This window comes from Balaenoptera ricei, chromosome 15 (assembly GCF_028023285.1).
Source record: "Balaenoptera ricei isolate mBalRic1 chromosome 15, mBalRic1.hap2, whole genome shotgun sequence".
In the NCBI taxonomy this organism is placed as follows: domain Eukaryota; kingdom Metazoa; phylum Chordata; class Mammalia; order Artiodactyla; family Balaenopteridae; genus Balaenoptera; species Balaenoptera ricei.
The window spans coordinates 23,151,897-23,294,099 of record NC_082653.1 but is presented as its reverse complement, the minus strand read 5'-3'; the positions used below and the strand labels follow the sequence as shown (position 1 = coordinate 23,294,099).

Here is a 142,203-nt window from a genome sequence, read left to right as displayed (position 1 = left end):
GCTGCATAGGCCAAGGCAGGGAGCAGAAATAGGCAAGTTATGTCCACGTGCTCTGAGAGCCTCAGAGCCCAGGCAGCCAGTCAACTGGAAAACAGGAGGCCCCACACCTTTTCTCTGCCCCATCTGGCACCCTGTGACCACAGCCTCCAGGGTCCGGGAGGACCCTGGGGTAATCTGGGTGCTGTGCTACTTGGGACAAGTCACCTCCCCTCTCTGGGCCTCATTTGGAAACTGGAATCAATGCCACCTGCCTGGTTTGCTGAGAGGAGTGAATGAGATGTGGGAGTGTGAGAAGCCCCCAGTTGCATGAGGAAACTCCATAAATGCTATTTTTAAAAACTGTTTTTTCATTTCAATTCCACAAATATTTATGGAACTAAGGTTCGGTGTAAATCCATTTTGTAAATTAAATTTTCGTACAACAAATACCATTTTACCTGGGGTGGCAAGGTTGGTGAGGCCGTTCATTGTTTGAAGAGCCCTGAGTCGAATTCTTTTGAAAAGCCCCAGTCGGTTTGTTTTTCGAGTTTCGACTTTTCAGGCTCGCAGAGGGAGGCTTTCATTTGTTCCTTGTGTGTTTTGAAAAGCTCCTCTCAGCTGCAGTAAGAAGAGGGACCGAGGGAGACAGCAGAGCGCCCAGGGAGGGGGCTGGTGCAGTGGTCTGAATGAGAGATCACGGTGGCCTGGACAGGGGGTGACTCTGGGGATAAAGAGAAGGGGATTCGAGAGATGTTGAGAGAGGAGGAAGGTGCATGGGAGCCCCTGGCATCTTGGTTACCGAAGAGCGTGAGCTGGTTCCAGGTACCTGGTTAGATGATGCTGTAAGAGACAAGATCTCTGGAGAAGAGACCCTGGACACGTGGCGTGTGAGGTGTCCACAGGGTGGCGGGCAGAGCTGCCCGTGGGAATTTGGCTTTGCGGACCTGGTCCGCCAAGGGGCAGGCTGGTCTGGAGAGAAAAATAAATATCTGTGATAGGGAAGAAGAGAAAACCCAGAGCTTGTGACAATTAGCCAATAAATATTTATTCAGCATTGAAAACATTTGTTGAGCAACGCCTTCCCTGAGCACCTCCGCGTGCCAGGTGTTGTGGTGGGCACTGGGGACCTGGCAATAAACCAAGTAGACAAACTCTCAGCCTCGTGGGGCCAACATTTTAGTGGGAGGGGCAGGGTGTAATCAGGATAAATTGCTCATTTGCATATCCTCTTATAAAGTGGTACGTGCCTAGGAGAACAATAAGGTGGGGTGGGGGACGGGCACTGGGAATGTCAGGTGGAGTGGCTGAGCAGGCACAAGGGTGTGCTCACTGAATGCATTTAAGCCTTACAACCTTACGAGGAAGGTGCTGTAAATATTCCCATTTTAGAAATGAGCAGCTGAGTCCCAGAGAGGTTAAGAAACTTGCCCACAGTCACTCGGCTATGTAACTGGCAGAGCCTGGATTTCTACCTCAAGCCCATGCTCTTCTGTTAAGAGTCTTAACTATTGTGCTGAAATGCCTCTCATTGACAAGGTCAAGGGGGTAAGGCTCACTGACATCTGGGCGACTGACATTCCAGGCAGAGAAAGAGCAAGTGGAAAGGCCCTGAGGCAGGAGCATACCTGGTATATTTGGGGAATAACGCAGAGGCCAGGGTAGCTGGGGCAAAGGGAGTGAGCAGAGAGTAAAGGGGAGAATCGGACGTGGTGGAGGGACCACCCATGGCATCTGTAGGGCTGTCAGCTTTTACTTGAGGTGAAGTGAGGCCATGGAGGGTTTAGAGCAGAGGAGGGGCAGGCTCTGACTTGTGTTCTAGTCCGATTCCTCTGGCTTCTGTGTCCGGAGCAAGGGCAGAAGCAGGAGACAAGAGAGGACGTGACTAATCCAGGCAAGAGGTGATGATGGCTCAGTCCACAGCAGTGGTAACATGCAGGTGGTGCACCAACTTCTTGATACGTCGTGAAGGTGGCTTCAGTAGGAGCTGCTGATGGCTTGGCTGTAGAGGGTGAGGGAAAGAGAGGCATCAAGGATGACTGCAGGGCTTGAGCCTGAGTGGCTGGTAGGAGGGGGTTCCATTGACTGTGATGGGGGCAGCTGTGGGGAAGCCGCTTCATAAAGTACTTTCCATGTCCGTTATCCCTTTTAATGCCCTGGCTACTCTCTGCAGTAGGTGTTGAAACTCTCGGAGGTTATGTGATTTGCTCAGGATCACTCAGCCAGAATGAGGTGAAGCCAGGATGGGAAGCCAAGTCGCATTATAGGGTTTGGAATTTTGGTCCATTAATTCAATCAGCAAACATTTCTGGAGCACCTTCTGTGTGGTAGGCACTGCGCTGAGCATTGACAATGATGACCAATGATGATGGCCCTGCCCTCATGGAGCTCCCAGTCTGATGGAGAAGGCAGTGTCATCCAGTGATCATGGAAATGATTTCCTCACATCAGCATGATAAGTGGCGAGAAACTGAGGAAGCCCTAGGAGCCAGTAACTGGGGACTTGGACTGGCTGGAAGGTCAGGGAGGGCTTCCTGGAGGAGGCAAATGTCAAATGCAAAGGCCTCTGGGACAGAGGGTCTGTAGGGGTGTTGGGGGATTCTTGCGAAAATACTCCCTGATTTCCCAGGCCATAGTGGAAGAACCCCAAGGGAATCACAGGCTCCCAGAGGACAGCTGTCCATTGGGAAGTTGCAGAATCTTTCTTTTAGTGTTGGATTATTCTAACAGTTTTATTGAGATAGAATTCATAGACTGTACAAATCTAGATAGAATTCATATAGTGTACATATACTGTACCCATTTAAAGTGTACCATTCAATGGCTTTTAGTATATTCACAAAACTGTGCATCCATCACTGCAATCCATTTTAGAACATTTTCATTATCCCAAAAAGAAACCACGAACCCCTTAGCTTTCACCCGCTCCCAAACCCCCACCGGCAACCACTCGTCTACTTCCTGTCCCCACAGAGTTCCCTGTTCTGGACATTTCATATGAGTGAAATCATACCCTATGTGGTCCTTTGTGACTGGCTTCTTTCACTTAACATAATGTTCTCGAGGTTCATCCCTGTTGGAAGTCCCCGAATCTTAATCACCATCAGAGCTGGCAAGAACCTAAGAGACTGTCTTGTAGGCTTCTCCCACCTGTTGTAAAGTGGGCAGTCAGGAGGAGACTTGCTCTGGTCCCTCAGCAAGGAAGTTGGGCAGACTCCAGGGCAGGTCTTGGGACCCCTTGCCCCACTGCCCTGCCCAGGATGCCTCCCTCTGTCGTCACCTCTCTTCCTTCCGCTTTGGGCTCGCACTGATTTTGGCTAAAAGTGACAACTTGGTCAGGCACGCATCCTCCCAAGCACTGAATTTTCATGTACTGGCAATTTTCACGCCCCATGGTACATCTTGGAATCTTTTAAGAATTTGTGTCTGCTAATTCAGAATGTTTTGGAGGTCAGTGTTTTCTTTTCCTTCTATTTAAACACTTTTCATCCAGACGGTTATGCCTGTTTTTCTGGGTTGGTGATTTCCCCACCTGGGGAAGCAGGGCCACACTGGGGTTAAGTACCAGGTCTTGGAATCAGATGCCCTGACTCTTCCTCGGTGTGGGTAATTACTGAAGTTCTCTGAGCCTCAGTTTCTCCTTTTGAAAAATACGGATAACATTGTAGTGCTGTGAGGAGACAATGAGGTCAAAGGAGGTGCAGATATAGAGAAGTTAGAGATTATGAGGGCTTTCCAGGGCCCTGGTGTAACCAGGAGAAAAAGATGAACCTCCCCCATCATCCACTGCCCCTTTCTCCGTATTCCTACGGTGAACTGACCCCTGGACTTCTTCTCCCGGGGCTGAGGGGGAAAGCCTGAGTTCAGATCCCAGCCCAACCACTTGGATTGTGTGTCCCCAAATCAGCTAGATGACCCCTGTGTCTCCGTTTCTCCACCTGTAGAATGAGAGAGCAAGGGTGGGGGCTTCCACTGAGGCCTCCAAAGCAACCAGGAGGCTCCTGGGAGTGGGGGTGTGGAATGGGGGGGCCTTTTTCTTCTCCCAGGAGGGCCTGGTTCCTGCTGATTTAAAGATCCAAGCAGGAGCAGCAGCACCTGTTCAGCAGAGGTGGGTGGAGAGGGACACCTGGCTTCCCTGTGCCTCTCGGACGAGACGAGACCTGTGATGTAGATGGTCGGGGGTGGTGATGCAGTGCCTCCTGCTCTGAGTGCAGGGGACAGGGACCGAGCCTCTTTGAAGGGTCTTTTTCAGGCACATACTCTGTGCCAGGTATTCTACCTGCATTATCTTCTTAATCCTCACAGGAGACCTCAGAGGTGGTACTCTTATTTCCATTTGACAAGCAGGGAAACTGAGGCTCAGAAAGGGGCAGCTGCCTGCCCAGTGTCGCCGGGAGAGTGAGGGCTCAACTGGGGTTCGAACTCGGGACTGTGTGACTCTGGCCCCTTTCCTGACCGCCCCCATCCAGGGAAAAAGAGGGAGAAGCAAGATGGGTAGGATCTGAGCCTTTGGAACCCCAGCTTCCCAGCTGCTGTGGAGATTCTGTGGGTGGTGGGGAAATCATTGTAAATATGCATGACATGCAAATACCCCTCTGAAAAACAATGTAGGGGCCCTCGTGAGCCGGGATGCCAGAGTGCTTTGGAAAATGTAGTGTTGTACAAACACTTGGGTTTCTATGATGATTGCTCCGTGGTGTCCCCCTCCCCAACGTCCCCAGGGCCAGTCCAGGGGTCTCAGGGTGGAGGGATTATCCCCGGCCACCTCCTAATTGACGTTCTCCTTCATTCTTGCAGGCACCCGTGCCTCCCCACTGCCAGGGGCCTGGTGGCCAGAACCTGGTCATTCCAGGTACTGGAGGGCCCCGTCCCACGTTGCTTCCCTCCAGCACCTCTGATCAAGCGCCCGGAGGGATGTGTGTGCCAGCCCTCGGTCCAGCACCCGCTCCCGAGGTGACGCCTGCTGCTTCCCGACTGGTTCCCATTTCCCCTCCGCACGTAGCTCCGGGGTTGGTAAGTAACTGTGTCTGCAGCCTGGGCACACGGAATCAGGGCTGCTCATCCGCAGACCCGTGCTCGGCCCAGTTGGGAAATGTCCAGCCTTCCCACCCAGCGGCACCCACATGCTGGTGAAGGGACCTCAGTGAGAGCTTTTATACGTCTGGGCTCAATTTATAGTTTAACCACTTGTCTCATCCAGTCCTCCTGACAACCCAGAAGTTGGGCACAATGACTGCGCCCATTTTACAGAGGAAACAGCCTCAGAGAGGAGAAACCACCTGCCTGAGGATGCACAGAAAGCCCAGCTCTATCCATCTCAAAGGCCAGCTCTTACCACACCCGAGGGGCTGGGGGGTGGGCGACACGGGCTCAGGAAGGGAAGGGGAACGTCGGGCCAGGCCGGAAGCCATGGAGCTTATGAGACCCCGGGGGCGGGGGCTGAGGTGAGGCCATCAGAGTTCCTGAATCTTGGGGAGCCCTGTTGTTCCTACCCCTCCAGCTTGTTCCACTGGCAACCCTCCTGTCCCCACCATGCCTGACCCCAACATGGATGAGGGGCCCGGCCCTGCAGCATCTCTGATTATCCTTCCCACAACAATGATCCCAACAGGGTGCCCCCACTCAGCGCCAGCCACAGCGCCAGGCACCACTTTCCTGCATCTTATTCTCCTACCACCTCCCCAGGTTGTGCAGGTGTGACTAGTTCACAGATGAGGAAACCGAGGCTCAAAGGAGCTCATGGGAGGACTTCCCTGGTGGTCCAGTGGTAAAGAATCCACCTTCCAGTGCAGGGGATGCAGTTTCCTGGTCGGGGAACTAAGTAAGATCCCACATGCCGCGGGACAACTGAGCCTGCGCACCACAACTACTGAGCTGGCATGCCTCAACTAGAGAGCCCACGTGCCGCAAACTACAAAACCCATGCGCTCTGGAACCCACACATCACAACTAGAGAGAAGCCCACGCGCCGCCAACGAAGTTCCCACATGCCACAACTAGGACCCGACACAGCCAAAAAAAAAAAAAAAAAGGAGTTCAAGGGGTTCGCCCAAGGTCACCCAGCCACCACTCAGCACTACATGGGGTTGTTGGTTTAAGATCTACCTCCTAGTCTGGCCTCAGCAACCCAAGGGTCGGGAAACACTGCTTCATTCCCTACTGGATAGCCAGCAGCTGTGCCTGGCACGTAGTTGGTATACAGTAAATCTACGTGGGAGGAAGGAGAAAGGGAGAGGAGGAAGGCACTCTCACCTCCCTCTACCCAGACACTAGCAGGACCCAAGAGCCCACTGGCCTTTAGGCCGGCCTTTGGGCCAACCGCTGGTCCCTGCTGACCCCAGAGAGCTGGCAGTCCACTCAAGCCTTCAGCAAGGCGGCCAGCCCCTCTGGTCCCCATTCTCTCGTCTGACAACAACTGATCAACTCCCTAATGGGATGGTTATGAGAAGGGAAAAGACTCGTAAATATGGATAGTATACCAATGTCATAGGATAATAAAAACCTGGGAAGTTCGCTGTAGATAATGTATATAGAAGTGCTTCTTCAGGAGCAAGAGCTGCATACTCGTCCGGTGCCCCCTTCTTAGTACTAATAACTGTGAAAGGGGCCCTATTAATTAGATGCCCCCAGGCCAGCTCCCCCGAGCTGGCCTGGGCTGTTGTAGTGGCTACACACAGCTGTTACATTTGGCGGAAGAGATGTCGCAGGAAAAGACGTGATAAGGCCACCTGGTCTGAGAGCTGTGTCTGTGGGATTTAATCATATGCAGATACTCCTGGTGGTGCCCTAGGCCCTGCATGCCCTCCCTAGGGACTAAGTATGTGACAGGAGCAACCTGAATGACAGCGGCCATTTCATGAGCAGTTACTATGTGCCTGGCACTGTGCTAATGCTTCATTTTCTTCATCATCTCAGTTAAGCTCCTAGTGACCCTGTGGGAGGTCGATGGGGAGACCGAGGCACGGACCTGGGGGAGAGGGCTCACCCGGCAACACTCTAGTCCTTCCAGAAAATTACCGCCACTCTCTGCCCACCTCCCTGCCCCGCCCCGCACCAGCCAGGCCTGGCCGGAGGGACAGGATCGTGGCCTCCAAGAACACAGCGTAGCTGGCAGCCCCTGGCATGTGTGGCCCAGTGACGGAGAACGGGATTCCTTGGCACAAGCTGGGAGCGCAGCCGTCAGCACTGCGCCGAAAGATGGAGGACCGGGCGTCAGCGAGGGAGGTGTTACTGCTGGTATTTTGCTAACGAGCTGGTTATTTAAAGAACAGCCAAAGTCGAAGTTGGGAAATTGGATGGGGAGTCTCCGTGCCCAGGGCAGAGGCAGCCAGGGGTCCGGGAGCCTGGCTGGGTAGGGACAGAGTAGCCACACATTCTTTCTTTTCATTTGCTTTTTATTATTAATAATGGTAACAGCACCATAAAAGTCTGGAAAAGGATTACCTTTGTGAAGAAAAGAGGATATAAGGATTGAGAGTGGGGCAGGAGGGGTTTCTGAGGGGTAAGCGGTGTTCTATTCATTGACCCAGGTGGTTTTGTGATCATTTATTGCAGTAAACATTTTTGTTTTGTCTACTTTTCTCTATGAATTAGATTTCACAGTAGAAAGGCTAAAGAGCAATGATAACAATAATAGTTAATACTTCTTGAGCACTTACTAAATGCCAGGCTCTTTGCAAAACATTTTACCTTATTTCATTGAATTCTCACAGTCTATTATTCTACCCATTTTACAGAGGAGGAAAGTGAGGCTTAGAGGGGTAGAGTTATTTATCATGTTGTCGAAGAGCGCTCAGGTGGGAGAGATGGGATGAGAAACAGGACAGACTGACTCAGGCCGGCATCACTGTCCCATGTTCGAGATTGGGGGCCAGGAAGTTCCCCCCAAAGGGCAGGGGATCCTCCATTTGTCCCTCCGATGTGTGTTGCTGCCATTGCGTTCTTAAGGCTTGGGAGGCCAGGTAGGTGTCTGTGGCCGTAGGCAATACATGAAGCATCTGAGAGTGTGGCAAGGGGTCAGAGCAGAGCATTTAGCCATCTAATGTGTTGACTGATAGGAATGGGACCTCCCTAGGGACAGGCCAGGGCGGGTAGGCCAGGGCTCACCCAGGGATCACTCAAGGTAAAAAGAGATCATCCAGGTGAGACAGGGTCAGGCCCAACCTCTGAATTAACTGCACGTGGGGCCGAACTGCCATTTCCTGAGGACCCACTGTGTGCTAAGTACGTCCATTATCTTCCTTAGTCTTTAGAACAACCCTGAGAGGTCAATGGTATTGGCCCCATTTTATAGATGAGGGGACTGAGGCCTCCAGAGAGGAGATGACTGGCCCAAGTCCACACAGCCAGTGAGGGGTGGAGCTGCTCCACCAGCTCTGCTGTCTCCAGGGCCCTGTGTCCTGTGTGTGCAGCAAGCACTGCTCGGGGCTGGGGTCCCGGCCCGGCAGACACCTGGCACGGAAGCTCCAAGCAGCCCATGACTGGAGTCAAGTTCTAAGGCAGACCTGTGGGTCCCCAAACTGGTGCTGGGAACATGGCCTGGAGGGTGACACGGCAGAGGGTATCTCCAAGCCCCAAAGCAGAGGCGCCTGCTCTGCAGACGGCACCAGCCCCAGAGGCATTCCTGCATTCCCGGGACATTTATTGAGTGCTAGTCCCTGCTAGTCTGTGCCCCTTGCAGAGCACACACAGCCTTAGGGAGGGACAGATATTATACAAACACCCCAGCAAATAAACTGAATACGCAGCGACTTCATCGGTGCTTCGAAGGAAATTAATGGTGACGTGATAAAGATGAAGGGGGAAGGGGGCCTGAGTGACACAGAACAGCATCAGAGGGTGGTTGTGGTGCTTTACTGAGTTAAAACACGTAGAGGGCTGGAACAGTCCCATTGTTGCATCACTGGTGGCGGCTGCTTTCACCACTGTGACCTCCAGAGGTGACACCTACCTGCTGCGCTCTTGTCACGTCCTGCCAGGGCCCTCAGTGCCAACTGGTCCCCCAGACTCGCCTTTCCCCTCGTTACTGAGAATCAGACCCAGCTGGGGATGAGGCCCAGGGAGGTGGGCAGCTTAACGGGGTGCACATGGCTGGCTGGACCCCAGGCCAGCACCACCCCCTGCCCCCATCCCCAAGCCCCAGCTACATTCCCACCAACTCACTTGCATCTTCCAATAAGCACTCTCGCCAGAGACACTGTTATGGAGACACCCTGGATTTGCTTTTTTTGATAACCATTTACCCTGCCTGGGAAGACAGATGCTACCTTACAGACACTCAGAGAATCTTAAATCTCAAGCAGAGAAACTTATACTGGTGAAGTCAAACTCTTGCAATCACGGAATCTTAGTCATAAATAATCCAGCAAGAGCAAACATACGCGTTTTACAAGTAAGTTCACTGCACCTTTCCTGAAGACAGTGATAAATTAGAAACTACCCAATTATCTATCAGCAAGAGATGGTTAAATAAATTACGGTCCAGCCAGACAATGGTGTTCTCAGCGGCAGTGGAGACAGTGCTGTAGATCTATTCTTGTTGACATGGAAACATGTCCGTGGTGCATTGTTGAGGGAAAAACAGGAGGTTATAAAATGGTGTATGTTGTATGATCTCATTTTTGTTAGGAAATGTATATATAAATACAGCATGCTCCTGCCCATTATACTGTTCGTAGCATTTTCTTCTGGATGGTGAGATATGGACAAGCTCTATTTTTATTTTTGCTTGTATCATTCAGGTACTTTTCAGGTACAAGTGACAGAAAACCCAACCCAGACTCGTTTAAACAAAAATGGAATTTATTGGCTTGTGAATGTAAAATCCAGAGGCAAGTCCAGCTTTAGGCTCAGCTGGATCCAGGGGGCTCAGACCTTGTCACCAGGACCTGATTTTTTTTCTACCACTGTTTTGTTAAAAAATTTATTATTAGTAGTAGTAGTATTAGTATTATTATTATTTTGGCCTCACCATGTGGCATGCAGGATCTTAGTTCCCCGACCAGGGATCAAACCCATGCCCCCTGCAGTGGAAGCACGGAGTCTTAACCACTGGACCGCCAGGGAAGTCCCCAGGACCTGATTTTTACTATTTTTTTTAACACACTTTATTTTTTTTCTATTTTTATTTATTTATTTTATTTTATTTTTGGCTGCGTCGGGTCTTAGTTGTGGCACGCGGGATCTTCGTTGTGGCACGCGGGATCTTTCATTGCGGTGTGCAGGCTCCAGGGCGCATGGGTTCTGTAGTTTGCGGCACACGGGCTCTCTAGTTGAGGCATGCGGGCTCAGTAGCTGTGGCGCAACGGGCTCAGTAGCTGTGGTGCGCGGGCTTAGTTGCCCCACGCATGTCATGTGGGATCTTAGTTCCCGGACCAGGAATCGAACCCGAGTCCCCTGCATTGGAAGGAGGATTCTTAACCACCGGACCACCAGGGAAGTCCCCCCAGGACCTGATTTTTAGTCACCATTTCTCAACTCTGCTTTCTCTGGGTTGTTCCTATGTTCTCATAGGGCTTTCTCATACAGGTGATAAGATGCCTGTCCAGAGGAATATGCAAGACTTCTTCCCAGATAGCTCAGACACAAGTCCCAGAACAGAGTCTTGGCATTGATTGGTCAAATTTATGGACACGCCCGTTCCTTAATCAAGTGCTCTGATTGGCAGCCTGGGCCTATGTACCACCCCACAGCTGGAGGTGGAGTTGACACCCAGAACTTTACCAGTGGAGAGTGGGGAAGAGTAGCTTCCCCAGAGAAAATATAAGGCTGTGGCCTAAAGTAGACCCAACAATAGCCAAACACAGCAAATTCCCCCTCCTGTACTTATCTGAATTTCCCAAGATGTGTAACTTTCATAATCAGAAAAAAACAATACAACTATTGAAAGGAGTCCTGATCCCAGACCTTACAATCAGAAGCTCCCTGAGGCAGCTTTAGACTCTCTTGGAATCAGAATGTCAGAATCTCTGAAGTGCCAGTTCAGCTCAGGAGACATCGGCTCCCTCTGTGTCAGACTCCACTCTGGGCCCAGTGGGGGGCAGGAGAGGGGAGCCCTCCTGGCCTCCAAAGGTCTTGTAGTCTTTGAAGGAGTGAGAGGAGCCCACGGATGATTCATCTGGAATGTGGGTGTGCATACCGGGGCTGAGGGAACACAAGGGCTAGCATGGGAGCAAAGAAGGCTTCCTGGAGGAGGTGACACCTAAGCTGAGTAGCCAAGAATACAGGAAGAACATTGTAGGTGGAAGAAACAATGAGGCACATAGAGGCACATGTGGTGGGAGAACAACCAGTGGATGAGCAGCAGCAGGCCTTGATCACAGGGGCTTTGAGTGCCAGGATAAGAGCTTGACCTTGATCCTGAAGGCAGTGGGGAGTCTTTGAAGGATGTTGTGGAAGGAGGGAAGTGTCAGCAAGCTCAATATGGCTGGTGCTGAGAGTACAACCATGGAGGGATCAGGTTGAGGCTCCATGTAGGGAAGGAGAGAAGAGACCCAGTGGCCCCTTAAGAGGGGGCCTTAGATATCTACTGGTCTAAATTCCTACCCACCCTGGGTCAGAATTCCTGTCCCGATGTATCCAGCCACTGCTTGCATACCCCCAGAGATGGGGAGCTCACTCTCTGTTCCCTCCACCTCTAGTTAGAAAACCCCTGCACAGGATGAAGTCCACAATCCTGCCATTGCCTGAGGCACACCCGGAACACTGCCCACCTACCTGCCACTGAGGTCTTTCTCCCGAATGACCTGCTGGGAGGGCTGCCAGGGGCCTGCATTTTCAGGCCAGAGGGTTCCAAAGCCATGGAGCCCTGAGTGTCTGCACAGCCTGCTGGGAGCTTGAAGAGGGACAGGCAGAAAGTGTCACATCAGCCCAACAGCAGAGTAGTGTTTAGGCCTTTGGACACACATCTGCCTCAGCAGTTCTCCAAATGCCCTTTGCATTTTACAAACAAGAAACTAGGCTCAGAGAGGCCAAGCCACTTATACAAAAACACAGAGCAAGTTAGAGGCAGGTCTGGGACATGGACCTAGTCTCTTCCACCCCTGCCCCCTCCAGGGCCCTCCTACCATCCTTCAGGTGAGCCCTGGTTACTTCATCTACTTGGACAGCTTTTTTCTTGGAAGCTCCAGCTACCTCAGATCGTCCCCTGATACCCTTCTAAATTCGGAGGCAGCCAGCAAAGTCTTCATTTACCAAAATTTTTGTGTCTGTTTATTTTGACAGCAGCATTTTTTGTTCCTGATACATCAAAGCTGTGATACACATGAGCCATGTTTTATGGGTCGTCTCTAATACTTCATTGCGTCCCACAGTCCCCATTTAATCATTCATTCTCACACTCCACAGATATTTATTAGCACCTGCCATGTGCCAGGCGCTGTCCTAGACACCAGGCTACAAAGATGCATTAGAGCAGCCCTGCCTGGGGGGAGTTCACAGTTCAGCCGAGGAGAGAGGCGCCTCCATCACAGATGGCAGGTGACACATGGCAGATCAGAGGGAGGTGCTGATCACTTGGGGATCTCTGGGGCCAGAGCAATTGATTCTGTCCCTCTGAGCAGAGTCTTGAAGGATGAATAGGGGTTCTTCATGAGAAACAACTGGGAAGGTTACACCAGGTAGAGGAACTGGGCTACGCAAAGATCTCGCCTGCTTCCTGCTAAGCGTTTAGGCCACCGGGCATGAGGGGTTGGGGGGAGAAAGGGCTGGAGAGGTCAACCCAGGCCAAAGCTTAGAAGGCCTCAACTGTTGGGCCAGGGAGTTTGCATTTGATCCTTGGAGTAGAAGGGAGCCAAGGGCAGGGCAGGTTTGGGTGTTAGAAAAACCGGCACATTGGGCTGGTGACAGTTGGGGGTGACAAGAGGCAGGGCAGGACCATGGGAATGGCTCAGAAGGGTGCTTAGCAAGGAGGCTTAACAGGACTTGGGGACTTAGTGGGTGCTGCAGAAGGGGAGAGGGAAGGTTGAGTTCGATCCTGGGAGAGGGGTGGTGTGGGCTTGGGGACCCTGTGGACCAGTTTTGAGGGAAATCCTGGCAAAGGCTGGCTCAGTGTCAGTGAGAGGGTCCCCAGGTGGGGCCAGCAGGGACCTCTTCCGCTTTCATGAGACTTAGAGCAGCAGCAGCCCAGTGAGGCCTCCAGGGTCCCCATGTCCCCGCTGAATGACTGAGGTAAGTCCCTTCCCCCCATGGAGCCTCATTTTGCTTCTCCGTAAAATGGAGTGATGATAGTACCTCCCCAGGAATTGTGGGGAGGGTCAGAGGAGGATGTGGGAGGGGTAGGCTTTGCACAGAACCTGGCACACATTAAGTGCTGGTGACTGGGGGCTGCTCTGGTTATCACGGTCACGGGTGCAGAGGTGGGCAAGGGAACTGGGGTGTGTCACCTGCAGAGGGGAAACCAGAGACCTTGAGGGGGCCTTGCTCCCTGCCTTTCTCTCTCTGTGGGGGAAGGCAGGGTCAGGGTCTGGCACTCAGACCCAGGGGAAAAGCTCCGGGGAAGGAGATTCCAGCTAAGGCTAGGAAAACCATTTGGGTACAAAGAATTCTCTGCAGATGGGCTAACTTGGTGATAATGAACTCCCCATCACTGGGAGTATTCAAGCATCAGCTGCATCACAACTTGACCAAAATGTCTATAGAGTATTTGTAATTCTGCTGAGAATCTGGAAGGTCCTTTCTAGTCCAGAGAGTCTTTGACATCATGTTTTTTCTTCTCTGAGCCTCAGTTTTCTCATCTGTAATATAGGGAAAATAGCAGCCCCTGTCTTCGAGTTGATTGTAAAGTTTAAGTGAAATCATCCAAATAGAGTGCCTAACCCAGATTTGGCAGAGCAAGTGCTCTGTGAGTGGTTTTCATCATTGTTGATGTTTTACTAAATTCCTGGGTGTGTCACTTCCCTCTGAGGACCTCAACTTGCTGTATGTGGGTCAGATGCTCCCGCCCGCCCACCCTTCAGGACCCAGTCTCTGGCCTTCTCCTTGCCACTGTCTGTCTCCAGCTCCTCCCCTCCCCCCACCCCCCTGGAGATGGTAGGAATTCCAGACCCTTCTGGGCCCCTTTTAGTTCCTGCTTGAGCGAGAGTTGGCAGGTTGGGGCGGCGGGCGCCATCCGCCTCCCATATGCTTCCTGCTATTTAGAGGAAAACGCTCCCCACGTTCCTGCAACCACACGGGCTGACATTTCCAGACAGACACTGGAATCAGCTCTTCAGGGGACTGGCAGATAAATTTGGCCCTGGCTGTTGGGAGAATCATCAGCCTTAACCGGGGAGGTGGAGCCCAGGCTCACTGACTTCCGTCCACCCCACGTCTCCTCAGGCTTGGCCCTTGGCGGGGGCTAGAGCACTGTTCTACAGCTTTGCAGATTAGGGTAAGTCTTACCAGCCCAGCTCTTCCCCCCTGGAGAGCCCCAGGTCAGGAAGGGTGGCTTCCAGCTTTGCATTCAGAGGCAGCAGTAGTTTGCGAGTGGAAGCAGTACGTCCTCCCCTACGCCAAGGCCCCTGGGTGTTGCCAGATCAGCCTCGCAGAGGAGCAGGTTTTGGTTTAGAGAGAACCGAACTCAAGACTACTTAGGGGCTTCCCTGGCGGTCCAGTGGTTAAGACTCTGTGCTTCTGCTGCAGGGGGCACGGGTTTGATCCCTGATCGGGGAACTAAGATCCGCATGCCTTGCGGCGTGGCCAAAAAAAAAAGAAAGAAAGAAAAAGAAGACTACTTATGTGTCTGTGACCTTGGACAGGTGGCTCCACCTCTCTGAACCTCTTTTTCTTCATCTGTAAAATGCGGATAATAATAGCATCTGTCTGAGTAAATGCCCTTAAGATGGGGTCAGACTCGTGCTAAGCGCTCAACAAACACTAACTGCTATCATCATCATCGTTATCATCATCATCATTGTCATCATTATTATTTGGCCTAGAACAACGCCTGGCACATAGTAAAGGCTTAGTAAATATTGCTATTTTTCTCTTCTTCTTTCTTACAGTGGCAGCTACCTAGGGAATATCGGAGCGTTTCAAAATGAGCTCCAATAGTGGTGACCAGAGGCAGAAATGCAAGAAAAGGAACATACAGAGGCTGCCACATCCAGGGTAGAGTGTAGGTGGCCAGACACTCCAGCACATATGCACATACACACACAAACACACACGCACGCACACACGCTCTCTGTCCCAAAGTTTCATTCACCCCCGCTGGAGTCTGGAATGCCCATCTGCTTGAATTCTGTTGGTGCTGAGATACAAGCAACATCCTGAGGACATGAGACACAGAACAGCTTGGTTTTGATGGACGGAAGGGAGAGGAAGTCCTGGCTGGAGGCGGAGTTGGGGGGAAGCTCTGGGCATTGACAGCAATAGGAGGGTTCAGGAAGCCTGAGTAGTGCTGTTCGGCTGGAGTAGAAGGGGGGAGGCGGGAAGGCGTGGGAAGCAAGTCTGAGCTCCATTCAGCACCTCCTGACTGAGCCTGAATACTGGGCCTCATGCCAGACATGGGGAAACGGGTGGAAAAGATGGGCCTGCTTCCTGCCCTCAAGAAGCTCTGGTTCTCGTGGGGATGGGGGGAGGTTGTAGATGGCAAACAGCAAACTAACAAGATTGTAGGTTGTGCTCAAATTGACCAAGGGGCTGAGAGAGGAAGTGGCATGGGCTGGTGGTGGTGGGTACCTACTCGAGGCAGGGTGGGCAGAGGGGGCTTCTCTGTGATCTGAAGTTGGAGCTGACCCTGCAAATGCTGGTCAGGGTAAAAGGACAGGGGGCAGAGGGAGTGTTGGGAGGGAGGCAGGAGCTAGATCCTGGAGGCCTTGGATACCAGGTCCAGTCAGAACTGCTCTTGTGGACGGTCATTCTGGTGGCGGGTGCAGGAGCCCGGTGGGGAAGAGATGGGAACCAGGACACACGTCTGCAAAGATTGATTGACAGCCCGCTGTGCGCACTGTTCTGGGCCAGGTAGAGGTGGGTGAGCAGATAGGAGGGAGAGAGCACTTCACTGGGGTCAGGAGATGAGCAGAATCCTGGGACTTGAGACAGGAACGTTTGCAAGGGTGGATCTGCACCTGGGTGTACTTGGGAGGTGAAGTCAGGTGAGAGAGGAGACATGGGGGAAGAATCTTAGAGGAGAGCCAAGTGCTGGGTGTGGGGTATCAGGCCTGGGACTGACAGCATACAGGTGAGTGAGTGGGCACAGGCTGAGGCACTTACCTGCACTAGACCTAGAGGCCAATTCCAGATCTGTTTACCTGCTGTGTGACTTTAGGAAAATCACTTGACTTCTCTGAGCCTCACTTGTTATAATACTGAATCAATTGGAATTGAATTTGGCTGCATTTAACAGAAGAAAAAAAGAAAATAACAGTGATACAAACACCCAGGAGATTATTCTCATGTAACAAGGATCCCAGAGGCAGGCCAGGGCCAGTGCAGCACGTCAAGCAAGTGATCAAGGGCCCAGGCCTCTGTCATCCTTAGTGTGTGTCTTTTGTTCTCGTGGCTGCTCCATCTCCAGATGCATCTGAATTCCAGGTGGAACAAAGGAAATAAAGACTGCATGCTTTCTGAATCTGCCCTTCTTAAAATCTGGAAAACAACAGATTTCCTAGAAGCCCCACTCAGTGGACTTTTGACTACATCTCATTTATCAGATGTGGTCACATGGCCATCCTTGCTGCAAGGGCAGCTGGTGAATTGAATATTTCTAACTGGGCTTCTGCTAATTAGGCAAAAAGAAACAACGGCTAGCAAGATAGCTAGCAGGATCCACTTTAATGTGCCCACCTAACAGAGGCTGTTGGAAAGATTCTGTGAGATTAATAATGTGCATAAAATATTTAGCACCTGGAATAGAGCACCCTCTCAGTATATGGTGGCTTCCTTTATTATACTGCTCTACTGTATTCATTCACTCATTCATTGATTTAGCAAGCATATATCGTATTCTGGGCACTGTATACAGTCCTGGAGACATGACAGGGACAGTGTCTGCCCTTTCCACAAAGAGTAGGGAAAACAGGCAAGGAAACAGGCAGATTCACTCCAGTCCAATCAGTGTCACAGGAGGATTGGAATGTCCATTTACTTATGTCTGTTTTTTCTTACTGCTGTGGTCCCACCACCTACAACAGTGCCTGACACACATTAAGCACTTAATAAAGAGTGCTGAATGAATGAAATAATTTAAGAAATACTCATTATGGGCCTACTGTGTGCAAGGTTCTTTGGGTTGGATAGAGAAAGTGGGTGACACATTGCCCCTCCCCACAGAAGAAGTGGGGAAAGAAAATTGCTGCAGGCCAGGCCTTGAGGTGGGTGCTGGGGACCTAGCAGTGAACAAGAGTGTTGTGGCTCCTGCCCCCATTGAGCCCACAGTCTAGGGTCAAGAGCACTGGAGAAAGAGTCTGGAGTCCTGAGATCACATCTGTTCATGTATCCTGGAGTTAAGCCCCGTCCCCTCCTTGGGCCTCAGTGTCCTCATCTGTATGACAAGTGTGAGGGGCCCTATGTGGGATCTCAGTGATGCTGGGTATGTAGGCAATACATAGGCAGGTGGTCTAGTGCCAGCTTGCCATGTTAGGAGAGGGTGGGGAGGGGACTGCATCTGAGCCCCTTGAAATCTCCTGGGGGCCTGAGAGGGCAAGGGGTTTGGGTTCTGCTTCCAGCCTCACCTGCTCCAGTATCTGGGCCCAGCAGCTTGACAACAGCCAAGTAGCTGGGCATGGAGCTTCCAACATTGTATGTGGGCAAGTAGCAAATGGGCTGTGCTGGGTCCCCCAGGTGAGAAGTATGACTGTAGTTATCAGAGATCTCATGGAGGTAGGGGGAAGCAGCCTGGAGTTTGAGGGTAGAGATCTGGTTCTGTCATTTGGTTACTTATGTGATCTTCGGCAGATTTCTTGACTGCTTTGAGCCTTGGTTTCCTTATCAACAAAATAGATATAATAATCCTTGCCTTTCCTGCCTCTGATGACCTTGACCCAGCACCCGGCATGTAGTAGGCACTCAATATTGGTAGTGATCATCATTACCATCATTATATTTTCCTTCTTGGGAAGGGGGAATGGACATTTACTAAGCCCCTATTGTACGCCAGGCTCAGTGTTGGACACACCACCTCATTTTATCACAACTCTGAGAAGGTGGCCTTCTTCCCGTTTATCAGAGGAGGGCACTGGTATTCTTTTGTGGCCTCATCTTCCTCTTCTGCTTTCTCAGAAGGACTGAGTTTCTGGCTTTTCTTGGGTCCCTGCTGAACTGAAACCCTGCAGATCTTTGAAGAAGGGCCCAAGGCAGCTCACGATGCTTGCTCTGAGACCATGCAGGTGGCCTGTGAGGTCAGAGATGGAGGCGGGTAGGGCGGGAATCTAGCCCTCATCAAATGGACAAGGAGCCAATAGAAGGTGGCCTCAGAGATGAGTGATGGAGTGGGATCCATTCCACTCAGAAGTGCTTTTCCTCTTTATTCAGTATCTTGAGAACAGAGCAACGAGCCCAGCCCTTGAGATGAGGTGGCAATGGGCCTGGGCCTTGCTGCCACCCTTGGCCATGACACTCTGCCTGGTGGCCATCACTACTTGTGTCTGAAATGAGGCCAGGAGTGAAAAAAAGGAAAGGCTTGGGAGGCTCTCCTGGCCTAGGGAGATGGATTTTCCCAGTCGAATACCTCCAGAAAGCCTTCCTGAGGTACCCCAATCACTGGGTGAGAAACAGGAAAACAGGCCATTGGCAAAAATGACTACAAATGGAAATAGAAAAAGAAGTAGCCTGTTCTGGGCCTTACAAATTCCGGAGCAGATAACTAGCTGGAAAACAGAGGCTTTCATTGCCACCCCAGCATGGGTGGTGGGGATTTTGTCACTGACCTTGGCACTGGGCTGTTTGGAGCGCATGCGATACGGTCGCCTTGTCCCTGATGTGGATGGCAGGGTGTTGTCCGTGGTGCTGACAGAGGGTTTGGCCCTGTCCCAGTGTTTGGGGATGCTGTCCGTGGTTCTGTCTTCACAGAGTTCTCATGAGTCATTTCCAGGACTGGATTTCTGGGAACCCAGTTGGGACATCAGAGGCTTTGGCCTTGGCATTGATAAAATCCAAGCAATATCTGAGGTAGGATTCGGGACCATGTTATTGTCTACCAAGCGCTCTTTTAAGGACTTAAATGTATTACGCTGTTTTATTTCTAAACATCAAACTGCAGGAAAGGTACTAATATGTATCCCCATTTTAGATGTGAGCTAACTGAATCCTAGAGAATTTAAGTGAACTGAGGACTCTGTCTGTCTCCAGCCTCTGTCTCCTCAGTCATAATAGGAAGGTTGTCGGTAGCACTGCACAAGCTAATGGGTGGAGTTGGGCTTTGTAAACTGATGAGTGGATGGGGTGACCTTAGTCTTACACACAGAGGAAGGCAAGAAGGGATTGTTAAGTATATGCTTTTAAAATCTTATGGGGTTTCCTTAAAGGTGTGAGATTTGAGCCAGATCTGAAAGAGGGTGTGAGGCTCAGGGATTGTATGGAAAAGAAGGGGATGCCCATTTACTGAGCACCTACTACGTGCCAGGCCCTGTGCTGGGCACTTGACAAACCCCCACAAGCACACCGATTCTATTTTACAGCTATATAAGCAGAGAGGAGAGACTTCCCAAGGTTACTTAGCTAGAAAGTGATAAAGCTGAAAAAAACCTTGAAGACTAGAAACCCACACACTTGAACATCAAGGCTGGAAAGGGTTCTGGGTGTCATCTGGTCCAGCCCAGAGAAGGGACGTGACCCGCTGGGGGCATAGGGTCGGCAGCAGGACTCAGACGATATTTGGCTTCCTTTAGTGTCTTTCCTTTCCCAGGACTATGGCACCACCACCCTCCCCTCACCACTGGCCTAGGCTCCAGGGAGGGCATTGTGTCACAAACAGGGACTAGATGTCAAAGAGGCCCAGAACTCAAGTCCTGGATCTGCCATCTGTGAGCTGTGTGGCTTCAGATAAGTCATTTACCCTCTCTGGGCCTGTTTCTCCATTTTTAGCAGAGCAAAACAGTGCTGTAATCACTGCCCTACAGGGTGGTTTTGAGAATCAGAAGAGACAGTGGGTAGGAAAGGGCTGACAGGTTAGTTGTTAGTAGAAATTAGACCCAGAGAAAGGAGAGAAGCTCCCCCCCCCTCCAGGCAGCACAGCAAGTATCAGAAGATACTCACAGAGAAGGGCCTAGAACTGCCACCCTGAACCACCAGTGCTACTACCCAGCGGGACAGGCAGCCAGGCTGGGGCAGCACCTGGCAGCCCCAGCTGATGGACAGTCCCTCAGGCAAGCAGACTCGAGCCCCAGAGCCAAGTGTCCCTGGGGGGGGGGGTCCGTGGCTGGGCCAGCTCTGGCTGTTCCTCCACCAGCCACCCTAACAGCTCCAAGCTTAATACGCCCACAGGGCTGCCGTCATGCCCAATTAGTCCGTCCTCCACCACCCTCTCTCCAGGGCCCTATTGTGGCCATCTGAGGCCCTGGATGTGACCATGGCTGCTGTCCTTGGCACCTGTTTGGCTTTTGGGAAGAGGTGGCCACCTGCTCTTATGGCCACCTATGGCCTTAGGGATCTAATTCTCCAGCCCAGACAAAGAGGCATTAGCTCCTGGGCCCAGAGATTTGGCTGCACCCTCCCACTACACCCTACCCTGGCTTCAAGGCATTAAAGCAAATGAAGAAGGAAAGAAGGGAAAGATGCAGGGATAACAGAGGAGGATGAGGTGGTGGAGGAAGGGAGGCAAGAAACTTAGCACCACCAGCCGCTCTCCTCGGTGACTCTGGTGTCAGCTGGTGCACTTTATGAGACACAAGCCCGCCTCATCCACATGCTCCTGTGAAGCTGTCAACAGCCTGGGAAACCAGCAAGACGCAGGATCGTGTCCATGTCACAGCCCCCGAGAGATGATGTGACATGGGGTCTGAGATGAGGGTTTAGTCTGGGGCCAGGCTCAGGGGTCATGGTGGGATGCTTTTCATGGCAAGGATACAACCTGGGGCCTTGTCCTCATCTCCAGCACCTGTCAGCACAGGGCAAGCATGTCAAGGGAAGGGAGGGAGGGAGGGATAAAAGAAGGAAAGAAGGAGGGAAGGAAGGAAGGAAGGGAAGAAGGGAGGGAGGGAGGGAGCGAAGGAAGGAAGGAGGAAGGAAGGAAGGAAGGAAGGGAGGGAGGGAGGGAGGGAGAAAATGCTGAAAGTCTTTCCAGGTACTAGAGGGAACTTTCACGGACCCAAACTCATGGGTGTTATTTGAATGATTTTCTTATATAAATTATGTCATAATAAGTGACTTATCTTTGCATTTTGCTTTTTTCACTGTCTGTGTTTTTGACATCTATCCAAGTTCAAGTGTATCTGTAGTTCATTCATTCTTCTGCTGAGCAGTGTTCCATTATATGTTGATACCACATTTTGTCCATCCTCCTTTTGGTGGACATTTCGATGTTTCCAGTTCTTCACCTTAAGCAGTGTTGCCATGAACTTCCTTGTAGATGTGTGTTAATGTTTCTCTGGAAGCAGGATTTTCTGTTTTAACAAACACTGCAAATTGCCCTCCGAGATGGTTATGCCACTTTGCACTCCTGCTAGTGATGTATCTGAGTTCCCATTTCCTCAGCACCTCCCCATCAGTTGATTTATCACTCTTCAATTTTGCCAATCTGCTGGGAGGAAACATCTCATCTTCATTAGCATCACCCGACTATCAGAGAGGCTGAGCTTCATTATATGTTTAACGGTCATCTGAATTTCCTCTTCTGCAAAATGCCTCTTCATATACTTTGCCCAGTTTTTTACGCGTCACTTATCTTTTTCTCATTAATTTGTTAAAGAGGTTTATGTATATGAATCTCAGTCCTTGTTATGTTTGTTGCAAATATTTTCTCCCAGTGTGTTGCTTTTCTTTTAATTTTGTGTCTTTCATTCAGAAGTTTAAAATTTTGATGTAGTAAAGCATCATTTTCCCCTTTATTTGCTTTTGTTTACAACTTCCCCACCGAAGGTCATAAAGATATGCTATATTTCCTTCTAATAATTTTAAAGTTGGTTTCTTTTCATGTTTCACATTGAGGTCTTTCATCTATCTGGAATTTTATCTTTGCATGTGGTAGGAGGTAGAGAATCTAATTTCATGTTTATATGGATAGCTTGTCCCAGCAGCATTAGTGAAATACTCCATCCTTTTCTTGCTAACTTGAAATACCATCTCTGTTTAATGTTTAAGTGCCCGTGTATTCATGGATCTATTTCTGGGAGCTCTGCTGTGTCTCATTGATCTCCTTGTCTACCCCTTTGTTTATTTTAATTCTACACTAATTACTGTATCTCATTGTTTTTCAACAGGGACTTGTTGGTATTTGGGGGTAGAACGATTCTTTTTGGGGGCTGGACTATCCTGCTCATTATAGGTTCTTTAGGATCCCTGATCCAATCCTCGGTACTCAATGCCAGTAGAACCTTCCCCTCGTCCCCCTCAGTCATTGTTACAACCGAAATTCCCCGATCGTTTCCAAATATGCCCTAAGAGGGCAGTTCCACCCGCTGTTGAGAACCACCACAAATAGCTGTCTAATGTGGTTTGATATCTGATAGGACAAGCCCCTCCCCCACTTCTTGATTCTTCTTTTTCATGATCTCTTTCCACTCTGCTTTGCTGTCAAGAATGGAATCCATAACATGACATTCTGTCAGGCACCTCTGGATTTTTGTTGGACACACTGGATTAGAATACCTGCCCTCCTACCTATTAGCTGTGTGACTCTGGGAAAGTCAGTTAACCTCTCTGTGCCCCATTTGCTAAATGGTGATAATAGGTCCTCCATTTCACAGGGTCAAGAGAGATATAAATGATTAGAAGCATGACAGGTCCTGGGCCTGGTGGGATTGCTCAAGAAGTGATAACTGTTAACACTGTTCCTGTGATTATTCCTTCTCTGTGACTCTCGTGATAGTCAGTGTCCCATGCCCATCCATCAGGAGAGGTGCCCAGAGCTGAAAGGAGTACCTAGCTGGGCTCTGGCCAGGGCAAAGAACACCATTGCTTCCTCTGTCTGGGAAACGAGATGGCAGGATTTGCTGCTGGGCTCGTTGTGAGGATAACAAAGCAGAGTCAAGGCTGAATCCAAGGTTTGGGTCTGATCAGTTAGGAGGGTGGAGCTACCAGCAACTGGGATAGGGAGACTGTGGGGAGAGCAGGTTTGCGGGGTCAGGAGTGCAGGTTTGGACATGTCAAGTTAAAGATGCCAGTTAGACATCCAAGTGGAGATGCTGAGTGGACAGTTGGATACATGAGTCCAGAGTTCAGGGGAGGGATCCAAGCTAGAGATGTAAAAAGACCTTCCTAGGTCTTTTTCACTGCAATTGCATAGATGTTTTATTTTGTGTGCTTTTCTCATAAATGGAACCATGCTTTAATTGATCTACAGCCAGCTTTTCTCAGGTATCCTATGGTTTGGAGATTTCTTCTCAGGTCAGTACATAGAAATGGACCTTATTCTTTTTCATGGCTGCATAATATTCTACAGTATGGCTCGATGGAAATTATGTTCCCAGTCTCCTACTGTTGGACACTGGGTGTTTCTGCCTTCTTTTCTCACTCACTGTACTGTGAGCAACCTCACAGAGGTCTCTTTGTGCAGGAAGGGAGGAATTGCTCTGGCTGGCCTCGGGGCTGTGGAGCTGCTGATGGCAGCTCCAGGCTTACCCATTTTTAATATTTGGCCACTACCCAACGGTTTACTTTAAAGTTTGGAAAGTTTGAAAGCAAATGTTTATTGAGTCAGGCCTTGAACTGGGCCTGAATTCACAGCTGTGGACACACCTGAGGACCCCTCCAACATAGAGATCCCAGTGTTCTGTGGCTGGGGAGATAAGAAAGCAGACAGTGGTTAAGCAGACTGGTTTTACCCCTTCCTTATGGCAGTAGTGGGGATTGCAGGAGATAATGAATGCCAGGTCATGGGCTTCACTAAGGCCTGTCACGGGCAAAGCACTCTTACTGTATGAACTCAGTATTTATTATTTACAGCTATGAGTCTAAGCCGTGATTTCCCCGATTCATTCCTTGGTTCCTTTGTGATAATAGGTCCTCCATTTCACAGGGTCAAGCTGTAAAAAAGAGCTGTTTTCCCTTTCACAGGGAAGCTGTTTCTTCTTCTCTTCTTTTTTTTTTAAAATTCCCTTGTATAAGTAAGAAAAAGAAATAAATAAGAGATCAGATGAAGAGTAAATAGAGACAGAAATGAGATAATTCCAGGTTATACTTTGGAAATATCCAAAGTATAATTTTGGATAATTTTTATAGCAAAACTATAAATTTGCCTCTGAGCTTCTTAATAGACAAAAAAGAGAAATACAAGAAGTAGCATGACTCACAGTGCCCTTGAAAGGGAAAGAAGGCAATTAATTGCTCAGGTGTGTGCAGAATCACCAAGTCTGCAGTGCCATTCATACAGTAAGTACAGTAACAGTGGGAACTGCTACAGCTTTAGTCTCCGAAGGATCCGAGGGTGAGGCCTGTGACTGTGGGACCCTGAAGGTCAGGATACCAAGGGATGGGTGGTGGAGCCTGAGCTCTTGGCCTCCCAGTCTGGTGGGGGAGAGAGCTGGGACCACTCCGACCCTACTGCATGGCAGAGTGGGCTCCAGGCTGAAATGGGGGCTCAGAAGTGTGCAAACTGGACCAAGGGGCAGCGAATTTCAGTGGGGGAAGACTTCATGGAGGAAGTGGTATTTGCCCTGGGGCCTCAGAGGCCAGGTCAGACTTTGACCACTGGAGATGAAGGTGGAGGTCATGAGATCCCCACCAGGTCCTGCCTGGGGAAGGAGCATCTATTCATGGCATTTCACAGATAAAGGGAACTTAGAGACCTGAGTTCAACTGTCTTCTCCACGAAGGGAAACCTGAGGCCCAGAGACGGCAGGGATGAGCCTGAAGTCACACAAAGAGGCAGGGACATCACAGGCCTCAAACCCGAGCGTCCTGCCTCCCTGCCCAGGGCTAGTTCTCCCCCTCCCCACACCCTTACCCACCATGGTGCCTTCTCTGGATTCTGGCTCGCCTCCTACAGGGTCATTAACCACCTACTGCCTGTCACGTGGTGTCCCCTTATACTTAACTCCCACGCTGTGACTTACAGAGGCCTGGAATAGCAGCCCCAAGAGAGGGGGGGCTACCTCCACTGCCCTCCCCTCTAGTCTAACTGAATTACTCACAGTCACAGCTCCTTCCCTAAGACAGAGCAGAGTCCTGGCTCCTGGGCCTCTGTGTCATTGCAGGAGAACTGACTTGTCCCTAAGTAAGACTCAGGTATCAGAGGTGAAGTACCCACCTGGGGAGTCCTGGGTACACACTGAGCCCCAACTTTGATCCCAGTCTATATCCTGACCCTAGCCCCACGCTGGGCCCTGACCTCACTCCAAGATGAATCCCGATCCCTTCTCCAGGCTGAGCCCATCAATAGCTGGGGTTGGCCCTTCCCCCCGAAACTGCCAGAAACTCAGCTGAGGATACCCCCCCGCCAATGAAGGCTAGTGGTTCCTGACTCAGACCGTGCCCTATGGGTTCTGTCTCAAAGGCCTGGCTCCCACTCCCTGGCCTTGGCCTCAGCGGCGTGGGCACCAGTATCCATGGGTAATGGACAAGCCATGCAGTCCCGCCTGCTCTGACTGTGAACTCTGCACCCCCAAATGCACTGCCAGCACAGCTGAAACCCTCCCTCCCCCTCACCCCAATTTGCCTCCAAGCTAATTCCCCATGCCATGTGACCCATGGTGAGGGCTGAGATATTTATAAAATCTGTGTCCTTCATGACAAAGCCAGCCCCGGGGACCAAGGCCAGAGCCACTCTATTCATTCTCTGAAGCCCCCAAAACTCCAAACCACATGCACCGCGAGGGCCCTCATCCAGTCCACCTGAAGCCACAGCTCCTGCATTTCGGAGCTGCCCCCTCTCTAGGGCCCTACCAGGCTTAGAAGACCGTTCCCAGCAGCAGCCAACCCTGGTAGAGCAGAAGGGGCCGGGCGGCGCGGGAGGCAGGCAGGCAGCAACTCCCCTTCGGCCCGGATGCACCTGCCAGTGAGTCACTACCCATCTCTAAGCGCAGGTCTCTTTGTCTTGCAAATAGAACAGTGGCCCCTGAGTCTGTGGGCTGGGAGTGCGATTCAGTGAGGGGCAAAGTGCTGGGCACAGGACTGACAGAGGGGGTCTGCTCGGTGTTAGAACTGTTCCCACCATAACCAGTGCCACGTGAGCAAGTGGGCAGGCCCTGCTATCCCTTTCCCACAGCCTGTCACAGGGCCTGAAGGTGCACCATTTGGGTTGTCTAGAAATCTCAGTTACAATATAGATCACCCCGGGAAGGAGGCAGCTTAAGGCTGTCCTTCCGATGAGTTGCAAAGGCTCCATGGTGGGCTTTAGGGCCTGGGTGATAGGCAGGGAGTGACTTGGGGTCATATCCCTGAACGGTCCCCTGTACTCACACCACCTTCACCAGTAGGTCAGAGACCTCAGAGGTCTTCGAGGCCACCTCTTCCTGGGGCAGAACCCCCTCCTTAAATTCTGCCAGCATTCCTCTGGCCTCTGCTTGCATTCAAGTTCACCATCTCTTGGGCAGCTCCTTGCACTGTTGGGATTTTTCTTAGATTGCGCCCAAATCTTTCTCCTTGTAACTTCTGCCCTCTTATCCCAATGCTTCCACTTGGAACATTGATTGTTGAGCCCAGTCCTGTGTGCTGGGCTCTAAAGACCCAGAGGAAGAAAGCCTAACATGATCTCTGCTGTCTTCACAATCCACTTTTAGAGCCAGATGGACTTGTATCCTAATCCCAACTCCACTTGTTACTTGCTGTGTGATCTTGGGCAGGTCACTTAACTTGTGTCCTCATCTGTAAAATGGGTTGCCGTGCAGATGATAAGAGGTGATACATGTGAGGCTCTGAGGACAGGGCCTGACGTGTGTTTGGAAAATGATGAATGGTTGGGTGGGAGGAAGCAGGCTGAGGGCAGCATGGCCCAGGGAAGGGAGAATCAGACCACTCTTGGTCAGGAGAACTGCTCTGAGAAGGTGGGGCAAAGCCAGGATGTGATCAGCCAGGCAGACAGAGGGGAAGGCTCTCCTGGCAGTGGGCACTGCTGAGTACAGGTCTGGACGCTTGATGCCCACAGGCTGTCATGGTGTCAGAAGCCTGGGTGTGTGGTGGCAGTTGATGCTGGAGAAACTGCCTGAGTCATGTCACATGTAGCACATGTCATGTGTTGTTATTGGGCCACAGAGTTTGGGCTGCACCCTGTGGCCACCATGGAGGCGGTGGGGTGGTTAGGAGGCCTGGCCAGGGGGGCATGGATTGAAGGGGCCGGGCTGCTGTGACCCTCCTGACAGGTGATGGTGGCCAGGTCCAGGGCTGAGACAGCAGGGGTGGAAAGAAACAGGCAGATTTGATAGTTGGCTCAGAGATGGAACCACCAGACCTGGCCAGTGGGCTACAGGGAAGGGAGGCTATTGGAGTTAGAGAGGGGGAGCAGGGACACCGCAGCATCCAGCCCAGGTGCTGGAGGCTGGCACTAGGATGGGGACACGGAAGGAACAGGTTTGCCAGAGGAGATCCGGGATTCAGTTCAAATGTGTTGAGTCTCAGATGCCTCGTTGACATGTAAGGGGAGGTGGCCAGGAGGTGATGGATCCTAGGGTTACTGGTCATTCATTCATTCATTCACTGATTCATTTATGCATTCATCCACTCAACGTACACTTTTTAAGCACCTCCTATCACTTACTAAGCACTGTATGAGGCCCAGGATATTGCACTGGACGGGACCCAGCCCCAGCTTTCCTGGGGTTGTCTATAGTGGAAGAAACAGACAATATGCAAAATAAATGAACAAATGCTCTGAAGAAAATAAACCTGGGTGACATGGGAGTGGGAGGAGGGAGGCAGGGAGGTGACATTTGGGCTGAGCCCCGAATGAAGGGAGGGAGCAGCCACGTGAGAGCACTCCTGGTGAAGGAATGGAGGGTACAGAGGGCTGGGGGCAGGGATGGGCAGGAAGGAGTTGTGCGGGCCTCCCCGAGGAGTCAGGAACTCAGGGGCGTGGGTCCGGTGGGACTGGGGAGCTGGGAGTCGTCAGGGCAGAATGGGTGATTAAAATCCCAAGGGGGACCAGGTGCACCAGAGAGAGGGGGTTGAATGGGGAACGCTGGCCTGGCTGACAGCCCGAGGAGGCCTGGAAGTGCCCCCAGGCCCTGGGGTCAGAGAGGCCGGAGTTATAACGCCGACCCCTGGCCTCGGCGGGTCTCCCCTTTGCTGAGCTTCCTTATCTGTTAAGTGGTAGCACCGAACCCTGTCCCCAGAGAAAGGGGCTGCTGAGCTGTGAAGGGCTGTGCATTTAGGAGACGCTGTGGTGACCTGGAAGTCCAGCCCCTCCGGCTGGGCTGGGGAGGGCGGAGCTAGCCTGGATTTCTAGGCTTATCCCCGCACTCCCAGGTCTCCAGAGGTGGCGACCCCAGAGAGCACTGGGGAGAGAGCCGAGCTTGGTGTGACTGGTGGGGCAAGTCTGGGTGGGCCGGCGCTGTGGGCACTGACCAGGCTAAGCGTGTCCCAGCCCCAGCCTCAGACATGACCCCAGTCCCTTTAAGGAGCTGGAGAACAAAGCGAGAGACCAAGGTGGAAGCCAGCCCAGGAGAGAGAAGGAAACAGGAGGGAGGCTCCATTTATCCCATAATGGATCCAGTAATACCACGTGCCTGCGTCCTTTGGGGCACTTTAAACCTGCTGTCTTGAATTTCGGCACAGGTTGGAGTCTCCATTGTTCGGATGAGGCTTAGAGGCTCTGTTCAAGGCTCAGAAAGGGAGGTGACCTGCCCAAAGTTACACAGTGAATGAGTGCATTTCAACCCTAGACTGCCAGCCCTGGGCCCTACTGCACACACAGGGAAGGTTGACTTCGGTGGCATACACCCCTGTCCCCTATGCCACACTGGCCTTCTCTCTATTTCCCTAAACCTGTGAATCTTTTTCCAGCCCCAGAGCCTTTGCACACACTGTCCCCTGCCTGACACACACACACACACACACACACACACACCCCTTATCCTGTCAATTCTTACTCACCCTTCAGACCTCAGATCAAACCTCACTTTCTCCAGAAAGCTTTGTCTCACTTTCTCTCTTTAAATGCTCTCCTTGACCCACCTGCCCCTTCTCCCAAGCTCTGGTCACTGCCGTCACTTTCATCCATCTGTGTAGTTATGTTTATGACCTCTCTTCCCTGAAAGACTGGTTGTCCCTAAGGGTAGGGACCACACTTCTCCTGGTTTCCACGGAACCTAATGCAGAACAGGGCCACCGGAGCTCTGACTGGGGGAGTTGCCCAGCACCTCTGCCCTGTGCGGGTGTGGGGCTGCAGGGATACAGAGGAGCCCTGGCTCTGCTGGTCCTCCTGGACACCTGTCCCCCATCCTCCTCCTAAGACAGACTCCAGGCCCCCATCTCCTCTGGGGCGTGACGTCAATCATTAATTGCTTCTGAGATGTGCTGGGATTGCGTGGGTTCCGGGGTACGCGTGTGTGCACGTGGCCCTGGGTGCACATACTTGTGCACACGGGCCTCCGTGAGTAATTCCAGTGGTGCTTCCAAATGCTGTCTCCATGGAGAGGCCGCCGCCACCACCCCAGCCCAGGGTGGGTTGCCTCTCCACCCCTGCCGGCTCCCCTCCTGGCTTCTCCATGACCCAGATTCGACCCTCCCACATCCGCAGGGCTCTGGCTTCTGAGAGCTTGGGGTTCAGGGACCTTTCCCCAGACACGCCTCTCATTCAGGACCAGCCACGCTCGTGGAGGCCATGTGGAGAGTGGGCGCTGGCCTGTGACTGCCTGGGCCGAAACCCGCTTCCTCCACCCTGGTGTGCGGCTGGAAGATAATGACGGCTCATCTGGGGGATCCAGTCACGGGACCCTGCAGGCTCTGCCCTCCTCTGCACACTCCGCCTCGCTCCTGCTCCAGCCACGCTGGCTGCCTCACAGTAAGCCCCTCACCCAATACACACTCACGCGCTCTGACACCCACTCTCTTACACACTCATGTTCTGACACGCTCCCAAGTACTCATGGTCTCGCACACGCTCACACGCTCTCTCACACTCACAGCACCAGCTGCATACCCGCTTAGGCACCTGCCATTCCTCTACCTGGAATATTCTTTCCCCAAGTATCCACAGGGCTCACCCCTCACTGCTGCCCAAACATTGCTTTTCCAGAAAGCCTGTCCTGACCACCCATCCACCCGTTCTTCTTCACCTGCTCTAATCTGCTTCCAAGAAGGTATCGTTACCTGACGTTATATTATGTACATTTCTCTGTTGTCTGCTCCCTATCCCCCGCCCAGAATGTAAGCTCTATGAGGACAGGAACTTGGTCTGTGCTTCTGTACCCCAGAGCCTTGATTGCCTGGCACATAGAAGGCACTCAGTCAATATCTGTTAAGGGAACGAATGAGTGAACCTACAGCCCATAGGCCAGAGCCCGGCCCCTGGTGATTGGTACTGTACTTCTCACGGTTGCTGCCATTCTTCACTCTGAGCGAATGTTAGTCAGCTCCGTGCTGGGCACTTCCATGCACCTTACTGCCTGTGAGCCTCACAGTCGTTCCCGGGAGGCAGGCACAGATATGATTATCCCCACTTTCTAGAGGAGGCTATGAGGCTTCGTGAGTTGCCAGGGGTCCCTGAGGCTGGCCAGGCTGATGGAGTTGGAGCCCAGGCCTGCCTAGTCCCAGCTCCAAGCCAGTGCTTCCTGCCAGCTTCAAGATCGCCACCTGCAAATGCAGAAATCTTGGGAGCCCCACTGATACAGTATCCTGGCAGCGGGTACTCCAGCCCACTGAGGAAGGAGGCGGCTCCGTGTCGGGGAGAAAGGTGGGCCCCAGAAACGGGAACCCCGAGTTCCCATCCCAGGTTGACTTCCTCATTGCCAGGTGACCTTGGGCCAGCATCTGCCCCTCGGCACCCCGGGAGGTCACTCGGCCAGCTCGAGACCTCTTTCAAGTCTAAGAGAATGACCAGAAAGCCTGGGGCCAGGGGCCTCCCAGCCCTAATCCCCTCCTCCAGCACACACACGTGCACACGCACACACGCACACACCCTCACACTCACCCCAGGACCCCACGAGCAATAGGGACGAGGAGGTTTGACCTCCTTTGGGGGTAATTCCAGGGACCCATTGAAGACCGCGCACCTCAAAGCCAGCCTTAATCAGCCTCAGTTTCTTCATCTGTAAAATAGGGACCCTAATAAGCACTGCCTGCCCTCCCCAGGCTGTTGTATTCAAATGATTCAGAGGGATGAGGACGACCTTTGTGAGCCCTTTTGAAGAATGACAACTTACCAGCAGTAACCACGCCCATCCCTGCCCCACTGCCCCGTATTTGGAAGCTGACCTGTGCCCCAGGGAAGATTTGCTTGGAAGAAAAATCCTGAGGCTCTGGAAGTGTAGGGAAGTAACCATCTTTATTCCCTTATTATAGACAAGTAAACTAAGGCTTGGATTTGGGGCATGCTTTCTCTAAAGTGGTATAGAGCAGGTTATGAAAACATCACTGGGTGGAGGGTCCTTAAGGGAAGAGCAGGTCCCCTTGACAGACACACCGGACCTCACAATTTTTCCTGAGGCTGCCCTGCTCTCCCTCACCTTGGGGCTCAAGGTCGATACACATGGGATTGCCCAAAAGCTTGTTAGGATAATGCAGGTTCTAGGGTCTCAGCTCATTTAGACTTGGGTGGGCCCAGGTGATCTGATGCAGTTTTCACATTGGGAAACCAACCTGAAAAATACTGACACAGAAAATGGAATAGTGAGAAACTAAAACTGTTGTACCCACAGCATGCATTCAGCTGACACTTAATACAATCCTCCAACACTGAGCCCTGGGCCAGCCTGTGCTGGGGACCCAGAGGTGCCCCCCGTGTGATCAGGGGCACAGATGTGGACACTAGCAAGCATTCCCTCACTTCCACCTTCTTTGGATTTATTCTGGTGTTCTTTCTCAACTTCTCGAGTTGGATGTTCATCATACTATTTTTCAGTCTTTTTTTCCTTTTCTAATATAAGCGCTTAAGCCTATACACGTCTCTCTAGGTACTGCTTTAGCTGTCTCCCACAAATTTGGTATATTGTATTTTCATTATCATTCGGTTCTAAATATTGTCTCATTTCCCTTTTGGTTTCTTCCTCAACCCATGAGTTATTTAGAAGTATGTATTTAAAAATTTTCAAACATACGGGTGATTTTAAGTTATCTTTTGTTATTGCTTTATGGTTTTTAAAAAAATGTATGTATGATACTGTTTCTTTGGTACTTGTTGAGACTTGCTTTATGGCCTAAAACATGGCCAGTTTTTGTAAATGTTGCATACATGTTTGAAAAGAACATGTATTTTCTAATTATTCGGGTCAGAGTTTTCCACATGTTCTAAAGGTTCAGTAGTAGTTCTGGTGCATTAGAGAGAAGAACTGGGGGTTGTGGGAGCCAAGAGGAAACTCCTGACGCAGCCTGTGTGTCTCAGTGAAAGCTTCCTGGAGGAGATGCTACATAAAGATGTGTTAGCCTGGTAAGCAAGACAGGAAGAGCATTCCACCTAGAGGGAACAGCGTGGGCAAAGGAATGGAGGTAGGGAGTAACCTGCAGAAAAACATGGAAACACTGATAGAACTTGCTAGGAATCCAGGGGAGATAAGATGAATCTGGTTGAGGTGGCAGGGTCAGGTAGTGATGTTTGTTGGAGGACATATTTATCCTAGGATGGTGGGATGAGTCCAGCTTTAACTAACATAGACATGCAGAAGGGCATGTCCGGTGGCAGGAACTGTGAGAGTAATAATACTAATTCCAGTTGACATCTGTTGAGCTCTTACTACTTGCCCAGCACCATGCTAAAAGTTCTAAATAAATTCACTCATTTAATCCTCTCAATAGCTCTGTGAAATAGACACCATTATCATCTCCATTTTACAGATAAGAAAACAGAGGCCAGAGAGGTTAAGTAACTTGCCCCAGGTCACTCAGCTCCAAGTGGTAGAGCCAGGATTTGAAGCCAGCCAGATACAGTCTGACTCTAGCTCCCATGCTCTTAGCCACTACACTGCTGTTTCCCAGGTATGATGAGGCTGTTGGGGAATGACCTGTGGCCCACTGTCACTGGGCTTGGATTACCTGAGACAGGACGGAGAGAAAAGCACAGGCTGGACAAGGTGAGGGTTTTACACTCGTGAGAATGGGGTTCCATTGCTGACTACTTCCCAGCTCTGTGATCTTGGGCAAGTCACTTCCACTCAAGGAGCCTTGGTTTCCTTATCTATAAAATGGGCCTGCCCTCCTGCCCTGCCTGCCTCACAGTGATGTGTAAGGATCAAATAAGATCCTGTGTGCTTTGTAATCTCTAAAGTGCTCTGCACATGGGTGTCATTGTTGAACCAACTCAGGGAGAGCTTGGAATGTCAGGGCAAGGGAGCAGGGCTGTCTTCTGTCAGTGGTGGGAAGCCTTGGGTGGGCTTGGAGCTGGGGATGGGCAGGGAATCCTGAGCCTGAAGCTGAAAAGAACCTCTCAGATCCTCTATCCGGCTCTGTCAATTCAGTAAATATTTGTAAGAGCTGAAGGTATTTCTACGCTGAGCCAAGTTTCAGCTCATGAGCAAGTTCCAGTGGGTTGCACAGAGTGCCAATCTGAGGTTTCGGTGAGGAAGTGAGCTTTTGATTAGCCACGTCTGCCACGGGTGCGAGAAACAGCAGTGGTGGCAAAGCTTTATATCTGCCATTCAGGCTGTAGTCCAGAGGTTCTCAACGGGATGGCACTGCCCTTCAGGGACCATTTTTTTGTTACCACAGTAATTGGGCAGATACTACTAAGCACATAGAGGGCAAAGAACTGGGAATGCTGTGGCAAGCCCCTCACAGTGAAGAATTGTCCCACGTGCTTCCCACATGACTTTCAAATGTCCTACCAGTCATTCCAGCAGACAAAAAAATCTGTTTCTAACTCCCTGAGCCTGTCCCCTCAGTATATTTCATATACATGCATGAAGTATTTTCTGCACAGTTGTAACATACCCTGAATTGTCCAGGAGCATATCTATCACATATACAAAGGAAATGATATGTTTTGCTTGTTCGTTCAGAACTTTACCAAGTGTTGGTTGCCGTTTTGGAAAAATCGCACCCTCTTCTAACTTTTGCTTCTTGTGGTATTTGAGTAACTGATTCAACAGCACATCGCTGTCTGCATTCATAGCTGGCACTGACTATGTGTGTGTAGGGGCCAGCATCCGATTCCTTCATTATGCTTTCTAGTGGAGTTGTGGCCCAGCATTTATGCTTTATAATATACTCTATTATAAATTACTTGCCTTTCACTTCTCCATTATATTTCAGTTAGGGCATTGTATTTTTTTAGAATTATGTGTAGGTAGGTAATATTATCTATGAATTTCATTTCGGGATAGGAAAAGGGGACATTACTAAATATTTGCTATAAAAATGGGAATTGGAGGGAATTCCCTGGCGGTCCAGTGGCTAGGGCTCGGCGCATTCACTGCTGAGGGCGCAGGTTCAATCCCTGGTCGGGGAACTAAGATCCCACCAGCCGCGTGGTGTGGCCAAAAAAATGGGAATTGGGGTCTGATGGGTTTGGACGGGGTTGAGAACTACTGCTGGAGCCCAACCCCTTCCTTTCATGGGGAAACTGAGGTCCAGGGAGGGAAAAGGCTCACCTTTGTTCATATAGCAAGTGGGAGGCAGAACTTGAAGCTTATGTTTTAGGAAGATTTGTCTCATTTTACGATGGGGGGAGCATGGAGGCAGGAAATCAGTGAAGTGCCTGAGGCAGAAGAATGGGGGTGAGAGGAGGGGTTGGCTAGGGCAGTGGGGATGAAAAGACGGTGCAGAGTTGGGAGATGATTTGGAGGCCAGGCAGGCATGTGTCATAGGCCCTATGACATATGGCACTGGGCGGGGGCGGGGGTGGGGGGTGGAGGGGGCATGTGCCTTTAGTTCTTTCTTGAGGAATTCCTCCCTTTGCTGGAAAAGCTGGCCATCTCTGGCTGGGAACATCAGAGGAAATCAGGCCACCCCACAGAGAGGCAAGACAGATCTCCTGCCATCCACGCCCACAACAACCTGAGACTCAAACTGGGTCCAGCCAGTCAGGCAGCCTGAGGCCAAACCAGCTCGCACCCAATCCTGGGTGGCAGAGGCTTCCGTTCCCTGGGAAAATGATGTCTGTTCCAAGAAATAAAATATCCTACAGTGAATTCAATTAGATTTCACAGGCACATGAAAACGCGATCCATCTCAAATGTCCTCTGCAAACCTCCAGCCACAGATAAATATTTTATTCCATTCCAAGTGGTCCCAGGCAGAATATCAAGCAGCATCTAGCCACCTCCCTGGTGGGTCCAGACAGTCCTGGCCAAGGAGGTGGTTCTGAGCAGAGAGACGGAGCCCTCAGTCTGTGCTGTGTGCTGCTGCTTTAGCCCTCAAGTGACCTTGAGCAGGTTGCTTTTCCTTCCTGGGAATTGCACAGCCTCACTTGCAAAATGGGTTTGCAAAAACTCCTGTCCTGCTTCTCTCCTCTCCACGCAGTGCTGACCAAGGTGCTAGGCACACTGGAAGTTCATGTTCATCATCAAATAGTCACTAAGTAGCTGCTGTGGCCAGCATCGTGGTTGGTATAGGGACACGCAAGACAGGCCAGTCCTCACCCTTTGCAGAGCTCATGATCAGGGAGGAAATCAACACGTAAACAAAGACCGCTTCTGAAGGAGATGAGTTTTGCAAAGAACATAGGCTGCTATGTTGGAGAAAAACAGGGAGCACATACTGTAGACTGAAGGGTCAGGGCAGGTCTCCTGGAGGCCAAGATCTGAATTGGGAAAAGTATTCCCAACAGAGGGCTCCGCAAGTGCAAAGGCCCTGAGGTGGGAAACTCTCCTTGGTGAGTTTGAGGATCAGGAAAACCAGTGTGGCTGGAGCCAAGTGAGCAATGGAGAGAGAGGTATCAGGGTCATGCTACATCTCTGTTCAACAGATGAACTGTGAAACCGTTCACAACTGTGAATGAGCAGGGCCAGGAAGACACGCATCACCCCAGTGGGAAGAGCTCTGAGTCAGTGCGGTTCGGGTTCCAGGTTCCCTGCTGGAGCTCTGCTGATGAGAACAGGCTGGCAGAAAGAAACTGTCCCTTACCCAGGATATCTCTCGACCTGGGCAGTTGTTTGGGGTTCAAATCTCAGCTCCACCACTTACCATCTGGGCAAGTTACTTCACTTCTCTGGGCTTAGTTTCCTCTGAAAAAGGAGGCATGATCTCACCTCCCCTGCAGGACTGTTAAATGGGCTAATATGTGTCAAGGGTCTGGTGGATCATATGTGCCCAGTGAATGAAATAGTTGGTGTTATTATGCTGTCATCATCATTACATTAATTCACATACTGCTCCTACTGACCCATGGTTACCCCAGAGTCCCCGAGGGGCACCAAGGTAGGCTGCAAGATGTTCCCCCAGAAGGCGTCATCCCTAAGCATCAGGCCACATCTTATGAGGCATAGCGGGAGTCCTAGGGACAGGTAAGCTGCAACTGGCGCACCCCTCTGCTCCCCAAAAAATCACTCATAGATCAGATCCTATATCATCCGTCTCCTCTTCCAGTGCTCTTTTTCTGAAAGCTTCTCCAGAGAGATGGTATATGAGGGGGTGGAGTGGAGTGAGAGATGCAGAGGGGATGGACATACACAGATGGAGCTCTGTGTGTGATGTTGGCCTCCCCACGAGACAGCTCTGCTGGTAAGCACTGGCCTAGCTCATAGGAGGTGTTTACAAATGTTTGTTGAATGAACGAATGAGATACAAAAATGAGTACGCTGCCACCCCAACTTGTGGGGAGCCCCTGGTCCAGTGAGGACCCTGACAGCTCATTCCAGCACATGCAAGATGCTCCAGCAGCCTGGAGCAGGAGGTCCTGGAGGGAGAGACAGCTGACCAGGCTGCAGGCGAGAGGAGCGGTGGGTGAGCAGATCAGGGAGTGCCTCTGGAGGAGGTGATGTGTGAGCCAGGCCTTGCTCCGGGTCCAGGGGAAGGGAAGGGCATTCAAGGCTGAGGGAACAGCACACACAACAGCCTGGAAGGAGTGTGTCTTGGGAAGTGTGGATGGCGTGGGATGGAGATACTGCCGCAAAAGTGGGCAGGGACAGGATTGCAGAGGGCCTTGAATGCCAGGGGAGCAGGCAGGGAAGGGTCTTTCTTTGGTAAAGGAGGATGTGATTGGAGTCAGGAAGACATGTAGAGTCATTAAGAGCAAGGATTCTGGACTTAGATGGCCTGGGTTCAAATCCCAGCCCTACCACAGACAGGCTCTGTGACCTTGGGCAACTTCTCATCTGTAAAGTAGAGATGCTTATAGAGCTTAAGTGCCACGTGGGGCTGTCAGAGGTTAAAAATGAGTTAGTATATGTGCTTAAAGTGCTTGAAACAGAGTCTTGACACATGGTGGGGCTGTTTAAGGGCTCGTTACTGTAAGTGTTGTATACACATGGGAGAGAGACGCAGGCCATTTCTGAAAGACCGCATGAGAAATTCCTTGGGGGCTCAGGTGGGAGGGAGACTTTCTAACTTTTGAACACATCCTGGGCATGTGCTATTTTAATAGTGATGGTGGATGGGCCAGGGAGGCTGGAGGGGGCTGGGGACTTGTTGGACCAGAGCTGATGAGTGTCTAGTCATGCCGAGGATGTGAGGAGGGATGCAAGGGCTAGACTAGGGCGTTGGATGCTGCCACCCTAGCACGGCCTGATGACCTGTTAAACGTGGAAGACAGGGAGAGGGTAGAGTGAGGGCACCCCAAAGTTGGCACAGCCATGTTGGAACATCCAGACCCAAATGGACACCAGACCAGGGGCCTCCATGGAGGGGAGACCAAGAAACCATGCCAGGCTGGTCCCTGAGAGAAGGGCCCAAGGTAAGAACAGTCCATGGGGCCCAGGGATGCTTCCTCGAAGGTGCTGAGAAAATGACCAAAGCAAATTATGGGTGTCCACGGGGAGGCTGGGGCCACTGGCCCAGGTCACGGAGGTCACTGCTGGGAGCTGGAACCACAGTGAGGAGCTCACCCCTCGTCCTACCTGTTCAGCCCCTCACCTTGGCGAGGGGCTGGGTGGGGGTGAAAGGTTCACCACTGAAGTCATGTTGGATGAGTCACCTCTGCTCTACAGGGTGCACATGCCCTGTTTGTCTTGGTCTCAGAGCTGGAAGGGGTGATGGGGCACCTATGGGGGGAGTATGGCTCATTGCAGGATGTTCGGATACCACAGATGGTTCTTGACCCTGGAACACAGCTTTGTAATTACCAAGTCCTGTACCTGACCCTCCCTTCCCATCCCTCCAAGAGGAGGGAACAGGGCTGAGTCTCCTTCACCCAGGGCAGTCAGCTGGCAGACACTAGAATCTCAGACTGTGAGCTGTAGAGACCTTGAAGACTTCCTATTCCAGCCAACCCCCGTGTTGTGCAGATGGAAAAACTGAGGCCCAGAGGCCAGCAGGGGCCAGCCTGAGCTCACATCGTGGGTTAAGGGCCCAGCCAGGACCAGGTGGCAGGCTCCGTGCTCCAGCTTGCTGGAGTTGGGGGGTGGGGGGAGTGCAGGGGGGGGACAGTGGAAAGCCTTCAGGAGTCAAGTAGACCCCAGTTCGAATCCTAGCTCTGCTACGTGCCAGACAAGCCCCTCACCTCTGAGCCCCAGTGTCGTCCTCTTTCAATCAGAATTAATGATGCTTCAGCCTTAGAGTGGTGGGAGGCCCAAGGATACCATGTCTTAAAGAGGCTGGTGATAACAGCAAGGTCCTACAGTATAGCACATGGAACTATATTCAATATCTTATAATAAACTATAGTGGCAAAGAATATGAAAAAGAATACACACACACACACACACACACACACACACACACACACACATAACTGAATCAGTCTGCTGTACACCAGAAACTAACACAACATTGTAAATCAACTATACTTCAATAAAAAATACATATATTTTTAAAAAATTTTTTAAAGAGGCTGGTGCACAGCAGGCCCCCAGTGAGCACTGTTACCCCTTAACATGTGATCCTAAATGGTTGTGCACTTCTTCCTGAATTTATCAGTTTATTACGCACCTGCTGTATACCAGGCTCTGGGAGGTAGGTCAGACTCAAGAGCATCTTTGCCCTCAAGGAGCTCACAGGGTGTAGGAGAGAGGAGTCCAGATTTGCTGGAGGGGTGACTAAAGCATGTGCCCCCTGAGGGTCAGAGAAATACTCCCAGAGGAGATGGCATTCGGGCTGTGCCATTGGCATGAGCAGGAGTTTCCTGGGCAATGAGGGGCAGCGGAGGGACACTCCAGGCAGAGGAAACAGCAGGTGCAAAGTCATGGACATCTGAACCTCTCGTCTTCGGGGAGCCCCAAAGGACCCTTTGTGTGTGGCTTCCGGGCGGGAGGCACGGATTGGGGCACGGACAGCCTAGGAATCAGGCCGAGGGGCTTGGGTTTTGTCTCAGTTGGTGTTTTCCTGGAGATCTAGAGACAGGGATTGCAGGGAGATCTTTTGGGGGGTGATCCCCGGAAAGCCTCACTGAGGAGTGGAGAAGGGAAGAAAAGGGAGTAGGTAAAGGATTGCTATCTAGGCAGGTACCGCTGTGGACAACGGGGGAGCCTGGGAGACGGAGTAGAACACACAAGTCACAGTTACCAGCACCCAAGGGCTAAGGAGGCTGGGGGGGGGTTATCCACTAGCTCCCCGTCCATCATGGGTTGAGGGCTACTTCTGGGGGCATCAGCTCCCAGATATTTCCTGCTTGCCTTGCGCCCGGGCTGAGCTTGCTCCTAAAGACAGAGTCACAGTCTTTGCAGGAGGCAGCCTTTGGTGGGTGGAGGTGAGTGTCCAGGGGATATGGGCAGGGCTCTGCCAGCATCTGCTACAGGTTTCATCCTTCCGTTGTCTTTTGTGGAAAAGGGACCAGCAGATCCCTGTGCTGGGAAACCCAGCCCCTGTGTGCTGCTTGTACAGCCCCAGCTCACCTTCCCGCAGGCATCCAGTGCTGAGGCTCTGTCCGCTTACCCCGGGTCAGGTCATGCCAGCTCAGAAGCTTTCAGATGACTCCTAGGAGCTGCAGTTTATTATTGTTTTATAAAATTTTGGAATAGATAATATACTCGCCTGGATCAAAATTCTAAAGACTAAATGCAATGTGATATCCTGGATTGGATCCTGAAACAGAGAAAGGACATTAATGGAGTTGGTGAACTACAAATAAAGAAGTCTGGAGTTTCATTACTAGTAATGTACCTACGCTGATTTCTTAGTTTTGACAAATGTACTATTGTTATGTAAAATGCTAACGTTAGGGAAAACTGGGTGAAGGTTATACAGGAACTCTCTGTACTCTCTTTGCAACCTGGAATAATCTAAAATTATTCCAAAATAACAGGCTTATTTTTTCTTAATTCAAAAAAACATAGTAGAAAGGTCCCCCTCCTACCCTTTCTTCCATCCACCTCATTCCTAGAGTTTTGGTTACCCTTCCACAGATAAGCAAAGATGAATAATATTCTTTTGCCCCTTTTTCAGATGATTGGTACCCTTCTGTGGCAGGTGCCACAGGGGCCCTTCCCTCACCTCACTGTCTTGTTCACGTCAACTGCTTCCTCCTGGAAACACCTGCACCTCTCCAGCTGAGGGATTTCTTTCAGCTTGCACAGGGAGGGCAGAAGTGCTGAGAGTTCATGCCCCCAGGCAGCCCTCAGCCTGTGCAGGAGGAGGTGGAAAGTAAACACCCCTGCTCCCTTGGCCCTTGGAGGGAAGACTCTGAGATGTGAGTTCTCCCTGCCGCACAGAGTTCCCCCGTGGGCCTGAGCTCAGTTGCCCACAGCTCAGGAACGCATCCTTTATTGCCTTTCCTTGCTTCCCATTCCTTCACTGTGCTTCCTAGAATCACCTCCCAAATAGACCCAAATCCTTGGCTAGGGGTCTTCTTCTGAGAGAACTCAAACTGAGACAGGCCCTTGCTGTTTCCACTTACTGGTGCATTTCAGAGAGATTTTCATGTCAGTACTTAGAGCTGCCTCATTCTGCATAGTATTACATAGTGTGCTAGATCATAATTTGCTTATCCAGTCTCCTAATGGACTTTTGAGTTGTCTTCAGGCTTTTACTAGTACAAACAACGTTTCAAGAAGAACCCTGTGGGGAATTCCCTGTTGGTCCAGTGGTTAAGGCTCCGCTCTTTCACTGCCAAGGACCTGGGTTTGATCCCGGGTCAGGGAACTAAGATCCTGCAAGCCGCATGGTGCGGCCAAAAAAATATAAAAGAAGAAGAAGAACCCTGTGCACCACCCTCATTTCCTGTGCCTAAGGCTAGGCTGCTGGATAATTCCTAGAAAAGTGGAATTGCTGGTGGCAGTGGCCTTTGGGGCCCTGCTCTGTTTGTTTTTTTTTAAATTTAATTTAATTTTATTATTATTATTTTTAACATCTTTATTGGAGTATAATTGCTTTACAATGGTGTGTTAGTTTCTGCTTTATAACAAAGTGAATCAGTTATACATATACATATGTCCCCATATCTCTTCCCTCTTGCATCTCCCTCCCTCCCACCCTCCCTATCCCACCCTCTAGGTGGTCACAAAGCACCGAGCTGATCTCCCTGTGCTATGCAGCTGCTTCCCACTAGCTATCGATTTTACATTTGGTAGTGTATATATGTCCATGCCACTCTCTCACTTTGTCCCAGCTTACCCTTCCCCCTCCCCGTATCCTCAAGTCCATTCTCTAGTACGTCTGCATCTTTATTCCTGTCTTGCCCCTAGGTTCTTCTGACCATTTTTTTTTCTTTTTTTTTTCTTTTCTTTTTCGATTCCATATATATGTGTTAGCATGCAGTATTTGTTTTTCTCTTTCTGACTTACTTCACTCTGTATGACAGTCTCTAGGTCCATCCACATCACTACAAATAACTCAGTTTCGTTCCTTTTTATGGCTGAATAATATTCCATTGTATATATGTGCCACACCTGCTCTGTTTTGATGGCGGATGGTCTACAGTCTAAATCTAGAGTCCCTGGGGTTCACCAAGGCCCCCCATGATCTGGCGCCAGACATCTGCCTCACCACCACACGGACAACTTGCTGTTTGCAAGATTTGCCTACGCTTTTCCCTTCTATGAAATGCTCTTTCCTACACTTTCATCCGTTGAAATCTTTCTGGTCCTCAGAGATCTGGCTGAAATGCCACCTCTTCCAGGGAGCCTTCTGGTGCCCCGGTGAGTATGAATCCTTCCTTTCACTGGGCCGCACACTGGCTTTGACGCTTCTTGGAATTTATTTTTGTGTTGTCTGATTGCCGTGTGTACTTATGCCTCCTGCACTTGGCCACATGCTCTGTAAGGGCTGGAACCGTCTGAGTCACAGAGCAGGCTTCATAAATGTTGAAGGAAGGTCGCTCAGCAGGGCCCAAAATGAAACAGGCTGAGGCAGGTGATCTCTGGGGCCCACCTGCCCACAGTCAGACCTCTGAGGCTGGAGAACAGGGCAGTGTGTCCCTTGGATGACCTTCCCCTGATAGACCTCTCCCAGGAGGGCCATGGTGAGCAGGCAATTAGAGGTTGTGTCCCCTGATCCAAGCTTGGGGCTCTGTGAGCTGGTGGCAGACAGGACGTTGTCACCTGAAAGCTGAGAGGTAGCCCAGGGAGGTGACTGGAGGCACAGGCTCTGGAGCTAAACTGCCTGGGTTCAGATCCCAGCTCCATCACATCCTACCTATGTGACCTTGGACAAGTCACTTCTTTCCGTGCTCTCTGTGAAGTGGGACTAACAATGGGATGCCCTTCCTAGGGCTTACTTGAGGATCCAATGAGACAATTCATATAAAGTGCTTATGCATATGTAGGAAGCACTTGATAAATAAGCTTCAGAAAGGTTTTGAAAGGCTTTGGCGGGGCGGTGGGGGGGGGTGTCCCTGTAACAAGCACCTACCAAAAACTTTCCTGGGTGCTCTGCGGCACGCTCTTGCTGAAGCTCACACATACCCTACAAGTGAAGTATCTTAATGTTTTGAATTGTGGTAGGATATACATAAAATTTACCATTTTAACCATTTAAGAGTGTGCAATTCAGTGACATTAAGTACATCCACCATGTTGTACAGCCATCACCACTATCTATTTCTAAAACTCTTTCATCACCTCTAAGAAACATCTTGCAACTATTTAACAGTCACTCCTCACTCCCCCCTCTTCCTAGCCACTGACAACCACTAGTCTACTTTCTGTCTCTATTAATTTACCTATTCTGGATATTTCATATAAATGGATTCATACAGTATGTGGGCTTTTGTGTCTTGCTCCTTTCATCTGGTGTAATGTTTTCAAGGTTCATCCGTGCTGGAACGTGTATCAGTACTTTGTTCTTTTTATGGCTGAATAATATTCCATTGGATAGCAAGTGAAGTATCTTTTTTTTTTTAATTATTTATTTATTTATTTAATTTATTTTTGGCTGCGTCAGGTCTTAGTTGTGGCACGCAGGATCTTCGTTGAGGCATGTGGGATCTTTCATTGTGGCGTGTGGGCTCTTTGTTGTTGTGCACAGGCCTCTCTCTAGTTGTGGCGGCGGGTTTTCTCTTCTCTAGTTGTGGCTTGCAGGCTCCAGGACGCGTGGGCTCTGTAGTTGTGGCACGCAGGTTCCAGAGTGCGTGGGCTCTGTAGTTTGCAGCACGCAGGCTCTAGTTGAGGCGCATGAGCTCAGTAGTTGTGGCACACGGGCACGTTGTGGCATGTTGCCCCGCGGCATGTGGGGTCTTAGTTCCCTGACCAGGGACTGAATCTGCATCCCCTGCATTGGAAGGCGGATTTACCACTGGACCACCAGGGAAGTCCCGCAAGTAAGGTATCTTATCCATGCTTCCCAGCTGAAGAAACTGAAGCTTGGAGAGGCCAGCTGACCTGCATAAGGTCACACTGCTGGGAAGAGGTGGAGCCAGATTCAAACTCAAGTCAGATGGGATCCGACACTTGCTTTCTTCCTCTCTTAGCACCTCCTGGTGGACAAACGCTCTCCTATCCAACTAGTCCCATTTGGCCCTTCACAAGAGCCCCGCACAGTTGGGATAATGCTCTCCATTTTCCAAATGAGAAAACCAAGGTGGGGAAGGAAGGTGACTTGCCTGAGGTCACACAGTGAGTCAGCCAGGACTGAGGGTCCTGGCCCCCACGAGCACAAGTAATACTTTGACATGACAGCCAAGGGGGTTATTGAGGTCCCTCCAGACTCTGATGGAATGGGAAGGGGAGAAGTCCTGCCTTTGCCCCCTTCTTAGCCCTATAGACATCCCAGTGTGACCTTGGGGGCTGTCCGTGGTGCTGATGGGCACCCTCTCTGCAGCTGTGGCCAGCTGTCCCCCACCATACATCCCTGAGTGGTTTTTCGGCTTTTGTTCATCAGCAAAAAAATCATTTCTGTTGACCAGCACCTCAGTCAGACTGCTGACTGTCCAGCCTGAGCAACAGGGTGCTGGGGCACAGCAAGTACAGAGTCAGGAGACCTGAGCCCCTCGAAGCTTCCACCTGCTGTGTGACCTGGGGTGAGTCCCAGCCCCTGCCTGAACCCAGTCAGCAGAGTGTATCATCATGAGGTTGGACAAGATATGACAGATTCAGTGCTGAACCTCCCACGATTAGTAGGCTTTAGAGAGGCTTCCATGGGCACTGCAGAGGGCGGGACCCCATCCCTATCCCCCTCCCGTCCCATGTAAGCATCATGGGCAACAACCACATGCAGTGATCCAGTTCCAGGCAGTGCTGTCCCAGCTGTCTGTGCTGCCGGAAGTGGTCTCTGTCTGCACTGTGCATATGGTAGCCACTAGCGAAATGTGGCCATTGAGCAGTGGAAATGTAGCTAGTGAGACTGAGAAGCTGAGCTTTTGTTTTTATTTAATTCTAGTTAAGTTTAATTAAATGACTAGAGCTGGTCTAGACAGTTGGGCTCTGGGGACACGAGGAAGGGAGAGGGCCACTCAGAAAGTGCCCACAGCCCAGAACACACCCAGCCCTTGTTGGTTCTCGACCTCCAGAGTGCACTGGCCTAGGAGTCCAGAGGCCTGGGTTCAAATCACAGCTGCCACCAACATGCTGTGTGATCCAGGCCAAATCTCATTCCCTCTCTGAGCTTCTAAGTAGCTAAACATGGATGGTGTCCAGCCCGTCTGCCTGTGGGTATGTCCTGTTGATAAGGATAGCAATAGTGAATACATGTAGGACACTCACCGTGCCAGGTGAAGTGCCAAGCCATCTGACTATATTAACTCACTTATCTCTCCCAACAACGCTTTTAGGATGCTGGACTCAGGGAGGTTCAGGAACCAGCTCAAGGTCACACAGCACCAAGATTCAAACTTAAGGAGCGTGCCTCCAGAGCCCACATTCTCAGCCTCCATATTGCACTGCATGCAGGAGGAGGGCTGGACTCAGTCCTCCCTAGGGCCACTGCAGGGAGCGGCTGGAGCAAGGCAACGAGGCTTGGAGTGCCCAGTGGCAGCCCCCGGTGAGGCCTGGAGGTGGAGGGGAGGGGATAGTCATGATCATCACCCTCTCCTCTCCCCAACTCAGGATTTTCCTAGGTGAGGGTGGGCTGACCTATTAATTCCCCTAGGATTGAGGGGGTCCTGGCTTGGAAATTTGGGGCAGAAGCTCAGATCAGACCTCATTTACTCCATCTCAGCCACAGACATCTCTTCCTTCGCCTGTGTCCCCATGTTCCCTCTTGCATGGGGTAAGCACATGATTCATCCTTTAAACCGTGACACTTAAGAGAATGAAACAGGGACTGGCCATCAGGGATTTAGAATAACAGCTAGAATCCGAGTAAACCATGTTGTATGTCACCCTGTTCATGCATGAACATTTATGAGTGCCAGCTCTGTGCGGGGTCCTGCTTCTGGTACAGAGGAACACTCAGGACGGCCTGTGATTCCTTCGGGTGGTGGCTCCCATCACTGGGGAACCCAGAGGAGGCCTTACCTCCCACCTGCAAGGTCAGGGAGGACTTCCTGGAGGAGGAGGTGTCTCTTCTGAGCTTTGAGGATATTAACTAGGGAAGGAGGCTAGGGACAGAGCATTTTTCAGGAAGGTTCTAGGGAATAGAAATAAACCAGCCCATCTGGGACCCAGACATGGAGAAGAAGCAAGAAAGGGGAATGAGTTAACCCAATAATCAACTCCCTTCTCTCCCATTGGGCAGCTCCAGCTCTCTCCGGCTGCTCTCCCTCTGAGGCTCTGTCTGTCCGGCTACCTCATTCGTTTAGCAACTGCTTATTGTGCACCTGCTATGTGATGACTCTGCCCTTAGTACTGGGGATACAGTTGAAAATGAAACAAGCGTGGTCGCCCACCCACGTCTCAGAGCCCAGAGAGAATGGAGAGACAGATATGAATCAAGTGCACAAGGAATCAAGCAGGATAACCGGAAACCCTGTGAGTGCTTTGAAGGAAATCAAGAAGAGGGTCAAGAGAGAGGAGGGTGGGACAGAGGAACCGTCTTGGACACAGGGGTCAGGGAAGGCCTCTGAGGAGGTGATGTCTGAGCAGAGATTCGAATCAACAGAAGTAGCCAGATATGTGAAAAATTGAAAGGAAACATGTTCAGTCAGAGGGAACAGCATGTGTCACGCCCTGTGGCAAGAAAGAGCTGGGGGTGCCGGAGAAAAGGTGAATGAGGGGGCCAGTGTGGCTGAGTCAGGGTGAGAGGCTGGGGTTTTGCCTGAGGGCGAGGGGAGACCTTGAAGGGGTTTAAGGGAACTGGGTGAAGTGATTCTATTCTAGCTGGGTTTTTGAAAGGATGACTCTGTGATTCTGCCCCTGTAGTCCCTTTGTTCTGAGGGTCTGGGTCTGTTTCCTTCTACCTTTTCTGTGTCTGCCACACAAAGGTGCGTGCTGAGTGGAGGGTGTGCCTGTGACCTCCGAAGCCCCTGCTGAGGACGGGCAGTTTAAATGGGGTGTGGTCTCAGAGAGGCCTGGTAAGCAGCCCGGTCCACACAGAGCCCCTCAGCCCGAAATCTGTGCCCCTTACCCCAGAGGAGCTGCAGCACCCGCACCCTGGGCCCCGTGTCCAGAGTTCACCAACAGCATGGGCAGCCCAGGAATTCGGCGTTGAGCAGAGGAGGGGGCCCAAGGTAGGGACAGTGTCAGCCACGTGTCCTGAGCAGCCTGATCCAGGGGTGTCTGCTGGAGCCCTTGCCTGCTCTCTTGTTGACCAAACAACCAGTTGATTGAATGTCGTGCTTTTCAAATAGTTGCTATGGACACAGACTTAGGCTGGAGACAATTCAGACCTTGAATCCATCAGGATAATGGAGGTGTCATAGATGGGAAGGATCCTGGAACCTCAGCCTGGAGTGTGGGCTCAGGAGTCAGATTGATTTGCACCAGGCTCTGACCCCTACCAGCTATGAGGCCTAGAGCGTGTGACTTTAGCCATTTGAGCTTCTCTCTAACATGGATGTATCCGTTACCTATTTCTGCATTAAAAAAATTATGCCGAAATTTAGCAGTGGCTTAAAACAACAAACATGTATTATCTCACACAGTTTCTGAGAGTCAGGAACCCAGGAACAGCCGCAGTGTGTGGTTCTGGCTCAGGGTCTCTCATGAGGTTGTACTCAAGTTGTCAGCTGGGGCTGCAGCCATCTGAAGTCCTAACTGGGGCTGGAGGATCCACTTCCAAGTGGCTCACTCATGCAGCTGGTAAATGAATGCTGGCTGTCAGCAGACTGCCTCAGTTCCTCCCCACATGGACCTCTCCTTAGGGCTGCTTGAGTGTCCTCACAACATGGCGGCTGACTGCCCCCAGGGCCGATGATCCAAGAGAGCAAGAAGGAAGCTGCAGCGTCTGTTCTGACCTACCTCAAGTTATACTCGGTCATTTCCACAATATCCTGTTGGTTATACAGTCAACGCTGTTCATGCTGGGGTGGCTCTACATAAGAACATGAATATCAGGAGGTGGGATCACTGGGGTGCACCCCGTCACTGCCTCGCTTTCTTCATCGTTTCTGGGCATCCCCAAGACCTTCTGCCACTCTTTCATTTAGCAAAAGCTTGATGAGTCTCTACTGAGTCCAGGCCCTCTGCTGGGTGCTACTGACACAGCAGTGACAAAGACAGATCCTGTCCCTGCTATCCCAGGTTCCACTGGACATAAATCTGGGTGATACAGAAGAAAGGGCTGGCAGGTAAGGGGCTGCTTTGGACGGTGGTCAGGGCCGGCTTCTCTGCAGAGGCAGCCTGTGTTGCTGAGATCTGGATGAAGTGAAGGAGGAGACACATGGTCAGAGGCGGGCAGAACATTTCAGGCAGATGCACCAGTAAGGGCAAAAGCCCCAAGATGGGAGTTAATGATCCGTGTTCAAGGAACAGAAGGGAGGCCCAAGGGAGTAGGGGCAGGAAATGAGGTCGGGAAAGCAAGAAGTAAGAAGCGTAAAAAGATTGGCTTTGAGTCTAAGGGCCATGGGAGTTTAAATCATCTAGGTGAGATCCAATGGGGGCCTGGCCCCGGGCAGGGCAGTGGAGGTGGGGAGAAGTGGTGGGATTGCGGGATATCTTGAAGGTGGAGTTGTTTTTGAAGGATTTGCTGTTGAATGGGATGAGGGGGTGGGGTGAGAGAAAGAGGAGTCAAGTATGATTCCAAGGTTTCTCTCTTTTTTTTTTTTTTTTTTGGCCATGCCACACAGCATGTGGGATCCTAGTTCCCCGACCTGGGATCGAACCTGTACCCCCTGCAGTGGAAGCGCGGGGTCTCAACCACTGGACCACCAGGGAAGTCCCGATTCCAAGGTTTCTGACCTGAGCAAGCAGGAGGATGGAGTTGTCACAAGCTGAAGTGGGCCAGACTGTCAGAGGAACGGATCAGCGTGGGTGGGAGATTAGACATTCGATTTTGGACCCATCAGACATCCAGGGCGAGATGTCAAGGAGGCAGTTAGAGATATGAGTCTGGTGTTTGAGAGAGAGATTGGGCAGAAGATGTAAATTTTGGAGTTGTCAGATATAGGTGGTGTTTAAAGCCACGAGTCTGGATGCGATCAGCAGGAGAGGGTGTGTAGAGAGAAGCAAGGAGCACCCAGCTCCTCTAGCATTTAGAGGTCAAAGGAAGGGAAGCCAGCAAGAGATAGAGCATGTGTGGCAAGAGAGGTGGGAGGAGAATGGGAGGGGTACCCAGAGATGAAGTCACAGTGTAACACAGCCTGCCTCTCTCTACCTCCACCCCTACCCCAGGTAGCATCAAGGTCCTGGAGGCCCCACAGAGCCCATCCTTCCCTTCCACACGTCATCCCTTCAGAGGCCTAAGGCAGTGCCTCTATCCTCCACAGACTTCTGTTTGGCCAGAATGTTCAGCCATACCACCCACATCATTGCCAGCCTTTCATCACTCCACTCACTCTCCCATGTCCCACTCTAGCTGTCTCTCTCTCTCTTAACAGCAGGGCTCAGCATTGAACAGGACTATCCCCTCCCTTCATTTAGACTCTTTCTCTGTTAATGCGACCTTAGACAAAACCAGCCTTTTGGGTAGCACCAAATTCAGATATAGGTAGGAAATAGTAAGAGATCTGGGCTGGTTAAAGGGAGGGGCTGTGAAGAAGGGAAATGGGATTGGTCATGTCTGAAAAGGGGTTTCGGGTTAGATCAGCAAGGGTCTTGATTGCCACACCAAGGAGTTTGGACTGAGGAGGGAAGAGGATCCAGAGAAAGTTCTAGATTAGGGAAATGGCTCAATCAAGTGAGTTTTGCTTCAGGAAGGGCCATGCTGGGTTGTGTTCTTGACCTTGTCCCTGATTAGCTCTCCCATGCTCACTGGCCAACTCTGGCTCCAGGGTGAGCTGGCGTAGGGCAGGGAGGCCCCGCTCTGTGCAGATGGGGGTAGCGGCTGCAGACACAGAGGCTCCGTGGAGCTGGGAGGGCTCCTGGGGAGGCAGCTGCTCTGCTGGTTCCTCCACGTTTCCATGAGGGCAATGAGGCTTATATTAATGAGAGGTAATTATGGGCACCCGGATGGGCCTAAGTATAGCTCAGAGACAAAGGCAGTGCAAGGCAGCCAGCTGCTTCCCCTGCAAGGCTGAGGCCTGCCTATTTTAAGACTTCCCCAAGGTGAGGCTCCTGCCACCTCTGGGTGTCGGGTGACTGAGGGGTTGGCACCCAGGGTTCCAGGAATCCTGACCAAGAGACCTCAGAGGGAATCTGTGTAGCCAGATGCCCAGACCACCCTCATGCAGACCCTCTACCACCTAGAGGTGGAAACTGAGAGGGACCAGAGAGAGGGACCAGTCCAAGGTCACAGCAAGTACAGAGCAGAGCCAGAGTTTGAATCCGGGTGCAGTTGCATGCACTTTCCACTAAGCTGTGCAGCATCCTGCGCTGGACACCTTGGCCTGCCCCCAAGAAGCACAGTGAGGTGAGGACTGGAGCAGGACTGATATTTATCAAGCACCTAGAGGCTTTCTGTATGACGTCACAATTAATCCTCATCATGATCTTGAAAAGTAAAGATCCTCATACCCATGTTACAGAAGAAGAAACTGAGGCTTAGGAGGAGTAATTAAATCACTGAATGTCCTGCAGTAAGGAGAGAAAGAAGTAGAACCCAGTTACACCCTGTCTTAGGGTCAGATTCCCCAGGAAACAGACTCTGAGGTTTGCATGGGAAGTCTCTTGGGAACACCTGTGACAGGCGAGGAGCGCAGGATCGGGCAGGGGGAGGAGCTGAACGGAGATGCAGTTACAACAAAGGCCTCAGTTAATCCCAGGGGAAGCTCTGGAGCTGGGATGGCCCATTTGTTCTGAATTGGACAAGGAGGCCAGACCTTGGGGCTGCACATCAATCAATTCCTAGACACAGGCTGCCCCTGGGAAGAAGCGTCACCTTGGGTGAGGCATCTCCCTTTGGCTGAGAGCAAGTCTTAACAGGTACCCAGCTGTGAACTGTCAGCAGCCAGTGCCCTTGGCAGCTGGAGACGTGAGTGTCTCAGGCCTGAAGCAAGGCTGAGGCTGGAGAAGCTGGCAGAAACCAGAGCACGCTGGATCTTTTGGACCTCCACTCTTCACTGAGGCACCTCCTCATGCTGCCCCACCCTCCTCACCCTCTACTCCTCAGCTGACAATGCAGCCCCAACACGGTCCCCTTCCTTTGCACACCCTCTAGTTCAGGAGGGCCAGTGGGGTTCAGAGTAAAGAGCCCCGGGTTCCAGGCTGGAGCGACCTTGCTGTGAGGCCTCATGCTGTCCCTTCCCCAGGATGACACTCTTTGTCTCGCAGTTCCTTTAGCTCCAGTAGGCCACGTGGCTGGAGCTGAAGTTTAGAGGTCTGCAGAGACTAGCTCCCCAATGGCCTTGAATGCCAGGCTCAGAGTCGAGCGTTCGTCCCAAGAGCCATGGAAAGCCACTGAAGGGAAAGAACACTATTGCTTTGGCATTTTAGAAATATCACTCCAGCTGCAATTTGCAACCTGGATTGTAAGGGTCTTAGAGTGGATGCAGAGAGACCAGGGAGAAGGCTGGTGTGATTTTCCAGGTGAGCGGTGGGAGTGACATAGGCAGAGGATACAGAGAGGGGATGGTATCAGAAAATATTAACTGAGGCAGAATCGCTGTGGCTGTCATAGTTGGGGTTCCTCAGAAGCATGACCAAGATAAAGATTCAAGTGCAAGTACTTTATTTGGGACCAGGCGGCACAGTGTGGGAGGGGGGAGATAAGGCAGAGAAGGGAGGCGGCCAATGAAGGGAACATTATCAGGCAAGTGATCTCTGTGCACAACTGGAGCTCCATCCCACTGAGGACTGTGGAGCCCATTCCTCAGTTGTTCCACCCAAGGGGGGAAGACCTGGGGTATTTATACACAAACTCCCCAACAGTCAGCGGCTGAGAGCTGCAGCCTGATGGCATGGGGCAGGTGGGTAGGGTGGATAATTCTCTGGCGGTTCCTGCCAGCCACGTGTGAGCAGAGCACACTCCAGCTGCTACAGAAAGCACCCCCTCCCTCCAGCAGGGATGCAGATGCTGACAGTTGGAAGTCAGCCTGTTGGGCACAGCAGTGATGAGGCCACAGGAGATATGGGTGGGGTACCCACAGCCACTGCTGTAGTGACTAATTGGACATGAGGTCTGTATCAGGCTCTTGTTGAAAGACACAGAAACCGAACTCAGACTTAAGCAAAAAGTCTCTTAACTCTCATGTCGGAGACGTCAGGCAAGATCTTGACAAAGGACTCAAGGCTGACACTCAGACAAAGATAGCAGCCCTAACAGGAAGGAGGGCACTTCTTTCCCAAGAGTTCAGGCACAATCCCAGGGCCGACTCTCATGGGCTAACAAGGATCTTGTTCCCATCTCTGAGCCAGTCAGTACTCAGGGATGCAGGGCTCTGATTGGCCAGGCCTGGGTCATATGTCTACCCCTGGGGCTCTGGCATAGGACTGGCTCCACCTGGACCACAGGAACTGAGCCTGAATCATTTTCCAGGCACAGTGGGAGCTGGTACAAGGGGAAAGACAAGGAAGGTCAGGAGAGGGAAGAATTCATGGAGGTGCCAAGGTGTCTGGCTTGAGCCCCTACTGGGTGACATTGAAGCATTTTACTGATAGGGGGAATACTATTGGCCTTCCCAGAGCCCTGGGATGCACCGGCATTTAAGGTGGGGTAGAAGGATAGACACGCAGGGCCCCAGAAGTCAGAGACTATTTTAACAATGAGGATCCAGTCCCAGGAAGAAAAGCAGTTGGGAGGTCACTTGTGGTCATTAAAGTTTCTAGCTGGTATCTAGAGGTCTCCCTGAGGCTGGCAGTCCCCACTCGCCCTCCTTTAATCCCAGGGGCACCTCCAAGGCAGGAACCTGTCTAACTCCTCCCCCCACAAGCCAGGCAAGGGACCTCATCATCAAGACCACCAGGACTGAGGGCAGGGTTTGTCCCCCAGGGAATGAGGATGTGCCAGCACTTCACAGTTCACCAAGCACTTTCCTACACCCTCCCTCCCTTCCTCCTTTGGCCTCAGTTTGGCCCCAGATGCATAGTCTGAGACTCAGGGCCCAGGTTCCCATGGTCCTCCTGGGGCAACTCTGGATTCCTGGGGTCGGGAGTGCCTGGCATATGAAATTGAAGCCAGCTTCTCCCTGGGAGGGCTGGAGAAGGTGCCCTGGACTTGGAGGAGAAGTGTTGTGGGCACTTCTGGGGCAGGGCTCTGCAGCTATCTTCTGCTCCTGGCGACCAGCCCTCTCCATCTCTGGTATTTCTAGGGAGTCAGACCCCTGCCAAGCCAGCAAGCCAGAGGGCTGTGTTTGCAAACTCTTCTGAGTTTTCAGTATCATTGGCCTTACTTGAGTGGGCATCAAGGACATATTGCTGCGCACACAGTTCTCCAGCTGGAGAGCCAAGGAGGCTGGCCTCTGAGTCCAGGGACACTGCAGCCCTGAGGGAATGCAAGGAGGCCAAGAAAAGGCCAGGAGCAGGAGGGATACGAGGCTGGTTTTGCATTTGCCTGAAATTGTCTTCAAGAAGAGGTTTGCCCAGAGGGAGCTGCCGCGGGCTGGAGTGGAGGAGGATACTTGACAGTCTGGGACACTGACGGGGTGGCTGAAGTCTGAGTTACCTATTTCACCTTGGCTAGAACTGCTTCTCTCAGCCTCAGTTTCCCCATCTGTAAAATGGAGATAATGGTCCCCCACCACGTGTGGCTGTTGTAATGAGGATAAAAATGTGAGTCGGCAGACTCCCTCTCCAGGCTGGGGATAAATGCTCTGACAAGTCGCCTGGTGGAAGCAGAGATGCTTCCGAGGTGGCTGTTTAGCCACAAGGACAATTGCTAAAATGCTCTGGACTTCAGGAGTGGGGTCCATCAGGCTCCCAGGGGTAGGGAGAGGCTCTGGCAGAGAAGGGGTAGAATTCCAGCCAGTGGACTCTGCAGAAGTCTCAGGGCTTAGGAAGCCTTGGGGCACATTTGGTCATGAAAATGGCTAGGTCCAAGGAAGTAATTCTCAGATCCCTGAGGGTCTTAGGGCCAGCAAGCTCCAGGTGACAGTTGCAAGGCAGCTGTGCAGAGGGATAGGAAGAGCTGTGGGTCTCAGCCCTGCCTCAGCTACTGAACCCACTATGTGATCTTGGGTAAGTTCTTCCCCTCAGAGGGCCTCAGTTTCCCCATCTATAAGATGGGGGTTTCACCTAGGCCAGTGTTTTTCATGCAGTGTTTGGTGGGGTCTGGGCTTTGCCTTAAGAGCTGCCCTGCGGGGTGGGAGGGTGTCTCGGACACCTAAACTTATGCTTGGTGTATGAGTTTCCTATTGCTGCTGTAACAAATTACCACAAACTTAGTGGCTTAAAACGCACAGATTTATTATCTTACAGTTCTAGAGATCAGAAGTCTGAAATGGGTCGCAGGGCTGCATTCCTTCTGGAGGCTCTAGGGGAGAATCTGACTCCTTGCCTCTTCCAGCTTCTAAAGGCTGCCCGCATTCCTCGGCTCATGACCCCACATCACTCTGACCTCTGCTTCCGTCATCACATCTCCCTCTTTGACTCTGACCCTCATGCCTCCCTCTGACGAGGACCCATGTGATTAGGTTGTACCCCTCCAGATAATCCAGGAAATCTCCCCATCTCAAGATCCTTAACCATATCTGCAACGTCCCGTTTAACATGTAAAGTATCATAATCACAGGTTCTGAGGATTAGGACTGGGCATCTTGGGAGCCATCATTCTGCCTCCCGTACCTGGCTTCAGCCAGAGCCTATCCACTCTGGCCCAGCCCCTCTGAGATAGCCTCTGTCCCCAGTGCCCTTGGCCTCGCTTGCTCTGTTCCAGCCGTACCAACTCCTTGCAGGTCCTCAGCACACCGGGCACACAGGCCAGACCAAGCCTTGGGATTCCTCCAAGCATGGCTAGTGGGGTCCAGGGCTAAGAAAGCTTGCTGACCCCACCCCCGCCCCATAGTACAGATGGGAAGACTGAGGCCCAGAAAGGAAAGGGACTTGCCTAAGTTTGAGACTGGCATTTCCAGGATGATTCTGGCTGGAAGGCCCATTTTACAATAGAGAAACTGAGGCACAATGGCTCCACCTACACGCCACCCTGAGGATATGCTCCTGCTATTGACTTGCTGGGAACTCTGTCCCAGGCCAAGTGTCATTGATTCATCCCAGTAGGAAAGGATGGGCTGATGGGCTTGTTGGCCTCTCTGATGGCTGCAATCCCCAGCCTCTAGCCCAGGGGTCACACTCAGTAGACTTTTGTTGAGGACAGAGTGGGTTTTTACAGAGGGTTTACATTTGACGTAAGGATTCTTCTGCTAAAATAGAGTTGGACAGTACTGCCCTCAGACCTGGGTAAGAGGGGCCCCGGCCCCAGGCCCCACTCTTTAGAAGGCCTCTCTGGCCCTCTCTCAACCTTGTTGTTCCCCACGAGGCAAGGAATGTTCAGAGGCCAAGGGAACATGCCCACCCAGAGCCTACATCCCCCTTTCGACCACACTCTGCACCCTGGGCAGACCCCAGCCTGGAATTCCCTGCCCCGAAGACCCCAGGCCTGCTTCCAGGGCCAGCACAGATCCTCCCATGGTGGCCTACTCTGCCAGTGGGACCAGCCCTAGGGCTGAGTGGTGGCTGTTTGGGGGGCATGTGGAGTGAGCTGGGGGTGCACGCATGTGGGGGGCTCCTCGTAGTGAGGAACAGAGTCAGAGACAGGAGGAAAATGGAGGGCAGGCAGCTTCCTCCTGACCACATGCTGCCATGGAATTCGGAGAAGACCAAGAAGTCTGAGTTCGAACCTGGCTTTCCAAGTTATTGTGAAAATATGTTCGTCAAGGTAGGAGAGTAGAACATATATTGTTTAATGTTTTGCTAGCCTGAGATGTCGCTTTTATTTATCCGTATGGTATGTGGGTCTCCATTTGTACTTGTGATTCCCGACCCACAATGTTAAGGGCAGGCCAGGAGTCTTCAGAAATCCTTCCAACCTTGAGATCTGCAGGGGTCTGGCTGACCTTCCCTGCATCGTATCCCCTCCAAATCCAGCTGACACCTGTCTGTCTTGTCTCCCCAGATTAGCTGCTGCCCGGGAGAGAAGACCCGGGCAACCCGCTAGGGCGACGGCCCCTGCCCCGAGGGCCGGGATCATGAAAGGCCTCGGTGACAGCCGCCCCCGCCACCTGTCCGACAGCCTGGACCCACCACACGAGCCCCTGTTCGCAGGGCCTGATCGCAACCCCTACCTGCTATCGCCCACGGAGGCCTTTGCCCGCGAGGCGCGCTTCCCCGGGCAGAATGCTCTGCCGGGGGACGGGCTCTTCCCGCTCAACAACCAGCTGCCACCACCGAGCAGCACCTTCCCCCGCATCCACTACAACTCCCACTTCGAGGTGCCAGAGGAGAGCCCCTTCCCCAGCCACGCCCAGGCCACCAAGATCAACCGGCTGCCCGCCAACCTCCTGGACCAGTTTGAGAAGCAGCTGCCTATCCACCGCGATGGCTTCAGCACTCTCCAATTCCCCCGCGGGGAGGCCAAGGCCCGGGGCGAGAGTCCTGGCCGCATCCGCCACCTGGTCCACTCAGTCCAGCGGCTCTTCTTCACCAAGGCGCCCTCCCTGGAGGGCACGGCAGGCAAGGTCGGCGGCAATGGCGGCAAGAAAGGTGGCCTGGAGGACGGCAAGGGCCGGAGGGCCAAGAGCAAGGAGCGGGCCAAGGCTGGGGAGCCCAAGCGGCGCAGCCGTTCCAACATCTCGGGCTGGTGGAGCTCCGACGACAACTTGGATGGTGAGGCTGGCGCCTTCCGCAGCGGTGGCCCAGCCTCTGGACTGATGACACTAGGCCGCCAGGCAGAACGCAGCCAGCCACGCTACTTCACGCACGCCTACAACACCATCAGTGGGCACATGCTCCGAGCCTCCAAGAACAACACCGCCGAGCTGACCGCCCCGCCACCTCCGCCGGCACCCCCGGCCACCTGCCCCAGCCTTGGGGTGGGCGCTGACACCAACTATGTCAAGCGGGGCTCCTGGTCCACCCTGACCCTCAGCCACGCCCATGAGGTCTGCCAGAAGACCTCAGCCACCTTGGATAAGAGCCTGCTAAAGTCCAAATCCTGCCACCAAGGTCTTGCCTACCATTACCTGCAGGTGGGTCCCTGCCAGGGTCAGGGTAGGGTGAAGGATTGTGGGGAAGGCACCAGTTTGAGGCCCAGCTCTGTCACAGATTGACTTGGAAAGTTGTTTCACTCAGGCCTCTGTTGACTCGCCTAGGAAATGGGTGGCTGGTGGTATCTTGCTAGTAAGAGGACTCCTTCCACTGGTCATGCCCTCAGCAGACATTGATTAGGACCCTTTTGAGACCGGCCCTGAGTAGGGACCAAAACATGTCCCTTCCCTTTAGAAGAAAAATATGGAAGCTGTGCCTTCTATCCCCTCCTAGGACCAATTGCATGGCATTCTGCCTGCCAGCCTCCTGCCTGGTACTGCCCCCAGACTGGGGGCTCCTTGAGGACAGGGACCATATCTGGTGCAGCTCTGTGTCCCCAGGGCCCAAGACAGGGTCTGTCATACAGGAAGTGCTCAAGAAACATGAGAGGAGAGAGGGGTAGATGAACAGATGGACACTTGAATGAATAGAGTGAGAAATAAATAAGACATAGTCCCGATTATCAGGATGCTGGGAGAGAAAGACACATGAACAGACATTCCTGTCAGCATGAGCAGAATGTGATGGAGATGAGCAGGGCGACTGCAGGAGCCCCGAGGCCCTAAATCAGTTTGGGGGACTAGCTTTTTTCTTTCAAACACTAATGTTTATTGAGGCACTTATTATGCACCAAGGCTGCACTCCTGGAAAGTGGCAGAAGGCTCAGAGACATCTCTGCTGCTACACTCGTGCTGGGTCTCTCAAGGGCAGCGTGAGTGGCTGAGAACTGGCTGACTCCCGGGACCGGAGCCCAAGCTGTGGGTGAAAGTTACAGGAAGTAGATTTCGGTTCACCTGCAGATGGAAGGGGCTGCTTCAGTAGGTAGTGAGTACCTCATCCTGGAGGGCGTGTCAGCACAGGCCTGGCCAGCCTTTGGGAACACATTAGATGCATTTTGAACCGGATGAACATCAAGTCTGACCTGAGTTCTTGTCATTCTATATAAAATTCCAAAGACAGTGAGACTGTGGGGGGAGGAGGCTATTTTTTTCAATAGGAGGGAAATGAAATCTAGGCAATATTTTATATATTTAAGGCTTTTGTGGCTCTCAATCTACTTCCTTAGCTTAGAAACATCAGAGGGGGTGGTGTGTGACCTAGCTCCCTCTCAAATGATATGGTTTGGTCTGATCACGTGAAAATGCTTCAGAAACACCGTGAAACGGTGGCCCTGCAGGCCCTGGAGTGGTGCTGCCTGCTTGCTCAACAGGAAGTAGGTGGGTAAGGGCTGGGGAAGCCACAGGTGTGGAGCAGGGATATACAAAGCCACCTTCCCAGGGGACAGGTGGAGGTAGGAAGGATGGACTAGCAAATGGTTTGGGGTAGAATGTGCAGGTCCTGGTGACTGGCTGGGCAGTCAGTTGGGGAGGAAGGCTGCAGGGTGGGGGGGACCTGGGATGGCAATCCCAGGCAGGGACCCTCCCTCAGCCAAGAATCAGCCACTGGCAATGTGGGAACTGAGAAGAACGTGGTCTCTGTGCAGGCATGGTGATGTGGGGAGTGTGGTGTGCACTTGTGGGCATGGCGAAGAATGGGTGTGCTGTGCACACTGAGAAACATGTGTGCCTGGGTGTCCGTGGTGACGTATAGACCCAGGGAAGGTGTGTGCTCTGTATGTGTTGAGGCGGGGACACGGTGAGGAGGGGCAAGTTGAGATGCGTCTGCGGCGCAGTGGTGGCTGGTGTGCACATGAGGAGGTGTGTAAGCTCTGTGTCCACATCATGCGCTCACTGAGGGGCGGGCACATGATGAAGTGGCTGGGGTGCGTCCTTGGGGAGAGAGGTGCGTCCTTGGGGAGAAGGGTGCGTCCTTGGGGAGAAGGGTGCGTCCTTGGGGAGAGGGGTGTGCGGGGAAGGGGCATGCTTACTCTCTGAGGTGCATGTACATGGCACGGCGTGCTCACCCTGTGCTCGGGCTGAGGTACGTGTGAGTGCTGAGATGAGCGTACTCCATAACGAGGTGAACGTCCACTGTGTGGACACATCGGTGGGTATCAAGTGAACAAGGGTGTAGACAGTATGTGCTGCCCCGGAGCAGCTGGCAGAGCCTGGCCTCAGAAGGGCAAGGGAGGTCCCCTCAGTTGGTTTCTGCCACTGTAACCACTGAGGACCAGGGCTACCCTCACAGCTGTGACCTTACTTACCCTTATCACAGCCCCCTTCCACAGATGGGGTCCCTGGAGTTCAGATGGGAACACTGGGCCCTTTTTCCAGCTCACCACATGGCTGCCAGACCCCACAAAGCCCTTGTGCTCTCTGTACCTCAGTTTACCCACCTATAGGATGAGGAATGTTGTTTGGCCCCAAAGACCTCACCCCTGTACTGATGTGCTAGGGTCCCCTGACTCATCCTCCCCCACCATCCTAGGGTGCAGGGACCTCTCTCAAGCCTGCTGTTCTTATCTGGGCAGTGGGATCATAAGCCATCCACTGAGATAGCAGGGGAAGTAATGGGAACACAGGGGTTGCTCAGAAGGGTGGCGGCAGTGGAAGCCATTGTGGTCATTCTGTCTGGGCGGTTTTGCTGGGGCACACTCAGCCTGGGATCCACGGAGATCTGGGGCTGGAGAAGGCCACATAGTGAAGCTGCGGCAGAACTGGCTCTGGAACCCAGGTATCCTTCCGAGCCCCGGCTCTGCCCTGCTCATGGGTGCCTTTAGTGGCAGTACCCAGCACCGAAGGCCGAATTCCCCGAGGTGGGCAGCGAGGGAGCTTCAAGGTCCTGGAGATGGGGGTTCTAGCGTGCAGCTCACTCCCCAGGTGATGAGCCCGAGGCTGGGTGGCCGGCGGCGCGCTGGGGGTGTGCGCTGCCCGCCCCCCAGCCACCCTTGCTGAGGGCTGCCCGCCCATCCCCAGGTGCCCGGAGGCGGCGGCGAATGGACCACCTCGCTTCTGTCCCCGCGCGAGGCGGACTCCACGGGCGAGGGCCCCATCCCGTGCCGGCGAATGCGCAGCGGCAGCTACATCAAGGCCATGGGCGACGAGGACAGTGACGAGTCCGGCGGCAGCCCCAAGCCCTCCCCCAAGACGGCGGCGCGGCGCCAGAGCTACCTGAGGGCCACGCAGCAGTCGCTGGGAGAGCAGAGCAATCCCCGCAGGTGAGCGCACAGTGCCGCCCCCTAGGGTCGCGCCCGCAGGCCAGCCCTGCCCCCAGAAGCCCCACCGTGGGAGAGCCTCTCCCAAGTCCAAGTCCCGCCCCAGGAAGCCTCTGTTCACCAGCGAGTCCGGCCCCCTGGGAACCCCGCACCAGAAGCCCTGGCCACCTGTGAGTTCTGCTCCCTAAGGGGACCACTCCCTTAAAGCGAGCCACGCCCGCAGGCTTACCCTGCTCCACTGGGGCCCCGCCCACCTGTGAGCGCTCCTCTGGGAAAGCCTCTCTACACTCGTACAACCCTGGCTCACAGGCAAGCTTTGCCCTCTAGGTGAGCCCCTCACAGGTATGCCCCACCCCTGGGAACCTCGCCTTCCTCCTCTTCAGCCGCCCCGCCCGGAGATCTCAGCCCCACAGATGAATCCTGCCCTCCAGCCTCAGACCCAGGTGAAGCCCCGCCCCCAATGAGCCAGGCCCCTTAGGTGAACCCTCCTTCCGGTTAGCCCCCTTCCTGAGATCTTCGTCCTTAGGTTGGCCCCTGCACTTTGATGAGTTGACTCCGGAGAGCCCCGCCATTTGGTGAACCACCCCATAAGCCCCCCACAGTTAAGTCCTGGCCACAGGTGAGCTTTATCCTTTGGTAAATCATAAGGGGAGTCTCTCCAGAGTGATTGGCCCAGGTAAACCCTGCCCCCGGGAGCTACATCCCCAGATGATTTCCACTCGTACAGAGGAACTGCCCCAGGAGACCCTCTTCTTCAGGTTAGAGAACCCTGCCCTTAGTGAGCCCACCCCTTGTGCCAGCACTGACCAGGGAAGGCCAGAGCCCCCTCTGCCAGTGCCCCTGTAATTGACCCCTGAGTTGAGCTCCGAGATTGGGGATGAGGGAGGATCCAGAAGTCAAAGGGAGATAGACAGCCTTCACCTGTCCCATCACCTGGCCTGGCATTCCACCAATGGAGCCCCATCCTGTTGCTTTAAGACTGGGAAGAGTTAGTGAAAGTGTGGAAAATGAAACACGTGCACACAGGAAGCAACAATTAACATGTTAGAGAGAGAGTGAGCCTTTCACATGCAGAAGTCACCGTGGGGATTAGAACAGAAAAGAATGAGTGCAAAACAGGTGAAAGTCGGTATAGGTGATTCAGAACCCACTGAGGAAGAGAAACAAAAGCAAGTCAGAAACAGACAAAGGACTTGGAAGAGTTAAAGGAAACAAGCTTAGTCCTAGTTCTTCTACTCCTGGGGGCAAGAGCCAAAGCTTCACTGGAGGAGGTAGCCTGGGAGGACTGCAGCAGAGGGAATAGAGCAGGGCAGGTGACAGTAGACTGAGGCAGGGAGTCTCATTGGCTGGGACAGAGGCAGGGAATGGCCTCCAGAGTCAGGGAATGGACACCACCAGCCATTCCTAGGTCTCACCCTCTCTGAGCCTCAGTTTCCCTAGATGTAAGTGAACGGGGCTGAGCTAGATGATCTCTAAGACCCCTTCTACTCCTGAGATCCTGCAATTCCTTGAATGACCTGTGGGCATGGAGGTGGGAGAGGTGGGCAGGACCAGGGCCCAGGCCTTGAATGAGAGGGAATTGATAATAGTAGTACAGGCATACCTCAGACCACCGCAATAAAGTGGATATGGCAATAAAGTGAGTCACACGAAATTTTTTTGTTTTCCAGTGCATGTAAAAGTTATGTTTACACTCTAGTCTAAGTGTGCAATAACATGATGTCTTTTAAAAAGTACATACCTTAATTTTAAAATGCTTTATTGCTGAAAAATGCTAACCATCACCTGACAACTCAGGGTTGCCACAAACCTTCAATTTGTTAAAAAGAAAAGAAGAGAAAAGAAAAACAAAAAAAAAGAATATCTGCAGAAGGCAGTAAAGTGAAGTGCAATAAAAGGAGTATTCCTGTAGTAACAGTAACGGGGGCCATCTGTTAGCACTTGCTGCGCTCTGGGCTCTATGCCTGCCCCAGTGCCCTTTAATCTGCATCACTGAAACCTCCTTACAGCCCCAGCAGGCAGGCACAATGACATCCCCCACTTTATAGGTGAGGAAACTGAGACTTAAGGGGTGACGACTTGCCCAGGGTCACCCAGTGAAGAAGCTGGATTCCAATCCAAGTTTGTCTATGTCAAGGCCCTGAGCTGTTGGCTGCCTGGACCTTATTTCCAGAGCGGGGGTGGGGGGGGGGGGGAGTGGGGGAGGGGGAGACCCAGGGTCAGGCAGATGTGAGAAAGATTGAAGAGCCAGGGCTATGGGGAGAAGTGGTGAGTCTTCAGGGAGCCTGGTGGAGGCTACCTGGACATTGTGTCAAAACTGATGACCTTTGGGCAGCCCTGGCCGGAGGTCAAGGCTGTGGGCCTTGACCCATCTCCTCTGTCCAGCCCCTGGAATTGCCCCAGGCCTGCAGAAGAGGGGGCTGTAGAAGTGAGCTGGTGTGGCCCACCCCTGGTTTGAAACAGTCAAGAGCAAGCTTGTGCTGCCACCTCGCGGTTGCAGTGGACATAACAGGTGAGGGCCACCTGCACCCTCCAGACTCACAAGGCCTCCAAAAGCTGGGAGCAGCTCTCCCCTTGCTCATCACCCCCCATACTACCCGGGATGGCAGTGACTTCCATTTTACCCTCTGCCACTGGATAACCTTGGCCCGTTTTTCCCCCTCTGGGCCTCAGTTTCCCATGCTGAACAAAGGGTGGGCTGAGCCCCATCTGCTCCCCATCCCCACCAGGAGTCTGGACCGCCTGGATTCAGTGGACATGCTGCTGCCCTCCAAGTGTCCGAGCTGGGAGGAGGACTACAACGCCGTCAGCGACAGCCTCAACGACTCCAGTTGCATCAGCCAGGTGAGGGTGGCAGGCAGCCAGAAGGTCAGTGGGCTTGGGAGAGCCCCAACTCCCACCCAGGAAAAGGACAGACGTCCAGGTCCAGCCTCTGTTGAGGGGTCCCTGAATGTCTGCCCTGTGCTTCTGTTCGGTCTTTGTTCCTGAAGCTGCCTGTGTGTGTCTCTTCCCCACTGACTGTCCTGTGGCTGGAGAGCAGTCACAGGGCCTCACATTGATGGCCTAAGCTGTGGGCCCAGAGGAAGGGGCCGTACCACTGCCTTAGACCCAGGAGCCCCGAGGATAGGGTACTGGAGACCTGGGTTTGAGTCCCAGTCTTGTCACTGACAGTATGAACCCAGGACAAAGCACCCCCTCCCTGAGACTCAGTTTCCTGATTTACCACCAGAGGGTCATAATTCCTATTTCAAAGGGTTGTGAGGAATCAATGAGATAACAAACATAATGTGCTCAGCAAAGGGCGGCTCCCTTGATGGTTAGCGTTGTCATCTTGCTGTGTGACTTCGGGCAAGTTGCTTCTCCACTCTGGACCTCCATGTCCCACCTGATCAGTGGATAGTTGGACTTCCAGGGTCCAGCCAGCTCTGCCACTAACAGTGGTAAACATGCTGTGCTATACTATTAATTCTCTCAACCATCAGCTAGCTCCTTGATCCCTCACAGCCACCCCCAGAGGGGCCCTTATCATCCATATCCCCATTTCATAGATGAGGAAACTGAGGCCCAGATAGGTGGGGTCACAATAGCTAGGAAGAGGCAAAGCTGGGCAGAGATCTAGGGCTGTCAGACCCAGACCTGGACCTCAGCCCCTACCGTGTTGTGCACAGTACTTTACAGTTTGCAAAGGGACGACCAGTCAAGGCTTGAGGGCTCCCCCCATGGTGTGGATGGGGAGACGAGGCCCAGAGAGGGCAGACATCTGCCAGTGGTAGCACAGTGAGGCAGTGGAGGCAGCCAGGTGCAGACCCAGCCACCTCTCTGGGCAGGAACAGGCCCCAGGTCCCACGGTGTGCAGCCCCACGGCCTGGGCTAACGGACTGCTTAAAACTTTCGGATCCCAGCTCCTCACCACCCCATATTCCTGGCCCGGCCAAGCCCACCCCAGCCCCCATCCTCAGCACTGTCGTTCCCACGCTCCAAGGAGACTGACATCAGATGTGGGGAGAGGGAGAGCCCCCCACCCCCGGCCAGGGGACCCTCTGCCCCACCATCCTCATCCAGGCGCCACCAAGTCTCACCTGCACTGTTGTCCTGGCCTCTGTGCCTGCCACCCCCAATCTATTCCCAGCGGCCAGAGGGAGCTTGTAAAAGACAGAAGTCAAATCACATCACCTGCCCCGAAGCCTCCCATGGCTCCCGCCTCACCCTAGTGAAAGCCAGACCTGTGAAGCCCGGCCTCCCTCTCAGATGTGATCCCCGACTTGCTCTGTCACTCACTCTGCTCCAGCCATTCTGGCCTCCTTTTGCTCCTCACACACCCCATTCCTGCCCCAGGCCCCCTGCATTCGCTCATCCCTCTCCCAAGAACATCTTCTCTCAGATCTTTGCACAGCTGGTTCTTCTCCGTGTCCCAGGTCTTGGCTCAAATATCACCTCAGAGGGACCTGCCCTATCACTTGCCTCAGGGGGTCCCCGGGGCCCTGTTTCCTTACTCTGCTTAATTTTCTTGACAGCACTTCTCACTATCTGGAATTATACTTGTTAGTTGATGTCTGTCTCACTCTTAAGACTGGGAGTTCCCTACAGACGGGGACCTTGCTGTCTTGTCCCCACAGAGTCCCCAGCACATGGCACAGGGCACGTAGGTTTGCTGAATGGACGGCGTCCCTCCTTGTCTCTCCCATCCTGCCTGTTCTCTCATCCCTCAGTCTCCCTGTCGGTCTGTGTCTGTCTCCCTCTGTTTTTCTCTCCCCTCATTCACATTTTTCTCTGATTCTCTCCAGTGTGTCTCATTTCCATGTTTCTCTCTGGGTCTGTCTGTCTCTCTCACACCCACCGTCTCCATCCCTTGCCTGGCCCTGGCACCTGGAACAATTTTGTCCTTTGGCTACACGAAAAGGTACACAGAATCAGCCAGGCTGGGGACCCCAGCAGGTCTCTCCCACTACCCCCTGCCCAGCTCCAGCTCTCCCCTAGCCCAGGGTCCTCTGAACCCCCAAACCCTCATCCCATGAAGCTTGAGTGACCTGAGCCACATATGTCGCCCCAAAGTCAGAGATGTCCATTTCTGTCTGTGTCTCTGAGGCCTCAACTCCTGCCAGAAGAAGCCCCGCTCCCACCAGGCACTGGACTGTGTAAGCCCTGACCAGGGAAGAGAAGTCTCTGGGCTCTGTCCCTAATCTGTACATCCTGGGGGCTGCCTGCCCAGGTGAGAGACAGCAGACAGGACATCCATGGTCCCAGAAGCCAACCCAGGAGAAAGACTTATAAACAGCAGATTACAAGTCTTCAACAACACCCAGCCCCAGAAGGAGTGAGCCTCCCATCCCTGGAGGAAGCCAAGACCTCCCAGCAGCTGCACCTCAGCCAGTCTGGGGAGGTTAGACCAGCCAGCCACAAGTTCTCTTGCAGCCGGGCCTGAATACCCCACCCTAGCCCCCAGCCTCGGTCTCCCCATAACCCTCCCCGTCTCTTTCCTGCAGATTTTTGGACAGGCCTCCCTGATCCCCCAGTTGTTTGGCCACGAGCAGCAGGTCAGTATGTTTGCCATTCTCTCGTCCCCCAATCCCAGAGGCCAGGGCTGGGTCTCAGGCACCTCAGTGGTCCTGGGCCCTGAGCCGGGCAGGTGCAAGCAGAGCCAGCACCAGGAAAGCCCCCTCCAGTGAAGATGGTGTCAGGGATCACGTTGGTGCCTGGACCTTCCACTCTTTGGCCCTATCGCTTCACTTCTCTGTGCCTCAGTTTCCTCTTCTCAGAAATGGAAAAGAATGGGCTAGGATCTATGGATGGGGCAAGAATAACCCCAGGATATTGGCATAACATTGTAAATCAACTATACTTGAATTAAAAAAATGTTTTTTTAAATAGTAACCCCAAGATAAAGGAAGGTGTACCCTGAGAGCTTCTAGCTCCCTCCTTCCTCTCATCCCCCAAAGCCTGGGAAAGGCCTGGGGAGACTGTTCCATTTGGACAGATCAGGGGCTGGGGGCATTGGCCTTCACGTACCAGCCCCAGATCCCCTGACTTATCTCCTTTCTTGGGTTCCAACAAGACCTTTCAGGATGTTAGGGTTCTGAAATGAATGCAGAGACTTTTCAAGCTTACCAAAGGTGGTGAAGACGACGCCAGTCCTGGCACTGTCCGCCTGTCCTAAGGGTGCCCCATCCCACGCACACCCATCCTGCCCCTGGAGGTGGTCCTCTCCTCCCTCCCAGGCCTCAGCCCCAAGGCCAGATAGAGAGGCAGGGAAGGTGCTCTGGGCCCAAGTCCTCATCGTGGCCAGGAGTGGCAAGGGACTGATCCAAGGCCACACGGCCTACAGGGCAGAACTGTGACTGGCCCCACATCTCCTCATTCCAGCCACGAATGCCTCATGTGCCTCCCACCTTCATATCATAATTCTTCTTGAGCACATTGTTGCAGAGGGTCTTTGGGGAGCCCACAGTGGGCCAGGTGACCTCTTCCTTCCTTCAACAGCCTCATGATAAGGGTGTGATGTGTTCACATATAAAACCCCCAGGGCAGTTCCCTGCACATAGTACGTCCTCAGTGATATACATACCAACAGCACTAACCAGCTGGCCTCTCCCTGGGAGCTTGGGAGCATCTTAACCGACACTGACAAATCTTTGCCCTCGCCCCACAAAGTTGCCTGTAATAACAGGTACAGGTTATCAGGTGCTTAGTTTTCCCAACTCTATTCGAAGCATGTGATTATGAATGATCTCATTTCATCTTGACCACAATCCTGTGAAATCTGGTCTCTAATTAGCCCCCATTTTATAGATGGGGAAACTGAGGCACAGAGCAGTTAAGTGACTTGCCCATATTCCTCTTGTGAGAAAATGATGGAGCCAGGAATGAAACTCTGGCAGTCTAGCTCCAGAGGTGGGCCATTACTGTGCAATCCCTAATCAAGACCTCATCACCCTTGGCAATCACAGGGGCCTCTCAGTATACCTCAGGTTGCAGCTTTGGAGGATAAACACCTGTCTCTTTAATACCCTCTCCAAGTGAATTTTGGGTGTGTCACATGGCCTATATTTTAATTTATCAGTGCTGTCTGATAGAATTTTCTGTGATGATTGGAAGTGTTCTATAATCCATGCTGTCCAATAAGGTAACATGAGCAAGTGAAATGTGGCTAGTGTGACTAAGGAACTGAATTTTGTTTATTTTAATTAATTTAAACCTAAATAGCCATGCATGGTTAGTTGCTACCATATTGAACAGAGCAAATTTAGACCTTTCCAAACATATACTCCAAACTGGGTGATGATCAGGAATTCCCTGGCAGTCCAGTGTTCAGGACTCCGCACTCTCACTGCCGAGGGCCCGGGTTCAATCCCTGGTCGGGGAACTGAGATACCACAAGCTGCTCGGTGCAGCCAGAAAAAAAAAAAAAAAAAATTGGGTGATGATCCATCCAGTCGTTTTACCTGCTGCAGTGCCAGACGAGTCCACGGGCATTCTATTCCATTTAGATAGGGAAAAACTGATCCAGAGGATAGTGCTGGCCTGCCTGAGGTCACACAGCCAGGTCCCGGGCACAGCGGCCCCATATCCAGCTTCATCTTTTCCTCCACATGGTGCTCAGTCAACTTTTGCCCCCTCCCGTGTAGCCCAGGTGTCTTCCCAGACCCCCACCCAGTGTCCATCTTTAGCCAGCCGACTCCTCAGCTTATATTCTGTGATTCCCCAGGTACCAAGATGGCCTGAGACATGGGTCAGACAGACCCTTCCAGAACCCTTGGAGAGTGTATGTATGGTGAGCCCCCTCTATGCTCACACCCCCAGCTGCAGATTTGTAGGATCTTGTCTCTAGAGGGACACTTAGAAACCATCCAGATGAGGTTGAACTAGATGTGAGTTGGCAAATAGCATATATACCTCCATTCTCCATACTGCCCATGGCAGATGTGACTAATCAATCCTCACTGCCACTACCCTCATTCCAGTATTATTTTCTCTCACCAGACTATTGCATCAGCTTCATCTCTGGCCTCTGCCTCCATTCCAGACCCTATATCCAACATCCATTCTGTACAACAGGGCTAGATTAATCTTCCTTAAATATACATTTGGAGTATTGATTCTGCTACTTCCTCACTGGGTACAACTGGCAAGTATCTTCCCCTCAGTAGCCCTCAGTTTCTTTGCTTATAAAAATGAAGGAATTGGACCATAAGATGGTAATTATCTAGCACACCTACTGCCACCTCCCCATTCCAACATTCAGGGCAGACATTACTGATTATAGCCTTCCTTCTGGCTGAATTCAGATATGACCTCAAAATCTATTAATTAATCAGTCTGGACACACAAGATATAACCTAGCTAACATCCTAGAAAGTATGTTTAATAGTTTCTCCTCCATTGTAGAGATGGGAAAATTGAGGCCCAAAGAGGTGAGAGAGTCTGTATATTTCTTAAGGGCTCCATCTGCCCATCCCGTGTCCTGAGTGAGACGGGAGCAGGAGGGTGGGCCGAGCTGAGGCCCCACAGACTCCAGCTCTGCAGCTGAGCCGACCGCCAAGCACCCCATCCCTCCCCAGTGGGCACAGCCGGCCCCTGATGCCTGCTTTTGCCCTGACAGGTACGGGAGGCAGATCTGAGCGACCAGTATGAGGCAGCCTGCGAGTCGGCCTGCAGTGAAGCAGAGTCGACCACGGCGGAGGCTCTAGACTTGCCGCTGCCCAGCTACTTCCGCTCCCGCAGCCACAGCTACCTGCGCGCCATCCAGGCGGGCTGCTCGCAGGAGGAGGACAGTGTTTCCCTGCAGTCCCTTTCCCCCCCTCCCAGCACCGGCAGCCTCAGCAATAGTCGCACGCTTCCGAGTGAGTACCGAGACGGGGGACCCCTGGGACCGTTCCTGGTGGACCGGAGGTGGGGAGGAATCCATGCTTGGTGAGCCAGGATTGGAGGGATGGCTAGCAAAAGCAGGAGGCCTTGGGGCCGAACTTCCCACCAACTGGTGAACTGGAGCTCAAATGGCAGCAGCGGCGGGGGGGTGGGGGGGGGGTGGGTGCTGTCACAGAGGCAGATGTCAACACTGGGGTGGGGTGAGGGGGTCGTGAGGGCTGGAGATTGTGAGATACTTGGTTGCCCCTGGCTCTCTAGACCCTGGCTCTTACTGAAGCCCTACTTACCTGTTTGGATTAGTTCAGGTAGGCAAACCTGTGGGGAGGGTGGGCCCCTGCAGGGAAGAGGATGGGATCTGCATTGAGCCTTCTCAAAGGGGTGGGTTTGCAGGTTTCTCTCATATTCACAGTCAGAGACAACCTATCCTTCCTGATATTTGTTCTAAGTTCTCTGACAATAACCCAGGCATGATCAGAGAAAACGGGGACCCTGTGTCCCAGAGCAAGCCATGACCATCAAGACCCAGGAAGATCATAGCACAATTTCTGGCTTAGTAGAGAGAACTTTGATCTCACTCTGACTAGAGAGTTTTCCTCCCTGAGCCTCAGTTTCCCCAGGTATAAACTGAGGCATAAGCCAGACCCCAGAGAGCTCTCGGGGGAGATGAAATAAGGCTGTGCCTGGAGAGGTTTAGGTGGGCCCTTGCACATGGTAGGAGCTGACAAGTGTAGCTCTTATTACTGGTTCTCAGACTTGACTCTGAGCCTCCTGACAATCAAAGGCATTGGGGTTGGATTATTGTAGGAAAAGACACATGTTTCAAGCGCTCAGTTGGTGTTTGATATAAATAAATGAGCCTGAATCTTATGGATATTCTATACACAAGAAACCAGCTTATTGACTGAATGAACTGCAAAGGCAGGGGGCAGAGCAAGAAACCACTTTGTTTCACTATTGCCTTTCAAATCATGGCTGATATCTGGGCAGATCCCCGAGCTTTTCCAGTCATTTTTAGACCTTAAGGAACAGTCTCATTTTCAGGTGTTGAGAGTCTGGTCTCATTTCAAAACATCAGTCTCATCTACTTCAGACCTCATGCACCTGCAGCTAGGGCCTGACTGGGCTCAGAAGCCCACAGTGGGGAGCTGGGCGTGGTGGTCAGTGTCTTCTCTGTTCCTTGTTCATCAGTGGCCATTTCTGGTTCCTCCAGTGGGAGGGGAAGGTCGCTAGTGCAGATGTTGTCTGGCATCAGGAGTATCTGTGTGACAGATGCCACTTGCTAGCTCTTTCTCTTAGGTGGTGCTTTCAGAGTTTCTCCTATCCTGCAGGGCCCTTGTGGTGTCTTCTTTCCTAGCATGGGCAATCCCCCTCCAGGCCACTGCTGCTTATTCTGCCTCAGTTTCTCCACCCAGTGGTCCCCCTCCTCCGCACTCAGCCTCTTTTTGCCAGGGGACCTGGCCCTGCCAGGCAGGCATCTTGGGCAGACTCCTCTGATGACAACTCCAGCCCTACTGTCTCCCTCAGCTCCCACTTAACCCATGTGAAAATGAGGCCTGTGCCTTGCAGAACTCTGAAAGTATAGGCTTGTCTGCTACAGCCTTCCTTCTAGACCTGCTGTCACAGCTAAGCCTGCCAGCCTCTCCACGTTAGAAGTCTCCAAAGCAGGTGTCGGGGTCCAGTTTCTTTGGCCTCCAAATCCAGGGTATCCCTGCCAGCCTCTCCCAGGCACTCTGTTACAGTCTTATAGGAGTCTCAGATAAAGGATCAGATTCCCCACATCATCAGGCCCAAGGAAAGTTCTCTAAGCAGGAGGTGGGCCTGGGGAATCAGATAGCATGTCAACAATTTTCTTCAGATAAACCTTCACTCACCAATCTCCCCCGACCCCAATCACTCATGAATGGACTGAAGATGGGTGATGGGCTACATGTCCCAGAGCTGTCTGGGTCCCTGTATTGGTCAGCTATTGCTACAATAGTGCTGCAAAGCAAACAACTACAAAATCAGTGTAATACAACAAGTAACATTTATTTCTTGCTCCCAAGTTTGTGGGTCAGCTGGAATGGCTCTGCTCCACATGTTTCTCACTCTCTTCCTGGGACCAAAGGGTCCTCCTGGGAACAGTGGCTTTAGCAGGGCATGTTCTCATGTTGATGGCAGAAGCACAGAGAGCAAGCCTAACTACACAGGCACATTTCAAGGTCCCTGCTTGCATAATATCTGCTAAAATCCTATTAGTTAGAGGAAGTCATAGCTCAAAAACAAGGGATGGAGAACTATCCTCCCACTGTGTGGACAGAGGAAGGGGTGAAGAACCAGGGTCAGTAATTCAATTTACTGTGGCCCACTTTCTTGGCCACATTTATTTGTGTCCCTCTCACAGAAAATACCCTTATCCCAAAGATCCAGAAAAGTCTCATCCAATCATAACATCAGGATCTCATGGTACACCTGAAACTAATATAATATTGTAAATCAACTCTCCTTGAGTAATAAATAAATACATAAATACATGCATACATACATACATAAATTTTTTAAAAAGGAAAAAACATGTCATGATCTGTGTCAGATCTGGATGTGGCTCCTCTTGATCAAGCAACCTAAAATCTAAAATTAAAAAAAGAAAAAGATATCTACCTCCCACCTCCCAACCCCCCCACACACACCCAGCATACATTGGTAAAATAGGGGCAGGATGACTGCAGTCTACACTCCTGTTCAGAAAGAGGGAGAAGGGGTTCAGAGACTTACTGATCCATGGCCATTCTGAAGTCCTTCTGGGCAGATGTTGGGCAAATACTCTGGGAAAGGGAATGTCTCTTGACTAGGCCCAAGCTCTATGCCCTGGGGTTGATTCCCTAAGCCATGGTTTTCCGTAGCTCTTGGCTCTGCTCTCTGAAAGCCCTTCCTTTTCCATTAGCCTTGTTGGACATGTCTAAAGAAAGCACTGGAGAATAGGCCTTTGGGCAACCAAAGAGCCTTCTTTGTCTGCTTCCTGCCTGAAGAAAGTTAGGGACCCAGATGTCTTTTTACATCTTGAGTGGTCTCAGTCCTTTGAGCCTAAGCTGATCATAGTTTTGGCCACACACCTCCCTCAAACACTTTATGGGTTTTCTATGTATTTGATTCCACTTAACCCCATGTACCAAAAAGCACACCCACAATTATTTTTGAGTCATGTCAGTCTCTCTCAACTCAATTATGATGACTTTGGGTGCATCAGGCTTCTGTGGGGCCATGCTCTTAAGCTTTCTAGAAGCTCTTTTGAGCAGCTAAGAGCATCTACTGAATGGTAACTTATTATTTTAGAGTATTAATAAAAGATGTTGTAACCACATCCTCGATTTGATCTGGCCCACATGCTGTATCTTAAGGCCATGACCTTGGTCTGATCTTTGTCCCCAGGCTGTATATTAATTTGAAACTGATTTACTGGCTGGAGAAGCTGGAGTTGACTGATCTCTTGTCCAACTCAGCAAGTTCTGGGCTCTCTGTATTCCCTCTAAACACTCCCTGTGACACTCCCTGTTTCTTTTATGAATTCCTCCTTCTTCTAAGTCCTTACCAAATTCAGCCCAAAGGAGCCAGCTCTTGCTTTCAACATTTTACCTGGAAACTCTCTTGCCCAAATCCATTGGTTCTCTTCAAGTTACTGTAGATTGACAGTTTTACCAAGCATTTTGTCTCTGCAGAGTATGGGTAACCTTTTTTCAAGCCTCCTCTAACAGTTTGCTCACTGCTCACCACTTGGTCCCAGAGCCAATGCTACATATTTTTGTTTTTGTTGCTTATACACCCCACTCTTGGTACCAATTTCTGTATCTATCAACTATTATCACAATAATGCCGTGTAACAAACAAGCACATCTAATTTCAGAGGCACACAATAATGCGCATTTGTTCTCATTCATGAGTTTTTTGGTTGGCTGGTTCTGCTCTGCGTGTCCTATATTCTCCTCCTGGAACCAAAGCGCACTCCTGGAATCAGTGCCCTAGCCAAGGCATGTACTTCTCATGGTGGTGGCAGAAGTATAAGAGGGCAAATCCCACGGTACAAGCTCATTTCAAGTCTCTGTGTCACACCTATGAACATCTGGTTGGTCAAAGCAAGTCACATGAGCCCAAAGCCAAGGTCCAGGGAAATACACTCAACCTTTTGTGAGAGAAACTGCAGTTACATTGCAAAGGGCACGAACACAGCGAAGGGTTGAGAATTGAGGCCAAAAATTCAATCACGGCCCCTTCAGCACATCCCGTATGAATAATCCAGCATTTCTGGCTTTAAATGTAGGGATGTGGGGCTCCAATTATTCTCAGTTTGGGGGCTTAAGCCCAAACCAAGATACTCAAGAAAGTACTGGTAGCAACATCTGACACCTACCCAGACATGTGTGCACATATATATCTACTTATGGATATATATAAGGTTCTGTACCCTTAGACCTCTCTCTCTGAAAACATATAAAAACACATGCACACTGATATTCTCACATGCACAAACATACACCTAATCTCTACATACAGTTGCACATGCTCTCACATATGTGTGTGTCTCCTTCAAGGCTCATGCCACCTCCACACCTGTAAGGAGATCATGCCCCTAACAGATTGGAGCCACCAAAAAAATCCCCCCTACCCCGTGTTTCCCCACTCAGCCCTCCCTCCAGGTCTCCATAGTGACCACTACATACTTGCTCCTCTCTCCTCCAACCCCTGATCCCCTCATCCTCGGCAGGTAAACTCACCTGCCTTGCAGGGAAAACCAAAGCCACCAGATTTTTCAGACCTGTGCCCAGAGCTGCAGTTGGTCCCTACAGTAGCTTAGTGCTGGGTTAAGAAAGACACTTAACTGTCATCTATTGGAAAATTATCATGATGCACAATTTTTATTAGAATAAGGTCCTTTACTGCCATCTGCCGCAGATGTGTCATAATAAATATATAATTCGATTATGTCTGTGTTGTGAACAGCACCCCCCTTATACGTGGCACCCTTCATCAGTGTAAAACTTGCACCACCATCCATGGCATTCTGGCCTGTAACCACCTCCCTCCTCACAGACACACCCCACCACCCACAGGTACACCCTCCCTCAGACACTGTCTCCCTGCAGGGGTCACCCCTACTCAGAAGGCTGCCCCCTGTCCTCAGCATATGTCTCCAAGAAGTGAGCAGTCCGGGGCCTGTCCCCCACCTAGGGCTGTTCTGAGCCCCCAGTCGCTGAGGGGCATGAAAGCTCTTTGTCACCTTCACATGGGCACATATGCTCTCAGGCCATATGCCGGCAGGTGGGTGGATGGGGAGGCCACTTACTGAGATGGTGAGAGCCTGGGAGGGGCGGGCCCCTCCGGAGTGGCCCTGGGCAGGGCATGGAGCTGCCCACCACCCCCCACCTGCTGGCTGGGGGCTGGCCAGCTTCCCAGCTGCCGGCACCCCCTCTGTCCCTCCCCTTCTCTGACCCAGATTCCACATTCCAGAAATAGCTCTGGCAGGTGACTGGCAGGCAGGGTCGGCCCCAGCTGGGATGGTGGGGGAAACAGAAGCTTCGCTACATACACATGCCCCTCCCCAGCCAAAGGACCTACCTGGGAGGGCCCACGGGTGTGCCATTACCCCCTCAGTCTGCCCCATCCTGCCCCCTCTCTCTCCACTTCTGAGAAAGAAAAGAAAGAACAGAGAACGCGCTCCGTGCCACTCCTCCCTTCTCTGACGCTGCCCATCCCCCATTAGCGCTCATTCTCCTCTTCTCCCTCCCTTCCTCCATCCCTTTCTTCCAGCTTCCCCTCCCCTCCATCATCTTCGCCTTCTGTCTGCCTGTCTCCCTCAGCCCTGTTTCTCCCCACCAGCCTTTCTCCCTTTCTTTCTTCTCAATTTCTGGCCCTTCTCCCTCCCCAGCCTCCCTTTCTGTGTCTCTCCCACTCCCTCTGAATCACAAGGGAGGCTGTGACAACACCTAGGAGCGGTGGCTGCTGGGTGGTACCTGCCACCTGCCCCTGCCCCGCACCTACCGCATTCCCCGCACCTGCACATGGGTACACGTGTGTACACGTGCACATGTGCACACACGTGGAGTCACTCTCTGACAGTGCTTGGGATAGGTTCCTGGACTGGGAAACACCCTTGCTCCTTGCTCAGGGGACCTGAGTTCTAGTTTCAGCTGTGCTGTGTCACTCTGGGTGGGTCCTGACCCCTCCCTGTGCCTTCAAGTTCTCCATCTATGTTGTGAGGCTTGGGTTTGGGGACCCCCAAACACCTCCTATCTGAGTCACAGAATGCTCTGTCCTCCCTTCTTTGTCCCCTCTCCCCTCCCCCAGAACTCTCCCAGTTTCTTCTCTGATTTACTCTCTCCTCCATAGACACAGGAAGGGAGGCTGAGAAAATTCCAGTAAGCAGCCAACCTTCCAGGCAGCCTTGTCCCCCAAGCCCTCTCCCAGGCCTGACCCTAACAGTCTCCGGTTATTACACTACAGGCTCCTATCAGGTTGGACACTCCAATCCCCAGAATATCAGGGCTGAGAGGAACCTGAAAGACCATCATGTCCAGAGATGCAAATAGACTTCAACTCACATGTCATCTCTGATCCCTGGAGCTCAGGACTGAGATTGGGTTAAGCAGAGAAACGTGCCACCATCGATTAGTGATGGCTGCTTTGTCCAGGAATGTTGCATTTATCTGACATTCCTTGTTTAGCCCAGTTAACCACACACACACACACACACACACACACACACACGCACATACACGTTTACAGATTTTTTTTTAATTAATTAATTAATTTATTTATTTTTGGCTGTGTTGGGTCTTCGTTTCTGTGCGAGGGCTTTCTCTAGTTGCGGCAAGCGGGGGCCACTCTTCATCGTGGTGCGCGGGGCCTCTCACTATCGCGGTCTCTCTTGTTGCCGAGCACGGGCTCCAGGCGCGCAGGCTCAGTAGTTGTGGCTCACGGGCCCAGTTGCTCCGTGGCATGTGGGATCTTCCCAGACCAGGGCTCGAACCTGTGTGCCCTGCATTGGCAGGCGGACTCTCAACCACTGCACCACCAGGGAAGCCTGTTTACAGATATTTTACAAAGAAACTGTAGCCTAGAGGAGGTGAGTGTCAAGTCAGGGTCACCCAGTTAGAAGGTCAAGGAGCTGTTTCCCACCTCGGTCTGCCTGACTTGAGTTCCCCATTATCCTGTGTTGGGGGGGCCATCCGAGGTCCTGGTAAAGAGATGCAGTGTGGTCACAGGAGTTTCAGGGAGAATTATCTGGCCACATGGGCAGGATGGATTGGAAGCTGTGCAGTGGTCCAGGCAAGGCACAGTGAGGCCTGGGCAGGGGCCATAGAGTCAGAGAGTAACGGGAGGGTCCAGGAGGCCTTCCTAGAGTGAGTGATGAGGAGCCAGAATTCCCACCTCCCGAAATAGGCACCTCTCCACAGAGGGCACTGGGCAGAAGGTGGGCTTCCTCCCACAGTCCCACCCAGCCTTGGACCAGGAAGTTCCTGGTTAACTGAGTCACTCTCCTAAGTCCCATTTTTAGACAGATCCATTGAGCCTTCTGGGGGAAATAGTGATTGGGCTTAAGGACTGGTGGGCAGGCTGGGAACCACAGCTTTGAGATTCTGTTTTTTTTTTAACAAACTTTTTTTTATTTTTGTGGATTATTTTTATTTTTAATTTTTTTATTTTTGGCTGCGTTGGGTCTTCGTTGCTGCACACGGGCTTTCTCTAGTTTTGGCGAGTGGGGGTTACTCTTCGTTGCGGTGCGCAGGCTTCTCATCAAAGTGGCTTCTCTTGTTGTGGAGCACAGGCTATAGGCGCGCAGGCTTCAGTAGTTGTGGCGCACGGGCTTAGTTGCTCCGCATGTGGGATCTTCCCGGACCAGGGATCGAACTCATGTCTCCTGCATTGTCAAGTGGATTCTTAACCACTGCGCCACCAGGGAAGTCCCAGCTTTGAGATTCTTGAACAAGAATAATTCCTTACTCCCTCAGGGGTAGAGAGGTCAGGCCAAAGGAGGAGAGACTAAAAGGCTTAAGTTGAACCTCGGAGGCCCTGAGGCCATGGTTAAGGGCAAGAGCCTTGCAATGAGGCAGCCCTTTCATTGAATAGATGCTTACTGATCACCTCAATGGGCCAGGCTCTGCTCTAGGCACCAGGGACACATCAGTGAACAAAAGGGAAACCTCTGCCTTCATAGAGACTACATACTTTTGGGGGGGGGGCAGATAGGGGGAGGCAGACACAACAATAAGCATAAATAACTCAAATAAGTATATGGTTTATTGGCAAGTAGTGTAGGGCAAGGAGTACTGGGAGTGCCGGCAGCAGGAGGAGAGGGGTATTGCAGCATAAACAGGGTACCAGGATAGAACTCATTGAGACAGATGTTTGAGCAAGCACTTGAAGGAAGTGAGGGAAGGAGTAGTGCTGGGGAGGTACTCCAGGCAGGGAGAAGAGTGGTACAAAGGCCCTGAGGCAGGAGGGTGCCTAGTGCATTGGAGGAGGAGCAGGACTGGTGTGGTTGGGATGGAGCAAGATAGAGTCAGGCATGTGCTTTGGGGCTTCCTGAATTTTCCTAAGTAATCAATCTAAAGATAAAGACTAAGTGAATGGTATAGGTGTAGCATAGTGACTGTGAGAAGGGCAAAGTAAGCTAATATTTTCGAAGTGCTTAGTACAGTGCCTGGCATCAAAAAAGGCTCAATAGCCCTCAGTTGCTTTTGTTACTATTATACCTTTATGCAAGACAGTGGTATTGGAAAGACTGTATCATCTTCTTGAATAAGATGCTTTTTTAAAAAAATTAATTGATTTATTTATATTTTTGGTTGCGTTGGGTCTTCGTTGCCGCGCGTGGGCTAGAGAAACCAGTTGTGGGGAGCGGGGGCTACTCTTTGTTGCGGTGTGCGGGCTTCTCATTGTGGTGGCTTCTCTTGTTGTGGAGCACGGGCTCTAGGAGCATGGGCTTCAGTAGATGTGGCACGCAGGCTCAGTAGTTGTTGCACATGGGCATAGTTGCTCCGCGGCATGTGGGATCTTCCCCAACCAGGGATTGAACCTGTGTCCCCTGCATTGGCAGGCAGATCGTTAACCACTGCGCCACTGGGGAAGTCCCTTGAGTAAGATTCTTTTCTCCACTTTACATTTGGAAAAGAGATGCACAGAGAAGGGAAGGGACTTGCCTAGGTCACCCAGCAAGGCAGGTGGGGGAGCAGAAGCTGGATCTGCAGGTAGGTGCGGATGAGGGATGAGACCCCAAGGACCAGGACTGTGAGTAGGGGGACTCGCAGGGGAGAAGTGGGGAACTGGGAAGGCCATGAGCCGTCAAGGGAGTGACTTATGAATTTAGGCAGCTCCTACTGCACTTGGCTCTCCAAGCCATCCTGGATGTGTTGGTTTTTACTGGAGGAAACGAAGGCTTAGGAGGTTGAATGAGTATCTTGTCCAAGGTCACACAGCCCTCCGGAGGCTGAGCAGGGATTCTAACCCAACCTGGAGGACCTCAGATGAGCATAGCAAAGCGAGGATGGAGTAGAGGGGACAACTAGAAACACTTAGGACGTACAGCCGATAGCACCTGGGGGGCTAATTTGACCACACAGATATGAGAAGACCACCTCAGACTGCTTGCTCTGAGCCTCAGTTTCCCCCGGGAACAGCGAGGTGTCGCCACGATAAACTAGTGCAGAGTCTCCTGGCCCCTCTCTCGTCAGGGAGCATGCGTCTGGTTCCAGCTGGAACCGGTTTGGTGGGGGCGGCTGGAGGGGCGGAGTCCCCCGTGCTTAGGCATGCGCGTGCTGACGTGGGCGCGCGCTCCCTCTCGGGGTCGGGCGGCCTGGGCGTGGGCTGGACTGAACGTCTTGCGCGCTTGCGCACCCGCCCCTCCGCGCGCGCGCTACGGCCACGTGCCGAGAGGGCTGCGCGCGCCCCCGCCCATCCCGGGAGTCCCGAGCGACGCGTGCGCGCGCGTGACGCGGGGGGCGGGGCGGGGCGGGGCCGGCGCGGGGCTTTAACCCAGAGGCCCCGCCTCTCGGGCGTACAAAACCGGAGCCTCGGGCCGGGCCGCGTGAGGGAGGAGGGTGAGTGCCCGCCGCTGGCCGCAGCTGCCGCCAGCCCGTCCGTCACTTCGTCGGTCTGTCCGGTCCACGTCGTCGTCGCCGCCTCCTCAGCCCGGACGCCTGGGGCCCGCCCAGCGCCGCCCGGAGCAGCCGCGGCCCCGCGAGGAGACGGGCGCCGCCCCCGCCCGGCCCTGCCCTGCCCCCGCCCTCCTCCCCTTCTGTCCGTCCGTCCGTCCGTCACCCCGCCCGCTCGCGCTTCCGTCCTTCTGTCCGGCCACCAGCCCTCGGGCCCGTAGCCCCGCTCCGCCTGCTTTGTCTCTCCCTGGCTCGCTGTCTCTTTGTCTCTGCCCTCGCGCTGCCTCCCAGCCCCTCCCTCGCTCCCCGATCTCGGGTCCCCCTCAAGGCGCTCGTCTCATCCCTCAGAGCCTCCCCCCTCTGAGCGCCCCTCATCTTTGGGGGTCCTTTTTTCAGAACACCTTCCACACTCCCCCAAGGCTCTCCTCTGAGCTTCCCGCACATCCCTTGAGGGTCCTCCCTTCCATCTGTCCCCCCAAATCCCGGGGGTCTTGCCTCCTCTTAGCCCTCATTTCTTCAGGGTTTTCCCTCTTTTGATGTCCCCCGTATACGCTGATACCTTCTAGATCCCTTGGGGTCTCTCCTTGGGACCCACAAAGCTCCCCAGCTCCCAGACTTCAGCGCCCCTCCCTGCCTTCCCTTGGTTTGTCCGCTGTCGCTGTCTCTCCTTGTTCTCTCTCGGGCCTCCGCGCTCCTCATTCCTCTGGGTCGGGGCCCCCTGCTTTGCTCTCCCTGCCTCTGTCTGCCCCCGCATCTGTCTTGCTGGTGTCACCACTCGATGTCTCTTGCGCTGCAGACCCCCTTTTAAGGCTACTCCTTTGCCAGGGCTCTTGCCGCGCCCCCTTGCTTTCTCTGCCCCGGTCCCCTGTCTCCCCTTCTCTCTGCTCCTGTGTCTCTCCCTCTCCCCTTTTCTGTCTTTGCCGGTCTCTGGGTCTCTGACCCCCATCCGGCCCTCATGGCTTTGTGTCTGGAGCTCTTGAAGCAATGTGAGTGGTGGGGTGTCCGGGTCTGGCTGGAGTCCGCCCGCAGGCTGGCCGCGGCCGAGGCTCCATGGGGTTGGCGCTGGGGCGAGGGCTGGCGCTGGGGCAGGAGGCTCTGGGGCCTCCCCACAAAGGGGGCAAGGAGGGAGGGGCCAGCCTGTCTGGCAGAGGTGGGAGTGGGGAGCCTTCCTGCTCTGAGGCTTCTGCTTTAGTTGCTTGTGTGTGTGGACGGTGCCACGGGCTGGGCATCCCTGCCCGCTTGGCCCTGCATGGCCTGGCATTTTGTGATTGCTTGTGGGCAGGCCTGGGCTATTTTGGAGCCAGCAGGATGTGATATCACTTGGGCGTTTATTTAGACGCGATTGGGGGTGGGGACTACGTTCTTGCCAACTTGAGTAATCAAATTTTGCAGGGGGGGGTGCGGCCTCCTAGGCAGCTGGGCTGTGTGGTGTGTGGCCAGAACTTTGCAAGAACCAGGGTCTGTGCTGCCTTGGTCTTGCTGAGACTGTCAATCAGGGTGAGGGGAGAGAGGGGTTGTTCTTAACCTGACCACCCTTGAGGATTAGGTTTGGTGGTCTAAGACCTCTGCGGCCAGCCTCAAGCTGTGTGACCTTGAATGAGACCTTCAACCTTTCCAAGTCTCAGTTTCTCCATCTGTAAAAAGGGAATAATTATGCCAGCCTCACAGGGTTGTCATGACAATCAAATGAAACATCTGTAAAGACACTTCGGGTACTGTCAGCCTGTCTTTAAACTGAGCCCCACAGAGGGAAAGCAGCTTGCCCGGGGCACACAGGCTAGTTCATGGCAGAGTTGGGACAGGGATCCAGGCCTGGGACTCCCCAGCCCAGAGTTCTTTACCCACCCTCCCACTCCATTGCCACCTGGTTGTTCAGAAATGCACCTGCCCTTCCAATAGGGCAGGGGGCAGGCTGCCCCTTTTTATGCCCCCATTCCTGGTTGCTCTTTGCCAGGTAGTAAAGATAGGTGGGTGTGCCCAGCTGGATGTCTGTGCTGGAGACAGTTGGATTTTCCATGTTCCATCCCATTGTTGTTTAAGGGTGGGCCCTGCTTGGCCAGTGGCACATAGGAATAAAGTCTGTCAGTTTGTGGCTGTGAGCCCCACCTGCTTTTCCAGCTTCCCGTAGAGTGGGGGAACAAAGGCCCCAGCTGAGAGATGCTCCACAGACAGCTGGGGTCTGCTGTCAAGGAGCCTCAGATGTCCCAGAACTTTGGAGCAGGAGATAAGATCAGCTATTGTAGCCCCCTCGTCTTACAGATGGGGTCCAGAGAGACCAGGGACCCACAGAGGATTTCAGCCAGGACTCCTGTGTCCTCTGCCATAGCACTGCCTCTGAGGAGGTCGCTGTCTGGCTGGTGTCACCTGCCCACTGGTGTATAATGACAATTTCCAACATCCGTTGACCTTTTACTGTGGGCCCTGAGCTTGACACGCTACACAGACTACTTGCAGCGGGGAGGAGAAAGGGCTTGGTCTCTGGCCTGAAAGTGGAGGGAATCAGGGTTGTGGTCCCCACATCTCACCTCTCAGGGAGGCTGCTTTTGCCTGGGCTTCAGCTTCCTTATCTGTAAAGTGGGAATGATAATCTTTGTCCTAAGGCTGATTCTGAAATCATGGAATCCCTAAAGAAATTCTGTGAGGCAGAATGCCAAGGTTCTATTCTCGGCTCTGATGCTAAGATGCTGTGTGGCTTCAGACAAGTGTCTTCCTCTGTCTGTATTTTTCCTTTGAAAAAGTGAGGAAGCTGGTTGTTGTGCTCTCTTAGGTGCTTCCAGCCCTGACATTTGAGGATTTTAAGGTAACTGAAACGCCACCTATTTGCACCTACATCTCATCTTACCTGTTAAAAGTGTGCTTGATCACAAAATAAGAGGCAGAATGTGTTGAGTGCTGCCAGATGTGTGCTGATAATGTGCTGTGGGGTTTCATCGGAGAGAGATCTTGTCTGGGCAAAGGGATCAAAAAGGCTTCCGGAAGGAGGCAGTGCTTGAGCTGGGCCCCTATACCAGACATGTTCTGCCTCTTATACAAACTGTTCCAGAGAAAGAGTGCGGGTTTTCGGGCGGCAGACACCTGGTCTTAGTTGGTCTGCATCACTCGCTGCCTGTGTAATCTTGGGCTAGTTACTTTCTTTGAGCTTCAGTTTCCTCCTCTGCACGCAAGGTAATCATATTTACACTGCAGGGTTGTGGTGAGGATTAAGTGAGATTCTACATTAAAAAATACCTAGTACACAGTAGGCGTTTAATAAATGTGAACTTTCACCTCCAGATAATATCTGGATCCCTTTTTGCTTTGTGGGAACAAGACAGAGGCCCAGCCTCTCCCTCTACCCACAGTGGCTGGGGTTCAGGTAGCAAGGAAAGCACCTCCTGGCTGTTCTAATATGTAACCGCAGTGATCCTCTAACCTCTCGCTTGCTGTGTGGGACATTGTGTAATCTGCCAGGCTCTTTCCTTTCCATTGTTCCTCACAACAGTCCTGGGAGGAAGTCAGAAGCCAGTGGAGTTCTCCCTGTTTCACGGGTGAATGAAGAAGAGGGGCCCAGGGAGGGCTTGCTTGACTTGTCTCCCCCCTGCAACCCACAGCGTTGCTCCAAATTTATTGCTGCTGCCCGGTAGCCTACTGCTCGGGCTGCCTTCTCTGGATCTGGCGTCTGTTCTGCAAGGAGGGTTTGTTTGGCATTTCCCCAGCCTCTGAGCTCATCTCAGATTTAAATGGAACTAGCTTGAGGTTGGGTGGGGACTGAGTCACCACCTTCCCTGGCTTTCTCGTCCTGAGCAGCAGCCAGACACACCCAGGGGGCTACTGCCGTAGACCTGCTGGTTGTAGACCCTGCACACAGCAGGCTCTCCTCCCAGAAGCTCGGGTGGCTCAGGAATGTCTCTCTCTGGACTCTCAGGGGAAGGCGGCAGTGGTGGCTCCCTATGTATTTCTTCACCTCAGGGATCTGAAAGCACAAGCCACACTGAGCTGTTGTTGCCTGGCCTCTCCTGCGCCAAGCCTTTATTTGTGCTGTGCCCTCCCCCGTGGTGCTGTCTCTTCCCTTTGAGGCCCACATTGTCAAATGCCACCTCTTCCAGGAAGTCTCTGATTGCTGCCTCTGGAGTCAGACTGTGAATTCGGTCCCAGGTCCATACTTGCTGAAAGTGTGACCTTGGAGATCACTTAACCTCTCTGTGCCTCAGTTTCCTCATATATAAAAATTAGGCTCCTCATCTTTACAAAGTTCAGGTTCCTGAGCTCTATTCCCAAAGATTCTCATTTGGCAGGTCTGGGGGCAGGAATCAGCTTTCTAAACCAGCCCTCTGGAGGAGTCTGATGCTGAAAGCCTGTGGGCCGCACTCTGGGTAAAGCTGAACTGAGAGTTTCTCGGGTTGGTGTCACAGTTTGGCTTGTCCCTACTGTGTGACCTTGGATTGATTGACTTTCTGCGCCTCAGTTTTCTTCCGTGTCAGACTGGGATGGAAATGCCTTCCTCACAGGTTGCTCTGAGGGTGCAAACTCGTGTCGTAAAGGCCCCTCAAGAAATGGGAACTTGTCGGCTACACTGCCGTTCACAGGGTGTCGGGGACTGTGCTAAGCACTTTCTGGCATTATCCCAGTGCATTATTGCAACAATCCTGTGATACAGGTCCCAATATTATCCCCATTTTCCAGGTGAGGAGACTGGCCCCTCATCATGGTCTTTGTTTCAGGCAGGATTGGTTGTTTCCAGAAGCAGATTACCCTTCCCCTGCTCAGTCCCGGCAGCAGACACTGTCAGACCTGGCCAGGGTGAGGACTGTGGAATTGAACATCTGGGCAGGAATGCAATCCAGTCGTCAGCAGGAATTTAATGAGGTTATCGAGGTGTGCGGTGTGAGTGCCTCTCAGGTTCCCAGGTTTCCCAGTCCTGGCTGTGGCTGCCTCGCCTCCCTCAGCCTGTGTTGGAATCAGCTGGTTCCTCCCCCACCCACTCTTGGGAACCAGGGCTACCTTAAAGACAAATGAAATCCATATTCTAGAGCTAAAAGATTATTGTTTCTTGTCTCACTATAAGAAGCGTGCTAAGGGAGGAAAAGGGACAGGAATGTGCCTCGGATCCCAGAACGAGACCATGTCAGGGCCAGGTGAGAGCCATAGCACTGTCTCCCCACCCAGGTCTCCCTCATTTCTCTGTCCCTGGCCTGGGTCACCCTGGGGAGAGCTGGTGCATGGAGGTCTGGTTTGGCCAGTGAATAGGACAAAAGCAAGAAAAGTGGTCCCAAGTGGTTGGAGCTGGACTTGGCTCAGCCTGGAGCTGAATTGGGCTTGGAAAACACTTTCTGACCAGGGGCCTGCCCTCCCAGCCCTGGGCCAGGCTCCGAGAGGATGGGAGAGACCAGACAGACAGGGCCTCTGCCCCTGGGAACTTAGGATCTGACAAGGGAGACAAGGCCTACAATTATGGGAGACTGTGTGACAGTCTGTAATTAAGCATCTGCTGAAGGAAAGCATCGTCTGAGAAGGAAGAAGTGAGCATGAGCCAAAGGAAACAAGAGCCCTCGTGAAGGGGGCTGGATTCGCAGGGACCAACATTGGGGCTGACGTTCCTGGGAATGGTTTCTGCAGAGGCACAGGTGTGGGGGCTAGACAGGGTAAGTGCGTATTATGGAAACAGTGAGTAGACTAGTTTTGCTGATGCATCAGGGCTCTGGGAGGCGCCAGGAGATTGTAGGCAGCATTGAACATGAGCTGAAGAGCAGAGGCTTTGGAGAGCCATGGAAGGTTTTAGAGCCGGGATGGCACAGCTGGAGGATTTTTTCAAGATGAGTCAGGCTGGGTGAATTGGAATGAATGAAAGTGACAACAGGGAGGAGCTTTGCAGGCAACTCAGAGAAGGGAGAGGGCAGGGTTCGGGTGGAGCCCGTGCGAGTGGGAAGGGCCAGTTGGGGTAGCAGAGGATGTTGTGTTCCCTGAGGAGAGCCTGACCGGGGGGCCTGATGGGCCAGCGGGAAAGATGTTGGGTGTTGCTACTTGGAGCAGGAAGTAACAGTCTGAGCACGTTGCTCGCACACCTGCTCTGTGCCAGGCTCTGTGCCAGGGCCTCCACAGATGCTCTCATGAAATCCTTACAGCAAGCTCAAGGCAGGCGGACTTACCATCCCCATTTTACAGATAAGGAACATGTGGCTCAGACCCAAAGCTGACTGCAAATGCTGGCTCTTCCCAAAGTTCAGCTCTGCTTCTTGGAAAGGAACCTCCTACTGTTAGGATCCCAGGAATCTGAGCCTTCTTGCCCCTTGAATTGGGGGCACCTAATACATCCGCTAAAGGCCAGAACCCCCTACTTTCTAAAGACCTGGAAGATTGGGGCTGGGTACCAGCTCAGAATTTCTTCAAGGTGGGGGAGTCAGGGAATTGAGGGGCCTTCACATCAGCAGTTTTACTCGCCAGGCTGTGAGCAGCCTCCAGAGCTGGGCCTCGTGTGTGTCTGGTGCAACAGTGGGCATGTCCATGACGGGGCCCACTGGGATTCTCAGCCAGCCCCCACCGGAGAGGGTGGGCCCTGGCCCAGTCACAGAGGCAGGGAGGGACCTGTCCGAGGTGCTCGCGGCACAGGAGAGCCAGGTGATGAAGGTGATGAAGCCTATTTCCCAGGCTGCAGCCATGGATGGCCACTGGGCAGAGGGAAGGGGAAGGGGACTGGTGCTTAAGAGCGGCTAGCAGGGGAGGCAGCAATGGTTGGCGGCGGTGTGCAGCTAGGAAACTGGTGGCCAGTCATTCTCCGTGTGCCGCCCTGAGCAGGGCCTTGTCCTGGGGTCGTGAGGCCACATGGCAGGCACAGCCTCTGTGTTCCGCTCACCCCACTCCTCCCTTGTCTCCAATAAACACCCCCAGGATCCTTCTGCCAGTCTGCTTTGGCAAATTCATACCAAAATCAGGACAAAGGTTTTGATGGGGATTTTTGTGCTCCTTTGTAACAGACACAGCCTGAGAAATGTTCGGATATTGGAACAGTGAACTAGACTGACCTGTGCTGTCCCTTTCAATTGTAGTTATTCACTTGATTAATACGTTACCATTTGCCAGGTGCTTTCTTGTAAATGTGATCATTCTCATATGTATTCATGCTTTTCATTTCGTTTTTAGCACATTGTTTCTGGATCCTTAATGTTTGTGTAGCCTGTTTTTTAATTTCAAAGCACTTACATCTACTTTATCTCGGTAGGTTCTTATACAACCCTAAGAGGTCATTGCTATTCTTGTCATCGTCATTTTCCAGAAAGTGACTTGCCCACGGTCACTCTGGGCTTCACTGGCTGAGCTGTTGTTCACTTATTCAACAAATATTTATTAAGTGCCTGCTGTGTGCCAGGCGATGAGCTGGCCCTGAGGATACAGTGGCAAGCGGAGCCGTCTTAGAGACTTAGCTTCTGACCTCCCGGAGTCCACAGAATCATCAGGGTCTAGCCAGGATCCACCCTAGCGCTCCTGACACCACCACCCCCGGGCTCTTTCCACTGCAGACCCCTGGAGTTTGGGCCTGAGGCTTAGATCTAGACTGTTGTAGCCTGTGAGCCTTCAGCCTGGAGCATCATGGTAAAGCAAGCCAAGGCAACAAGTCTCTGCAAACTGAACTTCAGAAGTGACAGAAGAGGTCTTCGGTAATGACTTAATTATTAACGAGAAGGTGAGGAAGGGCATCTCTACAGAAGGCCATCTGCTCCTCCCCAGGGGGGAGGAAGTCGCCCAAGGGCTGCTGTACCTAAGATCCTGGCCTGAATTTTCTGCAGCCTCCAAATATTTGATTACAGTCTGCACAGGTGTGGAGCCCTGTGGGCATGTGCTAAGCTGGGGACCCTCCTTGCCTCCTTTAATATTAAATGAGATGAAATAAAGGCATATCTTAGGTTATCAGTCTGGAAAGGACTCTCCCAGCCCCCTCAATTCCCATGAGTGGGAACCAAGTATTGGGGGGAACAGGATCCCATATTGAGAGAGACATTATTCTTCCCCTTCCCCTGTCTTACCAGCCTGACTTAATTTCCCCAGTCCTTCCTGTAGGAACCCTCTCCTCTCAGCTGTACCTACTGAGCATTCAAAGCCCTCTTGAAATCCTTCTTATGCCGTAAGGCCAGGTTTTCCTGAGTCTTCCCTGCTACTTTCTGCCCTACCCAGAGGCCTGTGGTGTCCAGGCTGCCTCCATCTACTGTCAGAGGCTGACCACCTGTTCTGCAAGGCTAGACCAGCAGCCCTTGAGGAGACTTCAAAATCCAGGTGTCTGGGCCCTGCCCCCAGGGAGTCCAATGCCTGAGACCTAGAGGGAAGCTTCTTTGGGTACATTTTGCTGGAGTTATTTTTTTATGTGCAAAAATTATGCTTTTATTGAGAAAGCAATACATGTATGTGGTTAAACATTTCAAACTTTGTAGGGAAAAAAAGCGTCCAGTGAAAAATTAGTCTCTCTCCCACCTAGGCTCCTAGATAATGACTGTGAACAGTCTTGATGTTTCCTTCCAGAAATACTCTGCATACACAGGCAGCTGTGTCAGTACATCCCTTTTTATTACCTACTGCCTGCTGTTCTGTACCTTGTCTTCTTCACACAAGGCTGTCTCTGTTGTCGGTATTCCCTATGGGCGCACGCATGGCTGTGTGGCAGTCCACTGACGGATGGACCGCCCATTGTTTGTCCAGTCCTCTGCTCAGGGATATTTAGGTCGTTCCCAGCCTTGCTGCTACGAGCAGCGCTGCGGCCAGCACCCTTCCCCACCTGGCTGTATACATGTGGGCAAGCATCACTGTGGGAGCCATTCCTTCCTGCAAGTGAAATTGCTCTTTTGAAGAATCTGTGCACCTAAAAGTTTGTTACCTTCTTTTGCATTCTGAAAATCTATATATATATTTTTAACATCTTTATTGGAGTATAATTGCTTTACAATGGTGTGTTAGTTTCTGCTTTATAACAAAGTGAATCAGCTATACATATACATATATCCCCATATCTCTTCCCTCTTGCATCTCCCTCCCTCCCACCCTCCTTACCCCACCCCTCTAGGTGGTCACAAAGCACAGAGCTGATCTCCCTGTGCTATGCAGCTGCTTCCCACTAGCTAGCTATTTTACATTTGGTAGTGTATATATGTCCATGGAACTCTCTCACTTTGTCCCAGCTTCCCCTTCCCCCTCCCTGTGTCCTCAAGTCCATTCTCTACGTCTGCGTCTTTATTCCTGTCCTGCCCCTAGGTTCTGAAGAACCTTTTTTTTTTTTTTTTTTTTTAGTTTCCATATATATGTGTTAGCATACGGTATTTGTTTTTCTCTTTCTGACTTCACTCTGTATGACAGACTTTAGATCCATCCACCTCACTACAAATAACTCAATTTCGTTTCTTTTTATGGCTGAGTAATATTCCATTGTATATATGTGCCACATCTTCTTTATCCATTCATCTGTCAATGGACACTTAGGTTGCTTCCATGTCCTGGCTATTGTAAATAGAGCTGCAGTGAACATTGTGGTACATGACTCTCTTTGAATTATGGTTTTCTCAGGGTATATGCCCAGTAGTGGGATTGCTGGGTCGTATGGTAGTTGTATTTTTAGTTTTTTAAGGAACCTCCATACTGTTCTCCATAGTGGCTGTATCAGTTTACATTCCCACCAACAGTGCAAGAGGGTTCCCTTTTCTCCACACCCTCTCCAGCATTTATTGTTTGTAGATTTTTTGATGATGGCCATTCTGACTGGTGTGAGGTGATACCTCATTGTAGTTTTGATTTGCATTTCTCTAATGATTAGTGACATTGAGCATCCTTTCATGTGTTTCTTGGCAATCTGTATATCTTCTTTGGAGAAATGTCTATTTAGGTCTTCTGCCCATTTTTGGATTGGGTTGTTCTTTTGATATTGAGCTGCATGAGCTGCTTGTAAATTTTGGAGATTAATCCTTTGTCAGTTGCTTCATTTGCAAATATTTTCTCCCATTCTGAGGGCTGTCGTTTTGTCTTGTTTGTGGTTTCCTTTGCTGTGCAAAAGCTTTTATGTTTCATTAGGTCCCATTTGTTTATTTTTGTTTTTATTTCCATTTCTCTAGGAGGTGGGTCAAAAAGGATCTTGCTGTGATTTATGTCATGGAGTGTTCTGCCTATGTTTTCCTCTAAGAATTTAATAGTGTCTGGCCTTACATTTAGGTCTTTAATCCATTTTGAGTTTATTTTTGTGTATGGTGTTAGGGAGTGTTTTAATTTCATACTTTTACATGTACCTGTCCAGTTTTCCCAGCACCACTTATTGAAGAGGCTGTGTTTTCTCCATTGTATATTCTTGCCTCCTTTGTCAAAAATAAGGTGTATATTTTTTTTTTCAGGGCTACTGAATTTTTTTTTTTTAATTTTTAAAAAATTGTATTTATTTATTTATTTTTGGCTGCGTTGGGTCTTCATTGCTGCACAAGGGCTTTTCTCTAGTTGTGGCGAGCGGGGACTACTCTTCGTTGCAGTGCGTGGGCTTCTCATTGCAGCGGCTTCTCTTGTTGCAGAGCACAGGCTCTAGGCGCACGGGCTTTAGTAGTTGTGGCACACGGGCTCAGTAGTTTTGGCTCACGGGCTCTAGAGCGCAGGCTCAGTAGTTGTGGCGCACGGGCTTAGTTGCTCCGTGGCATGTGGGATCTTCCCCGGGCCAGGGTTCGAACCCGTGTCCCCTGTATTGGCAGGCGGATTCTTTTTTTTAAGGTAAAGATATTTTAATTTTATTTATTTATTTATTTATTTATTTATTTATTTATTTATGGCTGTGTTGGGTCTCCGTTTCTGTGCGAGGGCTTTCTCTAGTTGCGGCAAGCGGGGACCACTCTTCATCCTGGTGCGCGGGCCTCTCACTATCGCGGCCTCTCCTGTTGCGGAGCACAGGCTCCAGACACGCAGGCTCAGTAATTGTGGCACACGGGCCTAGTTGCTCCGCGGCATGTGGGATCCTCCCAGACTAGGGCTCGAACTCGCGTCCCGTGCAGTGGCAGGCAGACTCTCAACCACTGCGCCACCAGGGAAGCCCGGCAGGTGGATTCTTAACCACTGTGCCACCAGGGAAGCCCAAGGTGTATATATTTTTAAAAGCACCTTGCCCCCACCCCTGGATTCAAGTTCCTTTCCTTGGTTAAGTACTGACGGTTCTAATCCAGCTGAGAGAGGGGAAGGAGGCTGGCCAGTCTTCGCTCAGAAGCCCTCAGCCAATGAGATCACTCCAGAGTAGGGTGCAGATGGGAGGAAGTGAGGAATGAAGGGAAGAAATGGGCTGGAGGGACATCAGGAGTGGAGCCAGGACTGGGGGGAGGGGATTCTGTTACAGGTACCTGGGGACCTGTTTGTGACTTGGTCTCCAGGGAGGGATGCCTCCCCCCCACACACACACACATACACTGTGTCCTCCTTCCTGTGCTTCTTTGGTGTGTGCCGCACCTGCTTGGCAACAGCTGGGCCATTGAGCTCATTCATCCAGCAAATATTTACTGAGCTCCTGAATCCAGTGCTGGCTTGGCCACAATGTCCCTGTGCCTTTCCGAGCCTCAGTTTTCCTCATCTGAGAGGTGGGGAGGCTCATCCCTGCCTCTCTCATGTCACCAGCCTAGAGGGGAGATTTGGTAAACCAGCCAGTGGGAAAACACCGTAAAACAGATTACAGTGGTCTTAGCTAGACTGTGCCAGGCACCCGGGGGTCAGCAGAGAGGGAAGTTTGGACCAGTCCCGGGTGGGATGCTGTCTTAGTCCTGGGTCTTAGCAGATGGCCTGGTCGGCCCTCAGGCGGGGAGTTTTCAGGCAGCTGTTGGTGGCTCCTCTTGCTGTGCTAAGACCAGGTCAAGCTCGTCCCTGGGGTCTTCCTGAATTTGCTCTGCCCCAGGGGCTGCTCAGGATAAAGGAGTTGTTGACAGGTTGGGGAAAGGTAGTCAGAGAGACCAGGAGGGTCTCCACACAGCGGCCAGAGTTTGCCTCCTCCTCCAAGCCAACAGGAAGGCCCTTTTGGGTCCCCCTCTGGTCATTTCTGCGGCTCCTTTTTAGTCCTCAGTGGTGGCAGGGAAGAGGAAGGGGACGTTCCGTCATTTTTCTAATTTAAAATGACACTTTAAAGCACTAGCTGAGTTCCTCCCTCCTGTTTTATCAACGGAGAGACCGAGGCAGGGGGTTGAGGGCCTCCTCCCACGTTTCCCAGCGAGTCAGCAGCCTCACTGGGATGAGAAGCCAGGGGTTCAGGCCTTAACTCTCACCATCTTTCCCACATCGTCCCAGTCTTTAGTTTCACTTTGGGGTTAAAAACCAAAGTGAAAGAAAAAGGTAAAGCAGGAAGCAGCCGCTTCAGACCCAGCCCAGGCTGGGGTGGGCCCCGGGGGACCTCACTAGACCTCACTAGGAGAGGAGCAGGCCTCTTCCCCACCGGCTCCCACCCTTGTTCTGGAGGCCTGGCTGGGGTGGGGGCCAGGTGGGACCCCGTGGGGAGAGGCGCCAGGCTGCAGACAGGCGGTGGCCTTCTGGCCCGGCCTGCCCCTGTGTGGGAGACAGCCAGTTCCACGGGTTCCCCGGTAAAGTCAGCCTCACCTGGGTGTGGCCCCAGGTGGGGAGCTACTGCCTTTGAAACTCCCGTCCTTCTGGGGCAGGGCTGGGCTGGAGGTGGGCCTCTGTTGGCCGGGGACATCAACCCTGGCTTCCCGAATCCAGCTTTCACAGAACAGTTCCACTGTCCCTGAAGGTAAGAGCTAATGTCCTGTCTCCACTGAGAAAACTTTTAAACTTTCGGTCATGTAGGCACTTACCTCACCCCCGGCGGTTTCTTCTTAAGGGCGCAGATGGCCTGAAAGCCTTCTGTCCTGGTTGCAGTCCCAGGGACTTGGAGAGCACAGGGCGTAGGGGAACCGGAGCCGTGCTTCTCCAGTTGATAGGTGGCCTCCGACAAGCCCCTTCCCGGCTCTGGATCTCAATCCCTATTTGTTTCTTGGCAGGAGCTCTAGCTCCTTCTAGCTCTGCTGTTCAGCCAAATAGATTTTGGTCCCCCGGTGAGACCAAAATCATAACACACGTTTCGTTCGCCTTTGTACTTCAAAGATTAGCCGTTGCCTAACTAGCTGGGGTCTCAAGTTCCTGATTCTCTGTGCTTTTTCTAAGGAAATTCTCAGCCTTGCCAAAGCAGATAATGGTAGCAATTTTGTTGCTTCAACGAATAGGATTTTCGTTCTACCTCTCCTCTGCTCTGCATAATCCCAAGGTCCCCAGGCACAGAGCTGTGTTCTTTCAAGTCCACTCCCTGACGGCACACACTGAACACACAGTAGGTGATCTGGAAGTTGTGGCTGAGTGACTGCACTGATGACCCACACCTATCCACGCTGCTCCCCTGGGTGGCAGAACCTGGCACTTAGAAAGCCCGACTGTGTACGGAAGCCCACACACCAATGGTCGGGCAGCCCTGTAGTTAAGAGCATAGCCCTGGAGTCATGCTGCTGGGGTTCAGATCCTGAGCTGCCACCTGGAGCTGTGAGGCTTTGGCAAGTTGCTTAACCTCTCTGGGCCTCCGTTTCTTCACCTGCAAAATAGAGGTGATGATATTACCTGAGTCACTGCGCGAGGACAAGAGAGAGAATGTGTGTGTGTAAAGCACTTAGGACAGTGCCGGGCACAGAGGAAGCACTTAAGAAATGTTCGCCCCTGCTCTTCTTGATATCCAAGGGGAGACAGAAGACTTGAAATATTTAAAGACTGTGCATGTCCCATGTCTGGAAAGATGCAGGTGCACTTGGTATTTGGAGAGGAGTTAATCATTCGATGGCTCTTTGTTGAGTGTGGGGCTCTGATGGGGAAGATGCAGCGAATCAAGGCAGGCTTTAGAGAGGAGGTGACCTTCAGGACCTCAAAAGCTGGGTAGGCTCCAAGTGGATGGAGGTTTTTAGGGGAGGCTTCCCTGGGGAGGGGAGGGGAGGCAGGGGCTGGTTGTCCCGGGGCCTGGGGAGCTGAGATCAGGCTAGAGAAGCCTGCCCAGGGCCGTCAGAGTCCACCAGGCACTCAGAGTCAGGGTTTATCTCGGCAGGGTCATCACTCCGTTGGGCAGTATCCTTCTGGGGACTGCACTGAAGGGTCCGCTCTTGAGTGTGTTGTGAATACAGTAATAGTTCAAGGCTCTCCTGGAACTTTCTTGCCTTCCCAAGCTTCCCACGCTTCATGACGTGCCTGTTGGCCCTGCACAGAGCATGGTAGCAGTCAGGAGGTGTTTGCCTGTGGGGTAGGGGGAGTGGGGCTTGTCTGACAGCACCTATAAAGGCAGGGCTGCCACTGCTGCTGCTGCCCCAGCAGTCTTCTCAAAGGGGGTGCACGCAGCAGTGTGTGGGAACGGTCCAGGGGAAGAGGACTTGGGTTCATCCCAGCCAGCTCCTCCCCACCCCACCTCCACTTCTCTTCCCAAACAATCAGCCATTCATCCCAGGTGCTGAGCCAGGGGAAGGAGAGGGAACAAGACAAACCTGGTCTCTTTCCTCATGGAGCTTGGAGACCTCATCCAGCTTGGAGACCCCATTCAAGTAGGTACAGACACACAGCATACTGTCTAATTGGGATGAGTCCTGAAGGAAACATAGTTGCCGAGAGGGACTTATTCAGAGAAGATGGGGAAGGCATCTCAGGGAAGGTGGGGTGGGGGATGGGAAGGAGGCAGTTAAGGCAGACTGGGAACAGCAGGGGGCAAGACCCTGGGGTATGAAGTGTTTGGTGTATTTAGGGAACTGGGAGAGGTTTGGGTTATGTCTGGAAGGGTCTGCAAGGTCAGGCAGGGCCTGGCTGGGCTTGGCGAGCCTGGGTAGGTCTGAGGCCAACAGCTTTGCTCACCCAGAGGTGTGATGACGAAAGTATTACAAGTGATTTTTGTTTTAAAATTAACATCAGAGCTTCTGAATACTTACATCGTCATCATTATTGTTATTATCATCGTCATTATCAGGTTTTCATACTGATCATTAGTCATCAAGAAAAGGCTTCTTCAGCACTCCCTACCTAATTGCTAATGCCCTTTCACATACTACTTCACAATTCACAAAGCCCTGTTGCTTCTGTTGCTGAGGGAGGCGGGTTGCAGTTATAATTGCTGTTTTTAGAAATGATGAAACAGAGAGGTAAAGTGACTTGTCCAGAGTCACACAGCTTAATCAAGATTTGAAGTCCTGATTCACTACTCTTTCTGTTCTACCAACTGCTTTTGTTTAAGAAGGCCAAAGCAGAAGTTGCTATTTCTTTTTAGTCAAATTGCCATTCCAAAATGATCACAGTTTAAAAGTTTGGGTATAGAATGATGTAACAGTAATTGTGTTAGGGCAGTGGGATTAAAATCACTTTTTAACTGTTTTCTATAATGTTATACAATATATTTATAGTTCTTTTTTAAGTTGTAATTTTTTTAACGTCCACACAATCTCCCATCCAAGTCCTTTCCAAGGTTCTGATACTAACACATCTATTTCTACTCTTGTAGACCTCCAGTCTTTTTGATTTTCTATTTGAATTCTTTCTTTTTCTTTTATTTCTATTCCCTGAATCTCAGGAAAGAGATTGTAGCAGATTATAAATCAGCCCCTGCTCACAAATAGATTTAAGTCAAACCAGAAATCAAAAAATTCATGCTTAAAGTAGCTTTCAATATTTTATTTTGTGACTCCTGGATTTGGGGTGAAAAATCAGTTTGATAGCTGGGGCTCGTTTGTAGAGAGTTCCGCAGTAGACTCCGCACTAGCCCATTTTTTAAAAAACTGTGTTAAAGTGCACATAAAAATTTACCACATGGACTTCCCTGGTTGTCCAGTAGTAAAGAATCCGCTTTCCACTGCAGGGTTCGATCCCTGGTTGGGGAAGTAAGATCCCGTGTGTTGCATGGCGCGGCCAAAAAAAAAATTACCACTTATACTATTTTTAAGTGTGCAGTTCAGTGGTATTAAGTACACTCACATTGTTTTACAACTATCACCACCCTCCATCTCCAGAACTCTTTTCATCTTGCAAAACTGAAACTCTGTACCTATTAAACAACTTCCCATTCCCTCCTCCCCCACCCCCTGGAAACCACCCTTCTACTTTCTGTCTATATGAATTTCACTACTCCAGGTAACTCATTCATTAGTCCATTTTAAGGAGGTATATTTGAAAGGGAGAGTAGGTTTCATCTGTAAATAATGAACTCTTGGTTAACTCTCCAAGTTAATGCACACTGCAACTCTCAGCTTTATGTGGCTGTGTGCCAGCAGAGTTTTTAAAAGGCTGCTCATCTCCCAGGAGGGCTTTTCCCACAGAGGCAGCATTGGTTCCAGCACCCGTGGTGGCTGCGTGGAGCCTGGACACAGCTTCAGGATCCTTCTTAACACAGGCAGGTACTACCAATTAACCAGAAGTAGCACACCTGTTGGAACCTGTACCATCCACAGCCTAGTGCAGTGCCCAACTTTTACAGATGGGTGTCAGTCCTAGGAGGGGAAGGGACCATTTGAGGGGCAAGTGATGTCACAGGTCTCTTTGTGAGAGAGGAAAAGGGCCTGGTAGGACAGCCCGAAGCCTGGGGAGGTGATTAGTATGCTTGTAAAAACATCAGGGCAGAGCAGCTCCCAGAGGGTTAGAAGTTGTCAAGGTAAAGTCCGCTTTCTTCAGATGCTCTTTGGGATGCTGGCTTGGGCTTGAGGTCTTTGTAAAAGTGTATTCTAGTCAGAGTCTGCCAGCAGAAGGGAGAGACCAAATTTGTCTTTCTACAGTGATTTCTAAGCTTTGTAGGAATGTGTGTGTCAGCCTCCTTGTCAGCCAACTTGTATTTTTGTTGTGAGACCAGATGCTGTGCAGGTTGGGTTCTGGAGACTGAAAGCTGGAAGGTTTGCACTCACTTAGCAGATAGAACACTTGCCGTGTGACGCTGAAGAAATCCCTCAAACTCTCTGAGCCTCCATTTCCTCAGCAGCACAAGGGGCGATGGTGAAAACATCTCCTTGTGGGGATCAAATATAAGGACCTCAGACAGTGACTGGGCCAGGGCAGTAGCCAGCGATGCCTGAGCAGGCAATAAACGCCGGTAACTATGACGATTAGTCGCTAATACTCAGCGAGTCCTTACAGTTGCGGGGTGCTGGTGACTTTCCCTTGGGGAGGTCTTCATTTAAAAAGATCTTCCCAAATGTCACCATGTTGTGCTTTTAGAGGTGGTTGGGAGAAAACTCAAGTACGGAGGGTATGGAGGCGTGAGGGGGAGGCCTGCAGTCCCAGCTTGTCCCAGCACCTCTGTCTTTTGCTCGCCAAGTCGCCACTCATAGACTTCCCTACTGCTGCATTCTCAAGTCTTCCGGGGGAAGGCCCTGCAGGCCTGTCTCACTTTTGGGGTGAAGTCAGAGACAGGATCCCACCTCGTAAGTGGCAGCAGGCATTTGCCTGGGCACCCCTTCTGGGTGCCACAGGCATGGGAACCTTGCAGTCCCTGCCTTCAGGGGACTCAGGGTCTAAACGGAGAAGGAGAAAAGTAAACAGGCCTGTAAAACAGTGTGACGGCAGGGGCCTGTGGCACCTCTAAACCTGGGGCGTGACCCAGTGAGGGGTGCCTGGCGGGTGCGGAAGGACAGTCAGGGAAGGCTTGGAGGGAGTGATGCTGGAACGGAGACCCAGAAGAGGCGGTGGGATTAGGGAGGAGGAGGGGCATTGCAGGCAGGGAGCAGCCTTGCAAAGACCCCGGACGCTGGGAACATGGGGCGTTGGCGTGAAGAGGGTGGCAGAGAGAAGTTAGAGGGGTGCTTGGCAAGGCAGGGACACCAGAGGTCACTACCCTAAAATATTAGAATAGTGATACAGATGTGGCATGGGGTGGGGGTCGGCTGTGGTCCTCAGGGCACTGAACTTTCCTGACCTGCCCCAGGCCAGAAACCCCCAGCTTCTGGCACGTGGAGTCCTTGGAAGGCCTAGAATCAGGCAGCCGCTCTGTGGACCCGTTGCTCAGATATTTGGGCCCCTCAAGTGATTGTAATGATAGTTCCTCACCTGCCAAGCCCTTTCCCGCCTGTCTTCCCAAGAGAGTCTCACAGCAGCCCTAGGGCAGTGAACAGGGCGAGCCAGTATTGTTCCCATCTTACAGATGGGTGAGAGTGAGGCCCGGGGAGCCTTAGTCATACAGTGAGTGAGTGCAGGAACAGTGCTCACACTCAGGGCCTCCTGACCTACAGGCCACTTCTGTAACTCAGCAGCAGGTATGGCGGGGGCGGGGGTGGGGGGCAAGGGTAGCCAGCCAGTGTCGGCTGGTCTTTTGTTCGGAGGATGGGTTTATCATCTCAGGTAGGAGCTCTGTGCTGCCCGACTGTCCGGAGGAAGGTGTGTTAAGCCCTGACTGTGCTGCCTTAGACCTTAGAGTTAGTCCTCCCGTCGTTTCCCCTGTAGCTAGGCTGTCTGAACCTTCTCCTCCCTCTCCTCTGCTAGTTGGTAACAATTCTCTGGAGGCAAAAAAAAAAAAAGAAATTGAACTGTGAATGTCACACACACATAAATGATGTCTGATGTCACCTCCATTACTGAGCGTGAAGTAGGAAGGCAAAGAAAGAGCAAACATCTCAGGCCTAGAAGGAATCTTAAAGGTCCCCTGCGGGGGCTTGAGTCCCTCCCTGCATCCATCGTGCCCGTGTCTAGCCTGGCTGATCGCCTCCTAGGCAGCTCTGCCCCTTAGAAACTGCCTCCTTATAATGAGGCAAAACCTCCCCCTTAACCGCCACCTTCCTGTCCCCCCTCTGGTTGTACTGTAATGACCTGGACCACATGGACAATGTATGTGACAGTCTCATAGGTATTTGAAGACAGTAGCCACACCCTTCTGAATCCCCTCTTCTCCAGGCTACTACTCCAGTCTCTCTAAGCACCTCCTCCCTTGTGTTAGACTAGGCACAGCTCGTGGCGCACGTGTGTCACACCCCTTCTGTGGCAAATCTGTGACAGACGTCACCAATCAGTCGCAGCACTCTTGTTCAGTCAGCCCCAGGCTTTCTCCTGCAGTAGTCCGTGCGGCTACGCCCAGGCGGTGGAGTTTTACTTTATTGTGAGTTTCTTGAGGTCTGAGGACTACTAACACTGAGTCCCTAGTGCCCACCCAGAGCCCAGTGCATGGCCTACTTGTCATAATGGGAGGATGGATTAGAGACTTCTCCCTGTGCCATTGCCCCCTTCTCATCGGGCTCCAGTTTGGCAGTGTCCCTTGTCCAGAATCGCCAACAGTACCCACAACATTATCCAGAGTTCAGTGGGGCTGCCCCCTCCCTGGTCCTGCACCTCCTCTGTCAGCGTAGCCTCAGACCGTGTCTGTGATCAACTAGAGTCGCTAAGACATTTTCCCACATGTCTGTTTTCTTGTGTAATTGTCCAAGTTGGGATCCTGAACTCAAAATCTTAATATAAGCTCTGAGGACTGGGCCCTTGTCCCTGTCCCCAGGCCTGGCACTAGGGAAGGTGGCCTGGCCTGGGCTGACCTGAGCTGAACTCACGGTTTTCCCCATTCACTTCTGCTCTGTTCATTTCAAACCATCTCTTGGCCGCCCAGGGTTCTTGGCTCCGGGTTCTGACACCCGATATGCCACCTGTCACTGCAGGCACAGTGAATGAGCCTGTTAACACCATCTTTCTATTCTGGGATCCGCTTGGTCATTCAGAACAATGAAAGAGGCCAGCAATCGAGGTGCACGGGGCCTGGCAGTGTCTGGCTTTGCACACTGGATGTGGGCCCCTGTGACAGCTTGTAAAAAGCCAGGCTTTTGTGACCCATTACGAGGGTTTGACATCAGTCCTCCAGAAGTGAGGGTGGTTTTTGAGGCTCGCTCTTCTAAGTAGTACTTCCCAGGCTGGGCTCCTGGGACCTTAGGGCTTTGGAAAGACCACAACAAGGTCCACGTGCTAGAGCCAGTATTTGAAAAGTCAAATAGTATTTGAAAAGCCAAATCTTGGATTCTCCACCCCCCGACTCCTCCACCAGGCCAGACAGGGGCTGTACACGTCAAGTTTTTGTGTTGGATTGGAACCACCATAGCAGCCCTGTAACTCTGGCCATCTTCTCCTCGTCAGCACTCCCTACTAGTGTTTATAGCTTTAATGTACGAGAAAATCATGATTCAGTAACTGCTGCTTGGAAGCTGGCGTCTCTTTCAAGCTTGGACTCCCAGGGGTGGTGGTAATCAGGTATCCTGAGGGGTGGGGCAGGGGCCTCAGCAGAGCTGCCGGCAGAGCCAACTCTGCCAGCAGGTCTCTGGGGATAAATAAAAGGACATTTGCAGCAGATTCCAGCACAGAACGGGCAGCGAGGGGTGAATGTTGCCTGACAGGTTGCTTACTGGATACGGTCGCAGTATTCGTGGAAATGTTTTTTGAGAAACAGCATGCCGTCTGGGGTCCCCTGGTCAGGGGCTGGAGGAGGTGGGGCTCAGCCACAGGTGGGTGCCTCCTGAATGCCTGGAGCTGGTGGTCTTCAGGCTGGGAGTCAGGGGGGCAGAGGGAACACACCCACACTCAGAGCCCCAGGCAAGGTCCCTGCTCTGCCACCTGATCCTCAGGGAGTACATTTGCTTTTCTGATCCTCAGTTTCCTCATTTGTACTATGAGGAGGTTGAATTAGTCTGGTGGATCCCAAAATACCATATGGAGGAAAAAAAGAAAATGGAGGTGCTCTGAGGGCCCTGGCAGGGGGTGGGAGTCCAAAAGCCTCCCCAGGCCCTCTTGAGGGCCCCCAGAACCTGGTTTGAAAGTCACTGGAATTACTATCTCCTCGGACCCTAGAATTTGGAGGTTTCACATCCTCATTCGAGTCCCAGTACCCCATCAGCCAGCTGTGTGACCTGGGACAAGTGGCCTCACCTCTTTGGGCTCTGCCTTGAGGCTGTAGTGAGATTTAGCCAAGCTGGGGAAGTCCTGAGTGACTGGGAAACCACGTCAGGGGTTCTGGTGTTTCTGGTGGAGGGTCAGAGTGTCCAGGACTGCACATCCAGAAGAGAAGGGCCTGAGAGAGGGCGGTGGGTGGCAGTGATCACAGGCAGGGCGGGCCGCCTTTTTCTTCCACGTGCTGGGGTTCTGGTCCAGGGGCACCAGGCCTCTGACCCCATGGCCAGCAGAGCCAGAGGCAGCCACCATCTAACCCACTCAGAGGATATCGCCAAACCCTGTGTGAGGACCCAAGATTAGGGTCCTGACTGGGGAACTGGCCTGGCCAGAATCTCAGCCAGGCCCTGCTAAGTGCACCTAACTCCAGCCCTGGTCAGCGTGGTGAAGCAGCAGCTACAAGTGCTGGCTCTGGAATCAGAAAGCCTGGGCTCAAATCCTGGCTGTGTGACCTGGGGCTGTTTACTTCTCTCTGGGCCTCACTTTTTTCCTCTTTGAAGTGGGAGCGATAGGCCTGGTGAAGAGTTGATGAGCCAATACAGTTAGAGCTTTTCATGCTAGGCCAGTTCACGGCCAGCCCTCAGTCAGGGGAGATGCCCGGGAGCTTGTGAAGTCTCCTGACCGGCAGCTTCCCGTCCTCAGAGAATCAGCTGACCTGAACTGTGGGTCCATCTGGAGGGCATTGCTTAACCCCGTCCTCCAGCACCTCTGGCCGGAACGTGTCAGGACAGAACCACCTCATACCTTTGACCCCAACTGGTGTGTGGACAGGGCTTCTAAGGAGCAGCTTTCTCTGGAGGGGGCGAAGGGTGTTGTCCCAGCAACCAAGCTGGTCCCTCTCAGGCAGCTGCTCCAGGCCCGTGAAGGGGGGCGGCCATCTGTGCTCTGGATGGGGCTCTCCCGCCACCTGCGCCCTGGTGCCAAGAGCCTGCAAGCAGAACTGCCCTGCCGACCAGAAGGGGCTTCTCTGCTTTTGTCCAACAGACCTGAGACACCCCCAGAAGGGCCTCCTGCTGCCTCGATTTCAAGGTTCCCAAGGGTCTCCTGCCTTTCCAAGGGGGAGGTTCTTGTGGACCGGCTTCCTGGGGAGCAGGGGGAGAGGGGCTGGAGCTTCAGAAGGAGCAAGGAGGTCTGAGGACAGCTGTTCCAGCAGTCACAAACCTGTGTGCCATGGGCCACGTTAGCAGGCAGGCATGTACCTGCCCAGTGTTCTTTAAAACTTAGAATTAACTAACTCCATTTTTAAAAGAATTAACTAACTCCACTTTTAAATTTAGAGGTTTTATTTACTTATTTTTAAGTCCAGATTTCTGGCTTCTCTCACCCAGGTCTCCACATGACAGCTGTGGGCCAGAGGGGTTAAATGCATGGTCTCCTGTAGACGTTTAAAAACTCGTGACGCCCATTCAAGGCCAACCCACTTAGCTGGGGAAACTAAGGCCCAGAAAGGATTAGACCCTGTGCAAGGTACACAGTCGACCACAGCCTCACAGAGCGCGGCCACTGTTAAAAGCTAAAAGCCTGTTCTCTCATCTATAAAACATCAGTGATGATTATCTCCCCTCCCAGGCCTGTGTCTGGAATAAAGTAGTACCTGGCCCAGGACTCACTCAGTCATGATTCTTTTAAATCTGTACATATGATATGCCTTGCCTGGAAGATGTTGCCGGAAGCACTGCTTACTTTCTTTCTCTGCCACCTTTCAGAAATGGTTATTTTTCAAACTGTTTCTGATGCCCAGTGCTTAGGGTTTATTGAGCTCTCGTTCCCACAGTTTCATTGCCGAACTTCAAGCAGAGCTGCTCCAAGCTTTACCTCCCACCAGATTGTGCTCCTATAGTGTGTGTGTGTGTGTGTGTGTGTGTGTGTGTGTGTGTGTGTGTGTGTGTGTGTTGGGGGCTGACCTGAAGGGAGCTTTTCAAAGCACTCGCACTGGCCGTTAGATTCCGACTCAGAGTCAGGAGTAAATCAGTCTTCCCTGAGCTTCAGTCTACCCAACTGTTAAATAGGGGGTTGTTCATTCATTCAATAAATACTTACTGAGCCCAGCCATGTATCAGGCCTGGTGCTGGAAAAGCATCTTAATTCTATAAGGTATTCAGGGTCCCCACCCTCAGGAATCTATATTAGATACTCAGGATCTCTGTCTGGTAGGGGAGAGAGACAAAAGACAAGTGAACCAGTAAGTTGATCAGTGCTCGATGAAATAAACAGGATCCTCAAAGGAAGAACAGCAACTTTAGACAGGGTGGTCTGGGAGGCCCTCATTGAGGACATGACCCCTGAGCCGAGACCTGCGTGGGAAGCAGAGATGAGAGCAGGATGGGAAGGAGTAGGTGTGCAGAGGTGGGGGTGGGGATCATCTCAGACAGGGAACAGCAGGTTCACAGGCCCTGAGGTCGGCGCATGCTTGGAGTGTTTGAGGAATAGCAGTGTGACTGGAATGGAATCAACAAGGGGGAAGTGCAGGAACTGAGGCTGGAGAAGGGGACAGTGCCTGTAGTAGGCCAAGGTGGGCAACTTCATGGAGTGGGGAGCCTTTGAAAAGCTTTAGAAAAGGGAAGCATTAATCCAATTTGTACTTTTAAAAAACTCCTCAGGCTGCTTTCTGGAGAGTGATTGTGGGTGAGTTGGGTCACCGACAAAGCAGGGAGGCCAGAGGGTAGAAAGTGGAAACCTAGACCAGGGTGGTGGGGTAGAGAGAAGCCCAGCTCTGTGACATGCGCTTTTGTGGGGGAGGGGCAAAGCCTTATAGATGGGGGAGGCCTGGGAAGCAGGGGGCAGGACTTCCCAGGCTTCTGGAGCGTGTAATGGAGTGCATGGGGGTCCCCTCTCTAGGAGAGCAAGGCCGACGGCGGGGAGGAGAGGCTCAGATTCATTCTGGACACACTCAGCTTGAGATGGCCTTGGCACCTCACGCAGAGCTGCCTGGTGTGCCGGGCTATTGAGATAGGAGGCGATATGCCCTTCCAGCTGCAGTCAGATCTGCGTGCTGTAAATCCTCTGACTGCAGGCCAGTTTGGAGGGACTTTGTGAGGGATGCTGTGGGCAGGAAGAAGATACCACCGTTCCCAGTGTCCAAGCAGCCCCAGGAAGCCACGGACCCTGTCGGAGAGGAGGCAGCTCTCTCTCAGGCCTCCCTGGCTTCCCTTCACCAGCTAAATTACCTAAATGCCACTTTGCCGAGCCATGCCCTGCTCAAATGTGTCTTCCCATGCCTTGGGCTGTGCTGCCCCGCTCCTTTGCTCGGAGCATCCCTCCACCTGAAAGCCCTGCATTTCCTTGCCCCTCAGTGACTCAGGTCCATCCTTCCAGACCCAGTCAACCTTCATGTCTTCCAGAAAGGTCCCCAGCTGTCCCCCAGAAGGTGATCACTCTCTCCTTCATCGAGAAACTGTGGTAACTGGAATCATAGGGGCCACCCCAGGATTACAAACGTCTTCATGTCTGCCACGTCTTTGAATTCTACTCAGAGCACATTGGGAGTCACACCCCATTTTCTGGGTGAAACAGTTGACATGTTCAAGGCTGTTGCCTATACATGACCCTTACGGAGTTGGCACAGTGGGTGGGCGGGGCATAGGGTAGGGGTCAGGCTTCAGGCAGCCTGGGTTCAAGCCCTGGCCCCAACACTGGCTGGCTAGAAGGTGAGCTTGGGCGAGTCTCCCCACCTCTCTGAGTCTCACCTGGAAAACAGGGCAATGACAAACCTACCTCACGTATCTGTTCTGAGGGTTCATTTGGCCAAAGTACAATCCATTCTCGTCATTCACGGTGCTTACATCCATAATGTCTCACAAACACTGAATTATCGAATACTGAACCATTGCTCCTATGGGAAATGCAGAGTCCCTGCGTTTCCACCCGCTACCAGCACAAACCACCAAGGTTTCTGTTAAAGATACCTTATTTAATATTGTTGATTTATTAACACTGATCTAGGCCGACAGCACCGTAACTCAAGCCTGAGCAAAGCTTATCTGACACACGTGTTTTCTCCAGAAGGCACATCACAACCTTCTTGCACTTAGGAACACTGGACAACACTTCAGCACTATACTTGGGGGCCATTTCAAGCAGAGAAATCACCACCAACAAAAAAACACACAAAAATGTGAAAGCACAGCACTAAATAGACCAGGAAAAGGGTGCTTGTTTACAGTATGAGCTGAAACAAGAAGGCAGTGTTGCTTTGTTCAGCCTCAGCTGGGAATCTGTGTGTTGGGAAACTCAGATTTTCAGGTTCTGCTCATGTCTGCAAGTGGCCGCAAAAAAAGCCCCACGAGTATGAGTCTTAGCAAGTAGGCAAATTCGCAGATACAGAATCATGAAGAATGAGGACTGAGTGTAGATGGAGTGCTTGCTCAGTAGCACTGTTAACTTTGGCACTGATACCAACAGGAGGGCATCCTGAGTGCACCCCTTCTGGGCAGGGCTCCAAGGGTGTGGCCGGACTCCCTGAGCTTTGTGGCTTTGTCTTTCCCAGACATCTTTGTAACCTCTTGGCTCCTATGGACTTTGGGGTCCGAGGCAGGTACAGATTCTGGAAGCCCTGAGTGCCCCCACTGAAGGGCTTGTTCTACTTCCACTGGGTGGGTGGTGGCACCATTGGAAGGTTTCCAAGCAGTGGCGTGATTGGATTCCTCAAGTGGCCCATTGGCCAGGGCGGAAGAGGGACAGGAAAGGCAAGATAGGAGGGTGAGGGGCCAGGAAGCAGCGGTGTGCGGCGTCTAGGGGAGGCTGGCTCAAGGTGGGGGGAGAAGGGAAGGATGGGGAGGCAGGTAGGGAGCCCCTGGTTGTGGGCAGTGGGGAGGAGCCCCAGGAGGATGCTGGGGTAAGACGTGCTGCCAGTCTGTCTTGCTGGCATTTGAAATTGAAGTTTGATGTTGTTACTCTTAAGGTACAGTGAGGGAGGTGGCTTCCAGGCTGGCATAGGGGGAAAGTAGAGGGCACATGGGCCGTCAGCAGGAAAGTGGCTCTAAGAGGTCAGTCTGTCCCTGATCCTGACTTAGCTGCTTAGAATTCTCTCCCAGCTTCCCCTGCTTTGGGGGAAGAAACAGGGAAGGAGGGAGGAATTTGAGGCTAGGTGGGCGGGAGCCGTGAGTTCTGCTTTAACCGTAGCACACAAGTTAGCTCCCCAATTTAGCTGCGTGGTTTGACAGGTTACTTGTCGGGTGAGAGAAGGAGGGATCTTATAGGCTCTCAGCCCTTCCTCCGACAAGCCGGGCAGAGCCAGCAGAGGACTTTAGGGGGCTCTGGCTCTGAGGCCAGCTCCATTCACGTGGGGTCTTGCATGGGTCCGCTGCCTCTTATGTAAAGCCTACGGCCATGGCTCCTACACTGTTTAGGCCACTTCTCCTTCAGCACCCCTGCCAAGCTCGGGCCCCTGGGAGCCAGCAGACGTGAGGACTGGGCTGGGCCTCCAAGGCACTTGCAGGAGGCTAGCATGCTGGGGCTGCTGGGGAAATGGAGCCACAGCCAGTACTCTGAGCACTTGAAGCTCTGATTGGCCATCTTGTACACCTTGACATTAAAAAAACAAGATGTGGAAACAAATTCATTCTGACCTGCAAAATAGAGTTTGCAGGATAAAATCTAGGGCAGAAGGCGGAAATGAGACAAAGGGAGCTTCTACTTAGAAGAAGCAAGGACTTGTGCACAGTGGGGCAGGGAGGCTGGGCTGGATGTCTGGGCCCGGGGGCAGGTGGCATCACACAGCCAGCTTCTGTCTGAGCCTTGGCGTGAGGGGCCGGCATGGCCAAGGTGAGGGCAGGGAAGCACGCGGCCCCCCGGGCACAGCTGTGCAGTGTGCAGACGATGCTGTGTCTCAGCGATGTTTCACTCAGGATCTTTAAAAATATGCACAAGGACCAGCTGGAGGAGACAGTCACCCTGGAGTGATGTTCACCCCCAAGCTTCCTGGACAAATCTGAAAGTTTTCCAAGAGTGAATGGACAAAGAGTTGGACCCATATGCCATTTTGGTGTAAATTGTGGCACATAGAATGTCTCCCCAGGGCAGGGAGGACTGCAGTTACATCCTGGCCGGGCCAACATCTTGGGTTTCGGGGGCACTTGCTTCCTTCTAAGGTTTAGTTGGCAAATGATGGCTGTGCACCCTCTGGACTGGGGACCGGCTGCTGACCCGCATGGGACACATGCTCAGTCGGAGACCTGGCCACAGCCCTGAGTGCTCCAGAGGAGAGGGTCAGACTCTGCCTGGGCCAGGAAGGGCTGAGAGTGGAGGGACTGGCCGGAGGACGGGAGGCATGAAGGATGCGCAGAGGGGTTCTGGCAGGAACGGTGCATGTGCAAAGGCTTTGGCGCCTGAAGAGTGTGGTGTGTTTGGGAAGGGTGTGTGGGTTCTGTGAAGCTGGAAGGGGCATGCTGAGCGGGTGGGAGGGTGGGAGGTGAGGCTGTAGGGATGGGTGGGTGGGACCAAGCAGGAAGGGCTCCAGATTTGAGATGGGACTAGAACCTTGGGTTCTGAAGTGCTGGGAGCCTTCACTATGGCTAAATCTTGATTTTTGGCAACCGAGGGGTTTTTGTAGCGATGATGAGGTTCTTCTTCTTATTCAACAAATATTTATGGAGAGCCTTCTATGCTTGAGATATTACCCTGGGCCCGGGACACGACCTGCTGTGCCAAGACAGACAGAGCCCCCAGCCGCCTCAGGCCTGTAACCATCAGCAAGTAAATGCCTCGCTGAGCTGATGACAAATGTGATGGGCGCTCTGATGGAGATCCTGGGTGATGGGAGAGTAGGGAGCAGTCAGGGAAGGCCTCCTAGAGGAAGTGACACTTGAAACATGTGAGGTGCTGAGAGAAGCCTTCCAGGCAGAAAGAACAGCTTATGTAAAGGCCCCGAGGTGGGAGGAAGTGTGGTGGGCGTGAGGAACACAGACTGGCTGGATCGCTGTGTTGGAAGGGGCTGGGGGGGGGGGGTGTTGGCCTATATTTCTTGGCATTTCACGCCTGTGAAATGAGAGCTGTCCTGTAGAGTCGGGCCCCATCCCCCTGCCCTGGGGGGGACAGTGCTCACAGCTGAGAGATGCCCTGAGATCCTCTCCATTAGTCACACCACTTGTCTGGCTGTCACCTGTGCCCCAGGAGACATAGAGAATCCAAGATGAGTTCACTTTTTCTTCTTTCACAGGCCATCTGGCCTGGCCTCCCTCTAGTTCACTTTCTCTCTAATGAGTGGCTGCGTCAGCAGGACTCTGGCCTACACAACCCTGAGAGAGAGGCTGGAGGGTCAGTCCTCTGTCCAGGCCCTTGGACAGTCCCATTATCTCCTGGCTGGGGCAGGTCCCTGCACAGACTGACTCCTCCAGGCCAGGGTTAGCCCCACCACAGGTGGGGACAAGGACCCTGACTGGGGTCACACGGCCTGCGCCAGGCTTAGAGCCCAGTTCCGGGTCCTCATGCTCACTGCCACCCCCGTTAGGGGCATATTCCCCCCCTTAAACATTTTGAGATTAGGGCTTCACTTTTCTAATCTGGGGCAGAAGACTCCACTGAAGCTTCCTTGGGATATTTAGGCCAACCAAACAAACAAATCCTGAAATCCCCAATGAGTTGTCTCTCTGCTGGGCTCTGGTGGTCATGGCCTTCAATGGGCTGCTCTACGTGTCCAGCTCTTGGGGGAGACTGCCCCTGGCTGGTCAGAGAATCAGTCCAGCCTCCCCACCAGTGGCTGGGGAGTGGTAAAATTTTGGCTCACCCCCTGTCCTCCAGGCCTGTCTCCCTCTGTACCAGAAACTAGTCAGAGCCATGCCAGCACTGGGCTGTCTGAGCCTTGACCTCTGTGATGTAGCCTATGTAATCACTCCCTGTGGGCACACAACTGGTATATGACAGAGCTGGGGTCTGAACTCAGGCTTGTCTGGTTCTCTGCTGCCTTCTGGCTTTTGGATCCTCACTACCAAAGGAATGACTCTCAAATGGTAGAATTTCAGGCAATGGGGATGGAGGGATTCCTAGCAGGAGTCTCCCTTTCAGTCACAGTGAGGGCAGCCTCCATACTTACCCTTAAATGAGCATAAATGGGAAAATGCTTTGAGTTAGTCAAGAGCTATGTGAATACGGTGTGCTGTTAGAACTCCTCCACCCCCACTGAACAGATAAAGGTACTAAAAAGTTCACTGGCGGACAGGGGCTTTGGTGAGGCATTGTCAGGGCCCGGAAGCCAGGCCTCTGCCTTTAGTCTAGGCCCCTCCTCCTCCAGCAGTCAGGTCTCAGCTTGGGTGTGCCCCTGCACACTGGCTCCAGAGTCCAGCAGGATGCCGAGGGGCACAGTGGTCAGTGAAAGCCTCAGACACTTGCAGCCCCAGCCCAGCAAGCAGGGGGGGGCCTGAGGCCCGGGGAGTGGAGTGTGGTGGGCTGTGCAGCTGTACAGATGTGGTTGCCACTTGCTGCTGGCAACTCTGGGCAAGTTATCTAACTTTCTGAGCCTCGCGTGCCACATCTGTAAAGTGGGCATAATCATATCCCCACCTCACAGAGTCACCGTGAGGTGTAAATTACAAAGTCATAAAGCTGCTGAGCACAGCTCAGTAAGCGGCCCAGCTTCCGGCTGTCAGCCTGTGCCTCACAACCAGCTGAACACAGGAGCTCATCTTCCAGAGTAGGCCTGTCCCCTTCCACAGGGCAGGGCCCTGGAGGGTCCTCCTGCAGACTGAAGCCCCCCCTCCTGCCCCTGCACCACCCTTCTTGGGTTGGGGAGTCAGAGACTGTGGGTGTGTCTGTCTGGGGGGATCCCTGAGCAGAACTGGGAAATTTTGAACAGAGGAGGAACAGTGCTCTTGGCTCTGAGCTCCCAGAGCACTTAGTCACCTAGACTAGGTCAAGCACAAGACACGGCTCCCAGCTCCTGGGCTTTTCTGCTGTGGCCTCTATTGCTGTTGAATCACTTGTGTCACGGCTGTTTCTCTGCTGATGGGGGCTCCAGCTTTCCTGGACCCCAGTACAGGGCCTGGCTTAATACACGTCTATCAGGTGAACAGACGGATGGGCTTTTTATATTACATTTTTTATTGTTAGGTAATTGTATATAATTTACATACAGTTGTAGGAAATAATACAGAGGGATCCTGTGTACCCTTTATCCAGTTTCCCTCAATGGTAAAATCTTGCAAAACTGTAGTTTAATTATCATAACCCGAATATTGACATAGGTACAACCCACCAATCTTACTCAGATTTCACCATTTTCACTTGTATCACCTGTGGTGTATTTAGTTTGATGCAGTTTCATTGCATGTGTAGGTTCATGAATCCACCACCACAGTCAAGATATAGAACTCCCATCACTTTGTACACACTGGGGTCCTCCCTGTCGCCCTTGTATAACCAAGTCCCTCCAGCCTCCCCATCACTCTCTCCCCCTGGTCTCCCCACCAACCACTAATCTGTTCCCATCTCTATAATTAGGTCATTTCAAGAATGCTTTATAAGTAGAATCATGTGGTTTGTAACTTTTTGAGATTGCTTTTTCCCTCGGCGTAATTCACTTGAGATTCCTCCAAGTAGTTGCTTGTATCAGTGGTTCATTTCTTTTTGTTTCTGAGTGGGGTTCCGTGGTGGGTGCACCGCAGCCATTCACCCATTGAGTGGTAGGTCTCTCGGTGAGCTTGTTTCCACTTTTGGCCTATATCAAATAAAGCTGCCATGAACATTCCTGTATAAGTTTTTTGTGAATGTGTTATAATTTCTATGGGATAAATGCCCAAGGTGCACTTGTTGGGTTGTATGGTAATTGCACGTTTAGTTTTCCATGGTTGTATCATTGTATATTCCCACCAGCTGTGAATGAGTGATTCCATTTTTCCATATCCTCGCCAACATTTGGTGTTGTCACCAGTTTTTATTTTGGTCATTCTGATGTTTGTGTAGTGATATCTCACGGGAGCAGATGAATGGATTCTGCTGTGCCGTGTCACTGCCCCTGTGGCACTGGGCCTCATTTTGAGGGTTTCCATTAAGCCATCACCATCACTGTGATTGGCAGTCCCTTGAAGGCAAGGCTTAAAGCCACTCCTCTGGCTCCTCTTCCGGCCCGGGCCTCACCTGGGGAGAGGCTCGTTTCAGTCCTCACTGGGGAAAGGGCAGTTGGAGTTAAGATGCTGAGAAAAGCCGCTGGATGTGACCCAGCCCCTCACAGCAAGTAGCTACTGCTGTTTGAAAAGCACCTCCTGTTTCAGAACAAAAAGTTCAGCGTTTATGAAGCCAGCTGTGGGCCAGCCCTGGGCCAGATTCAGAACGGGACTCTGAGACACCAACTCCCACCCGTGGCGGGTCCTGGTTCCCTGAATCTTGGTGGAGAACAGAGAGTCTGACCGGGCGTGATGGAGTCTTAGGGGAGGTAGACTGGTGTGTGGGGTTTTCACATAACAAGGTGAGGGGTGGGGTGGGAATGGCAAGATGTGGGGAAGGACTTCTGAGCCCTGAAAGATGTGTTGGTCTCTGACCAGACAGGGAGAGGGCATCCAGGCAGAGGAAACAAGGGTGGAGGGAAGGTAGGGTAGGAGGAAAAGACCTGGGCAGGGGAGTGGTAGGTCTCTCGGTGAGCTTGAGGACAAGTGAGGTTAACCATTCCTTAGCTGTCCTGACCGTCACTCTGCTGTCACCATCCAGCCCATGCCCCGGATGGATAAGACCTTTGTGTGGGACTCAGGTGGAGGGTGTGTTTGGTCCATGTGGGCCTCCCGCACTAGACTTGGCCTTGGCTCAGCATGAAGGTGGGCAGGGCCTGTGTCTGTCTGTCTTGGTCATTGCTGTGTCTGACCCCCATTCTCCTGCTCCAGAAATCCTCACCGAGGCCAGAGCTAGGGTCGGGTCAGGTAGGGCCTCAGCCCTGAAAGGGGCTCGAGAGGGCTGGGGCCTCACCTTCTCCCCTGCCCTCCTCTCACCCATCTGCAGGTTCATCATGCCTAGTGGCGTATAAGAAGACCCCGCCACCGGTCCCTCCACGCACCACATCGAAGCCGTTCATCTCCGTCACGGTCCAGAGCAGCACCGAGTCTGCCCAGGACACCTACCTGGACAGCCAGGACCACAAGAGCGAAGTGACGAGCCAGTCCGGCCTGAGCAACTCGTCGGACAGCCTGGACAGCAGTACCCGACCGCCCAGTGTGACACGGGGCGGAGTCACCCCAGCCCCCGAGGCCCCTGAGCCACCCCCAAAACATGCAGCTTTGAAGAGCGAACAAGGGACGCTGACCAGCTCCGAATCCCACCCTGAGGCCATTCCCAAAAGGAAACTGTCATCTATAGGAATACAAGTAGGGGCCCCTTTCGCACTCTGTCCTCGGCCCACGCCGTGCACCTGCCTGCGTGTAATTACATCTGGTGGAGGCCCACTAGGTCTCCTGGCAAAGGTGGTTTGTCTATTTTGGGGGGTCGGCCCCAAGTGGCCAGACCAAATTCCACCCATAGCCACGTCTTCCTCACGTTCGCCCAAACATGCTGCAGGCTCTGCAGCTGTGGGCAGGTGTCCCTGCTCCAGCGATGGGTTGTCCCAGTGAATGTAGTTACACTCAGCCAGCCATCTCCTGTCCACTGTTTGCCTGTCCACTGTCTGTCTGTTCACTCCACCCTCTGCCCTGGCAGCCGAGCGTGGGAGGCGGGACTGGCCTAACAGTTCTCTGATCCAAGGTCAGCTCTGGTGCGGAGGCCACAGCCCCGCCTGGCGGTGGGAGCAGCGTGGAGCGTAGACGCCGAGGGCCAGGGGCCCAGCACTCAGGGCCCTGGAGCCTTGGGGGTTGCTCAAGGGGAACTTTGCCCAGAGCCCTCTCGGGCCTTGGGGACAGGTAGGTTGCTTGAGGTGCCAGGCCCATGTCAGATTGAGAAGTGGGATGTCGGTCCCAATGCATTCCTCTGTGAGAAAGGATCCAGGCAGATAATTCCCTGGGACCAAGTGGCCAAAGCCAGCAGACCCTTCAGGAAGCCAGGCTCACTGTGCGCCCATGGCCAGGGCACACAGCAGGGCAGGGTGCGCCAGCTTCCCCTCCACTGCTTCATTGCACCTCCTGCATGCACCTGACATCAGTAATCTGTCTGCTGTTAGCTGAGCGGGGGAAACTTGGGCCCTGCCTTGCAGCTTTCAAGAGTTGCTCTAAATCCAGACTACAGTGGAGCACATTCAGGGCAGGGAGGGAGGACAGCTACAGTGAGCTAAGAGCTTGGGGGAGGCAGAGCCCCTCCAAACCCAGAGGGCGATCAAGGAGGTCCAGGTGGTGAGCATTGTGGCTTAGATTGGACAGGATCTCCGTTTCCCCAGCCACCCCTGCGCAGTTGGGCATGGCCAAGTAGATGACAAAGCACCAAAATTACAGAAGGAACATGGGACTCAAAGGGGGGCAGAATGGACCAGAGACGGCTCACTGGCCGATTTCTTGCACTTGCCTCTTGGAGAGGAAAAATTTTGGCACATATACAAGAAGAAAGTCAGCCAGGAGACTATTCTGTTTTCTGGGCTCCTTCATAAGGGGTCCAGCCCCTGTCCTGTACAGCTCTCAGGAGAGATTCTAAGGAATACAGAAAATAGTCTAGTCTCAGGGTCTTTGTTTGGGCAGCCCCACCCTCTCCTTGGCCAAACCGGATGTTCTTATCTTTCCAGAAGACCTGAGAGAGAGTTAGACTCACCCTGATCCTTTCACTCAGAAGTTCACGCAGGGCTGAGTATTCTGGCTCTTGGGCCCATCCAGGCTTCTCCCCCGGGCTCACCCCACCCCCACTCCATGCTCTCCAGGCAGCTTCTTGAGACCCGGTGATGCTGCATCCTCTGAGCTGGCTCTGGCTGAAGGAGAAGTGCAGCTGCACCCCCATGGCAAGGAGAAGCCTGGTGCTCAGCCCCTGCCCGGGAAAGCCTCCCTGGCCTCTGTGAAGCCAGGAGACGAGAGTCTCCAATTTCCAAGGACACCCCTACAACTCTCGTCCCACCCCTTGGCGCCTCGAGCCCTGGGTCAAGTGTGTGTTCTCCTTCATTCATGAGTGGTGGCGGAGGGGCTGACCTGGCTGCTCCGTGGCCACGTACCTGTGTCCCGGAAAAAAAGGTAGGCCCAGGGCATCACTGGTATAGAGAAAGAGTGCCAGCTTTGCACGTGGCTCCCCTGGCCCACCCAGTGCTGAAGGTAACCTCAGCGAAGTGTGATCGAGGCCCAGGGCTGGCATCCCATAGGGCCCAGCGACTTGGCCGGCTCTTGCCTTGGTGGCAGCTTTCAAATCCAGAACTGTCCAAGGTTTGCCCTTAGTGCAGGCGCCTCCAGCCTGCCCTTCAGCTGCAGGGTTGGGGGAGTGATCTTTGCCTCGAGACAGCCCCGCTTCAACTACTCCAGATAACGGCTGTGGCTTTGTGTGTGTGTGTTTTCTTTCTCTTTCGTTGTCCTTTTTTTTTTCTTCTCTCTGATGCGTGTGAAGGAGAGGACTAGAAGGAACGATTCCCACCTCTCGGAGGACAACGGACCCAAAGCGATCGATGTGATGGCACCCTCCTCAGAGTAGGGAAAGCCAGTCATCTCCACCCCATCCCACCTCCCACCCACCTGCCCGCCCGCCTCCGCGCGAATGAGCAGTGCCCGGCTTAACCTGGTCCGGCCTCAGGCCCACGTGCAGTGTCCGCATGCCTCGTGTCTGTCTGTCCACACGTCCGTTTGCGTCGTCCCACTAATGTGAATTTCAGCAGCAAGTGTGGTGTTTGTTCTTTATTTTTGTCTTTGTCTCCGTGCCGTTGCTGTCGTTGTCCTTCAATAAGGTTGACTGCATTCAGCCAGTGCCAAAAGAGGAGCCCAGTCCCGCTACCAAATTCCAGTCCATCGGGGTTCAGGTAGAGGACGACTGGCGGTAAGTGGCACCGAGGTGTTGGCTGCCTCTCCCCTCTCCTCTCCCTCCCTCTGCTCTCCCCTCTCCTGCGCCTTCTCCTCCTGCTCTCCCTAACCCACTTCTCCTTGCTGGATTTCTAGTAACCGAGCTGGGTTTGGGGTGCGGGCGGTGGCCCAGGTGTGGGAGGCTGGGCGGGCGGGTGTGCTCAACGAGCGCTTGCTCTGTGAGATTAATCAGCCACGGGGGCCGAGGCCGGGCGGAGACGTGGCCCGGCACCCTGGCGTTGGTGGGCGTCCTGGCCCCAGTGCAGTGAACAGGCAACCTTATGACCTTGTCTGTGTGTGCGTGTGCGTGTGCGTGTGGGCGGGGCGGGGCGGGGGCTGAGCAGAGAATGAGACGGGGGCTGTGGGACCCGCTTCAGGCGCATGGTGAGCAGACGATGCATCCGTTTCTCTGTCTCCCGTGTGTCCGGGTCGGGGTGGCCTCTGGTCTCTGGCCCTCTGGGTGACTCACCCCTTCCTGTCCCCACCCCACTCCACCCCGCACCCACAGAAGCAGCGCCCCCTCTCACAGCATGTCCTCCCGACGGGACACCGACTCGGATACCCAGGATGCCAACGACTCGAGCTGTAAGTCATCTGAGAGGAGCCTCCCGGACTGCACCCCACACCCCGACTCCATCAGCATCGATGCCGGCCCCAGGCAGACCCCCAGGATTGCCCAGATCAAGCGCAACCTCTCCTATGGAGAAGACAGCGACCCTGCCTTAGAGGCATCCTCGCTGCCCCCGCCCGACCCCTGGCTGGAGACGTCCTCCAGCTCCCCCGCGGAGCCAGCACAGCCAGGGGCCTGCCGCCGGGACGGCTACTGGTTCTTGAAGCTGCTTCAGGCAGAAACGGAGCGGCTGGAAGGCTGGTGCTGCCAGATGGACAAGGAGACCAAAGAGAACAGCCTCTCTGAAGAAGGTGGGCGCTGTGAGGCCGGCCCGGGGGGGCGGGGCGGGAGGGGTGCGGGTGCCAGCCCCAGCCTCCGAGGTGGGGGTGGGGGGTTCTTAGGTTCTCTTCCTGGGTCGGTTGTGATTCCACCCCTTACTCTCATTCTTTCCTTTCTTCCATCCATCCACCGACCTAACCAAACCTTTTTCCAGAAAGGATTTACGGCAGCAGCTGCTAGTTGCACCGGCTGTGGGGTCAGCAGCCCCCGGCTTTGAATCCCAGCTCTTCCCTTACTAGTGAAGTGACCTTGGGCAGGTTCCTTGAGCCTCAGTTTCCTTACCTATAACATGGAGATTATCCTACCCTCTGATGCGGCAGTGCATGTTCAGGGCCCGACGAAGTGCCGGACACAGAAAGTTGGCACCATAATTATGCCTTTGGTGGCTCCTTATTGAGCACCTACTGCGTGCCAAGCACCAGGGATCTAACTGGACCTCAGCACCAGGGATCTAACTGTGAACCTCAGCAGGGTGTGAAGAACTATGAATGGGTTAGACAGAAGTCATCTACTTTCCCACTTAGGCTTCTGTCTATACCATGCCTGTTTCCAAAAATACCCCCAAGAAGTTAGAAAATAGTTCTAGAAAGAGCTAGAAATATGTAGGGAGCCTAGATTCACAGGTGTTTGATACAGGGGAGGGGTGGTTTGGAGGCAGGCCCCTGGGAAGCTCCAGCCCCTAGATGGCTCCCGTTCACAGACCGTGCAGGAAGGACAGTTCTCCGGAGTTTCCAGAAGGGATGGAGCCAGCATCCCACCGACCCCTGGTGGGGCAGGGCCTGAGGAAACCACCCCTTGGTGACTCAGAGGCCCTGTTTTCACTCTCTATAGGCCAGTCCCCAGCTTTGATGTCACACCCACTGGTGTGCAGGGAACTGTTGTGAGTTATATACCTAATAACCTTTTATAATAGTGTTTACACAATCAGAACAGAGGCAAGGATCAGAGAGAGCACTAAATGGCTTCTAACAGAAACCATCCAGCCCTCTGCCCTTCCTCAGCCTTCCCCACTTTCAGCTCTCGTCAACTGTGTATTCTGGTATTTACCTTCATATTTCTTTTTAAATGGGATTACCTTTTATTTCCTCTCAAATTAATCGTCATTATGTATTGATCTCTACTGTAATAGCTCAGTATTTAGCTCTGTCACCTCCACTTCCTGTGCCCCACCCTCCATATATTACATCAGTTTGGGGTTAAAAAACAACCAATATTTCTGTTTGCTATGAGCATGTAAATGATGTTCACTGCAGAGCCTTGTGGTATATTATGATTTCATTTTCTTATACATTTTGTTTTTCCTAGAATGAATGGTTGCCTCATTTTTTTTATACACTTTATTTTCTAAGCTCTTATTTGTCATTTTTTTCACATGCTCCACCAGATCGGCCAGCCCCTCATCAATATTATTTTCCAGGTGTGCAAACGTATCAGATAATCTCATGATCTCCTATTTTTTCCTGCTGCCCTCTGTCCTCTGCCCTGATCTGGCCAGCTTGCTTTCTGGGCCTGCTGCCAGGCTGCTGTCCAGAGACTTCCCTTTTTGTCACCTGGGACTGCCCTTGGCTACTTTACTGTGATGGACACCCTGCTTTTTCGGACAACATGGTCTTCCGCTTTCCTGGTTTTAGCCCCTCACTTTACGGGAGCACACCTTCAGTTGGAGATAAATTTTTGGAAACTGTATGTCTTTATTCAGACCTCATATAGTTTGGCTGGGTGTAAAGTTGAAAATAGTAAATACAAATTATTTTTGTATATAAATGTAGATATAATTTATATATAAATATTAAAATAAAGTTGAAAGTAACTTTCCCTCAGAATCTTAAAGAGGCCGTATTATGTTTAGCTTCCATTACTTGTGCTGAAAAGTGTGAGGCCATTCCAGTTCTCAGTCCTTTGTATTATTTTATCTCTGGAAGCTGTTAGGATCTGTTAGGATCTTCACTTTACCTCTCTTATGAAATTTCTCAATGATGTGCCCTGGAATGGGTCTTTGTGCCAGTAGTTAATAGGCCACTTTTATGTGGAGACTCAGGTCTTTTGTCTCTTGCAGAAATAGTCTTGTACTAATTTTTTAAAATAATTTCCTCACTTCCACTTGTTCTGTTTTCTCTCTCTGAAATTCCTGTCACTCACATGTTGGATCTGCTGAGTTGATCCTGTCTCTGATCTTTCCTTTCTCTTATCTTTTTGTTGTCTCTCTTTCTGGAAGGCTTTCTTTTTTTTTTTTCTTTTCTTTTTTTTGCATGCTATAACAACTTTATTGAGATATAATTCACATGCCATAAAATTTACCCTTTTAAAGTGTACAGTTCAGTGGCAGTTAGTACACTCATAATGTTGTGCAACCATCACTGTTATCTAAATTCAGAACATTTTCATCACTCCAAAAAGAAACCCCATGACCATAAGCAGTCACTCCTCATCCCCTCCTCCCCACTAGCTCTTAGCAACCACTAATTCTGTTTCTGTGGATTTGCCTATTCTGGACACTTATGTAAATGGAGTCATATAGTATGGTTGTATGACAGGGCTTTTGTGTCTGGTTTCTTTTGCTGCATGTTTTTAAGGTTCATCCATGTTGTAGCATGTATCAGTTCTTTATTCCTTATTGTGGAATAATACTCCATTTTATGGATAATACTACATTTTATTTATACATTTATCTGTTGATGGACATTTGAATTGTTTCCACTTTTGGGCTAGTATGAATAATGCTGCTGTGCACATTTGTGTACAAGTTTTTGTGTGGATCTGTGTTCATTTCCTTTGGGTATATAAGTAGGAGTGGAATTGCTGGGTCATATGATAATTCTGTGTTTAACTTTCTGAGGAACCTGCTAAACTTTTCCACAGTGGCTGCACCATTTAACATTCCCACCAGCCGCACACGAGGGTTCTAATTTCTCCACATCCTCACCAACACTTGTAATTATTGCTCTTTTTGATTATAGCCATCATGGTGGGTATAGTAGTACCTCACTGTGGTTTTGATTTGAGTTTCCATGGTGGCTAATAAAGTATAGCATCTTTGCAAGTGCTCTTTGTGTATCTTTTTTTGGCGAAATCTGTTGAGTTTGGGAGGTTTTCTTGACTTTATCTCTAAACTCTGTACATCAAATGTTTACTACAGCCATTCGTATAAGAGCTCTTTCTTACTCTGTTCCTTTTTTCATAATATTTTGTCCTTGTTTTATGGATAGAGTATCTTCTCCTACCTTTCTAAGATTTACATATATATTTAAGTTTTCATGTCTCTGTGTTGTCTCTATTTCCTTTAGGCTCCTTTTTTCTATGTGTCTTTTTGGGTTGGAGTCTTTCCTGGAATGTCCAGTGATCTTTAGTTGTTTATTCATATTAAAAGTGAGGAACTAACTCAGGGGTAGGAAGGGATGGAGTAGAAGATTTCTGTTTTTGTTGCAAGCCTAGTAGTTCCACTTGCTGTTTTTTAATTTTATGATTTAATTTAAAATAAAACTTCGGAATTCCCTGGCAGTCCAGTGGTTAGGACTCGGCCCTTTCGCTGCTGTGGCCCAGGTTCAATCCCTGGTTGGGGAACTAAGATCCTGCAAGCCGTGCGGCACAGCCAAAAAATTAAAATTAAAATTAAATAAAGGGCTTCCCTGGTGGCGCAGTGGCTAAGAATCCGCCTGCCGATGCAGGGGACACGGGTTCGAGCCTTAGTCTGGGAAGATCCCACATGCTGTGGAGCAGCTAAGCCCGTGCGCCACAACTACTGAGCCCACATGCCGCAACTACTGGAGCCCGTGCTCTGCAACAAGAGAAGCCACTGCAATGAGAAGCCCATGCACCGCAACGAAGAGTAACCCCCACTCACCGCAACTAGAGAAAGCCCACGTGCAGCAACGAAGACCCAAAGCAGCCAAAAATAAATAAATAAAATAAATTTATAAATTGCATGTTATGTTCTTTAAAAAAAAATTAAATATAATAAAATAAAACAATTTTAGAGTTAGCAAAAGCAAACTATATAATATAAAAATAGGGAAAGTCATGGTAATATACTTGTATGTTGATAATATATGGTAATAACATCAAAGATGAAGAAATAATTATATAACTATCAGGATAAAAACTCTTTGGGACTTCCCTGGTGGCGCAGTGGTTAAGAATCCGCCTGCTAATGCAGGGGACACGGGTTCGAGCCCTGGTCCAGGAAGATCCCACATGCCGCAGAGCAACTAAGCCCGTGCGCCACAACTACTGAGCCTGCGCTGTAGAGCCCGTGAGCCACAACTACTGAAGTCCACACGCCTAGAGTCTGTGCTCCGCAACAAGAGAAGCCACCACAATGAGAAGTCCACGCACCACAACGAAGAGCAGCCCCCACTCACCGCAACTAGAGGAAGCCTGCGCAGAGCAACGAAGACCCAACACAGCCAAAAATAAATAAATAAATAAATAAAATTTATAAGGAAAAAAAAAGAACAGCATTATTTAAAAAAAAAAAACTCTTTAATAGCAGAATAAAACTCGTAATGTACAAGATTTTGTTTGAATACCTCTGTTCAAGTCTTTGGAGTATATACGTAGGAGTGGAATTGCTGGATCATGGTAATTCTATGTTTAACTTTTTTCCATTTTTTTATTGTGGTAAAATATATATAACATAAAATTTGCCATTCTAACCACTTTTAAGTGCATAATTCAGTGGCATTACTTATATTTACAATGTTGTATATTACCGACATCTATTTCCAAAACTTTTTTATCACCCCAAATAGAGATTCTGTACCCGTTAAGCAATAATTCCCCATTCCCTTCTCCACCCAGTCCCTGGTAACCTCGAATCTACTTTCTGTCTCTATGAATTTCCCTATTCTAGATCTTTTGTGTAAGTGGGAAGATACAGTGTTTGTCCTTTTGTGTCTGGCATGTTTTCAAGGTTCATCCATGTTGTAGCATATCAGAGCTTTATTCCTTTTTATAGCTGAATAATATTCCGTTGTATGTAAATACCACATTTGTTTGGTCCATTCATCTGTTGATGGACACTTGGGTTATTTCCACCTTTCAGCTACTGTGAATACTACAGTGAACACGATACGAGAATCTGTTTCAGTCCTATTTTCAGTTCTTTTGGGTTTAAACCTAAGAGTGGAATTGCTGGGTCACATGGTAATTAATTCTGTGTCTAGCTTTTTGAGGAATCGCCAATGTTTTCCACAGCAGTTGCACCATTTTACATTCCCACCAGCAATGCATAAGGGTTCCCATTTCTCTATATCTTTGCTAACACTTGTTATTTTCCATCTTTTAAAAAAATTATAGCCATCCTAGTAGGTATAAAATGGTATCTCATTGTCCTTTTTAAAAAATATTTTATTTATTTATTTTTTAATTATTTTTTTATGGCTGCGTCGGGTCTTAGTTGTGGCATGCGGGATCTTTCATTGCAGCGCATGGGCTCTTCATTGCGGTGTGCGGGCTTCTCTCTAGTTGTGGCTTGCGGGTTTTCTCTTCTCTAGTTGTGATGTGTGGGCTCTGTAGTTTGCGGCACGTGGGCTCTAGTTGAGGTGCTGGAGCTCAGTAGTTGTGGCACGGGATTAGTTGCCCTGCAGCATGTGGGATCTTAGTTCCCCGGCCAGGGATTGAACCCACATCCCCTGCATTGGAAGGTGGATTCTTAACCACTGGACCACCAGGGAAGTCCCCATTGTCATTTTGATTTGCATTTCCCTAATGACTGATGCTGAGCCTCTTTTCATGTTCTTATTGGTCATTTGTATATCTTCAGAGAAATATCTATTCAGTCTATTTAATTGGGTTGTTTGTCTTTTTGTTGTAGAGTTTAGGAGTTCTTTACATATTCTGGATAATAGGCCCTTGTCAGATATATGATTTGTAAATATTTTCTCCCATTCTGTAGGTTGTCTTTTCACTTTCTTCATAGTGTCCTTTGATGCGCAAGTCTTTAATTTCGATAAAGTCCAATTTATCTGTTTTTCATTTATTGCTGTGCTTCCATTTATTTTTAAAACTATGAGTATATATTAATTTAATAAAAATTAAAATTAGGACAAAAAAACAATTGAAGCAATGAGAGACTAACTGGCAGCTCTGTGGGCAGGGCCCGTTGAAAGGTAGGCTTCTGTAGACACCTTCTCAGAATACTGGTTTTAAATAACATACAGTAAAAATTATATCCAGGGCTTCTCTGGTGGCACAGTGGTTAAGAATCTGCCTGCCAATGCAGGGGACACAGGTTCGAGCCCTGGTCTGGGAAGATCCCACATGCCGCGGAGCAACTGAGCCTGTGCTCTAGAGCCCACAAGCCACAACTACTGAGCCCACACACCACAATTACTGAAGCCTGCGCGCCTAGAGCCTGTGCTCTGCAACAAGAGAAGCCACCCAACAAGAAGCCCGTGCACTGTAATGAAGAGTAGCCCCCACTCGCCGCAACTAGAGAAAAGCCCGCGTGCAGCAACAAAGACCCAACACAGCCAAAAATAAAAATAAATTAATTAATTTAAAAAAATTATATCAGGGCTTCCCTGGTGGCGCAGTGGTTAAGAATCTGCCTGCCAATGCAGGGGACATGGGTTCGAGCCCTGGGGCAGGAGGATCCCACATGCCACGGAGCAACTAAGCCCATGTACCACAACTACTGAACCTGAGCTCTAGAACCCATGTGCCACAACTGCTGAAGCCCGCGCACCTAGAGCCCTGTGCTGCGCAACAAGAGAAGCCACCACAATAAGAAGCCCGCGCACCACAACGAAGACCCAACGCAGCCAAAAATAAATAAATTAATTAATTTAAAAAATTATATCAAGATAACAAAGGAAACCAATTACGTTAAAATACAGTTTCTAAAACAGTGAATAAATTTGTGATATGATAATACTATATATACTTCTTTGTTAAGACATTAATAGTCTAGCAGTCAGTCTAAAACTACTATAATTTTAAAGTAATGATGACAGAAAACATTATTTCAAGATAACTGTAACCACTGTAATGTGATATGAAATTATCTTTGATTTCTATTGGTGATAATGTGACAGGTTCTGCTGACATTGAACTAAAGTGGTTTGTTGCCCATTTAAGTTTAAGGGTGTCCTGCTTTAGGGTGATTGGGTGACAAACTGGCCTTTGCCTTAGAAGATCTTGAAATGTCAGTATCTTTTCTCTAGAATCCTTCAGAATCTTCTTCAGAAAAGAATCCTCTAGTTTCTTTGGGGGCATGTGTCTGGTTGCTGGCATTCCCGGTGCAGGGTAGAGGGAGGGAGCTCGCAGACTATCACTCACTCCATGCCACCTGCCATTGACCCTGCCTGGTGGCCTAGGGTCAGAGCATCTAGAGCAGCGCTGTTTGGTAAAAATATAATGTGAGCCATGTGCTTTAAATGTTCTAGGAGCTGCATTTAAAAAGCAAAAAGAAATAGGTGAAATTAATTTTTGTAAGTTATCTTACACAGTATGTCCAAAATAGTAGTATTTCAACATACAGAATTATTGAGGTGTTACATTCCTTTTCATACTAAGTACTTAAAATCCTGTGCGTATTTTACTTTATCGTACATCTCAATCCAGACAAACCACATTGCCGGTGCTCGCTTGCTGCAAATGGCCGGGGGCCGTTGTATTGGACGGCGCAGATGAGGAGAATAAGCCTAGGTGGGCGTGCGCGGATACCTTAGTGACTCAGTGTTGGTGCAGCAGGTTAAACTTTTCTGTACTGCACTTAATTCTAATTCTTTCTGGATTGAGAAGATGCTTACTTGCTAAGCATATGTCACGCCAAACAGTATTGGTGTTACCTTCCTGTAATATTGTGGGGGGAGGGGTGCTCTTTCAACATGATGACATTTCTTAATAAGCAGCCCTCAACCCCTGCTGTTGAACCCAACCTCTGGATGGAGCCCTTTTCACAGCCCTACATCAGTGACTATAACTTAAAGATAGATGTAGTCACGTTGCTCTGTCCCTTAGATGCAAGATAAATATTCTGACTGCTCAGGTAAATCAGTAATGCCCATGCAGGTGGCTACCTCTCTTGGGTGGATTTCGTGTTATACCACCATCCATCTCCAGAACTTTTCAGCTTCCCAAACTGACACTCTGTACCTATTAAATGCTAACTAACTCCCCATTCTCCCTCTCCCAGCCCCTGGCAACCACCATTCTACTTTCTGTCTCTGAATTTGACTGCTCTGGGTACCTCATATAAGTGGAATCATACGGTCTTTGTCCTTTTGTGACTGGCTTATTTCACTTAGCATAATGTCCTCAAGATTCATTCATGTTACAGCTTATATCAGAATTTCGTTCCTTTTTAAGGCTGAGTAATATTCTGTTGTATGGAGAGACCCCATTTTGCTTATCCATTCATGTGTCCGTGGATCCTTGGGTTGCTTCCATCTTTTGTCTGTTGTGAATAATGACATTTCCTATCTCTTAGGACCACAATTCTTCGTTGACACCACCATGCTTTCTGATCAAATTGTGTACGTCCACCCAAGGCCCTGTCTGACTTATGGCCACAAGTTTTAATGTCACTGTTCTTACATATGTGGAAGAGCTTCACCAAGGAGGTGCCTCAAGGAAACCATGATACCTTCATATTGTGCAGAAGCTTGGAGGGTACTTACAGGCAGGGGGAGAGGACAGGGATTCCAGATGGAGGGAGTAGCACGTGCAAAGGCACAGAAGCAGGAAGGGCAGGGCAGGTCCAGGAATCACAACTGAAAAGAAAGGGGTGGGAAGAGGGGGATGGTGGGTCACAAGAGTAGGAAGCTGACTGAGAAGGGCCTCAAATATCAGATCAAAGTATTGGGCATTACCCTCCAGGCAGGGGAAAGCAGCTGGGGGATCTGAAGCAACAGTGAGATGGTCAGATTTTCTTTTTAGAAAGATCACCCTTGATTGCTGTGTGGATAAAGCTTTGGAAACAGGGAGACCAGGGCGGTGGGGTGGAAGAGGAAGGAATGGATAAACAGAAGAAATTTTCTGAATGTTCTGAATGGACCGACTAAAGGGGCACAGGGTTGGAGTCAGGTGGATCCCTCCAGCTTCCCTGGTTTGGGCCACAGGTGGATGAAGAGGTCATTAACTTGAAAGAGGGAGTCGGAGGCAGGGCGTGCTTGGCTGGATAAGGAGGGGCTCTTGGGGAAGCAAGATTACAGAGGTCAAGTTGTGCAGATGTCTTTCTTGCTGTTGAAGGAGATGCGGATGAAATGAACGCTTCAACGTAGTCTGTGGGAACTCCTGTGGCCAGGGGGTTGATCAGGATCGTTCCAGAGTGAGTGGAGAATCAGAGAGCCTTGAACGCTGGGCGGCCTACCATGAGCCAGCACTCGGCATTCATCATCTTGTTTACTCCCGGCTATCCAGTGAGGTTGGAGCTATTAAAATCGTGTCTTGAAGAAGAAACAAACATGGAGGTGAAGTGCTCTGCCACTCAACAGCTCTGTGACCTTGGGCACATCTGAGCCTGCTTCGCCCCATTGTTCAGTGGCGATAATGACCCCACCCTCAGCCTATGGTGGGGGTAAGATGAGACCCTGTGTATGCGGAGTGCTTGATGGTGAATGGCAGCAGCCATGCCTGCTGCAGCTGCTGTCACCATCACCCTAACTTGTGGATAGACGCAGCCCAGGCCAGGAGCTGAAAAGGAGGCCACACCTCTAGCCTCAGTGCTGGGAGATGAGAGGTGAACAAGGGTAGACATAGAGCTAGCAGCCTGAGGGAAGGGGCCTGCCATCCCATTTCCCCAGCTCTGGCGAGGAAGGAAACTAAGAGACCTTGGGCGAGTCACCTCAGTTCTCCAGGCCTCCACTTCCTCACCTGTGAATTGGGTGGACCAATACCAACCCCACAGGGCTGTGTATTAATGTAAGATTAGAAACACAAAGCCCTTGGCAAGAACCCAAGAGGTGGTAGCATTTATTACAATTGTCGTTGTTAATGTTGATATTAATATTACTAGAAACGGGCAGTGTAGCCTCCTCCACTTTCACCAGTGGGCAGTTCTGAGTGCAGGTCTCCTTTTTAGGACCTCCCCTAAAGAACTGGTTTGTGTGTAGAGGCGTATACAAGGATGTCTTTGCTGTATTATTTGTAATAAAGCAGGCCCCTCACTGCCTATCACTAAGTGTTCAGTTACCTTTGTTGCATAAAAAGTGATCTCAAACTTAGTGACATAAAACAACCAGCATTTTATTATGGTTACGGCTATAACAGTAGGTCAGCAATTCAGCAGGAGCATGGCAAGCACATCTCATCTCTACTCCTAGATGTCCGGGGCCTCAGCTGGGATGACTCAGGGCCTGATATCTGAGGGAAGGAATTACCTGAAGGTAGTTCACTCACATGCCTGGTGCCTAGACCAGAATGACCTAAAGACCGGGACTGCTTGCCGGGGCCCCTGTGTATGTCTTCTCCACGTGACTTTGCTTCCTCACAGGCAGCCTTGGGGCAGTCGGACTTCTTACCTGTTGGCTCCGGGCTCCAGGCTAACAAGGCTGCCTTGCCTTTGATGACCTCGCCTCAGAAGTCACCTGGGATCTCTACCACTGTATTTTACTGGCTACAAGAAGTTACAAGCCCACCCAGATTCAAGGACGGGGAGAATCAGACCCCGCCTCTTGATAGGGGTGTGTCAGGGTTCTAGAAGAACTCGAGAGACAGGAGATACTGCTGGGGTCATCTTTGGAAAGTACAGTCTGCCACAACACAGAACCAGTTCAATCTAATATGGTGCAGTTACAAAGAGCGCTTTTACTGCTGAACAGTATGTTGTGAAGTTCTGTCTAGTTTGACACATACAGATCTGCTTCAGTTTGGTTAAATTCTGTGAAGTGTTCAGTGAGATACATGAAGTACTGCATTTTCTTTGCCCACGTTCCTGATGATGGGTGTTTAGGTGTTTTCAGGGTTTTATCAGCATCTTGGCACACGTCTTTCTTGGCATCACATGTGAGAGAATCTCTCTAGGATATTTACCTTGGACAGAATTGCTGGATGGATGGAAACACATTTTATATTTTAATCAGTTCTGCCTGATTGCTCTCCAAAGAGGTTATACCAGTGTATCCTTACACCAACAGTGTTGGAAAATTTCCATTTCTCTGATATCCTCACTGATGCTTGATCCTGTCAGACTTTAAATTAATTATTTGGTAAGTGGAAAAGTATATCTGGTTGATTTATTTTGTATTTACTTTGTTATTAGAGAAGCTATGCATATTTTCATTAATTTATTGGCTCTTTCAACGTTTTCTCCTGTGAATTGCTCAGATAGTTCATTTTTCTATTGCATTGTCAGTGTTTTTAAATTTGATTTGTAGTTCTTTATATATGTGGATACTTAATACTATGTCATATATATATTGTATTTTATTTTATATATATATATACACACACACACACACACACACACACACACACACACACACACACACACACACACACACACACACACATGCATGCTTGTGGAATCTTAGTTCCCCAACCGTGGATTGAACCTGTGCCCCCTGCAGTGAAAGCACTGAGTCCTAACCACTGGACCATCAGGGAATTCCTAAAATTAATGATGTCTTTATCACTTTTTTTTGCTTGTTTTTTGGGCCATGCCACGCAGCTTGCGGGATCTTAGTTCCCTGACCAGGGATCAAAACCTGGCCCCCTGCAGTGGACCACCAGGGAATTCCCAAAATTAATGATGTTTTTATCACTATTATTTTTAATTTTAAGTTCCTATCTTTTAATCTTCTGCACCTTTGATTTTTTTATTGTGGTAAAATTTATCATCTTAACCATTTTTAAGTGTCCAGTTCAGTGGTATTAAGTGCATTCACATTGTTGTACAGCCATCACCACCATCCATCTCCATAACTCCTTTCATCTTGTAAAACTGAAACTCTATACCCACTACACTATAACTCCCTATTCTCCCCTCCACCCCCGGCAACCACCATTATACTTTGTCTTTATGATTTTGACTTATAAAAATAGTATATTTGTCTTTTTGTGATTGGTTTATTTTACTTGGCATAATGTCCTCAAGGTTATTCCATGTTATACCATATATCAGAACTTTATTCCTTTTTATGGCTGAATAATATTCCATTGCATGTATATACCACATTTTGCTTATCCTTCATCCTTCAGTGGGCATTTGGGTTGCTTCCACATTTCAGCTACTACTGTGAATAATGAACATGGTCCACAAATATCTCTTCGAGTCCCTGCTTTTAATTCTTTTGGGTATGTACCCAGAAGTGGAATTGCTGGATCATATGGTAATTCTATTCTTAGTTTTTTGAGGAACCGCCATACTGTTTTCCACAGCAGCTGTGCTATTTTACATTCCTGCCAACAGTGCACAAGAATTCCAGTTTCTCCACATCCCTGCCAACACTTGCTATTTTGTTTTTTTTTGATAGTGGCCTTCCTAATGCATATGAGGTAGTATCTCATTGTAGTTTTATTTTTAATTTTTATTGGAGTATAGTTGATTTACAATGTTGTGTTTCAGGTGTACAGCAATGTGAATCAGTTATACATATACATATATCCACTTTTTTTTAGATTCTTTTCCCATATAGGTCATTACAGAGTATTGGGTAGAGTTCCCTGTGCTATACAGTAGGTCCTTATTAGTTATCTATTTTATATACAGTAGTGTGTGTATGTCAATCCCAATCTCCCAATTTATCCCTTCCCCCCTTTCCCCCCTGGTAACCATAGGTTTGTTTTCTACATCTGTGACTCTATTTCTGTTTCGTAAATAAGTTCATTTGTACCATTTTTTTAGATTCCACATATAAGTGATAACATATGATATTTGTCTTTCTCTGTCTGAGTTACTTCACTCAGTGTGACAATCTCTAGGTCCATCCATGTTGCTGCAAATGGCATTATTTCATTCTTTTTTTATGGCTGAGTAATATCCCATTGTATATATGTACCACATCTTCTTTATCCACTCCTCTGTCAATGGACATTTATGTTGTTTCCATATCTTGACTATTGTAAATAGCACTGTAATGAACATTGGGGTGCATGTATCTTTCTGCATTATGGTTTTCTCCAGATATATGCCCAAGGAGTGGGATTGCTGAATCAAAGGGCAACTCTATTTATAGTTTTTTAAGGAAAAAATTTACATTCCCACCAACAGTGTAGGAGGGTTGCCTTTTGTCCACACCCTCTCCAGCGTTTATTGTTTGTAGATTTTTTGATGATAGCCATTCTGACCGGTGTGAGGTGATACCTCATTGTAGTTTTGATTTGCATTTCTCTAATAATTAGTCATGTTGAGCATCTTGTCATATGTTTGTTGGCTATTTGATTTTTTTTTTGGAGAAATGTGTATTGACGTCATTTGCCCATTTTTGAATCACGTTGGGGTTTTTTTGGTTGTTTAAGTTTTAGGAGTTCTCTATATATTCTGAATATTAATCCCTCATCCAGATACATGATTTGCAAATATTTTCTTCCGTTCTGTGAGTTACCCTTTTACTCTGTACGTAATGACTTTAAATGAACAAAATTTTAAAATTTTCACGAGGTCCAGTTTTTCTATTTTTTCGTTGTTTCCCTGTGCCTTTGGTGTTAGAGCTAAGAAATCGTTGCCAAATCCAATGTCCTGAAGCTTTTGTCCTATATTTTCTTATAAGAATTTTGTTGTTTTAGGTTTTAAATTTAGGTTCTTGATCCATTTTGAGTTATGGTATCACATAACAATGTAACTTCACTTTTTTGCATGTGGATATCCAGTTTTCTCCACACCATTTGTTGAAAATATTGTTCTTTCCCCATTGAATGGGCTTGGTACCCTTGTCAAAAATCATTTGATCATGTTTGCAAAGGTTTATTTCAGGGCTGCTATTTTATTCCATTGATCTATATGTCTGTCTTTAGGCCAGTACCACACTGATTTGATTATTGTGGCTTTGTAGTAAGTTCTGAAATCAGGATGTGTGAATCCTCCTGTTTTATTCTTTTTTAAGATTGTTTTTAATGTTTGGGATGCCCTGAGATTCCATATGAATTTTAAGATGGATTTTTCTATTTCTGCAAAAAACATTATTGGAATTTTGATAGGAATTGTATTGAATCTGAAGATTGCTTTGGGTAGTATTGACTTTTTAACAGTATTAAGTCTTACAGTTCATGAACATGGGACTTGTTTCCATTTATCATATCTTCTTAATAACTACAAAACAGCAGTGTTTTGTAATTTTCATTGTGTAAGTCTGTCACCTTAATTAGTTAATTCCTAAATATTTTATTCTTTCTGATGCTATTGTAAATGGAATCGTTTTTGTAATTTCCTTTTCAGGTTGTTTATTGTTAGTATTAGAAATGCAACTGATTTTTGTGTGTTGACTCTGTATTCTGCCTACTTTGCTGAATTCATTTATTAGTTCTATCGGGGTTTTTTTGGTGGAATCTTCTGGGTTTCCTACGTATAAGATCGTATCATCTGCAAACAGAGATAATTTTACTTCTTCCTTTCCAATTTGGATGCCTTTTATTTCTTTTTCTTGACTAACTGCTCTGGCTAGAACTTCCAGTCCTATGTTGAGGTGAAGTGATGAATGTGGGCATCCTTGCCTTATCCTTGATCTTAGAGAAAACACCCTGGAGTATGATGTTCACTGTGGGTTTTTCATGTATGGCTTTTATTTTGTTGAGGTAGTTTCATTCTGTTCCTAGTTTGTTGAGTGTTTTTCTCATGAAAGAGTGTTGAATTTTGTCAGACTTTTCCTGCATCAATTGAGATGATTGTGTGGTTTTTCCCCTTCATTTTGTTGATGTGGCATATTACACTGATCAGCTTTCATATGTTGAACCATCCTTGCAATAAATCCCACTTGGTCCTATGTATAATCCTTTTAATATACTGCTGAATCTTGTTTGCTAATATTTTGTTGAGGATTTTTGCATCAGTGTACATAAGGGATAATGGTCTCTAGTTTTCTTGTAGTGTTTTTGTCTGGCTTTGGTATCAAGGTAATGCTGGATTCATAGAATGAGTTAGGAAGTGTTTCCTCCTCTTCAGTTTTTTGGAAAAATTTGAGAAGGAGTGGTGTTAGTCATCTTTAAATGTTTGGTAGAATTCAGCAGTGAAACCACTGGGTCCAGAGCTTTTCTTTGTTGGGAAATTTTTTATTACTGATTCAAAACTATTCAGATTTTCTATCTTTTCATGATTTAGTCTTGGTAGGTTTTGTGTTTCTATGAATTTGTCCATTTCATCTAGGTTATCCAATTTGTTGGTGTACAGTTGTTCTAGTATTCTCTTATAATCTTTTTTATTTCTGTAGAATTGGTAGTAATGTCCCCACTTTCATTTTTTATTTTAGTATTTGAGTCTTTTCTTCTTTTCTTAGTCTATCTAGTTAAAGTTTTGTCAGTTTTGTTGATCTTTTTGAAGAACCAACTTTTGGTTTTTTGGTTTTTCTCTGTTGTTTCCCTATTCTCTGTTTCATTTAGCTCTGTTCTAATCTTTATTATTTCCTTCCTTCTGCTAGCTTTGGGATAGTTTGTTCTTTTTCTAGTTTCTTAGGTTATAAAGTTAGGTTGTTGATCTGAGATCTTTCCTAAGTTGTTTTTTTTTTAAGGGTACATAGTGCTGATTTTTTTGTTGTTGTTTTTGCTGCATTGGGTCTTCATTGCTGCACACAGGCTTTCTCTAGTTACAGCTAGCAGGGGCTACTCTTCGTTGTGGTGTGCGGGCTTCTCATTGCGGTGGCTTCTCTTTGTTGAGCACAGGCTCTAGACATGCGGGCTTCAGTAGTTGTGGCACACAGGCTCAGTAGTAGTAGCTTGCGGGCTCTAGAGCGCAGGATCAGTAGTTGTGGCGCATGGACCTAGTTGCTCCGCGGCATGTGGGATCCTCCCAGACCAGGGCTCACTGGAGAGACATTTTGAAGTCTCTGCTTTCCTCACTGATTAGTGATGCCAGTCAGTCATAACCACGGCCAGATTGCTACACACACAGGGGTGTGTTTCTCAGTTCTATTCTGTTCTGCTGCCCTTTTGTCTATTTCTGTGTTAATACAGCTTTTAATTGCCATAGCTTTTTAACATGCCTTGGCATCTGATAGGGTGAATCCCCTTCCTTATTCTTTTTGTTCAGAAAGAAAAAGTCTATTTATATCTTCATTCTTCCAATACCAATTTTAGAATTAGTATATCAAGTTCCTCAGAAAAATTTTCCTGGGTCGCTGACTAGAAATAGAGTTTATAGATTACTTTGGGAAAAACTGATACCTGAGAAATATTGAGTCTTCTTAGCTATGAATGAAGTTTATCTCTCCATTTATTCAGATCTCCATTTTATATCCTTCTATTCAAGTTTGATTAATATATCTAGGAAGGCCTTATGTATTTTTATTAGATTTATTCCTTGGTACTTTCTAGTTTTTGTTTTGATAGTAAAATGAATTTTTATATTTGCATACTCTAATTAGTTATGTTGAGACTTCTACATTGATCTTGTATCCAGCAACCTTGTACAACTCTCAGTCCTCTTAGATTCACATCATAAATGATCATATTATTTGCTCTAGTGGCAATTTTATGTCTTTTTTAAAAGATTTATTTTTATTTATTTTCTTTTTGGCTGCATTGGGTCTTTGTTGCTGCGCGCAGGCTTTGTCTAGTTGCGGCGAGCGGGGGCTACTCTTCATTGCGGTGCATAGGCTTCTCATTGCGGTGGACTCTCTTGTTGCAGAGCATGGGCTCTAGGTGCGTGGGCTTCAGTAGTTGTGGTGCATGGGCTCAGCAGTTGTAGCTTGCGGGCTTTAGAGCACAGGCTCAGTACTTGTGGCACACAGGCTTAGTTGCTCCGCGGCATGTGGGATCTTCCCAGACCAGGGCTCGAACCCATGTCCCCTGCATTAGCAGGTGGATTCTTAACACTGCGCCACCAGGGAAGCCCTGTGTTTCTCTTTCTAATCTTACTGTGTCTCATGCATATCTTGTCTAACTGCAAGAGTGTCAGGACATTGTGCGATAGTGGGAAGAAAGCAGCATCCCTCCCTTGGTCCTGACCTTCATTCACTCAGTGAGTATTTACTGAGTTCCTACTGTATACAGGCACTATTCTAGCTTCTGGGGAGGTAGCAGAACAACACAAGGTCCCTGCCCTCGTGGAGCTTACATTCTCATGGGGAGAGACAGAAAATAACCAACTAAGCATATAATATGGAAGATGGTTAGACATGCAACAGAGAAAACAAAGCACAGTAAGAGCAGGATGAAGAGAGCTGCCTGGTTGGGGGCAGTGTTGCTGTCCCACATAGTGTGGTCAGCGAAGGCCTCCCAGGTAAGGTGACCTTGGAGCAGAAAGCTGAAGGAAGGAAGAGAGAAGAAGTCTCAGAGCTCTGGAGATCAGAGAACTCCAGTGGTGGGCAAGCGCTTGACGTGTTCTAGGGCTGGGGAAGGCGGCCAGTGTAGCTGCAGGAGTGAGCAGAGAGAGGTTGGGGGTGGAGTCCGTGTGGTGGGGCCTCAGAGGTGTCAGAGGCTTGGCTTTGACTCCCAAAAGAGAATGTGTTGGAGAGTGCAATGTGACGTTCTTTTTTACAGGATTAATCTAGTTTCTCTGTTCAGAAGAGAGTGGGCGGAGGGGCACAAGTGGAAGCTGGGAAATGAGTTAGGAGGAAGTAACATAATCTGGGGAAGAGGAGATGGTGGTGGCCATGGAGCATTTAAGGGAGGGGTCAGATTCTGGGTATACTTGGAAGGCAGAGCAGGATTTCCTGATGGATTGGATATGGAGTAAGAGTGAAAGGAGTCCAAAATGGTTTGGAGTCTGAGTGACGGAAAGGATGGCGTTGCCACTGCGATAAGGAAGTTGCATCCCTGACTTTGTAAAGACTAAATTAGTACCTTTACCACTTCACAGATGACGCAAGGACCTTAGATCACTTTTATCCCCCTCCTAACCTGTGTACTATTGCTGTTAAGTATTTCAGTTCTATATATATGTTCTAAATGCCACAAGACATTATTTTTGTTTTATACAATCAGTATTTACTTACCCACATATTTACTCTTTCTCGTACTCTTCACTCCTTTATTTCTTTGCTTCTAGTTAGGATCATTTTCCTTCTGCCTGAAGAACTCCCTTTAGTATTTATTTTAATGCAGTATTTGTCTCAAAATGTCTGTATTTTTCCCTCTTTTTTTGAACAGTATTTTCTTAAAACTGTCCTCCAGGAGGCAGGCTTCTGTTTGTTATTATTTTTTAATTTATTTTATTTATTCTTTTGGCTGCGCCACGCGGCACGCGGGATCTTAGTTCCCCGACCAGGGATCAAACCCGTGTGCCCCCTGCAGTGGAAGTGTGGAGTCTTTAACCACTGGACTGCCAGGGAAGTCCCTGAACAGTATTTTTGCTAAGTATAGAATTATAGGTACGTATTGATCTTCTTTCAACACTTTATAAATATGTTTTTATGTCCTGGTTTCCAGCCTTTCTATTGAAAAGTCAACTGTCAGTCTTCCTGCTGCTTCTTTGAAGAATAATTTGTTTTCTCCCCTTTGTCTGCTTTTAAGACTTTTTCTCCTGTGTTTGAGTTTTATCCATCTTACTGTGATACCTAGGTATGGTTTTCTTTGTACTTTTCCAGCTTGATGCTCACAGGGTTTCTTGAATCTGCGGCCTTAATAACTCTCATCAGTTTCAGAAAAGTCTTGGCCATCATTTCCTCAAATTTCTGCTCCATGTTATTTCTTCTCTACTTGTGGACTCCAATTACACATATTTTAGACTGCCACATCTTATGTTTCTTCATTCTCTCTTCTGTATTTTCCCTTTTTTTTTTTCTTCCTCTGGACCTCAGTCTGGATATTTTCTACTGGATTATTTTATAGTTCAGCTGTAACCAATCTATTAAACCTATCTATTGCAGTCTTAATTTCAGTTACCCTATTTTTTAGTTCTAGAATTTCCATTTGATTCTTTTTGATAGATTGCTGGTTCTTTGCTGAAATTCCTCATCATGTCATATATTTTCTGGGACATATTCACAGTCATTTTAAAGCCCTGGTCCAAAAAAAAAAAAAAAAGCCCTGGTCCAATACCTCTAGTACCTACATCCCCTATAGTTCTTTTACTTTTTGCTGATTTTTCTCTTTTGGTGTGCAGTCATTTGGTCCTACCTCGTGGCATGCTTGGTAATTTTTATTCAATGCCAGAAACTGTATACGAAAACTACAGAGATAACTTGAAGCTCAGGATGATTTTCTTTTCTTCTTTTTTTTTTTTCAAGACGATTTTCTATTCTTTGAGAACGAATTACTTTTGCTTCTTGTAGACAATTAGAGTAGGGCCAGACCAACTTAATCTAATATGGGATTGAGCCGATTCAGAGCTGGGTTTTGTGACAGCCTGGGGTATTTCCAAGCCCTTCCTCCTTGGCAGACACTGAGCTCCAATTTTTGTTTCTCCCCCATCTTAAGACTGCTGGAAGCTTTGCTCAGCTTGATGCGCTTTCCCCCAAGTCCTGTCTGCTCTGGTAGCTCCGAATTCCAGTTTTGGTCTCCCTTTCCCCATGGAACTGCCACAAGTTCCGCTTAGCTTCTCAGACTCTGAACCACCACTTTCTGCTTGGCTTCTTAGCACCTCAGCCTTGTGCTGCTTATAAGCTGGGAGATGCCTTGGGGTAGAAGGCAGTACAGAATATCAGACTTGGCTGAATATAGTTTCCGTTCTCACTGACATTTTAGCCTCTCAAATTCTGGTTGCTTTGGTAATTTTTTAATGCCTTGAAAGATTTTTTTGTTGTTGTTTTTGGTATTTTAGTTTTTTTTTTTTAATTTTTCTTGGTGGGAGGGTTCAGTTTGTCTGATAGTAACTGGTTTTTCATAGCCAGAATCAGAAGTCATTAGACTTTTCTAATGTTGAATCAGTCTTGTATTACCAGAATAAACCCAGCTGAGTTATTTTAGTACATTGTTGTACTTTTGTTAATATCTGATTTAATAATTTTGCCTTTCTTCAAAGGCAGCATTACTTGGCTGGTAATTTTCCTTTCTCATCCTTGTCCTGCTTTAGTATCAAGGTTATCTAGCTTCATAAAATGAGTTTGGGATGGTTCCTTTATTCATATTCTAAATCATCTCTCTGAATAAATTTCTTTTCTTCCATTCTCTCTGTCCTTTTAGAACTCTGATAGATGTATTTTAAGTCTCCCTGTCTCCTCCATGTCTCTCAGTCACTTTTTTAAAAATAGTCTCATCTTTTTAATACATCTAGTTGCTTCTTTTATTTCTTAAAAAATAAGGTACCTAAGTGCAGTCTTATGGTTAGGAATTCTCAGGAGAAACTTTTCCTTTTATTCCCATCCTTTTTTTTTTTTTTTTCTTTTAATTATTTTATTTTTGGCTGCATTGGGTCTTTGTTGCTGTGTGCGGGCTTTTCTCTAATTGCAGCGAGCAGAGGCTAGTCTTCATTGCCGTGCGCAGGCTTCTCATTGCTGTGGCTTCTCTTGTTGCAGAGCACAGCCTCTAGGTGCGCAGGTTCCAGTAGTTGTGGCACACGGGCTTCAGTAGTTGTGGCTCACGGGCTCTAGAGCACAGGCTCAGTAGTTGTGGCGCACGGGCCTAGTTGCTCCGCGGCATGTGGGATCTTCCCGGACCAGGGCTCAAACCCGTGTCCCCTGCATTGGCAGGTGGATACTTAACCACTGAGCCACCAGGGAAGCCTTCCCATCCTACTTTAGACCAAGCCAGGCACATATACCCACTACCTTCTGGGGGTGGGGGTGGTCATTTTATCCCCGGCAGCCTAGCTATTCATTTAAGACATCTTGTCTTGTTAATCTAGCAGTGTAAGTGTTTTGAGCGAGGAGCTTTTTCACTCCTGTCCTCCTTGTCCTTATTGGTTTTCATCAGGGTTTATTCTTTGTGCTGTGTCCATCATGGCCCTTGTTTCTGTGATGCCTGATTTTTCTCCTGCACTAGTTCCAGAGCTCATGTTTTATCCCCTTCCATTGTCTTGCATCTCTTTTCAGAGCACCTTATCTCTGCTTTGAACTACTGTTTAAATATTTGTGGCTAAATGTCACACTTTTCATCTGTTCTCTGGCAACAACTTTCTGGTGAATGTTCATCTGCCATTTACTGCTCCTATAACATGTTTAGCTCCTGTGTTGGTTTCTTTTTAATAACTAATTTCTGAATGAGGTGAAATTCTTCCTTCATGAGCTGCTGTTAAGTAGACCACTGTGGGAGCCAGGACTGTGTCCCAGGCTGGCAGGAATTCCTCAGGCATGGGGATGGGTGCAGGGTGCGTTCTTCAGCCTGGTCTTCTCCCCAGGCGATGAGAGGGCGGTTACCATACAGTGTTGTCCTCGTCCCCCTGCCCCCCACCTTTGGTGCTGAACCAGGTTCAGGAACGCTCCTGCTGCAGTCCACACCCCCTTTTTATTTCAAATAAGAGATTATTGGCTTCTCCTCTCAAGTTATGCTGCTTTTGAGAACTCAGAACTGCCACCTTTATCTGAGCCTTTCAACCCCAAGAATCCTCGTGTGGCTATCAGTGCATGTGGCAGCCTTCCTATACTACATTCCAGAGTTCTGTCAGGAGACAGTTTGCATTTTGATTTCTTGTTTACTCTGTTTTGCTTTTCAATGATTTCTAAGGGGGTTAGGAGGTAGTACCGTCTTCCTGCCACCACTTTAAAACTGGAAATCACACTAAAAGATTTCAACCTTGTATTCCTGGGCTAAACACTTCATGGTGAACTCTTCTGTTGGATTCTCTTTGCTTTAAGACTTTTATGTTCATAATGAAAGTGCCCTATTCTTGGCATGTCCTATGTTCTCTCAGGGCTCCTGAAATTAGCGGTGTCATTTTCTATTTATTTACTCTCAGGAAGAATTTGAATGTATAAAACAGGGATTATCTATTCCTGGAAGGTTTTGTAAAACCTCACCTGTAAAACGACATAGGCCTGGTTCCTTTTTCTGGGGAAGATTTTTAACTCCTGCTTCAGTTTTTTAAAACAGTTATTGGCCTAATCAGATTCTCTATTTCTTTTTGAGTCTATGATAGTAATTTATGTTTTCCTGAAAATTTTTTCCATTTAAACTTAGTTTTCAAATTTATTGCCATAAAATGTCCTTAGCAACTAGGGGATGGGGCTCACTTTATTATGTGTGGTTTGCATTTTTCACAGTGACAGTGGGTTAATGTGTAAATAAAATGAAGACTGACTGCCATCACCAAATAATGATTGGCATCCTAAGGCGGGGAGGGGAGGTGAAAGCCATGACCCTGATCCTGCCTTCCACCCCAGCAGACCTTGTGCACTGCTCAGTCTTTTTCCACCTTCTCTTTCTCAGTCTTAGGGAAAGTCCTCAGTGCTGTGGGCAGTGCCCAGCTACTGATGTCACAGAAATTCCAGCAGTTCCGGGGCCTCTGTGAGCAAAACTTGGTGAGTGTGATTCTTCTTCCTCCACAGTGGGTCTTCTAGCCAGAGCCCCCAGCTGGATTAGCCTCTAAGCCTCTGTGACCTCCTCTCTAACATGGAGAAGGTGCTGCTTCCTCATGGCATTGGAAAGATGACAGTGGTGCATGTCAGTGCCTAGCACAGGAAAAGGGCCAGGAATGGTCCTTTCAGATCTCTACTACCTTCTGAAATAGAAAAGTGAACTCTGTGTCAAAACAGCCACATGAAAGTTAAAAATCAGTTAGCACTGATTTATTTATGTACAACATACTCTATATCTAAGAAGACAGTCAAGGTAAGAACTAAAGAAATAACCACCGTGAGGCTTGGTGGGTTTCCCTCTCCTTCACCCTCGCCGCTAGGCAGCAGCTTTTCCTGTGGAAGCCTCTTTACATCTGGCAGGGGTGGTGTACTCCCAGGGGTGGAGGACAGTGGCGAGTGTTTGCCTCTAGGACCGGTAGGGGTTTGGGCGTTCACTGGGGAAGTCCTGATAAGGAATGTGCTCTCAGAGAACAGAATGATGGGCTAGAAACCACACGGATTCTGTAATCACACCCACCAGGGAGTGATCCTGCCTCCTCCCTGTGAAATGAGACGAGTTGCCTGCCTGGCATACGCTGAGGCCATGAGGGCTTTCCTCACTGTAGCCCTACAGTGGTGGCGAAGGCCTCAGTCCCCATGTGTGTGCAGGACCCACTCTCATGATAGGACTGTCTCTCTCTCCCAAAGCTCTCCACCATCAGGGCCAGCAGTAATCAGGAACTGGGTTCATTCGCTCATACAGATACTGACCCGACCCAGGGAACAGGAGAGTAAGACCAGGCCTCAAGAGAACCCAACCAGGGCTGGCAGAGCTAGGAGACAGTACTTGGGATGGGGTGCAGGACCAGCCTCTGCCCTGCTTGCCCCACTGAACCCCATCTGTCCCACAGAACCCTGATGCCAACCCACGTCCAACAGCCCAGGACCTGGCAGGGTTCTGGGACCTGCTGCAGCTGTCCATCGAGGACATCAGCATGAAGTTTGATGAACTCTACCACCTCAAGGCCAACAGCTGGCAGCTGGTGGAGACCCCCGAGAAGAGGAAGGTGAGCATGGAGCAGTGCGGAGGGGAAGTCCAGGGACAAATTCCTGGTCGGCAATAACGCTGGCCACATCGGTCAGTGCTGCTTGGCTCCCTTCTCTGTGTGTCGTCTTTGAGCTGGGGGCTCACGTCCATCAGTGTGCGGGGTCCATGCTCGGCGCTCGTCCAGCATGCCACTCGCTCTGTGTAGTTGAGGCTGCCCCCCCGAAGCATGCCTTCCTGCCCTGCATGTTCAGAAAGTGGGAGACACGTGCCCACAGCCCAGAGCACTAGCGTAGACACAGCCGTTGGAACCCTGGAGGTAGAAAAATGGTCCTTCTGCTAGGACCACGCTGCCCAGGAGTTACAGGGGTCTGGACCCGATTCTGCCTCCTGGGCCAGCCTCTTCCCTGAGGCTCAGGCTTCCATCTGTAAAACAGTGGCACCCAATGACCCCTTTGGTTATTGGTTACTGGACTGTGGCCCTTGTGAGTTTTGATCGCCTAGAACAGCATGTGAAATGTGACCTGGGAGTCGGAGGCCCTGAACTTAAATCCCATCTCTGGCCCTATGATTCCTGCGTGAATTTCAGGCTCTCAGGGGTTCAAAGCAGGGGTGGGAAGAGGTGATCTGTCTGTCCCTTCCTACTAGAACATTCTAGGATTGTAAGCTTGCTTTTTGCTCCTATGCCTTGTGCTATTCCCACCATCATCGCTTCTTGTGGCTTCCTGCTTCCAAATGTGTGTTGCTTGTGCCCGAAGCGGGGAAGCTGGGGTGGAGGCTCCAGCTGCCAGCATACGGTGGGTGGTAGCGCCACACAAAAGGTGGCACCTTTATTTTATTTTTCTTCTCTCCTCACTGTCTCACTAAAGGAAGAGAAGAAACCACCCCCTCCGGTCCCAAAGAAGCCAGCCAAATCCAAGCCGGCAGTGAGCCGCGACAAGGCCTCTGACGCTGGAGACAAGCAGCGTCAGGAGGCCCGCAAGAGACTCCTGGCGGCCAAGCGGGCGGCTTCCGTGCGGCAGAACTCAGCCACGGAGAGCGCGGACAGCATCGAGATTTATGTCCCTGAGGCCCAGACCCGGCTCTGAGACCAGGAAGCAGGAAGCAAACAATTTTAAGTCATTAAAAAAAGAAACCTACAAACTAAATGCGAAAGGAACAAAATTTTCTCAACCTTTAGTATGGTTATTCTGTCTAGAGACCCTGAGCCAACTTTCAAATTGACGCATACAAGGGCTCACAATTTGGCTTTTTTGGGTCCCTCCCAGCTTTAGGTTATGAAGACTTCACACAAAAAAATCAACAGAAACACAAAACTATAAAACTTTTTTTTCCTCTTGCTGGCCATGGTGGACTAGATAGATGGACTTCGGCAACGCCCTGGCCCAGCCTCCAGACTACGGTCTTTTTACTTGCTCTATCTAATGAGAACTTAAACTAGCTTGTTTACAAGATGACGACAGCCCAAGGGCAGCTTTGAGCACCTGCCATGTCCTTCCCTCCTTTTCCTGGCTACCCCAGCTCTGACCTTGGAGTTTTCATTCTTACATTTTTCTCTTTTCCCTTAAGAGCTCACACAGGGGTCACCATCCTGACTATTGGCTTTCTGGTTCTCAGCCCTTTTTGTGGGTGAGCCCAGAGGACAGAGAGATGGACACGCGTCCCCTCCCCCACCAAGTGCTCACACACGCAGATATAGGTTCCTCTCAGCAGAAGCAGCCCTCCCACTGTAATCTGCCAGCCCTAGGCAGCATCAGGCGGGTGACTCGCCTCTCTGAGACCATGAGGAGGGCTGAAGTCTTTGGGGGGGGGGGGCGGGGAATGAGATAAAAACCACAGCTTACCACACTCCAGACTCCCGCCTTTTTCTTCTCTCCAGCCCCTTCTTCCTTCAGCAAAATGTATGACTCAGAGTGACTTGCAGGGGCCACTCAAGAGAGGGACCCCATTTTCCAGGGGTCATGTGTCCCTGGCCGAGCCTGTGTACAGTACCCGAGGGGCGGGCGGCTGTGTCTGTACGTATGTGTACATATGCACATAGACCTTAGAGTGTATATTTAACAAACGCCCCTCTGCTCACCCATGCCCACCAGCGCCACCGCTGGCTCTCGGGGGCACCTGGCAGGAGGCGGGTGTGTGAATAGCATATATTTTTACATGTACTATATCTAGGTGTGTGTACAAGTGTGTGTAAAAATATATACCTTGTGTGTAAGCAGCCCCCCCTTTTTTTGTCTCTCACCTGCCCCCCACTCCCCGGCCATGGGCCCATCTGCCCGGCCTCTGAGTTTTCTATTTTTTTACCCCAGTCATCCTTCTCTCTCCCCTGCCCCCCAGCCCCACTCCCAGGGTGTCATGAGCCCTGAGCTGCAATGGCCCAGGCCTGCAGGGTGAGGTGGGGGGCAGGGAGGGAGAGGGCGAGGCCAGGCCCGCAGCAAGCTCCGTGCACAAGGGCTGCTCTCCTGTGGCCACGGCTGCGGCACTGGAGACGTTCTCGTGTCCAGCACCTGCCACAGGGGCCCCGGGTGAACTGCGGGCCTGCTCTAGGGCCCATTCCAGCTTGGCCGCCGTCTGTGACCTTGGGCAAGTCACTTGACCTCTGTGTGCCTCAACTTCCTCCTCTGTAAAATGGGGACAGTCCCCGCCCCTCCCTACCTCACAGGCATGTTGTGAGAATAAATGAGGTAACGTGTACCACGGGCTCATGGTGTTATTGCAGCGGGACGGGCCAGGCTGGGATGAGGTGGGTGGAGTGGACGCCCCAGGAGACAGCCAGACCCCTTCTAAACGGCAGCTCCTTGGAGACAGGCTGACCGGAGTGCAAACTGTAACGCCAGCTCTCTCATGCACCAGCTCTGTGATCCCGGGCAAGAAAACTAAGCTCTCGGTTCCCTTCTCTGAAAGATGAGTGTGTAACATCTGCCTGACCAGCTTCCTCCAGAGAAATAAATGCTTTATCGTTGCTATATGGGAGCTGAGATGGGCTGCCCACTCTGACAACTCACGCCCCCTCCGTAGACCCCGACTCTGCGTGCGCTTCACCCAGGACGGGGCACTCGGTACCCCAGCAGCTGCCTGCGCCCTGACAGTTACATGCATTGGATGCACTTCCTGAGCACCTACCCTGCTCGTAGAGCTCAAGCCCCGGTGGGGGAGACACGGAACATGCCATAGGTGAGTTCCAGTCTACAGCAGATGGTAGGAAAGGAGATGCAGCACAGTGAGGCTGTGGGAACCCATGACGGCTCCGCCAAACCCGGGTCAAGGCTGAAGGACAGTGGGTATTAACCCGCTTCGGGAGAGGGGGATGGGACGCAGGGCAGAGCAGGAGGAACAGTAGTGCCCATGTCTGGCGGTAAGAACGTGCGTTTTAGAAAGTTCTTGGGCCCGGCCAAGCTGCAGGCACCTGGTCTCCTCCCTTGGCCCAACGCAGCGGAGATGCTGCTGACCTCCAGCCCAGGGGAACTACCTTCCCAGGAACTTTGTTCGGGCTGCCCTGCCTTCCCCAGAGGGGCCGCTCGTGAGCTCATCTGAAGCCTGTGGGCCAGACCCCCTGCGCTAGGAGCGCTGTGCCCTCACGTCTAGATCCTGGTAGTGGTGGCTGAGTGTCCAGTGACCATGGATGGCTCAGATTAACTCCTGGGGCTGGCACCTTCCTGGACCTACCCCTGCCCTGAGACATGGCTGA

At 50.7% G+C, this 142,203-nt stretch overlaps 1 protein-coding gene across 10 annotated transcripts; it reads left to right on the top strand.

Moving 5' to 3' along the window:
* The first annotated feature begins 56,194 nt into the window (after window positions 1-56,194).
* DLGAP4 (DLG associated protein 4) lies at window positions 56,195-141,209 on the top strand. 10 transcript variants are annotated; one of them, XM_059898780.1, is made up of 12 exons: window positions 56,195-57,193; window positions 60,107-60,348; window positions 63,075-63,189; window positions 65,829-65,879; window positions 68,048-68,113; window positions 68,942-69,182; window positions 111,114-111,475; window positions 113,947-114,035; window positions 114,567-114,979; window positions 137,343-137,434; window positions 138,382-138,537; window positions 139,385-141,209. In XM_059898780.1, exons 1-12 carry the CDS (start codon window positions 56,195-56,197, stop codon window positions 139,601-139,603), a joined length of 3,045 nt encoding a protein of 1,014 aa, XP_059754763.1. In that variant the 3' UTR covers window positions 139,604-141,209. The 10 variants fall into 10 exon arrangements, with proteins under 10 accessions (XP_059754763.1, XP_059754764.1, XP_059754765.1 ...); XM_059898781.1 differs by lacking the exon at window positions 68,048-68,113; XM_059898782.1 differs by lacking the exons at window positions 68,048-68,113; window positions 113,947-114,035 and adding an exon at window positions 113,613-113,692.
* Window positions 141,210-142,203: the final 994 nt, after the last annotated feature.

Coding starts and splice junctions, on each gene's coding strand:
- DLGAP4 (XM_059898780.1), top strand. CDS start 56,195: ATGAAAGGCCTCGGTGACAGCCGCCCCCGCCACCTGTCCGACAGCCTG. Junction 65,880..68,047: donor TGTTTGGCCACGAGCAGCAG/GTCAGTATGTTT, acceptor GTGATTCCCCAG/GTACCAAGATGGCCTGAGAC. Junction 138,538..139,384: donor AGACCCCCGAGAAGAGGAAG/GTGAGCATGGAG, acceptor GTCTCACTAAAG/GAAGAGAAGAAACCACCCCC.